The sequence below is a fragment of the Macaca fascicularis genome, chromosome 7, assembly GCF_037993035.2.
Source record: "Macaca fascicularis isolate 582-1 chromosome 7, T2T-MFA8v1.1".
Taxonomy (NCBI): Eukaryota; Metazoa; Chordata; class Mammalia; order Primates; family Cercopithecidae; genus Macaca; species Macaca fascicularis.
Window position 1 is genome coordinate 17,075,683 of NC_088381.1, and position 121,896 is coordinate 17,197,578.

General features: G+C 43.6%; 3 protein-coding genes, 1 long non-coding RNA gene, 1 other non-coding gene and 1 pseudogene across 16 annotated transcripts in view; 3 read left to right on the forward strand and 3 right to left on the reverse strand.

Annotated features, from left to right (window-relative positions):
- Positions 1-851, forward strand: part of LOC141407184 (uncharacterized) — a 1,948-nt gene extending 1,097 nt beyond the window's left edge. The window contains exons 1-2 of the long non-coding RNA XR_012414790.1: positions 1-432; positions 764-851. The exon at positions 1-432 is cut by the window's left edge and continues 1,097 nt beyond it. This is a non-coding gene — a long non-coding RNA (uncharacterized lncRNA). The remainder of the gene's footprint in view (positions 433-763) is intronic.
- CCDC32 (coiled-coil domain containing 32) overlaps positions 1-12,912 on the reverse strand; it is a 13,769-nt gene extending 857 nt beyond the window's left edge. Inside the window, exons 1-4 of one of the 4 annotated variants that reach the window (XM_005559192.4) lie at positions 12,834-12,912; positions 10,387-10,637; positions 3,561-3,717; positions 1-117 (exon numbers count right to left, since the gene is read on the reverse strand). The exon at positions 1-117 is cut by the window's left edge and continues 857 nt beyond it. In XM_005559192.4, the coding sequence (XP_005559249.3) occupies positions 1-117; positions 3,561-3,717; positions 10,387-10,630 (518 nt within the window). In that variant the 5' untranslated portion in view covers positions 10,631-10,637; positions 12,834-12,912. Of the gene's footprint in view, positions 118-3,560; positions 3,718-10,386; positions 10,643-12,648 lie in introns of all 4 variants that reach the window. The other 3 variants (XM_045395304.2, XM_065547772.1, XM_005559190.5) reach the window with 3 other exon arrangements.
- A 4,554-nt stretch (positions 12,913-17,466) lies between these two features.
- Positions 17,467-23,020, forward strand: RPUSD2 (RNA pseudouridine synthase domain containing 2). 3 transcript variants are annotated; one of them, XM_005559193.5, is made up of 3 exons: positions 17,467-18,135; positions 20,477-20,773; positions 22,086-23,020. In XM_005559193.5, the coding sequence occupies exons 1-3, from the start codon at positions 17,506-17,508 to the stop codon at positions 22,818-22,820; spliced, it is 1,662 nt and encodes a 553-aa protein (XP_005559250.3). In that variant the 5' UTR covers positions 17,467-17,505; the 3' UTR covers positions 22,821-23,020. The 3 variants fall into 3 exon arrangements, with proteins under 3 accessions (XP_005559250.3, XP_005559251.3, XP_005559252.3); XM_005559194.5 differs by having other exon boundaries at positions 17,467-17,952; XM_005559195.5 differs by having other exon boundaries at positions 17,467-17,889.
- A 20,844-nt stretch (positions 23,021-43,864) lies between these two features.
- KNL1 (kinetochore scaffold 1) lies at positions 43,865-120,276 on the forward strand. 7 transcript variants are annotated; one of them, XM_015452658.4, is made up of 26 exons: positions 43,865-44,132; positions 54,012-54,063; positions 56,457-56,496; positions 58,354-58,413; positions 60,546-60,607; positions 61,938-61,990; positions 63,502-63,535; positions 68,248-68,285; positions 72,177-72,229; positions 73,857-78,854; positions 82,569-82,707; positions 83,114-83,181; positions 83,777-83,875; positions 94,950-95,065; positions 97,760-97,850; positions 98,410-98,526; positions 99,727-99,814; positions 103,331-103,408; positions 103,591-103,630; positions 104,823-104,924; positions 106,002-106,102; positions 109,117-109,185; positions 112,051-112,160; positions 112,365-112,483; positions 114,286-114,408; positions 117,986-118,814. In XM_015452658.4, exons 2-26 carry the CDS (start codon positions 54,029-54,031, stop codon positions 118,098-118,100), a joined length of 6,948 nt encoding a protein of 2,315 aa, XP_015308144.3. In that variant the 5' UTR covers positions 43,865-44,132; positions 54,012-54,028; the 3' UTR covers positions 118,101-118,814. The 7 variants fall into 7 exon arrangements, with proteins under 7 accessions (XP_015308144.3, XP_005559253.3, XP_045251241.2 ...); XM_005559196.4 differs by lacking the exon at positions 43,865-44,132 and adding an exon at positions 47,207-47,310 and having other exon boundaries at positions 117,986-120,276; XM_045395306.3 differs by lacking the exon at positions 43,865-44,132 and adding an exon at positions 47,207-47,310 and having other exon boundaries at positions 63,508-63,535.
- On the reverse strand, positions 46,755-46,836 carry TRNAS-GCU (transfer RNA serine (anticodon GCU)). Its single transcript has one exon. It is a non-coding gene; the product is annotated as a tRNA-Ser (tRNA).
- LOC123575043 (small nucleolar RNA U13) lies at positions 59,189-59,286 on the reverse strand (annotated as a pseudogene).
- Positions 120,277-121,896: the final 1,620 nt, after the last annotated feature.

The window sequence follows — 121,896 nt, forward strand, 5'->3', positions numbered from 1 at the left end:
TCGTCCTTGGCCACTGGCTTCTCAACCTGTGACTCTGGAGGAATCAGATACTGGACCTCCTCTGTGCTGACGGCTACTTTATCCGGCTGCAGCCACCTCTTGAAATGTTCCAAGGTGCTATGAAAGGGCAGAAGAAAAGGGTGGCTGTGTCAGACCTCACTGATTAATTACTTAATGATTATCTCAGTAACTCAAACACTACCTTCCCGCCCACCAGCAATTTCTTCCTACAGTTGTTTTTCACTGCTAACCTGGGGAGTACAAGGATACTTCTATGGCAGCTGTGCATCCTGGCAGCTCTGCGCATAATTTACCCCATAGTGGGCACTTTGGCTACAGGCAGCAGTAGGCCCCCTTCGAATGCAGAGCCTCTGAAGGCTTGATGAGAACCGCTGAAGAGTGTATGCCTCAGTCCTAAAGACCTAAAGATAGGTCTTTTGGCCGGGCGCAGTGGCTCAAGCCTGTAATCCCAGCACTTTGGGAGGCCGAGACGGGCGGATCACTAGGTCAGGAGATCGAGACCATCCTGGCTAACACGGTGAAACCCCGTCTCTACTAAAAAATACAAAAAACTAGCCGGGCGAGGTGGCGGGCGCCTGTAGTCCCAGCTACTCAGGAGGCTGAGACAGGAGAATGGCCCGAACCCGGGAGGCGGAGCTTGCAGTGAGCTGAGATCCGGCCACTGCACTCCAGCCTGGGCGACAGAGCCAGACTCCGTCTCAAAAAAAAAAAAAAAAAAAAAAAAAAAAAAAAAAAAAGATAGGTCTTTTTTCACTCAAAACAGGAGAGGAAAAAAATTGTCAAGGGGAAGAAACACTCAAATAAATACCAAATTATTACTGAGGCAAAAATCTGAGTATCTTTTACCTCTTATAGCTGAGGCAGTCTGGGACTCAATTATAGCACTTACTTGCACTCAGTGATTTTTTTTGTTGTTTTTTCTTTTTGTGGGTTTTTTTGTTTGTTTATTTCATCCTATAGCAAGTCCCTAAGATAAAAACATCTGAGCAGCAAATATTCCCCACAAGAGACTGACCACTATGCCAGAGGGCTCTCTTTTTGTCTGGATCTATAGGGAGAGTAGAGATGTAATTGTCAAGCTCAAGGTCCCCTACCGACCTTCCTTACAGGACCCTGTACCCTAAAGCTATTAGACATTCACAGTACAATATAAATGACTAGAAATAATGTAAACCTTATTCAATACTCCTCAATAGCACAAAGTCTTAACCCAAGAAAGAATACCGTAACAGCAGATTTTAGGCCTCTCTTGGTGTATGGGGAATTATGTTTTGGACAGCTGGATTTCTCAGCCCATTACTCCCTTGCCAAAAGCATACCACAAGGAGGATCACCTACCTGGCCCTCACATACGTGAAGACCTATACAACCCCATTATAAAATGGCCTCTGTTTAAAAGATAAACTTTGAAGAACTAGTGTTTCCTGGTGTTTTTTCTGGACAATGATAGAGAGAAACATTCCCACAGATGTAGGCTCTGGGGAAAAATCTAAATGTCAGAGGGCAATGAGAGCAGCTGACTGACTCTAGTGCTCACAGGTCAGGGGAATCAGGTGTGACACAGCATTTAATCTTCATTTACCACACTTTTCATAGAATTGTTCAAATTATTTCCATAGAGAAGGGAAAATCCACATTGTTTTACATATTGATAAATACATAGGAACATGCTGATCTGATTTCAGAGAAAGAGGATTTCTACTTGAGAATGACACGGGAGAAAGTTTCTTTTCTTCTCAGAGCTGGAGAGAAGGGAGGTATTCAGGGGGAGAGAGAATATAAGTAAATACAAAATTATCAGTGGGTCAGGAGTCTGCATCTTCAAATCTCCTATGTTTGGAGCAATTTAAGACTTAATTAGGTCGGACCTTTAGAGATAGAAAAGAGCAAAATGTATATGATTTCCTGAACCCTCAGAGGACAGTTGGCCTGACCTTAGCTGCTACACTGATTTTGAAGCATCTAGAGGCATGCTCATTCAGCATTTGAGATAATGTAAGGGAAAGTATTTTGCAAATTTGCAAGTAAATGTACATACGAAGTTTTATTCACATACTGTCCTGATTTCAGCAGCAGTACTTCTGACATGATGGGACTCTGAACACCAATGTCCATATGTTGCAAACCTATGGACAAACCCTAAGACCTTTTGTTAAAATTCAATTTTTTACTCCCCCCATTGATTTTTACTTTGAATAATTTCTTACTAACTCTAAAATTCTGTTAGAAAGGATAACATTAGTAACACTTCTATAGTGCTTGCCATGTGCTAGGCATTGTTCTATACCCTTTACATATAGTAACTTGTTTAACCCTCATAACAACTTACGAGGTAAGAGCTGATTGCTCCCATTTCACAGATCAGGAAACTGAGGCACACACAGGTCACTTACCCAAGAACATACAACCAGTAAGTGGCAGAGCCGATTTCCTGAGTGTCGAGCCCCATTCCTCCTCACTGGGGCAGGGCAGCATGTCCTCTCTACCTCTCTATCTTTCTGCATCTAAATTACTTGCATCTAAACTACTTTCTGCATCTAAACTACTGTTCAAGTCCTGCCTCCCTCTATGGCAAAACACCAAAGCCAGGAGGGAGCTCAGCGGTCTCTCAATTCCCAAAGCACGTTCTGTCACTTCTACTAAACTGGCCCTTCTCTTATTACTGCCTGGTATTGTTACATATATTTGTCATCTGCCCGCAAGTAGTTTTGAGGACAAAAACAAATGGGTCTAAAACTTCCTTATACCATTCCCTCCAAAGCACAATGCTATCACACAATGGATGCTTAATCACAGTGCTATCACACAATGGATGCTTAATCCATTCATTCATTTAGTCTACATAAATTCATTCAGTGGCTACAACCTGACAAAAATTCTGTAAGGCAGGCCGAGTGCAGTGGCTCATACTTGTAATCCCAGCACTTTGTGAGGCCAAGGCAGGCATATCACCTGAGGTCAGAAGTTCAAGACCAGCCTGGCCAACATGGTGAAACCCCATCTCTACTAAAAATACAAAAATTAGCTAGGTATGGTGGCACACGCCTGTAGTCCCAGCTACTCAGGAAGCTGAGGCACAAGAATTGCTGGAACCCAGTAGGCAGAGATTGCAGTGCGCCAAGATCGTGCCAATGTACTCCAGCCTGGGCAACAGAGCAAGATTCCATCTCAAAAAAAAAAAAAAAAATTTGTGGGGCAGTGGAAATTCAGAGGTAAGAAGAGAGCGTTCCAGAAAATAATCTCTCTGAAGAGTAAATGGTTTTTCCTTTTGTTACAGTAACATGTTTTCCAAACCTCATGAGAAACAATTCAAAAACATAAGAGAGATTGATTAATTACTACTTTCTCAAGTCACTGCATACTTAAAAATGAACACAATGGTTTATCCTTAACTCTATTCATATGTGACCAACATGTAGCTGCAGTATTTGCCTTTTGGCAAAGAAGTCTGTTCTTAAAAATCTACTGCTGGGCTAAAAACAAGTAGAACAACTACATAAAGGCTGATTTCAGCTGGGACTAGATGGGGAATCGATTACCTCTCATCAGAATCAAGTCCATCCACAAAGAACTCTGAAGCTAACTTCTCCTGGAGGAACCGATCCCAGCATTCCTTCTTGGCTTGGGCCAGAGTTCGAAGCATGTCCTTGGAAGTCACTTCCTGATTTAAACCTTTGATTCTTCTTAGCTTCTTCTCTACAGAGAGAAGTAGAGCTTAATAAGGAAAATGAGTATGACATGAAATTTTAACTAAATCTAAAACTCAAAATACCAACTTAAAAAAATCTCTGATGAGGACATCCACACTCCCTGCCAAAGAGGTCATTTTTTAAGGACAGATAAAAGGGAATTGAACAGTCTTCTTTTTTCCTTCACAAAGTCCTCACCCTGCATTGTATCAAATAAATGTTTAACCTGAGAAAAGGGAAAAGCCATAGGTTCTCATAAATAAATCAATGGCATGTTTTCTTTGAAATCACATAAGCCCAGCAGGTATCTCTCTAAGGAATGGTTGTTTTCCCTGGTTTGACATGTGTATACTACTGTCTTTTTTCAACTCCTTGAAAATAATCTGTCAGGAGTAAGTGGTTTTTCTTTTTGTTACAGTAACATGAAGTGGTTTCCAAATCTCATGAGAAAGAATTAGAGAAAATGATGAAAGATCCAACAGTTCATTAGGTATTAAAATTGACTTGATGAGAATTCAATAAGAGACCTTTAAAATCTCTATGTGTGATTAAATTCTTGATAAAAAGAATCTCCCAATATTTTTAAACTTGCTCAACTTGTGGCCTGGATGTTGGAGTCTAACAAAAACAAATGTCTTCTAATCCCATGACAGTGCTCCATATGGCTTCTTGATGATAGAGGTTAAATTACTCTTGTTTGCATTTTAACTCTAATTGTCTAACAGATTTCCCCTTTTGAAGAATGCAAGAAAGGACATCACCATTTACTGTCTGCCTTAATTTAGTTTTGCCTTCAACTATAAGTACATAGGTAAATGATGGCATGGTGGGGTGGTGAACATCAAGCTTAGAGCCAATAGAAACTATGATTTGCAGTTCTGTTTTCATTTCTAAAAAAGTCACATCAGCTAACACCCACTGATCACAACAAATACCTTTTGTTCCTGTTATTACCACCGTGAACTCAACCATGTTAAAAAAACCCTGCAGTTGATAAATGTTAAATATTTGCAGGGTTTGTTTTCTCCTTGAGGATATAAAAAGGGTTATCCATAGCATACATTTAAGTTTTTAATTACTGCTGTTATCAGTGGATTCTCTTTGATATAAGTTATTTAGCAATAAAAACAATCTTCATATTGTCTGGCCTCAGTTGTCAAGGTGGAAGGTACTCTTTTGGGCCGGAAAAGGTCCTCCCCTCTCTAAGTATGCTGAGTCCCTGGTCAGGTGTGATTTCAACAGGGCAGGCAGAAACAGGCACTAACACATCCCTGTCTGCCGCTGTCTCCCAGTCCGTGCCATAGGCAACAGAAATGACTCTTATTTTCTTCAGAGATAAAAACTTCTTTTTTTTTTTTGAGACAGAGTCTCGCTATCACCCAGGCTGGAGTGCAGTGGCCGGATCTAGCTCACTGCAAGCTCCGCTTCCCGGGTTTACGCCATTCTCCTGCCTCAGCCTCCCGAGTAGCTGGGACTACAGGCGCCCGCCACCTTGCCCGGCTAGTTTTTTGTATTTTTTAGTAGAGACAGGGTTTCACCGTGTTAGCCTGGATGATCTTGATCTCCTGACCTCGTGATCCGCCCGTCTCGGCCTCCCAAAGTGCTGGGATTACAGGCTTGAGCCACCTCGCCCGGCCCGAAAACTTCTTAACTGACTTTAGAAAAGATCATTAACTTTCCAAGCCAGTCTTCACTAATCAGAATCATCACTGTCTTCATTAAACTTTTTCTTTCTTTTTTTTTTTTTTTTGAGATGGAGTCTCGCTCTGTCACCCGGGCTGGGGTGTAGTAGCATGATCTCACTCAGCTCACTGCAAGCTCCGCCTCCTGGGTTCAAGGGATTCTCCTGCCTCCGCCTCCCAAGTAGCTGGGATTACAGGTGCACACCATCACACCTGGCTAATATTTGTATTTTCAGTAGAGACAGGGTTTTGTCATGTTGGCCAGGATGGTCTTGAACTCCTGACCTCATGTGATCTGCCCGCCTCGGCGTCCTGAAGTGCTCTCTCTCTTTCTCTTCCTCTGTCTCTTTTTCAACAAGGTCTTGCTCAGTCACCCAGGCTGGAGTGCAGTGGCATGATCACAGCTCACTGTAACCTCGAACAACTACTAGGCTCAAGCAATCCTCTCACCTCAGCCCCCTGAGTAGCTGAGATTACAGGCATCTACCACTTCAGGCTAATTTTTAAAAATATTTTTGTAAAGACAGTCTCACTATGTTCCCCAGGCTGGTCTCAAACTCTTGGCCTACATGTGATCCTCCCACCTCGGCCTCTCAGAGCGCTGGGATCATAGGTGTGAGCCACCATGCCTGACTTTCATGAAAGTTTCTTAGAAGCCCTCGTCGTTGCCGGGCGCGGTGGCTCAAGCCTGTAATCCCAGCACTTTGGGAGGCCGAGACGGGCGGATCACGAGGTCAGGAGATCGAGACCATCCTGGCTAACACGGTGAAACCCCGTCTCTACTAAAAATACAAGAAAATTAGCTGGGCGAGGTGGCGGGCGCCTGTAGTCCCAGCTACTCGGGAGGCTGAGGCAGGAGAATGGCGTGAACCCGGGGAGGCGGAGCTTGCAGTGAGCCGAGATCGCGCCATTGCACTCCAGCCTGGGGCACAGAGCAAGGCTCCGTCTCAAAAAAAAAAAAAAAAAAAAAAAGGAAGCCCTCGTCATAGAGCACCAACAAGCCAAGGGATCTGGTTCTTTAGCTTTATCCGATTGCTGCCTCTTCTCCTTATCATCATTAAACAGATGCTTTGGCTACCACATACAAAATTTTCATCCCCTAGGCCATGGCTGCAAGCATTGCTATCCTATCTTTGGTGGCTTCCTGGCAAATTTCACATTACTCCCTATCTTTCTATCACTCCACCTATGTTTTTCTCTTTTTTTTTTTTTTTTTTTTTTTTTTTGAGACGCAGTCTCGCTCTGTCACCCGGGCTGGAGTGCAGTGGCCGGATCTCAGCTCACTGCAAGCTCCGCGTCCCGGGTTTTTACGCCATTCTCCTGCCTCAGCCTCCCGAGTAGCCAGGACTACAGGCGCCCGCCACCTCGCCCGGCTAGTTTTTTTTTTTGTATTTTTTAGTAGAGACGGGGTTTCACCGTGTTAGCCAGGATGGTCTCGAACTCCTGACCTCGTGATCCGCCCGTCTCGGCCTCCCAAAGTGCTGGGATTACAGGCTTGAGCCACCGCGCCCGGCCACCTATGTTTTTCTCATATCTTCTTCCTCCAGTACATCATTAACAAAATCCCTTTTGTTTTCGCAAGATATTTCTTAGCTATTATGCAAGCTCTCTTCTGACTCTTCTTTCCGTCTTTCCTCAGAAGCTCCTTCTACCTGAATTGCCTTTCCTTCCTCAAAAAATTATTCCCACGTTTGCAACTGATCTTCGACAAAGCATACAACAACATAAATTGGGGAAAGGACACCCTATTTAACAAACGGTTCTGGGAAAACTGGCTAGCCACGTATAGAAGAATAAAACTAGATCCCTGTCTCTCACCTTATACAAAAATCAACTTAAGATGAATATGACTTGAAATCTCCAAAATTCTAAAAGAAAACCTAGGAAAAACTCTTCCAGATATTGGCCTAGGCAAAGATTTTTTTTTTTTTTTTTGAGACGGAGTCTCGCTCTGTCGCCCAGGCTGAAGTGCAGTGGTACTATCTCGGCTCACTGCAACCTCTGCCTCCCAGGTTCAAGCGATTCTCCTGTCTCAGCCTCCGGAGTAGCTGGGACTACAGGCGTGCGCCACCACGCCCAGCTAATTTTTGTATTTTTAGTAGAGATGGGGTTTCACCATGTTGGCCAGGATGGTCTTGATCTCTTGACGTTGTGATCCACCTGCCTTGGTCTCCCAAAGTGCTGGGATTAAAGGCGTGAGCCACCGCGCCCAGCCTAGGCAAAAAATTTATGACTAAGATCCCAAAAGTAAATGCAACAAAAACAAAAATAAATAAATGGGATCTAATTAAACTAAAAAGCTTCTGTACAGCAAAAGAAATAATCATCAGCATAAACAGACAACCCATGGAATGGGAGAAAGTATTTGCAAACTATGTATCTAACAAAGGACTAAAATCCAGATTCTACAAGGTGCTCAAACAAATCAGAAAGAAAAAAACAATCCCATCAAAAAGTGGGCAAATGACGTGAATAGACATTTCTCAATGGGATTTGAGAAGATATACAAATGGCTAACAAACATGAAAAAATGCTCAGAATCACTAATCATCAGGAAAATGCAAGTCAAAATGATGAGATACTACCTTACCCCAGCCGGAATGGCCACTATTAAAAAGTCAAAAAACAATAGATGTTGACATGGATGTGGTAAAAAGAGAATCCTCATACACTGCTGATGGGAATGTAAATCAGTACAACCTCTATGGAAAACACAGGGCGATTTCTCAAAGAACTAAGAGTAGATCTACCATTTGATCCAGCAATCCCACTACAAGGTGTTTACCCAAAGGAAAAGAAGTCATTATATCAAAAAGACACCTGCACACATGTTTCACAATTCATAATTGCAAAGATACGGAAGCAACCTAAGTGCCCATCGAGCAATGAGTGGATAAAGAAAATATGGAATATATACACCATAGAAGACTACTCAGCCATAAGAAAGAATAAAATAATGTCTTCTGCAGCAACTTAGACGGAGCTGGAGGCCATTATCCTCTAAGTGAAGTAACTCAGGAATGGAAAACAAAATGCCATACGTTCTCACTTATAAGTGGGAGCTAAGCTATGGGTACACAAAGGTATACAAAGTGGTATATTGGCCAGGCACTGGCCACACCTGTAATCCTAGCACTTTGGGAGGCAGAGGCGGGTGGATCACGAGGTCAGGAGTTCGAGACCACCCTGACCAACATGGTGAAACTCTGTCTCTACTAAAAACACAAAAATTAGCCAAGCGTGGTGGCAGGCGCCTGTAATCCTAGCTACTGAGGAGGCTGAGGCAGCAGAACTGTTGGAACCCATGGGACGGAGGTTGCAGTGAGCCGAGATCGTGCCACTGCACTCCAGCCTGGGCGACAGAATAAGACTCGGTCTCAAAAAAAAAAAACAAAAACCAAAAAACGACAAAGTGGTGTACTGGACTTTGGAGATTCAGAAGTGGGGAGGTTTGGAGAGGGGTGAAAGATAAAAAACTACACATTGGATACAATGTCCACTACTTGGGTGATGGGTGCACTAAAATCTCAGACTTCGCCACTATACAATTAATCCACATAGCCAAAAACCGCTTGTACAGCAAAAGCTATTGAAGTAAAAAAATTAGGGCCAAGCGCGGTGGCTCACGCCTGTAATCCCAGCACTTTGGGAGGCCAAGGTGGGCCTTACTCCCAGGTTTGGTTTCGTGAAACATGGATGGATCTCATGGTTGTTCCACAATAAAAGGATATTACAATTCTAAAGACTGCCCATCACTGCCCTAGACTGATATTTCCTTTTCTCCTAGCATGGGACAATTTGAATCTCTTTCCTGTGTTTGGAATCTCTCTAGATACTTATACTATGGCCACAGGACAGGGTACTGAAAATGTGTTCAGGAAATATTTTTAAAATAAAATGGCTAACAAGAGGCAGAATGAATCTTATGTCAATGTGCTCCCATTCTCAACAATCAATCAATTTATTATGTTTTTCAAACTCTAGCATCAGAAATCACATTTAGCCCTGGGGCCATCACATTTTCTTGCAGGATGGCATAAGGTTTAACACTTTTGTTATTTGAATATATGGGCAACCAACAGTAGGCAAGAGGGTTCTACAGAATGCCAAGAAATCAAACGGCATTTAGATGAACTGGTCAGAAGCAGGAAGTGACAAAAACTGTTTTAAGAGCTGCTCGGCTAGTGGCGGTGGCTCATGCCTGTAATCCCAGAGCTTTGGGAGGCTGAGGTGGGTGGATCACCTGAGGTCAGGCATTTCAGACCAGCCTAGCCAACATGGTGAAATGAAACCCCATCTCTACTAAAAATACAAAAAATTAGCCGGGTGTTGTGCCAGGCGCCTGTAATCCCAGCTACTCAGGAGGCTGAGGCAGGAAAATCGCTTGAACCCGGGAGGCGGAGGTTGCCATGAGCTAAGATCGCACCATTGCACTCCAGCCTGGGCAACAAGAGTGAAAGTCTCAAAATATTAAAAACAAAAAACAAAAAACAAAAACAAGAGAAAAAGATCTGTTCAAGGAAAACGGGGCTGCTTCCCAACAGCCAGCTTGAAACATCCCTTGGAATTATATCTGACAGATACATGTGACAGGAATAACAACAACACAAAAGGGTAGGAAACTGGCGCGGTGGCTCAAGCCTGTAATCCCAACACTTTGGGAGGCTGAGGCAGGCGGATCACAAGGTCAGGAGATTGAGACCATCCTGGCTAACATGGTGAAACCCCGTCTCTACTAAAAATACAAAAAATTAGCCGGGCGTGGCGGCAGGCGCCTGTAGTCCCAGCTACTGGGGAGGCTGAGGCAGGAGACTGGCGTGAACCCGGGAGGCGGAGCTTGCAGTGAGCCGAGATCACACCACTGCACTCCAGCCTGGGTGACAGAGCGAGATTCCGTCTCAAAAAAAAAAAAAAAAGAAAAGAAAAAAAAGAACAGGAAACCAAGTTTGATGTAACAGAACTTCAATATGCTTACCTAGAGCTGTCAAACTTACCTAGAGATGCTAAATACATTTCTGAATCCTGCAAGGGAGCCCAAGGCTTTACAGCTGGCTGGACGGCAAAGTCAGCCACCTCCCTCTGGCCTTCACCTTCAGGGTAAGAATCCACAAAGGAGTCTGAGAAGGAATTGTTGGCACCATCTTCTTGGTCAGCATTTGGCAGACAGGAACAAATTTCAGCCCAGAGATCCTGGCCAGATCTTGTGGCTGTAGAGTCAGCGCTCTCAAACATTTTCATTTGGAATCTGTGCTATAAAACAGAAGCTCAAGTGAGTAAGAACTGGCTTTAAGAATACAGCATAAGGTTGGGCACAGTGGTTCACGCTTGTAATCCCAACACCTTGGGAAGCTGAGACAGGCAGATAATTTGAGGCCAGCAGTTCGAGACCAGCCTGGGAAACACGGCAAAATCCCATCTATACTAAAAATACAAAAATTAGACAGGTGTGGTGGCACATGCCTGTAGTCCCAGCTACTCCAGAGGCTGAGGAAGGAGGATCACCTGAGCCCAGGAGATAGAGGCTGCAGTGAGTGGTGATCACGCCACTGCACTCCAGCCTGGGTGACACTGCGAGACCCTGTCTCATAAATAAATAAACAAAATAAAAATAAAAATGGAATTCCTGGCCAGGTGCAGTGGCTCACGCCTGTAATCCCAGCACTTTGGGAGGCCAAGGCGGGCGGATCAGGAGGTCAGGAGATCGAGACCATCCTGGCTAACACAGTGAAACCCCGTCTCTACTAAAAATACAAAAAATTAGCCGGGCGTGGTGGCGAGTGCCTTTAGTCCCAGTTACTCGGGAGGCTGAGGCAGGAGAATGGCCTGAATCCGAGAGGCAGAGCTTGCAGTGAACCGAGATCCCGCCACTGCACTCTAGCCTGGGTGACAAAGCGAGACTCCGTCTCAAAAAAAAAAAAAAGGAATTCCTACAAGCCATACACAAAAGGCAGATACTGTGATTCCGCTTATATAAGGTACCTGAGTAGTCAAATTCATACATACAGAAAATAGGATGGTGGGAGCTGGGAGGTAGAAAGAATGGGGAGTTACTGTTTAATGGGTACACAGTTTCAGTTTGAGAAAATGAAAAAGTTCTGGAGATGCATGGTGGTTATGGTTGCACAACAATATGACCACTGAATCATACACACAAAAATAGTTAAAATGGTCAATTTTGGCCGGGCGTGGTGGCTGACGCCTGTAATCCCAGCACTTTGGGAGGCTGAGGCTGGTGGATCACGAGTTCAGGAGATGGAGACCATCCTGGCTAACACGGTGAAACCCCATCTCTACTAAAACTACAAAAGAAAAAAAAAAAAAAATTAGCCAGGCGTGGTGGCGGGCGCCTGTAGTCCCAGCTACACGGGAGGCTGAGGCAGGAGAATGGCGTGAACCCGGGGGGCGGAGCTTGCAGTGAGCCACTGCAAGCTCAGTTTTATGCTGCATGTTAATTTTATGCTACATGTATTTTAACACACACACAAACACACGAATCTCTAGGGCATTTCCAGTGTGGACAACCAGCCTGCATTTTTCTCCAAAGATCTCCAAAATGCAACAGTTCTATCCCCAATTAAATTCTTTTTTCTTTCTTTTTTTTTTTTTTTTTTTTTTGAGACTGAGTCTCGCTCTGTCGCCCAGGCTGTAGTGCAGTGGCGCTACACATGAAGATCCTGGTTGGTAAAAAGTGTCTGTCAGAGAGTACTGTCACAATGCAAGGGCTATGTTGCTCAGCGCATGCAGTTCAGCCATATGCCTCACGTTCTTATTTTAACATAAACACTGAAAGGTAGGTATTCTCACCATTTTACGGATGAAAAAACAGGTTCAGAAGGGTAACTTGCTCCAGGGCACATTATTGATATGTGGGGAATCCTTGAATGGAAACCAGATCTGTACTGCTCCAGAATCCATGTTTTTATCAAATACTATCCTGCCTGTTTGGAAAATATAACGAAATCAGCCCAAGCAAGGGCAGGTAGGAAAAGCTATAACTATCTAGGCATATAGTATAGGCTGACACCTTCTTTCAAGAGGGGACTTAGAGATCAGGAAGGCTGCCTGAGGCAAGGTCTGAATAAAGCCAGGAGACAGAGCACAGCCAGCGTAAAGGCCGGAAGTAAAAGGGACAGATATGCGACGGCGGTCCTGGGTGAACTGATGTCTAGGGCTACAGTGAACCCCCAATCCGAAGTCGTCTGAAGCCACCCAAAACCAAAACTTTGTTCACACCAGAGTCCCGCATGGCCCCTTACCCCAGGGCAAGGCGTCCAGAACCGCGCAGGAAATTCCGGAGTCCAGATCCCAGGCCTCAGTCGCTCAGGTCTCTAGGGCTGTCTGGACGGGATGAATCAGGTCCCAAGGCCTCTATGTGGTATTCCAGGGCCGGGCCAGAGTGGGAGATCCAAAACGCTGGGCACCCCAGCCCCTCCTCACTTACCGCAACAGCTGCCCAGTAAACGCTTGGCTCAGCTCTGTCGCCTGCAGCCAGAAGGAAATCGGGAGGGGCGGAGTCACCTAGTGACGGAGCCCAGGAGTCCTCCAACTACCTTCCCACCCGACGATGTTCTGTGCGTCGATTGGTCGAGAAGAGTTCAGCGGGGTGAAGAAGTGAGGAGCAGCAAGAGGCGAAAGGTGGGCGGGGCTCTGGTTGCCGGGAAACGGTGAAGTCACGTGCCCCGAGCATTGCCCCTCCTCCCCTCCCGAGGGCCGGGTTGATTCCTTATAGATCCAGGGTTCCAGTCCCTGCTTGGATAGGGAAGTCCAGTTTCCAAGACTTTTGACTTTTCCTGGTCGCCAGAGCCAGTTCACCTCCTCCACAATTCTCTCTGCCGGTGTTTTGTCTTCTAAAAATTTCACCCCTTGGTTACCCAAGTTAGAGCACTTCCGCGGCTCTTTCCTTACTCTCCCAGGAGACCCATGTCTCATTCATCAAATTATGAAGCTTTCCTTTATTCATTTAGTCAGTAGATACCAAGTTCCTGCTGTGTTCTAAGCATTGTGTTAAGCGTGAATTTAAGACACATGTGACTTGGTATAAGTCCTGGAGATCCTTACAGCTTAGTAATGTAGGAAGGGGGTCCGCCATGGAGGCATGAAAGTTTACAAATAACAGTAAACAGTTATAGACGGCCGGGCGCGGTGACTTACGCCTGTAATCCCAGTATTCTGGGCGGCCGAGGCGGGTGGATCACCTGAGGTCAGGAGTTCGAGACCAGCCTGGGTGAAATATGGTGAAACCCTGTCTCTACTAAAAATAGAAAAATAAACTGGGCGTGGTGGCACGTGCCTGGAATCCTAGCTACTCGGGAGACTGAGGCAGGAGAATCGCTTGAACCCAGGAGGCAGAGATTGCAGTGAGCCAAGATCGCGCCACTGCATTCCAGCCTGGGCAACAGAGCAAGAGTCTGCCTCAAAAAAAAAAGAGGTTATACAGTATATGATGGAAGTGTGGCCAGAGTACATAAAGGAGACAGTGGTCATGAGAAGTGTGTGTCAGAATGCTTTATTGTTGTTGTTAAAGGAGGCGACCTTTGGTATCCTTCAGGGGATGGATACCAGCTTGTTCATTGAGATACAACCCCTCCCCATCCCCAACTTCCAGGGTCAACACCAGTTACTCTCTGCCAAGAAACATGTGATGAAAGACATCAGCCAACCATCAGCAGAAGTAACTTGGCTGAGGAAATAGTTTTCACTCCAGCCTGGGTGACAGAGCAAGACTCCGTCTCAAAAAAAAAGAAAAAGAAAAAGAAAAAGAAAACAACAACAACAAAAACAACACAGTGTTAGGATTACAGATGTGAGCCACTGGGCCCAGTTAAAATCAAATTTAAAATTCAGTTTCTGGCCAGGCTCGGTGGCTCACGTCTGTAATCTCAGAATTTGGGGAGACTGAGGGGGGTGTGGATCACCTGAGGTCAGGAGTTCGAGACCAGCCTGGCCAATATGGTGAAACCCTGTCTCTACTAAAAATACAAAAATTAACTGGGCGTGGTGGCACATGCCTATAATCCCAGCTACTCAGGAGGCTGAGGCAGGGGAGAATTACTTGAACCCAGGAGGCGGAGGTTGCACCACCACACCTAGCCTGTAATCCTAACACTTTAGGAGGCCAAGGTAGATGTATTGTTTGAGCCCAGTTTGAGGCCACCCTAGGCAATGTGGCAAAACCTCGTCTCTACTAAAAATACAAAAAATTAGCCGGTCATGGTGGCACATGTCTGTCGTCTCAGCTACTAGGGAGGCTGAAGTGGGAGAATCACTTCAGTTTGGGAAGTCGAGGCTGCAGTGAGCCAAGATCATGCCACTGCACTCCAGCCTGGGTGATGGGAGTGAGATCTTGTCTCAAAACTTTTTAAAATTTTAATTAATTTAAATTTAATTAGCCACATGCAGCTATTGTACAGCACATGGCTAATGGTGACCCTATTGTATACCACAGGATTGAAGAATATTAAGTAGTTCACAGAACCTCAAGGTGGGTGGAGAGTCAGGCTTTAGCTCTGTACAGCCAGGAACAGTATCTAAACCTCACTGAGAGACTGCTCAGGGAACACCCCCATGGTCACTGAACATATATAGCTGGCATTATTTATTGATTAGGCACTTGACACAAGAACCTCCCCTACTGTTGGCCTCCCAGATTAGATGCCTCCAATGCTACCTTGTTAGACATGGATTTGACATTGGGCCTGCTTCCAGGGTTGTGTGCCTCTGAACCAAAGCCTCTGTCTAAGAGATAGAGCCCAGGTCAAATGCCTATGTCCAAGCTGGCAGAGAGTGTGAGAAGGCTCTGGCTTCTACCTCTTGGGGGCAGTAATGTAATGTGAGAAATTCCCCACCAAAAACAAAGATTTTCAGAAGATGCTGGATGTTTATAGAATATGACAAATGTCTACTCTACATGGTCTATTCTAGTGCTTCTCAAGCTTTAATATGCAGAAAAATCACCTGGGGATCATGTTAAAGTGCAGATTCTCATTTAGTAGGTCAGAAGGGGAGGAGGAACAAGATTCTGCTGTTTTCTGTCTCCACAGTTTTGCCAGGCACTAGTTCGAGTATTTTACTTGAATTAACTGATTTAATTCTCCCACCCCAATCCTATGGAACAAAGAGGCTAGCTAAGAATACATACTTTCTTTTGGATAAGGTTCTGCTCTCACTGTAAATATCTTAATGAGATGACACATTGGAGAGATGATGTCCCTCCTGTGAAGTAGTTTTGCTCTAACATACCCCACAATCAATGGAAAATTCTACCTCTTAATTCTGGAGGTGGTCAGGAATCAGACTTTTCAGCATACGGAGTTCTGCAGCTGTGAATACCTCAGCTGCAGTCCCTCAGTTAGTTTAGTGAGACTGATGACTTGAAGAAGGAATTTAGCTAAAAAAGATTTCCCTTTCTCCTCTCCAGAATACAAATGCCTAGGACAAGAATTACACTGTGTCCTTTTTGTTTGTTTTTGTTTTTATTTTTTGGCAAACTAACATTGAAATGCCTCCTTATTTGGAAGAATCCCACTCTGGATATCAAAGAGGGTTAGATTCTTGGCCGGGCGTGGTGGCTTATGCCTGTAATCCCAGCACTAATAATATAAAAATTAGCCGGGTGTGGTGGCGGCCGCCTGTAGTCCCAGCCACTCGGGAGGCTGAGGCAGAAGAATAGCTTGAACCCGGAAGGCTGAGATTGCAATGAGCCAAGAAGGTGCCACTGCACTCCAGCCTGGGCAACAGAGCAAGACTCCGTCTCAAAAAAAAAAAAAAAAAAAAAAAAGAGGGTTAGATTCTTCCATCTCCAGGCACCCTGGAAGTGAGGGCTTAGACCAGTGAGGTTTGGCTGATGGAAGTCCTCCCCTGCAGGACTCTGAACGCTGGGAGAGGGACACAGAGACACAGGGAGATTTAGGGGTCTCCAAGGGGTGGCAGGGTTGCAGAAAAAGGGTCCTTTGGCACAACATAGTGTCTTGTGTCTATTGCATCCCAAATGGGTTTCTTCCCTGACATGCCTGAAGCCAGGCTCTCAAAAGGCTTGGTTTCCTTTCATTTGGCCCTTTTTCTGAGCCTATTCTCCAGTTATCTTGTGAATTCTTTTTTTTTTTTTTTTTTTGGAGACGGAGTCTCGCTCTGTCGCCCAGGCTGGAGTGCAGTGGCCGGATCTCAGCTCACTGCAAGCTCCGCCTCCCGGGTCTACGCCATTCTCCTGCCTCAGCCTTCCCGAGTAGCTGGGACTACAGGAGCCCGCCACCTCGCCCGGCTAGTTTTTTGTATTTTTTAGTAGAGACGGGGTTTCACTGTGTTAGCCAGGATGGTCTCGATCTCCTGACCTCGTGATCCGCCCGTCTCGGCCTCCCAAAGTGCTGGGATTACAGGCTTGAGCCACCGCGCCCGGCCATCTTGTGAATTCTATGAGGCACTAATATTATTTCCTTAATTCCCTCTCTGATTAAGTTAACCAGAGTTGGTTTATTTTGCACTTAAGAACCCTCGCAATATATCCTCTGATCTATTTGCAGTTTTAATCTCAGGATGGAAGCATATGGGAGGCGAATGGGGATCCCTAATCCTTCTCATGCTGTTAGGGGGAAACAGGTGTGAACACATTGCTTCTGGGGTGGGCTCGTGTGTGTTTTAAATACATACATAACAATCTTGCTGAGATATAAGTCACATACTATAATATTGACCCTTTAAAAATACACAATACAGTGAGTTTTAGTATATTCGCAGAGCTTAGCAATCTTTATTCTGATTGTTAGTTTTTGTTTTGTCTTAAATAAAGCTCCTTTCAAGAGTTTCTCCAGACCCAAGGAATTACTCGGAATCTACACGACCTTCTCCTGCCGTGGCCTTACACGGAGCAATTCCAAGGGTTTCCTTTATAAATAACGTCGTATCTCCCTAATAGGAAGACGTCTGAGTAAGGTCACTTTTGGTGAGACATTTACAATCTCTCAACTCTACGCTCAATTCACCTAATTTAACTCGAGTACCTCAACTCAATTCGCTCACTCACCGCAGACCCCGCCTCGGGACTGGGCCTCCCTGATTCGCTGGGGCCGAGTGACGTCCTCAGATTGCGACTCTGGGAGTGGAGTGGGGGCCGCGCGGTTATGTGGCTGGGCGGCCGCGCGGTTATGTGGCTGGGCGGCCGCGCATGGCTCGGGGTTCTCGGACGTTGGCGCTGCGACCTTCGGCGCCCTAGCTTTGCCAGGACTTGGAGTGGCTTTAAGGGCCCAATGGCAGAAACACTGTCTACCCAGGTTGGGACAGCGGGCGGGCTGAGGGCTCCGCATCAGCAAAACGGTGACGCTGGTGGCGACGCGAGGGTTGAGCCGTCCCCGGGGTCCCCGAAGCCGGCTGGCCGGGAAGTGGAGCCGACCCCAGTAGGCGGGGAGTATCCCTCGGCTGCAGCCCCGGGCCCGGGCAAGCGTAAGAAGCGACGGGGCGCAACCGGGGAGCGTGTCGTGCCGCCCCCGAAGAAGCGGCGGACAGGGGTGAGCTTCGGAGATGAGCACTTTAAAGAAACCAGTTATTACTTCGAGGGCGGCCTGCGTAAGGTGCGGCCCTATTACTTTGACTTCCAGACCTACTGCAAAGGTCGCTGGGTGGGCCACAGCTTGCTGCACGTCTTCAGCACCGAGTTCCGAGCTCAGCCCCTGGCCTACTACGAGGCCGCGGTCCAGGCGGGCCGCCTGCACCTCAACGAGAAGCCGGTGCAGGACCTCAACATCGTGCTCAAGGTGGAGTCCTGATGGGGCTGGCCAGAAGCGGGAGAGGAAAAGGGGCAGGGTTTTTTGTTTTTGTTTTTGTTTTCTGTTATGGTTTTTGTTTTTTTGTTTTTGAGACGGGGTCTCGCTCTGTCACCCAGGCTGGAGTGCAGTGGCCGGATCTCAGCTCACTGCAAGCTCCGCCTCCCGGGTTCACGCCATTCTCCTGCCTCAGCCTCCCGAGTAGCTGGGACTACAGGCGCCTGCCACCTCGCCCGGCTAGTTTTTTGTATTTTTTAGTAGAGACGGGGTTTCACCGGGTTCGCCAGGATGGTCTCGATCTCCTGACCTTGTGATCCGCCCGTCTCGGCCTCCCAAAGTGCTGGGATTACAGGCTTGAGCCACCGCGCCCGGCCTGTTGTTATGTTTTTTAGGCTTAGTGAGGCATAGGTAGTTGATTAAAATCACGTCAATTCTAGACTGCGCGCGGTGGCTCACGCCTGTAATCCCAGCACTATGGGAGGCCGAGGCGGGTGGATCACGAGGTCAGGACATCGAGACCATCCTGCCTAACATGGTGAAACCCACTCTCTACTAAAAATACAAAAAAATTAGCCGGAAATGGTGGCGGGCGCCTGTAGTCCCAGCTACTCTGGAGGCTGAGGCAGGAGAATGGCGTGAATCCGGGAGGCGGAGCTTGCAGTGAGCCGAGATCGTGCCACTGTGCTCCAGCCTAGGTAACAGATCGAGACTCTGTCTCAAAAAAAGAAGAAAAAAAAAAAATCATGGCAATTCTAAAGCGTTCTCGCTTTCAATTGGAACACTTATTTAGCCCGCGTTTCCCACCTCCGCGAGTGGACAGCGGCTCTGTGCTTCAGGAGTCAGCCTGTTTATCCTCTTCCTCAAGGCAGCTTCCTTGTTTCCAAGGGACAGAAGTTGGAATTCTCATAATTCCTTTAAACACCGTCTTGTGGCAAGGGCACTGATCACTTTACCCTGCGTTGTAAATCTCCGTGCAAATAGTAATAATAGGGGCTTTCATTTATGTCTCTTTACTGTGTGCCGGGCACAAAGTTAAACATTGTATGTCCACTAACGTCTAATTCTAATGACAACCTTGTGAAGTAGGTATTGCTACTCCATTTTACCTCTGAGGAAACTAAGGAAACTCACAGGGGTAAGGCCACAAACAGTGATACTACCAAAGCCTGTGTTCCTGTAACTACTACTTAAACTATTTAACATAGAGCCTGATATGTTAACAGAATTGTGAGATGTCAGGGATAGAGACTAGAATTGTTTAGCCCAGTGCTTTGACTCCTTTAAAATTCCATCACAGATATGAGATACCAGATGCCCCTGTCAGAAGTAACACTGTTTACCTGTCAGTAACACTGGTTTACCATGGTTGTGAGTGGAGAAAAGGCGATTACAGCATTTGGGAAATGGATGGTTTTGGAGTAACTTGTTTCATTGATCAAGCGATTTGGGTCAATATATCATAAATTGATGAATTCCCTCTCCTATCCCAATTTCTAAAAGCACAGATCTGGTCTAACCCTCACATTCCACAGGAAACGAAGACCCAGAGAGGATAAATGACTTGCCCAAGAGCATGTCACAAGCCTGTGGCAAATCCTGGTCTACAGCCCATATCCCTGGACCTAAACCTTAGTTTTGTTTGTTCAAGATCGTGATCAGTGATGATTTATGAAGGTTTTTTCCTCCATTAAAAAAATTTTACCTTTATTATTTTTATTTATTTATTTTTTGAGACAGAGTCTTGCTCTGTCGCCTAGGATGGAGTGCAGTGGCGCGATCTCAGCTCACTGCAAGCTCCGCCTCCCAGTTTCAAGCTATTCTCCTGCCTCAGCCTCCCAAGTAGCTGGGATTACAGGCGCCTGCCACCATGCCCGGCTAATTTTTGTGTTTTTAGTAGAGATGGGGTTTCACCGTGTTGGCCAGGATGGTCTTGATCTCTTGACCTTGTGATCCACGCACCTCAGCCTCCCAAAGTGCTGGGATTATAGGCGTGAGCCACTGTACCGGCTAAAAAATTTTACTTTTAAAATACCTGTATTGTAGAGAAAATAACAATTAGCAAAACCAAAAAACATTCATAATCTCACCACCCAGAGATAACACAGTTAACATTTTTGTAGATGTCCTTCCAGTACTTTTTTCAATGCCAGCTATCTGCCTGTGTCTGTCTATACTTTTACAAAATGAGATCATACTCTGCACACTGCTTTTCTGCCCAAGATATGCTTTCACCATTTTTCCATGTCAGTAAGGAACAGGGGAAGCTGGGTATGAAGTTGACTGATTACAGGCTGCGGTCCCCGGGCTGACTTATTACCTATGTCTTTGACAGGACAATGATTTCTTGCGGAACACAGTGCACAGGCATGAGCCACCAGTCACAGCAGAGCCCATTCGCCTGCTAGCTGAGAACGAAGATGTGGTGGTTGTAGACAAGCCTTCCTCCATTCCCGTTCACCCCTGTGGCCGCTTCCGACACAACACAGTTATCTTCATCCTAGGCAAGGAGCACCAACTGAAGGAGTTACACCCCTTGCATCGGCTTGACCGCCTTACCTCAGGGGTGCTTATGTTTGCCAAGACAGCTGCAGTCTCTGAGAGAATTCACGAGCAGGTTCGGGACCGGCAGGTGAGTCAGGCTTTTGTCTCCACAGGCCACTTCTTGGGCTCACGAATGCTCTGTATCAAAAGGGCATCACGGAGTTCTAAAGTGGTCCTTCATATTTATCTGGCAATCCTTCCTACCTTAAGGCAGGTCAACACCTAAAGTGCCAAACACAGGATATCTCATACGTTTCCAAAAAATCTTTAGAGATGGCATACACTGCCTCTCTTAGTAGTTTGCTATATTGAAGCTTTAAGATGCTGACAAGGCCAGGCATGGTGGCTCACACCTGTAATCCCAGCATTTTGGGAGGCTGAGGCAGGAGGACAGCTTGAGCCCAGGAGGTCGAGACCAGCCTGGGCAAAATAGGGAGACCCTGTCTCTACAAAAAAAAAAAAAAAAAAAAAAAAACTTAGCTTGGCATGGTGGCACATGCCTGTGGTCCCAGCAACTTGGGAGGCTGAGGTAGGAGGATTGCTTGGCCATGGGAGGTTGTGGCTGCAGTGAGCCATGATCGTGTCACTGCTCTCCAGCCTGAGCTATAGAGCAAGACTCTGTCTCAAAGAAATAAATTAACATAAGAAAATGCTGAGCAAGGCTTTTAAGATTATGGGAGAGCCTGCTTGGTGAAAAGATTCTAGATGTAGTTGGAAAAGGCTTGGGTAGAAGAGTTTAATGGTATTGATTGTTGTCCTGAGACTCGTAATTCTGAATCTGAATCATAATACATTTATTGAGTGCATACTCTATACCAGGCTTAGTATCAAGCACATTAGAGCCTAACTTACTGACTGCTTATCACAGCCCAATGAGGTAGTTGGTTTTCTTTTCTTTTTTTTTTTTTTTTTTTTGAGATGGAGTTTCGCTCTTGTTGCCCAGTCTGGAATGCAATGGTGCGATCCCGGCTCACTGCAACCTCCGCCTCCCGGGTTCAAGCAATTCTCCTGCCTCAGCCTCCCAGGTAGCTGGGATTACAGGCATGCGCCACCACGCCTGGTTAATTTTGTATTTTTTAGTAGAGACAGGGTTTCTCTATGTTGGTCAGGCTGGTCTCCAACTTTCGACCTCAGGTGATCCACCCGCCTCAGCCTCCCAAAGTGCTGGGATTACAGGTGTGAGCCACCACACCCAGCCGGTAAATGCTTTTCTAATTTCACATTTTCTAGATGAGTTAGTAAGATTTAGAGGTTAAGTAATGTACCCAAGATCACAAAACTGGCAAATGGTAGAATTGGAGTTTGAATCTTCTGAGACTGGTCCTTATCACTCCACAAAGGGTTTGGACTCCATGAATTTAGGCTTTGTACTGACTTTCTCCCTCTTCCCTCCTATGTAGCTGGAGAAGGAGTACGTGTGCCGGGTGGAAGGGGAGTTCCCCACTGAGGAAGTGACCTGTAAAGAACCCATCTTAGTGGTGTCTTACAAAGTAGGGGTGTGCCGTGTAGATACCCGGGGCAAGCCCTGTGAGACGGTGTTCCAGAGGCTAAGCTACAATGGCCAGTCCAGTGTGGTACGGTGCCGGCCACTCACAGGCCGCACACACCAGATTCGAGTCCACCTTCAGTTCTTGGGCCATCCCATTCTCAACGACCCCATCTACAACTCAGTTGCCTGGGGTCCCTCCCGAGGCCGGGGCGGCCGCATTCCCAAGACAGATGAGGAATTGCTGCGGGACCTGGTAGCAGAGCATCAGGCCAAACAGAGCCTGGATGTGCTAGATCTCTGTGAGGGTGATCTGTCCTCAGGACTCACAGACTCTACGGCCCCCTCCTCAGAGTTGGGCAAGGACAGCCTGGAAGAGTTGGCTGCAGCTGCCCAGAAGATGGAGGAAGTAGCTGAGGCAGCCCCTCAGAAGTTGGACACAATAGCCTTGGCACCAGAGAAGGCAGTTGAAACAGATGTCACGAATCAAGAGGCAGACTCACTCTGTGCAGAGTGCCGGCTGGTTCGACAGGATCCCTTGCCCAAAGACCTTGTGATGTTCCTACATGCCCTACGCTATAAAGGGCCAGGCTTTGAGTACTTTTCACCAATGCCTGCCTGGGCACAGGATGACTGGCAAAAAGACTGAGGGGTGTGGCCAATGGAGGGATTGCTTCTTGGGTTGTGACAAGGATGGGCTATAGGGCAAGGGCTGACCCCGTGGGCTGGTACTTGGGGTTTCTATAGGAGTGAGGTCGGGCTTCTGAAGAGACCTGCTCATACTTGCTACCTCCTTACAGTGGGAATTTGGAGATTTTTTGGTTTGTAAATATATCCCTTTTTCTAACATATTTTGTGTCTGGTTTTCTTCCTGCTTTTTTATTGATATAAAATTCACATAACATAAAATTAACCACTTTAACTGGCCAGGCACAGTGGCTCATGGCTATAATCCTAGTACTTTGGGAGGTAGAAGTGAAAGGATCATTGGAGTCCAGGAGTTCAAGGTTAAAGTGAACTGTGGGCCAGGCATGGTGGCTCACGCCTGTAATCCCAGCACTTTGGGAGGCCATGGTCAGGAGATAGAGACCATGGTGAAACCCCGTCTACTAAAAATACAAAAAAATTAACTGGTTGTGGTGGCAGGTGCCTGTAGTCCCAGCTACTCAGGAGGCTGAGGCAGGAGAATGGCGTGAACCCGGGAGGCGGAGCTTGCAGTGAGCCCAGATTGCGCCACTGCACTCCAGCCTGGGCGACAGAGTAAGACTCCGTCTCAAAAAAAAAAAAAGTGAACTGTGATTGTGCTGCTGCACTCCAGACCCTGGACAGGGTCTTAAAAAAAAAAAAAAAATTGACCAATTTAAGATGTACAGCATAGTCACATTTAGTACATTTACAGTGTTGTACAACTATAACCTCATATATTTCCCAAAAGGAAACCTGTACCTGTTAAGTAAGTGGTCACTTTCCACTCGCCTTCCGCCAGCCTCTGGCAACCACTAATCTACTTTCTGTATGGATTTGCCTATTTATTCTGGACATTTTATATAAATGGAATGATACAACATGTGACCTTCTGTGTCTCTGTTTCCCTTGGCATAATGTTTTCAAGGTTTTTTCAACTTGTAGTGTGTATCAGTACCTCATTCTTTTTTTTATGGCAGAATCATCTGTTGTATGGATATACCATATTTTGTCTATCTGTTCATCAATTGATGGATATTTGGGTTGTTTCCACCTTTTCGTTATTGTGAATAGTGCTGCTGTGAACATTGAATATGTTTTCAGTTCTTTTGCGTATATACCTCACAGTGGAATTGCTGGGTCGTATGGTAATTCTTTGAGAATCCACTAAACTTCTCCACAGCAGCTGAACCATTTTACATTGCCACCAGCATGCACAGGGGTTTCAGTTTCTCTACATCTGCACCAACATTTGTTTTGTTTTGATCATATTCATCCTAGTAGGAGTGAGGTGGCATCTCATTCTGGGTTGTTAGTCTTTTTGTTGTTGAGTGTAAGTGTTCTTTATATATTCTGGATGTGAGAGTCTTAGCAAAAAGACTAACAGCCCAACTTAAAAATGGGCAAAGGATTTGAACATTTTTCTGTTTTTTTTTGTTGTTGTTGTTGAGATGGAGTCTCGCTCTGTCACCCAGGCTGGAGTGCAGTGGCGCATCTCAGCTCACTGCAAGCTCCGCCTCCCGGGTTTAGGCCATTCTCCTGCCTCAGCCTCCCAAGTAGCTGGGACTACAGGCGGCCGCCACCTCGCCCAGCTAGATTTTTGTATTTTTTTAGTAGAGACGGGGTTTCACTGTGTTAGCCAGGATGGTCTCGATCTCCTGACCTCGTGATCCACCCGTCTCGGCCTCCCAAAGTGCTGGGATTACAGGCTTGAGCCACCGCGCCCAGCCAGGATTTGAACATTTTTCTAAAGAAGATATACAAATGACCAGCTAGCATATGAAAAAAAAAAAGCTCAACATTATTGTTTGGGTGAGGGAGAAAGGACAAGATGGAGGAAGGTGAACAAGGAGGCACAATCCACGTTGCTTCCGGGTTCTTCCTCACCAACTTTCCTGCGTGCGGGAAAATGCAGCCCACACCCGGGAAGATGCAGATCAACCGAGCATGCGCCAGGTGACCTCAATCCCAAGAGATGGAAACTTACCCGGCCACGCCTACAGAGAGGCCCCTATCACGCCCTTATCCCGTCCACTGCCCTCCCCCTTCCAGTACCAATGCATAAAAGTCCGCCGCCAGCAGGAGCCGGCGTGACTTCTTCGCCCAGTTTTAGTGGGCCGGGAACCTCACCCGAGAGAGCGCCGGTGGGACTTCCCTGCCCCCCCCCCCCCACCTGAGGACCAGAGAACCTCGCCTGAGAGTGTGTGCATATTTGCAATAAAAGACTGCCACTTTCTTACGTACTTTGGCCTCATGTTTAATTACTTAGCTCTCCTAAATTAAGTTACATTAAATTAAAAGTTATCATGGAATGCAAATCAAAACTGTGGCATTAGTGTAAGAATAGACACAGAGTGATGGAATAAAATCAGGAGTCAAGAAATAAACCCATCCATCTAAGGTCAATTGGAGTTTTTTTTTTTATTGTTTTGTTTTGTTTTGTTTTTTTGGAGACAGAGTCTCGCTCAGTTGCCCAGGCTGGAGTGCAGTGGCAGGATCTTGGCTCACTGCAAGCTCCGCCTCCCAGGTTCACGACATTCTCCTGCCTCAGCCTCCCAAGTAGCTGGGACTACAGGCGCCCGCCACCATGCCTGGCTAATTTTTTTGTATTTTTAGTAGAGAGGGGGTTTCACCATGTTAGGCAGGATGGTCTCAATCTCCTGACCTCGTGATCCACCTGCCTCGGCCTCCCAAAGTGCTAGGATTACAGGCGTGAGCCACCACACCCAGCAACTGATTTTTGACAAAAGTGCTGAGACTGTTCAGTGGGGAGAGAATAGTCTTTTTTTTTCTTTTGAGACAGTCTCGCTCTGTCGCCCAAGCTGCAGTGCAGTGGTGTGATCTCCGCTTACTGCAACCTCAGCCTCCCAGGTTCAAGCAATTCTGCCTCAGCTTCCCGAGTAGCTGGGATTACAGGCACATGCCACCATGCCTGGCGAATTTTTGTATTTTTAGTAGAGACAGGGTTTCACCATGTTGATCAGGCTTGTCTCGAACTTCTGACCTCGTGATCCTCCCGCCTCGGCCTCCCAAAGTGCTGGGATTACAGGCGTGAGCCATCACGCCCGGCCCGAGAGAGAATAGTCTTAAACAAATTTCTTTTTTCTTAAACAGTTCGTGCTGGGAAAACTGGGTATTCACATAAAAAAGAATAAAGTTAGACCCCCAGCTCACATACACAAAAATAACTGAAAATAGGCCAAGGACAGTGGCTTACACCTACAATCCCAACACTCTGGGAGGCCGAGGCAGGAGGATCCCTTGAGGCCAGAAGTTTGAGAAGACCCTGGGCAACATAGCAAGACCTTATCTCTACAATAAATAAATAAATTAGCTTCCTGCCGTGGTGTAGCCCTAAGTACTTAGAAGGCTGAGGCAAGAGGATTAGTTGAGCCCAGGAATTTGAAGCTGCAATGAGCTATAATGGTGCCACTGCGTTCTATCTTGGATAACAGAGTAAGAACACATCTCTAAAAACAAACAGAAATGAAACAACAGAAAGCAGATCAAAGACCTAAAGAGAACTAAAACTACATAAGTCTTAGAAGAAAATACTGGGATAAATCTTCAAGACCTTGGATTTGGCAATGGGTTCTTAGATACAAAACCAAAAGAATAATCAATGAAATAAAAAATAAATTGCACTTTATCAAAATTAGAACTTCTGCAAATCAAAAGACACTATCGAAAAAGTGAAAAGACAGCCTACAGAATGGGAGGAAATTCCAGAAGAGGAATAGTTGGGTATATGGTAATACTAATTTACATTTCTGGAGGAGCCTCCATACTGTTTTTCATAGTGTTTGTAGCATTTTACAATCCTACTGACAGTGCACAAGGGTCCGATTTCTTCGCATCTTCACCAACACTTGTTATTTTTTTCATTTTTTGATAGTGGCCATCATAATGGGTGTGAGATTATATCTCATTGTGATTTTGAGGTACATTTCTCTGATGATTACTGAGAACATCTTTTCATATGCTTGTTGGCAATTTTATATCATCTTTGGAGAAATGTCTATCCAAGTTCTTTGCTCATTTTTTTTTTTTTTTTTTTTTTTTGAGATGGAGTCTCGCTCTGTCGCCCGGGCTGGAGTGCAGTGGCCGGATCTCAGCTCACTGCAAGCTCTGCCTCCCAGGTTTACGCCATTCTCCTGCCTCAGCCTCCCAAGTAACTGGGACTACAGGCGCCCGCCACCTCGCCTGGCTAGGTTTTGTTTTTTTTTTTTTTTTTTTTTGTATTTTTTAGTAGAGACGGGGTTTCACCGGGTTAGCCAGGATGGTCTCGATCTCCTGACCTCGTGATCCGCCCGTCTCGGCCTCCCAAAGTGCTGGGATTACAGGCTTGAGCCACCGCGGCCGGCCTCATTTTTTGATTGAGTTACAATTGTCTTTCAGTATCCATGGATGACTGGTTCTAGGATACCTCCACCTTCGCCCCAAGATACCAAAATTCATAGATGCTCAAGTGTCATATAAAATGACATATTATTTGCATATAAATGTCCTCTCATATACTTTTTTTTTTTTTTTTTTTTTTTTGAGACGGAGTCTTGCTCTGTCTCCCAGGCTGGAGGGCAGTGGCGCGATCTCGGCTCACTGCAAGCTCCGCCTCCCGGGTTCACGCCATTCTCCTGGCTCAGCCTCCCGAGTAGCTGGGACTACAGGCGCCCGCCATCTCGCCCGGCTAGTTTTTTGTGTTTTTAGTAGAGACGGGGTTTCACCGTGTTAGCCAGGATGGTCTCGATCTCCTGACCTTGTGATCCGCCCGCCTTGGCCTCCCAAAGTGCTGGGATTACAGGCTTGAGCCACCGCGCCCGGCCCTAAATGTCCTCTCATATACTTTAAATCATCTCTAGTTTACTTACTTTACCTAATACAAAGTAAATGCTATATAAATAGCTGTTATACTGTGCTGTTTAGGGAATAATAACAAGGGAAGAAAGTCTGTACATGTTCAGTACAGATGCAACCATACATTTTTTTCCCAAATATTTTCAATCTAGGATTGGTTGAATCCACAGATGCAAAATCTATGGACATGGAGGGCCAATCGTATTTGATTTTTTTGTTGTTGGGCTGCAGGAGCCCTTTATGTAGTCTGGATATTAACTCATAATTATCAGATATATGCTTAGCACATATTTTCTCTTATTCCATAGGTTGTCTTTTCACTTTCTTGATTGTGTTCTTTGATGCACAGAAGTTTTAAAGTTTAATACAGTTCCATTTGTCTGTTTTTTGGTTTTATTTATTTATTATTTTTAAAATTTATTTATTTATTTTGAGACGGAGTCTTACTCTGTCGCCCAGGCTGGAGTGCAGTGGCACGATCTCAGCTCACTGCAAGCTCCGCCTCCCGGGTTCACACCATTCTCCTGCCTCAGCCTCCTGGGTAGCTGGGACTATAGGCGCCTGCCACCACGCCCGGACCATTTTCTTGTATTTTTAGTAGAGATGGGGTTTCACCGTGTTAGCCAGGATGGTCTTGATCTCCTTACCTTGTGATCCGCCCACCTCAGCCTCCCCAAAGTGCTGGGATTATAGGGGTGAGCCACCGCGCCCAGCCTTTTTTTTTTTTTTTTTTGAGACAGAATCTCATTCTGTCGCCAGGCTGGAGTGTGGTGGCACAGTCTCGGCTCACTGCAACCTCCACCTCCTGGGCTCAACCAGTTCTCCTTCCTCAGCCTCTCCAGTAGCTGGGACTACAGGCGCACGCCATCACGCCCGGCTAATTTTTGTATTTTTAGTAGAGATGGGGTTTCACCACGTTGGTCAGGCTGGTCTCGAACTCTGGACCTCAAGTGATCCGCCCACATTGGCCTCCCAAAGTGCTGGGATTACAGGCGTGAGCCACCATGCCTGTCCAGAATTGTCTTCTTAATTTCATGTTTAATTATTTATTCATTGATACTGTATAGAAATATGACCAATTTTTTGGCTGGGGGCAGTGGCTCATGCCTATAATCCCAGCACTTTGGGAGGCCAATGAGGGGGTGGATCACCTGAGGTCAGGAGTTCGAGACCAGCCTGGCCAACATGGTGAAATTTCATCTTTACTAAAACTACAAAAATTAGCCGGGTGTGGTGGCATGTGCCTGTAGTCCCAGCTACTCGGGAGGCTGAGGCAGGAGAATCACTTGAACCCAGGAGGCAGAGGTTGCAGTGAGTCAAGATGGTGCCACTGCACTCCAGCCTGGGTGACAGAGTAAGACACTGTCTCTAAAAAAAAAAAAAATGATTTATGTATGTTGATTTTGTACTCTGCAATTTTGCTGAATTTGTTTATTAGCTTTTTTTGTGGATTCTTTAGGGTTATATATTATATAATATACAAATTATACTGTATATTATATATATTTTTATACATATATAATCCATGTCATCTGCAAATAGAGATAATGTTACTTCTTCCTTCCCAATTTGGATGCCTTTTGTTTCTTCTTCTTGTCTAATTGCTATGGATAGAACTTCCAGTACAATGTTGAATAGAAATAGCACAGGGAAAGTGGGTCTCCTTGTCTTGCTCCTGATCTTAGGCAGATAGTTTTCAGTCTTTCACCATTGTGTGTGATGTTACCTGTGGGCTTTTCATAAAGGCCCTTGACCATATTGAGGACGTTCTTGCCCTGCATTTCTTTTTTTATTATTTTTTAAATTTTTTTGAGACAGAGTCTCGCTCGGTCGCCTAGGCTGGAGTGCAGTGGCACTGTGTTGGCTCACTACAACCTCCGTCTCCTGGGTTCAAGCAATTCTCCTGCCTCAGTCTCCCGAGTAGCTGGGATTACAGGTGCCCACCACCACATCCAGCTAATTTTTATATTTTTTAGTAGAGATGGGGTTTCACCATGTTGGCCAGGCTGGTCTTGAACTCCTGGCCTCAGCTGATCCACCCACCTTGGCCTCCCAAATTGCTGGGATTACAGGTGTGAGCCACCACGCCCGGCCCTTGCCCTGCATTTCTGCTTGTTTCTTGCCCTACATTTCTACCTGGACAGCCCTTTGACCTCTGCTCAGGCAGAAACCTTTTCTTTCCTGTTCCTTCTGTTGCACACCTGTCATGTATTTGTTGCAGTACTCATAAAGAGAACCATGGATTTTTGTTTTCAGGTAACTTCAGGGTGAATAACAAAGGCTTATTCATACCGAATCCATTGCCTTTGACCAGAACATGTGGAGCAGAAGTAGTGTAGGTGGAGAAAGCAATTGTGTTTATATTCTTTTAGTGGTTTGTATTGGTCGTTAACCACCTAGTATATGCCAAACATTATTTATTGCTGGGATACAGAGATGAATGGATGGCTCCTGCCTTGTTAGAACACACATGATGAAATGTGCAAGTACAAAGGGAATCAGTGGAAATACTAGCATAGTATTTCTGTCTGGAAGTACTAGCATAGATTTCCCAGAGAAAGGCATTTAACAGTGAGTTAGAATTTGCCTACTAGAGATATAAGAGAATTCCAGATAGTGGGGCAATTTGAGAGAAGGTAGTCATATTCTATTACTCAAAAAGACAGAGGAGACACTCAAGGAGAGCGTTTAACCCTGGGGTTCTAGTATATGGCTCCCTATCACTTACTATTGAAGCCTTTTTTTTTTTTTTAATTTGAGACAGAGTCTCGCTCTGTCACTAGGCTGAAGTGCAGTGGCACAATCTCAGCTCACCGCAACCTCCGCCTCCCAGGTTCAAGCAATTCTCCCACCTCAGTCTTCTGAGTAGCTGGGACTACAGGCGCACATCACCACGCCCAGCTAATTTTTGTATTTTTAGTAGAGACAGGGTTTCACCATGTTGATCAGGCTGGTTTCAAACTCCCGACCTTAGATCTGCCCATCTCGGCCTCCCAAAGTGTTGGGATTACAGATGTGGGCCACCGCGCCCGGCCTATTGAAGCCCTTGAGTGGCTCTCAGATCACAAGGCATAGAAACAAACCCAGTAATACGGGATTCTCATGGATCTGGGTATTTGCTCAGCTTCAGGAAAACCCTATCTCCATTCCATGAGCCAGCCAACTCTTCTTATCACTGAGAACCTCCATAACTCAGGAGCTGTGGGCTCCTAGAACTGGGAAGAATCAGGTATCCAATAAAATGAATTCATATGGCAGATATTTGAGAGCCAACTATGTGCTGGATTCACACTAGGCTCTGGGTGTATAATGGTGAGTAAGACAGATATGGTCTCCACTCTTATGAAATATACAGTCTGAACGTCCAGCACAATGTGGGAAAATAAACAGTAAACAATGTGGTAAATGTTCTGTGTGACAGGAGGAGGAGGGAGGCACACCTAGTGTGGTTCCTTCCAGGATCCCAGGGTTCTGAATGGGAGCATTAACATCTGTCCATTTTTCCATCTCACTTCTTCAGTTCTAAATTTTACCCTCTCTAGTGTTGTTTATCCTATTCTCATTATTTCAGAGGTTCTTGAGCTAGAGACACATGGATGGGCTTGAGAAGATCCCTGGATCTCTTGAAATTTTATGGAAAATTTTGTATATGTGTATCTCTGAGGAGAGTCTATATATTAATACCTCAACAGATCTTTTAAAGCTACATTGTCCAATGCTAGCCACATATGGGTATTTAATTAAAATTAAATAAAATTTAAAATGCATGGGAAGCCGAGGCAGGTGGATCACTTGAGTCCAGGAGTTCGAGACCAGCCTGGCCAATATGGTAAAACCCCGTCTCTACTAAAAACACAAAAATTAGCCAGGCATGGTTGCCTGTGCCTGTAATCCCAGTTACTCGGGAGGCTGAGGCAGGAGAATCGCTTGAAGACGAGAGGTGGAGGTTGCGGTGAGCTGAGATCGTGCCACTGCACTCCAGTCTGGGCAACAGTGTGAGACTATCTCATAAAATAAAATGCAGGCCGGGCATGGTGGCTCACGCCTGTAATCGCAGCGCTTTGGGAGACTGAGGCAGGCAGAATGCCTGAGCTCAGGAGTTCGAAACCAGCATAGGCAACATGGTGAAACCTTGTCTCTACTAAAAATACAAAAAAATTAGCCAGGTGTGGTAGCAGGTGCCTGTAATCCCAACTACTTGGGAGGCTGAGGCAGGAGAATCGCTGGAACCCGGGAGGCAGAGGTTGCAGTGAGCTGAGATCGCGCCACTGCACTCCAGCCTGGGCTACAGAGCAAGACTCTGTCTCAAAAAAATAAAAATAAAAATAAGCTGGGCGCAGTGGCTCATGCCTGCAATCCCAGCACTTTGGGAGGCTGAGGCAGAGAATTGCTTGAATCTGGGAGGCAGAGGTTGCAGTGAGCCGAGATCGCGCCACTGCACTCCAGGCTGGGGACAGAGCGAGACTCTGTCTCTAAATAAATAAACATAAAAATGAAACAAAATGTAGTTTTTCTGCTGCATTTACTCCATTCCCAGTGTTCAAATCCACTTGGTCTAGTGGCCACCATATTGGACAGCACAGATATAGAATACTTCCATCACCTAGCAAAGTTCTACTGGGTGGCATTGCTTCAAAGGATCTCTACACAAAATAAGAGTTCCTAACTACAATTACTCCACTAGTCTGCAGACGCCTAAAAAACAGGCTGTGTGTGTGTGTGTGTTCTTCTATCTTGCACATACTAATCAAGTAATTGGTCTCTCTGTGTTAATTAAATGCTGTGCTTGGGTCTAGTGCGTCCAGAGTTGATTCCTTCGGGTGGGTTCTTGGTCTCCCCGACTTCAAGAATGAAGCCACAGACCTTCTGGGTGAGTGTTACAGCTCTTAAAGGTGGCACCGACCTAAAGAGTGAGCAGCAACAAGACTTATTGTGAAGAGCAAAAGAACACAGCTTCCACAGACCTTCTGGGTGAGTGTTACAGCTTTTAAAGGTGGCACGGACCCAAAGAGTGAGCAGCAGCAAGACTTATTGTGAAGAGCGAAAGAACACAGCTTCCACAGTGTGGAAGGGGACGCCAGCGGATTGCCGCTGCTGGATTTTGGAGGGGCTGGGGGGTGACCAGCTTTTATTCCCTTATTTGTCCCTGCCCATGTCTTGCTGATTGGTTCATTTTACAGAGTGCTGATTGGTCCATTTTACAGAGTGCTGATTGGTGCGTTTACAATCCTTTAGCTAGACACAGAGCGCTGATTGGTGCATTTTTATAGAGCACAGATTGGTGTGTTTACAATCTTCTAGCTAGACAGAAAAGTTCTCCAAGTCCCCACTGACTCAGGAAGTCCAGCTGGCTTAACCTCTCACTAGAATGTTAATACAAAAACCTGTGACAAAGGTACTGCCTGTAAGGAGCTCAGGTTGAATCTAGTTGGCCTTTGCTATGGTTAACAGCTGGCTGTTCTTGAATGTGTTTTTTGTCCTTATAAAATGGTATCCTTTTGGCCGGGCGTAGTGGCTCATGCCTGTAATCCTAGCACTTTGGGAGGCCGAGGTGGGCGGATTGCCTGAGCTCAGGAGTTCCAGACTAGCTTGGGCAACATGGTGAAACTCCGTCTCTACTAACATACAAAATAAATTAGCTGGGCGTGGCAGTGTGTGCCTGTTGTTCCAGCTACTCAGGAGGCTGAGGCAGAATTGCTTGAATCCGGGAGGCAGAGGTTGCAGTGAGCCGAGATCGTGCCACTGCACTCCAGCCTGGGCAAGAGAGCAAGACTCTGGCTCTCCAAAAAAAAAGGTATCTTTTTAAACTTTTATTTTAGCCCCCTTCCCTTACCCCTACGCTGGAGGTAACCACTATTAATAACTAAGGAGTCTCAAAGGGGTGGGGGTGAGGCAGGAGAATAGGGTCTGGAGGCAGGGAACCTAAGGCCATTTCACACTGACTTCCTAGAACTAAATTGATAGGAAAGCCCTAACTTTCCACTCCTAAGTAACAAAAGGACCAGAGGTTACTCCCTTTGCAAACCCCCAACTTCTCTGCCTGGCAGATGGGAAATTGAAAGTACCTCTGATCAGATGTTTGCGTGGGAGTGTGACCTTTGTAACATCACTTCAGCCTCTGATTGGTTGCTGTCTGCAACCAATCGAACTGATTGCTGGCCAAGTCTTCGTTTGCATAGAAGTACAACTTTGTAACTTCACTTTAGCCTCTGATTGGTTGCCTTCTGCAACCATGAGGTGAACACCATGTGGCCAACGGGAAACCTCTAGGGGCTATTTGGACCCGAGAAGATTTTGTATTGGGGGCCCTTGAGCCACTGCTTGGCCCACTCCCACACTGTGGAGTGTACTTTCATTTTCAATAAATCCCTGCCTTCATTTCGTTCCTTTGGCTGCTTCATTCTTTCCTTGCTTTGCTGTGCATTTTGTCCAACTCTTTGTTCAAAACGCCAAGAACCTGGACAACTTGCAATCAAGACCCTCTAGTGGTAACGGGGAGGGGGAAAAATAATGATAAAAATTATTAAGGGTTCTCCTGCCTGTTTTCTACTCATAGATACACAAATTGATATGTATTTCCTTTAATAAAAATGAGATCATGCCATACAAATTGTTCTGCAACTTGATTTTTTTTTTTTTTTTTTGAGACGAAATCTCTCTGTCACCCAGGCTGGAGTGCAGTGGCGCAATCTTGGCTCACTGTAATTTCCGCCTCCTGGGTTCAAGCAATTCTGCCTCAGCCTCCCGAGTAGCTGGGACTACAGGCGCACACTGCCACGCCCGGCTAATTTTTTTAAAATTTTTAATACAGACGGGGTTTCAACATATTGGCCAGGCTGGTCTCAAACTCCTGACCTTGTGATCCACCCACCTCAGTCTCCCAAAGTGCTGGGATTACAGGCCTGAGCCACCGTGCCCGGACTTGATTTTTTTTTTTTTTTTAATAGCTGCATTGTGTTCCATTGTACTGCAATCTATCTCCTGTTGCTGAAATTTTAGGTATTTGCAGTTTTTCACTATTCTCAAACCATAGTAAACATCCTTATACCCTTCCACACTTGTAGCATAGTTTCTACAGGACAGTTTTTTTTTTAGTGTAATTATGGGGTCAATGGCTTTAAATATAAATAGGTAATAGGAAACTGCCCTCCAGAAAGATTATACCAATTTTCATTCTCTCCAATCATGTGAGAGGCTGAGGCAGCTGAATGCAGCAACTGAAAATGCAGCTGATCCAGCAGCTGCATTTTTAAAGTTCGCATTAGTTCCAGCCAGGGGTTGGAACTGTGGGTTTTCCTGAATGTCTGTATCTTTTCATGGACGACCTAGACTTGCTTGAGTCAATCTTGCTTCCAAAGACTTGAGAGAAAATGGACTCATTTCAAAGCCTTTCAAGGTTTGGATGATGATCCTCAAGACTCACACATTCTAGAACATAATGATTATTGAAAACCAAAGATAGAAGCAGAGCAGCCATGGAATGTGACCAGTTTTTAGTTGGATAAGTTTACTGTGGTCCTGACGAGGTATCATCACCAAAGGCACTCATTCTGCTTAGAACATTGTCTTGTACATGGTGAACAATATTGTCTATGATTATGATTATTGTTTTCTTCCCCTCCAAGTCCTCTGTCACCGTCTTCTTTTCATTTGAAGCTTGTCCACGTTTTCAAAACTGCAACATTTTTGTCAGCCATTAACTAGGTGAAAACAGTTAAGAATTGCCTACTAAAGTTGAACACGCACATAACCTGTGACTCTACTTCTAGCTATCTACCTACAGAAACACTGTACATGTGCCCCAAGAGACATATAAAAACAGTCACAGCAGTGTTCTTGCAGCAAAAAACGGGAGATAACAAAAATATCCATCAATAAGAGAATGGATACCTAATTGTATGCTCAGACAATCGTAAAATAATCAGCAGTGAAAATGAATGAATTATATGGATAAAACAGTGTCCAGTGACAGTCACAGATGAATACATTATATAAAATGAATACATTATATAAAATTTAAAAACAGACAAAACATATTTAAGACTTCAAATATGTATAAATATGTATATTTGGTAAGAAAAACAAGAGGATGATTAACATGAAATTCAGAAAAATAGTTATCTTTGCCGGACATGGTGGAATCCCAGCGAAATCAGGGATTGAATCCCAGCGCTTTGGGAGGCCAAGGCGGGCAGATCATGAGGTCAGGAGATTGAGACCATCTTGGCTAACACGGTGAAACCCCGTCTCTACTAAAAATACAAAAAATTAGCCAGGCGTGGTGACACGCGCCTGCAATCCCAACTACACAGGAGGCTGAGGCAGGAGACTGGAGTGCACACCACTGCACTCCAGTTGCGGCAACACAATGAGACTCCGTCTCAAACAAACAAACAAAACAAACAAACAAAAAGTAGTTATCTTTTTTTTCTTTCTTTTTTTTTTTTTTTTTTGAGACGGAGTCTCATTCTGTTGCCCTGGCTGGAGTGCAGTGGCAGGATCTCGGCTCACTGCAACCTCCGCCTCCTGGGTTCAAGCGATTCTCCTGCCTCAGCCTCTCAAATAGCTGGGATTAGAGGCGCCTGCCACCACGCCCGGCTAATCTTTTTTTTTTTTTTTTAAGTAGAGACAGGGTTTCACGATGTTGGCGAGGCTGGTCTCAAACTCCTGACCTCGTGATCCGCCCACCTCGGCCTTCCAAAGTGCTGAGATTACAGGCGTGAGCCACTGTGCCCGGCCAAAGTAGTTATCTTTTTGGTGGGAGGATGCCTCCAGGAAGGGACACACAGGAAGCATCAAAGGTGCTAGTAATCTGCCACCTGCCAAGAGGATAGAAAAAAAAATAATAATAATTTTTTTTTTTTTTTTTTTTCTGAGACGGAGTCTCACGCTGTTGCCCAGGCTGGAGTGCAGTGGCGCGATCTCGGCTCACTGCAAGCTCCGCCTCCTGGGTTCACGCCATTCTCCTGCCTCAGCCTCCTGAGTAGCTAGGACTACAGGCGCCCGCCACCGCGCCCGGCTAATTTTTTGTATTTTTAGTAGAGACGGGGTTTCACTGTGGTCTCGATCTCCTGACCTTGTGATCCGCCCGCCTCGGCCTCCCAAAGTGCTGGGATTACAGGCTTGAGCCACCGCGCCCGGCCAATAATTTTTAAGAAAAGAAGCAAAGGGGCTGGTAATGTTCCATCTCTCAAACTGGGTTGTGTATATACAGCATTGCTTTTTTTTTTTTTTTTTTTTTTTTTTTTTTTGCTTGCTTGCTTTTTTCTTTTTTCTTTCTTTTTTTTTTTTTCAGAGACAAGGTCCTGCTCTGTTGCCCAGGCTGGAGTGCAGTGGCACGATCATGGCTCACTGTAGTCTCGACCTCCCAGGTTCAAGTGATCCTCTGACTTCAGCCTCCTGAGTAGCTGGGACCACAGGCATACACCACCACGCCCAGCTAATTTTTACATTTTTGGTAGAGACAGGGTTTTGCCATGTTTCCCAGGCTGGTCTGGAACTCTTGGGCTCAAGTGATTCACCTATTTGAGCCTCTTGAGTAGCTGAGAATGTAGGTACATACCACCACACCTGGCTAATTTTTAATTTTTTGTAGAGACAGGGTCTCACTGTGTTACCTAGGCTGGTCTGGAACTACTGGCCTCAAGCGATCCTCCCTGACCTTGGCCTCCAAAAGTGCTGGGATTACATGTGTGAGCCACTGCACCTGGCCTTATTATTGTTATTTTTAAACTGTACAGGCATATTACATTACATATGTACATATTGTATCATTGTGTAATACTATCAAGATGAAACTTTCAAACAACAAGTATTAAAATATCTCACCTCTTTTTTTAACCTTTGGTTATCTCTGAAATAGTGACTCTCCTCTTTCAGTCTCACTGCACAACTCGTTAAGATCCATTTGACCTTCACACAGCTGGTGGGTGCTACTCCAAAGTGCCTAGACCATGGGTCGTTTTTCACCAGTGATGAAAAGATAACACCATACACCTAGTATTTTGGAAACTAAATGATAAGCAATAATTAATAATTTGCAAAAATGGGCCAGGCACGGTGGCTCATGCCTGTAATCCCAGCACTTTGGGAGGCGAGGCAGGCAGATCATGAGGTCAGGAGATCGAGACCATCCTGGCTAACATGGTGAAACCCTGTCTCTACTAAAAATACAAAAAAAAAAATTAGCCGGGCATGGTGGCGGGCGCCTGTAGTCCCAGCTACTCGGGAGGCTGAGGCAGGAGAATGGCATGAACAGGAGGTGGAGCTTGCAGTGAGCCGAGATTGTGCCACTGCACTCCAGCCTGGGCAACAGAGCAAGACTCCATCTCAGTAATAATAATAATAATTATTATTATTATTTGCAAAAATGACTAACTGCTTTTATTTGCCTTAGCAGATTCAAATACGACTCCTCCATCATAAAAGAACCGAGGGATCTAAAAGCAGTTCATGCCTTTGGAATTCTAGACCCAGCATGCTCTCCGACACAGAGAGCCCAAGAACTTGCGTCTTCTATCTCTTCATTACCAAGGCACCTAGACAAAAGGTTCTTAAAAATGTTTCAGTAATTAAAGTAAATAATAAGTGATGCAATTATTCTGGTTCTTTTTTCTTTCCAACATTCCAAATGTTGATGTTAAAGTAGTTTAGGAATTTTAAAAGGAAAGCTTTATATCTGATCTAAATGCCAACTCTTTCAGAGTCACAACTGAAGCAAAATCGCAAGGATTAGTAATTTTATAAGCCAAGATACGCCAGAACTGCCAGTAAACTACAGAAGCTAGATGAGCGATATGAAATAGATTCTCCCTCACACCCCTCCTATGGAGCCAATCCTGTTGACACCTTGATCTCAGACTTTAGCCTCCAGAACTGGGAGACAATACATTTTTGTTGTTTAAGCAAAATTTTTTGGTTTTTTCGAGATAGCCTGTCACCCAGGCTAGAGTACAGTAGCATAATCATGGCTCACTGCAGCCTCTAAATCCTGGGTTCAAATGATCCTCCTGCTTCAGCCTCCTGAGTAGCTGGGCCCACAGGTGTGCACACCCATGCCTGGCTAATTTTTTTTTTTTTTTTTTTTTTTTTTTTTTTGAGATGGAGTCTCACTCTGTCTCCCAGGCTGGAGTGCAGTGGCACAATCTTGGCTCACTGCAACATCCATCTCCTGGGTTTAAGTGATTCTCCTGCCTCAGCCTCTTGGGTAGCTGGGATTACAGGTGCATGCCACCATGCCCGGCTAATTTTTGTATTTTTAGTAGAGACGGATTTTTGCCACATTGGCCAGCTGGTCTCAAACTCCTGACCTTAGGTGATCTGCCCGCCTCGGCCTCCCAAAGTGCTGGGATTACAGGCGTGAGTCACAGCGCTCAGCCGCCTGGCTAATTTTCTTAATTTTAATTTTGTGTAGAGACAGGGTCTCACTGTATTACCAGGCTGGTCTCGACCTCTTGGCCTCAAGCAATCTTTCCGCTTAGCCTGTCACCATGCTGGGATTACAGGCATAAGCCATGGCGCCTGGCCTCAAAAAAGAATTTTAACGCTTTGCATCTTGGGCTGAAATAAAGGCCACCTCTGATACTTACTAGGTTATATAAAAAATGATTACTGACAGTCATTGAAAGGAGAGTTGATAGGAAGTGATCCTTTTAGTGAGTTCCCAGAACCGTTATTAAGGAACTATTTCAGTTTTTTTATTTTTTTTATTTTTATTTTTATTTTTATTTTTTTGAGACAGAGTCTCGCTCTGTCACCCAGGCTGGAGTGCAGTGGCCGGATCTCAGCTCACTGCAAGCTCCGCCTCCCGGGTTCACGCCATTCTCCTGCCTCAGCCTCCCGAGTAGCTGGGACTACAGGCGCCTGCCACCTCGCCCGGCTAGTTTTTTGTATTTTTTAGTAGAGACGGGGTTTCACTGTGTTAGCCAGGATGGTCTCGATCTCCTGACCTCGTGATCCGCCCGTCTCGGCCTCCCAAAGTGCTGGGATTACAGGCTTGAGCCACCGCGCCCGGCCAGTTTTTTTAAAACTAAAAAATCAAAACAAAACATTTTGGCTGGGTGCAGTAGCCCACGCCTGTAATCCCAGCACTTTGGGAGGCCGAGGCGGGCGGATCACGAGGTCAGGAGATCAACAGCATCCTGGCTAACACGGTGAAACCCCGTCTCTACTGAGAAATAGAAAAAATCAGCTGGGCGTGTCGGGAGGCTGAGGCAGGAGAATGGCGTGAACCCGAGAGGCGGAGCTTACAGTGAGCTGAAATCGTGCCACTGCACTCCAGCCTGGGCGACAGAGCGAGACTCCGTCTCAAAAACAAAACAAAACAAAACATTTTTTCAGATGTCAAGTTTCTGTGTTATTCAATAATTTAAAAATCAGAATTCTAAGCCAGGCAAGGTGGCTCACACCTGTAATTCCAGCACTTTGGGAGGCTGAGGGGGCGGATCACCTGAGGTTGGGAGTTTGAGACCAGCCTGGCCAACATGATGAAACTCCATCTCTACTAAAAATACAAAAATTAGCTGGGCGTGCTGTGGCGTGCATCTGTAATCCCACCTACTCGGGAAGCTAAGACAACAGAATCGCTTGAACCTGGGTGACAGAGGTTGCAGTGAGCTGAGGTCGCGCCACTGCACTATGGCCTGAGTGATGGAGTGACTCCATCTCAAAAAAAAAAAAAAAATCAGAATAAACAACTGGCTAACTATCCATCACCACCTCAGCTTGAGATATACCATCAAGTATTATTCCCTATTTCCCCGAGTCTTTGGCATTTACTCATTCATCTTGGCTTTCCTAAACAATGTTTCTAAAACTGGATTTCCGTTTTGCTCTACTGATCTTCAATATGAAAATGTTTAGTTTTCAGTTCAGTAGACATTCCTAGAAGCTGTTGTAGTATTTTCATACGATAGCATGCATCTCAGGGAATGATTTCAGCAAAGAAAAACATTTTGGGTCGGTGTTGCAGACTCAAAGTAGAATGCATGGATTCACTATGGAGCCTTTCCAGACCCTGTCATCACTGTGTTCCCAGAGATGGTTCTCAAGTGAGAGAACCTGATGGTAAGGAACAAATTGACTTCACTTCTGTCATTGCTTGCCTCTCAAAACCAGTCTTTGTAAGTCTTGGAGCCTGAGGTCTGGGTTTTTCTTGCAAGAGTTAAGAAATAAACTTTAGATGTGTCCAAAAAAAAAAAAAAAAAAAAAAGCCAAACCAACCACACAAAAACAAAGCATTGATTTCAATTCTTCCTTCAGAGCTATGTCATATAAGGGCAGCTGCTGACACATATAGCCTGTCTGGGCTGTGGACCAGTTTATTATTTCATAATAAACATTGGCTGGCCGGGCGCAGTGGCTCAAGCCTGTAATCCCAGCACTTTGGGAGGCCGAGACGGGCGAATCACGAGGTCAGGATATCGAGACATCCTGGCTAACACGGTGAAACCCCGTCTCTACTAAAAAAAATACAAAAAACTAGCCGGGCGTGGTGGCGGGCACCTGTAGTCCCAGCTACTCGGGAAGCTGAGGCAGGAGAATGGCGTGAACCCGGGAGGCGGAGCTTGCAGTGAGCCGAGATCACACCACTGCACTCCAGCCTGGGCAACAGAGCGAGACTCCATCTCCAAAAAAAAAAAAAATAAAAAAATAAATAAATAAACATTGGCCATTGATTCCCAGAGAACCTCAATTTCAAAAGAGGGAACTGGTCCTCTTAAAGCTGGCCCCAGGCCGGGCGCGGTGGCTGACGCCTGTAATCCCAGCACTTTGGGAGGCCGAGGCGGGCGGATCACAAGGTCAAGAGATTGAGACCATCCTGGCTAACACTGTGAAACCCCGTCTCTACTAAAAATGCAAAAAATTAGCCGGGCGAGGCGGCGGGCGCCTGTAGTCCCAGCTACTCGGGAAGCTGAGGCAGGAGAATGGCGTGAACCCGGGAGGCGGAGCTTGCAGTGAGCCGAGATCGCGCCACTGCACTCCAGCCTGGGCGACTAAGCGAGACTCTGTCTCAAAAAAAAAAAAAAAAAAAAAAAAAAAAAAAAAAGCTGGCCCCAGATAATGAAGACCCATTACCTGACACCCCAATAGTAAAAGAGCTGGAATATCTTGGTAATATATTTATGCAACAGTCCTTTCTTGCGGTCTTCCAGAGGTTGAGGTCTCCTGCAGTAGTTGAGGATAGTATTTGCAAGGAAGAACATCGGTGTTGGTAGAGAATGGTTTCTTTGATCTGTGGTTTGTTGAAGAATTTGGGGAGTTAATAGAGATCTCTGTAGACAGAGCATCCATCCCTGTAGATAAGAGCATCTTGTCCGAGTCTTGCGGTAGCTCAGCTGTTCCAGTAGATGGCGCCTCTAACTCTTTTCCTGTCAGCTGCTGCTGCTTTTTTTTTTTTTTTTTTTTTTTTTTCTGAGACGGAGTCTCGCTCTGTGGCCCAGGCTGGAGCGCAGTGGCGCCATGTCGGCTCACTGCAAGCTCCGCCTCCCGGATTCACGCCATTCTCCTGCCTCAGCCTCCCGAGTAGCTGGACCACAAGCGCCAGCCACCACGCCCGGCTAATTTTTTAAATTTTTAGTAGAGACGGGGTTTCACCCTGTTAGCCAGGATGGTCTCAATCTCCTGACCTCGTGATCCGCCCGTCTCGGCCTCCCAAAGTGCTGGGATTACGGGCGTGAGCCACCGCGCCCGGCTTTCCTGTCAGCTTCTTAAAAGTTTCTCTTTCCGTTTCTTTTTTTTTTTTTTTTTTTTTTGAGACGGAGTCTCGCTCTGTCGCCCAGGCTGGAGTGCAGTGGCCGGATCTCGGCTCACTGCAAGCTCTGCCTCCCGGGTTTACGCCATTCTCCTGCCTCAGCCTCCCGAGTAGCTGGGACTACAGGCGCCCGCCACCTCGCCCGGCTAGTTTTTTGTATTTTTTTAGTAGAGACGGGGTTTCACCGTGTTAGCCAGGGTGGTCTCGATCTCCTGACCTCGTGATCCGCCCGTCTCGGCCTCCCAAAGTGCTGGTATTACAGGCTTGAGCCACCGCGCCCGGCCTCTCTTTCCGTTTCTAATTCAAATACTTCTTTACCTTGACTTTTTTTTTTTTTTTGAGACGGAGTCTCGCTCTGTCGCCCAGGCTGGAGTGCAGTGGACCGATCACGCCTCACCGCAGCCTCAACCTCTGGGGCTCAAGCCATCCTCCCACCTCAGCCTCTGTAGGACTACAGGCGCTAGCCACCACACCAGCCTCTTTTTTTCTTTCTTTTCCCTTTCTTTCTGTGTTTTTTTAAATAGAGACAGATTCTCCCTATGTTGCTTGGGCTAGTCTCGAACGCCGGGACCCAAGCAATCCTCCCACCTCAGCCTTCCAGAGTGCTGGAATTACAGGTGTGAGCCATTGTACTCGGCCTAAAAAAGTGAGTTTTCAACTCACAATTTTTTTCTTTTTTTTTTTTCTCTATATTCTGCCAGTACATTTCATTTTCACAACTTCTACAGCTGAAGATTTTCCTTTGAAAAAATAATCTTCCCAGCCCGCGCAGCACGACGTCCCATCTAGCATGGCCAACATGGTGATGCTGTGGGACAATCAAAAGATGGGAGAGACCGAACAGAGTGAGTTCAGGAAACGTCTTTATTAAAACTTGATCACCTGGGTGAGTAGGACTCGCGTCCAGGAAAGTCTGAGTCCGGGACAAAGAAAGCAGTCAGTGGCCGGGAGAAACGTGATGCAGGAAGCGGACTTACAGAAGCGAGAACAAAGACAGTTGATCAGTCTTTTACATTTATCTATATTACATGTTCCACATCCCTGAGAAATCAACCTTGTATCAAGCTTGTAACTTTGCAGCTGCCCTAGGGAGGTGAAGCAGGAACTCGCTGAGCCTCAAGGAATGTGAAACTAGCAAGTACAGATAAGGCTCGCTGAGCACAGAAGGAAAAACAAGCAGTTAGTATTCTTCTCTAACTTAGAGTGGCGGCGGGGAGTGGCGGGGGAGGTGGCTACACTACACTTAGCTTTTGAAGGAAAAAGTAAAAAATTTTAGTTGTCTTTGATTATACTTGTAAAATTCATGAGTTCCTTCTTCAATGAAATCCCGCCTCTCCTAAAAATGAAAAATTAACAGCGTGGTGGCACACGCCTGTAATCCCAGCTACTGGGAAGGCTGAGGCAGGAGAACTGCTTGAACCTGGGAGGTGGAGGTTGCAGTGAGTTGAGATAGTGCTACTGCACTCCAGCTTGGGCGACAGAGCGAGACCCTGTCTCAAAAAAAAAAAAAAAAAAAAAAAAAGAAAGAAAGAAAGAAAGAAAGAAAGAAAATCTACCCATACTCTGCAGAGACATTGATAGACCTATAGTCATCACTGCAAGAAGCTGGCAAACCTCAGAAAATGATGCAGCCCTGGCGTCTCTAGAGAAGTTGCAGCACTAATAGGCAATGTAAGTAAAAATCTATTTACAAATGCATTCCCGGCACTTTCCTGGCATGTGCTGGGAAAAGCCTAGCAGGCTACAGAAGGGTCTAGGAGGGTTACAAAGGTCCAGAAGCAAGAGAGAGCACAGGGGCTAGTTGAAATGGAAGAGGGAGCTGCAGGTTGCAGGGCTTGTTGATGGGGGTGATCTCTAAGCTGAGATCCAAAGGAGGAGCGGCAGCCAGCCAGGAAGTTACATGATGGGAAAGAAGAGGGTGGGGTCAGGGGTATGTTGCCGTGAGAGGAGCAGGGACAGTATCTACAAACGTGTTATGGAAAGAGAAAAAAATCCTACTGAAGGAAAGGTAAGATCAGTGTCTCCAGGGAGATTTAGAAAGGTATCTCTCAGGGGCTCTTAACATTTTTTTTTTGGAGACACAGACCCTTTTGGCAGTCTGGGGAAGTCTAAGGATCTCATCTCAGAATTTTTTTAAAATTTTTGATTAAATTTTTAAATTTTTTTGTAGAGACAGGGGTCTCACTATGTTGCCCAGACTGTCTTTGAACTCCCGGACTCATGGGCTACTCCTGCCTTGACCTTCCAAAGTGCTGAGATTTCAGGCATGAGCCACCATGCCTGGCCAGAATGTTGTTTTTAAGTGCATAAAATTAAATATGTTGGAATACAAAGGCAACCAATTGTGTTGGAATAGTTGCCAAAATATTCTCAAAATTTGTGATGTAATAATATAATAAGGCATGCACTTTTTTTTTTTTGATGGAGTCTTGCTCTGTTGCCCAGGCTGGAATGCAGTGGCACGATTTCGCCTCACTGCAACCTCCACCTCCTGGGTTCAAGCAATTCTCCTGCCTCGGCCTGCCGGGTACCTGGGACTACAGGCACATGCCACCATGCCTGTGTAACTTTTGTATTTTTAGTAGAGACAGGGTTTCACCGTGTTGGCCAAGCTGGTCTTGAACTCCTGACCTCAAATGATCCACCCGCCTCAGCCTCCCAAAGTGCTGGGATTACAGGCGTGTGCCGCCGCGCCCGGCTTGATGCATGCACTTCTTTATGAATGCGTAACATTACAAGATCTAATAGCACGTCTAAAAATTACCATAATTTTGAAGTAGCAATGAGCGTAAAGCAGTAACAGTAATCTGGTATAAAAATATCTGTGATTTCTATTAGTGAGAAAATAATGGATAAGGTTAACATTACTGTAGTGAGCTGCTTACCGTTACTGAAGAATGTGCTTTCAATTAGGGAGTATGGAAATAAGGATGAAATCTTTATTCTGAACCAAATAATCCACTGAATTCTATCCATGTACCCCTTGGAAATGCATGTAACCCAGCAGAAACCCTTCCTAGCAGCAGGGTGGAGAATGCATTGGAGAGCAAGGCTAAGGAAGGTTGACTCAATGTCCTGAGCCCAAGGAGGTATCAACATTCCCAACGGATTTGGATCTTTAACAGGAAGGAGCCACTGGAGCCAGCAGAGAATGGGGCCACCGCTTTCCATACTCAGTGCCCAAACCTTGCTGAAGCACCTGCCAGGTGCTGGGTTGTGGAGCATGGTGCAATGCAGACAGCCTCGTGGAGGAGAGAATCTGTAAACCATGGCTTCAAAAGATTGATAAATACTGATTATTAATCTATAGCACAGTACAGGATTGATAAATACTGATTATTAATCTACAGCACAGATTAGGAGGGTGATTAAGCCAGCGTCCAGTAGATTTGGGTTACACTCTTCTTTCTACAATTTAGAAGCTGATAACCTCGGGCAAGCTATCTTTCAGTCTCCTCATCTGTAAAATGGAGTAATAAAAATATCTGTCATGATCAAGGGTTATAGTGATGTGCCTGTAGATAATAAATACCGGATAAATAAAGTGTCTCGTGGTAGCTTTTGAAGTGAAACCTGGTATTTCATAATCCGGACAGGTGTTAAAAACCCGAATAAGAGTGTACAATAATTGAAACTCCTCAGTTAGGAGCTATGTTAAAGTTGGAACAGAGCAGCACTGGAACATATGGGATGGTAATAATTGTGGAATTCTATACACTGTTGTTAACTTCATATAAAAATAAATTCAGCGCGTTTTCTGATTCCTGGAAAGTCTCTTTCCCTCCGTTTTCTTTATCTGTGATGTCGGAACGTTCCAAATACTGTATTTCAACTATTTCATACCTGAGATTGATGGTGCTGGATTGAGTAATAAATAATGAGTATTCAACTTTTTCCGCTCTGCAAATTTACTTTGGTTATAAAAAAAATTTATTCCGCTCAGCCGGGCGCAGTGGCTCACACCTGTAATCCCAGCACTTTGGGAGGCAAAGGCGGGCGGATCACGAGGTCAGGAGATCGAGACCATCCTGGCTAATACGGTGAAACCCCCGTCTCTACTAAAAATACAAAAAATTAGCCGGGCTTGGTGGCGGGCGCCTGTAGTCCCAGCTACTCGGGAGGTTGAGGTAGGAGAATGGCATGTACTCGGGAGGTGGAGCTTGCAGTGAGCCGAGATCGCGCCACTGCACTCCAGCCTGGGCGACAGAGCAAGACCCCGTCTCAAAAAAAAAAAATTTATTCCGCTCTGCAAGTTTACTTTGGTTATAAACAAAAATAAATTTGCTGTTACTTCGACGAGGATGGGATTCGAACCCACGCGTGCAGAGCACAATGGATTAGCAGTCCATCGCCTTAACCACTCGGCCACCTCGTCCCCGAAGCATACACTTTCCTGATTGCTATAGGGAGTAATATCAAGGGGATGTGACGCAATGTTATGGAAGCCGCCATTTTGTACGGAAGCCAAAATCCAATCATTTCCTTAGCAAGCAATCGAAATAAGATGGCCGCTCCCATGTTTGTGGGGGAGGTCTGCAGTGGGGAGGGGCAGAGGAAATTCGGTCGAAAATGAGATAAACTTGAAGGAAATAAAATTGGCACGGAGGCTAGGAAAGTAGTTTCCTTAAAGGAGTCTTAGAAATAGGGTTGATGTGGAGCCTAAGGGGCGGAGCCGACGCGTAGAGCCGCTTTGCGCGTGCGCAGCACCTAGGCGGTTAGATTTGAATACTTCACTGAGGCGAGCCGGGCGTTGTGTGGTGACGGCTAGAGGCGGCGCTGAGTTTCCGCTCTGAGGAGCGTGTGGACCCCAAACCTGCGCAAAATTTGTCGAGCAGGTGGGCCACGGCAGGTAAAGAGAATGACCCTTTCCTTCTGGGCTCCAGGGAAGGCTTCGGGTTTTGTCTGGGCGCCCTGAAGTTCCCGCGGTGGGAGGTGGGGAACGCTCCCTCAGCCTGGCGGGCTCCGTGGGCCGAGTAGACAGACGCCTCTGCCCCGGGCCGGGCACACTGTGCTCTTTTTTCGTCTCCTCGGCCTGTAGGTTATGGCGCCTCCCGCTTCCCTAATACTTTTCCGCCCGCACCTGGGCCCCTCCGGCCACCCGGCTCTGGCTGCTCGTCGGTCACTCTCTTGGCGTCCCCTTCCGCCCCGCCCTGCGGTCTTCTGTCAGGGCTCGCGGACTCTTCTTGCACCCCTGCTGCTCTTCCCTAGGGACCTCTAGGCTGTTTGTATTTCTCACTTAAGCTTTTCTTGGCTCTAAATGAAGTGACAGCAATGAGTGATTTTAAAATTCTTAGCTCTTCGTGGTTTAAGGTGTCTGCTCGGAGTGCTGGCGGCACGTAACAGATTTTTCGTTTCCTGCAGATATAACATTAACAAATAAAGCCAATATTAGTACTCCGCAAATTAGTTTTAAAAAATCCTTCTCCGTTCATTATTCCTCAGGATTTAAGCCCCCGTTCTTGATGTTTATTTAAATACTGAAGTTTGAGGGGGAAAAAATAATTACCGATTGGAATTTCAGATAGGTTTAATAGGCATTAACAGAGACAGGATGTGGATGAAGACCAAAGCAGAAGCTTATTCCAGTCTAGATATTAAAATTGACGTTTTCACTTCCGTCTAATCCCGTAGGTATTTATTGGGTTCGTTATCTTGTGATAGGGCTGGGGACAGATGATTCAGAGTCCCAAATCTAGAGGGGTTTACAATCCAGAAAGGGAAATAAACTAATATACCCAAATAACTAGAACACAAGACAATGTAAAAGATTATACGACATTCTAGAGTGGAGTGGGAGCATAGAAAAGGGAGAGCTCATTTGATGTTTTTGGTGATGGATTCGTGGAGAAGACCGCATATGAGGTGGATGTTCGTTGGAGAGATGATTTACAGAGATGGGAGTTAATATATGGTAAAATTTTGGTAATTAAAGGTTAGGGTCAAAGCAGTATAATTCTTGACTTTGTGAATGGCTGGAAATCTTAACAAGATGATAAATACATGTAAATTGAATAAAATGTTTGGAATGGTGGTATTAATGATGTATTCGATGTTAAATAGTAGACTGTAAAAGATACTCCAGATATTAACAGTAAAACAGTGCGGTCCAATAGGGCTCCCTGTGAAAATGATAATGTTTTGTATCTGCACTCCAACATAGTACCCATTAGCGACATGGGACGATGGAGCACTTGAAATGTCATTATTGTGACCAAAGAACTGATTATTAAATTTTATTTTTATTAATTTAAATGTAAATAACTACTGTATTGGACAGCACAGGTCTGGAGTCTCTGTCATTTCACTCTTACCCTCCTACAATCCCGGAAAATACTAACTCTAGATATCGGTTATATAAATGTAGGAGTGGGCAAAGAGCCAGATAGTAAATATTTCAGGCTTTGCAGGCTACATGGTTTTTGTCACATTTTCTTTGTTTAGTTGTTATTGCTTGCCTTGTTTTCTTTTTTTTTTTTTTTTTTTTTGAGACGGAGTCTCGCTCTGTCGCCCAGGCTGGAGTGCAGTGGCCGGATCTCAGCTCACTGCAAGCTCCTCCTCCTGGGTTCACGCCATTCTCCTGCCTCAGCTTCCCGAGTAGCTGGGACTACAGGCGCCCGCCACCTCGCCCGGCTAATTTTTTGTATTTTTTAGTAGAGACGGGGTTTCACCGTGTTAGCCAGCATGGTCTCGATCTCCTGACCTCGTGATCCGCCCATCTCGGCCTCCCAAAGTGCTGGGATTACAGGCTTGAGCCACCGCGCCCGGCCTGCTTGCCTTGTTTTCTACAATCCAATAAAAATGTGAAAAAACACTCTTAGCTCAAAGGCTAATTGGGCTCAGTAGCTATTTGAAGACCTACGGATTATTTAGACGAGTGGTTCCTAAATTTTCTTGATTCATGGCACCCTTAGATCAAAAGAAATACCTAACAGTCTATTTACTGAGTACAGTGGTTGGGTCCAAACATTAAGTATATATGTCCCAAACTTAGTAGCCAATTTAAAAAAATACAGAAATTGAAGGAAAAGATTATTTTTTAATATTTTATTTATTTATTTTTTGTCTCGCTCTGTCACCCAGGCTGGGGTGCAGTGGTTCTATCTTGGCTCATTGCAACCTCCGCCTCCTGGGTTCAAATGATTCTCCTGCCTCAGCTTCCCGAGTAACTGCGATTATAGGCGCCCACCACCACGCCCAGCCAATTTTTATATTTTTAGTAGAGACGGGGGTTTCACCATGTTGGCCAGGCTGGTCTTGAACTCCTGACCTCATGATCTGCCCGCCTCAGCCTCCCAAAGTGCTAGGATTACGGGTGTGAGCCACTGTGCCTGGCCAAAATTTTATTATTAAATAATCACACTTACTGATTGGATATGTGTGCCTGTTGGACACTGCACAACTTCTGAAACTTTGGAATCAGTTTATACCCTGTCACCCTCATGTCCTGTACTACGTTAATAAAAAATACTTGCTTTTGGGCCGGGTGAGGTGGCTCACACCTGTAATCCCAGCACTTTGGGAGGCCAAGGGGGCCGATCACCTGAGGTCGGGAGTTTGAGACCAGCCTGACCAACATGGAGAAACCTCGTCTCTACTAAAAATACAAAATTAGCCAGGCGTGGTGGCGCATGCCTGTCATCCCAGCTACTCGGGAGGCTGAGGTAGGAGAATCACTTGAACCCGGGAGGCAGAGGTTGCAGGGAAGCGGAGGCTGCAGTGAGCTGAGATTGCGCCATTGTACTCCAGCCTGGGCAGCAAGAGTGAAACTCCATCCCAAAAAAAAAAAAAAAAAGTACTTGCTTTTTATCACAGCAACTGCAAACAGTTTATCTTTACAGTGATAAGTTATTAAAACTAATGTAATGCATATGGTACTGTTTTGAGCTAGTAGTTCACACAGTACCTGACAGATGTTCAGAACTGCTGTGCATCTCTCAAAATTTTTAAATATCCCAGGACACCATTGTGAGTATGCTGCAGCACCCTTGGGTGCCAGGTACACAGTTTGGAATCAGTAACTTTTTTTTTTTTTTTCTTTTTCTTTTTGAGATGGAGTCTCACTCACCCTGTTTCCCAGGCTGGAGTGCAGTGGAACCATCTTGACTCACTACAATCTCTACCTCCTGGGTTCAGGGGATTCTCCTGCTTCAGCCTCCCAAGTACCTGGGATTACAGGAGCACGCTGCCATGCCCAGCTAATTTTTTTGTATATTTAGTAGAGACAGAGGTTTCACCATGTTGCCCAGGCTGGTCTTGAACTCCTGGCCTCAAGTGATCCTCCCACCTCGGCCTCCCAAAGTGCTGAGATTACAGGCTTGAGCCACCACACCCAGCTCCTGGAACCAGTAACTTAACGTGTCAGTGATCAAGAGTTTGGCCATAACAATGTTTTATAAATGAAGCTTAACTTGTGAGTGTGGAGTCTTCTATTTGTGTTGAAAGTGGAACTTAACAGTTATAGAATATTTTAAAAGGGGGACTTCATTAAGCTTGAATTTCATCAGTTAATTGCCAACCAGTTGGTCTACAGGTTGGACAGGAATTATGCTTAATGACTATTTTAAACAACAAAGATATTTAGGTGATCTTGAGTTGATAGTAGTTAATATTTTTATCTGTATGTTGCATATAATTTGTCATTAAAAATTATTCTTGGGAGGCCGAGGCAGGCGGATCATGAGGTCAGGAGATCGAGACCATCGTGGCTAACACAGTGAAACCCCGTCTCTACTAAAAACACAAAAAAATTAGCCGGGCCTGGTGGCAGGTGCCTGTAGTCCCAGCTACCCGGGAGGCTAAGGCAGGAGAATGGTGTGAACCTGGGAGGCAGAGGTTGCAGTGAGCTGAAATCACGCCACTGCACTCCAGCCTGGGTGACAGAGCAAGACTCCGTCTCAAAAAAAAAAAAAAATCATTAAACATCCCCCCACCCCCCGCCCCCCGAGACAGAGTCTTTCTCTGTTGCCCAGCCTGGAGTGCAGTGGTTTGATCTCTGCTCACTGCAGTCTCCGCCTCCCAGGCTCAAGCGATCCTCCCACCTCAGCCTCCAGAGTAACTGGGACTACATGTGCGAGCCACCATGCCCGGCTGTTTTGTATTTTTTGTAGAGATGCGGTTTTGCCGTGTTGTCCAGGCCCCTTTTGAACTCCTGAGCTCAAGTGATCAGCCTGCCTCAGCCGCCCAAAGTGCTAGGATTACAGGTGTGAGCCATTGTGCCCAGCCCTAAACTTTTTTCTTCATCTGTTGAGATGATTATATCATTTTTGCCTTTTAATCTGTTAGTATGGTAAATTGCAAGGTTGATTTTTCTGATATTAAACTGTGCATTCCTTTTTGTTTGTTTGTTTGTTTTTTAAGAGACGGGGTCTCACTATGTTGCCCATGCTGGAGTACAGTAGCTATTCACCGTTGCAATCATAGTGCACTACAGCCTGGAACTCCAGGGCTCCAGAGATCCTCCCGCCTCAGCCTCCGAAGTAGCTGGGACTACAGGCACATTACCCCATATGTGCCCAACCAATTTTGCATTTCTGCAAAGAAACCAACATGACCGTGATATATTATCCTATTATCCTTTTTACAAATTGCTGGATTCTTTTTGCTGATATTTATTTGGGATTTTTTTTTTTTTTTTTTAGACGGAGTCTCACTTTGTCGCCCAGGTTGGAGTGCAGTGGCCCCACGTTGGCTCACTGTAACCTCCATCCCCTGGGTTCAAGCAGTTCTCCTGCCTCAGCCTCCTTAGCAGCTGGGATTACAGGCACCCACCACGACGTCTGACTAGTTTTTATATTTTTAGTAGAGACGGGTTTCACCGTGTTGGCCAGGCTGGTCTCAAACTCCTGACCTGAGGTGATCCACCCGCTTTGGCCTCCCAAAGTGTTGGGATTACAGGCGTGAGCCACCGCACCCGGCTATTTGGGATTTTTATACTTTTGAGAATGGCATGTAATCTTTCCTTGCTGTGTGTGTATGTGTGTCTTGGAGGTGGTTGCAGGAAAGGGAGTTAAATTTTTATCTCCCATGGTGCGAAGACAGTTTAATGGCTAAAACTAGAAAAATAGCTGGGCACAGTGGCTTTTGCTTATAATCCCAGCACTTTGGGAAACAGAGGCAGGTGGATTGAAGCACATCAGACATCTTTCAGGTACCTGTTTACTTATTGCTAAAAGCAAGAACATTGATCCTGTTTTTGTGTATTGTATTAATTTAGTGTTGTGGCAGAAATGCTAATATGGTCGAGTCAAAATCTCCAGCTATTCTTTTTTGAAATCTGCAGTGGCATTTTTTTCTTACCCAAGAATGAAGTTCTAAAGTTAATACATAAAGTGAAAATCAAATATAGTTATAGGGAGGCAGCAACTGAGACCAGTTGAGGAAACCTCACATTATGCCTCTTAATTCATATTCTTTCCAGGGCAAATACTCACTGAGTTAAATTTAAAGCATTATCAGCTATGCTAATGTTATTTTCATGTGTTAATTTTTTTTGCTGAGTACTTATAGTTGACTTTTCCTCAGATAAATATACATATGATGCAAATTCACTGTATTTAGATATCTAATTCAGGTGTCCCCAACCCCCTGGGCCATGAAACGGTATAGGTCCACTGCCTGGGTGGCACAGCGGGAGGTCAGCAGGTGAGCATTAGCGCCTGAGCTTTTCCTCCTGTTGGATCAGCAGCGGCATTCGATTCTCACAGGAGCACAAACCCTACTGTGAACTGTGCACACGAGGGATCTAGGTTGCGGGCTCCTTATGAGAGTCTAATGCCTGATGATCAGAGGTGGAACAGTTGCATCCCGAAACCATCCCCCATCACACCCTCCTAGTCTGTGGAAAAATAGTCTTCCACAAAACTGATCCCTGATTTGGAAAAGGTTGGGGACCATTTATCTAATTGATGTCCATTTTGGGAGTAGATTATTAAATAATCTGCAAACTCTTATAAGCTAGGCCAAATTTTTATTTGAACCAGTGAAGTCCCTATCATCCTGATCAAAGTTAGTCACTGATTTTATCTTGAGTATGAGAATTTTCCAGGAATGTTTATTATAATAGTGGTTTAAACTCCTTAAAATGAGTCATGTTTTGTATCTTCCTAAGTATAGTGGTGTTTTCCTTTTTTTTTTTTTTTTTGAGATGGAGTTTTGCTCTTGTTGCCCAGGCTGGAGTACAATGGAGCGATCTCGGCTCACCACAACCTCCGTCTCCTGGATTCAAGTGATTCTCTTACCTCAGCCTCCCGAATAGCTGGGATTACAGGCATGCGCCACCACGCCCGGCTAATTTTGTGTTTTAGTGGAGATGGGGTTTCTCCACGTTGGTCAGGCTGGTCTCAAACTCACGACCTCAGGTGATTCGCCCGCCTCGGCCTCCCAAAGTGCTGGATTACAGGCATAAACCACCGTGCCCAGCCTTTCCTTCCCATCTTTGGTCTTCCCTCAGAAAGTAACCCTGAAGTCACCAACTGTACTCTTAATCTCTTCTTAGATTGCAGTTGCTTTTCCTTTTTCCTCATCTTTTCTAATATTGTATATTTGTTACAGAAAAGTTTTCTTCAAAAATGGATGGGGCATCTTCAGAGGCTAATGAAGAAAAGTAAGTTCATTTAATGCAGCTAAGAATGTTATATTCTATCAGAGAAAGATATTTTTCTAATTAGTAGGACCTATCCATAACTTCTGAGATCTTTTTCCATTGTGTTCCAATAAAAAGAAGTAGTTTTTTTTTTTTTTTTAATTTAAGTTCTAGGGTACATGTACACAATGTACAGGTTTGTTACATATGTATACATGTGCCATGTTGGTTTGCTGCACCCATCAACTCATCATTTACATTAGGAATGTCTCCTAATGCTATCCCTCCACCATCCCCCAGCCCTGGACAGGCCCCAGCGTGTGATGTTCCCCGCTCTGTGGCCAAGTGATCTCATTGTTCAGTTCCCACCTATGAGTGAGAACATGCGGTGTCTGGTTTTCTGTCCTTGTGATAGTTTGCTGAGAATGTTGGTTTCCAGCTTCATTCATGTCCTTGCAAAGTACATGAACTCATCCAAAAAGAAGGAGATGTTACAGACTCATAGTTTTCCTTGCCATTGCCATATCTTTGTATAAACTCATCTACTCTGGGCATGGTGGCTCACACCTGTAGTCCCAGCACTTTGAGATGCTTAGGCGGGAGGATATCTTAAGCCCAGTAATTTGAGACCAACCTGGGCAACATAATAAGACACCCCCGCCCCCATCTCTACAAAAAATAAAATTTTTTAAATGGAGGGCTCTTGGCTTTACCAGCCAGGGAGGATGCTTGGCTTTGCTCAGAAAAGAATTTGGCCGGGCGCGGTGGCTCAAGCCTGTAATCCCAGCACTTTGGGAGGCCGAGACGGGCGGATCACGAGGTCAGGAGATCGAGACCATCCTGGCTAACACAGTGAAACACCGTCTCTACTAAAAAATACATAAAAAACTAGCCGGGCGATGTGGCGGGCGCCTGTAGTCCCAGATGCGTGGGAGGCTGAGGCAGGAGAATGGCGTAAACCCGGGAGGTGGAGCTTGCAGTGAGCTGAGATCTGGCCACTGCACTCCAGCCTGGGCGACAGAGCTAGACTCCGTCTCAAAAAAAAAAAAAATTCATGGGCTAGCCAGCGGTGTTAAACAGCACTTTTATTGAAGTGGCTTAGTGTAAAGCAGCAGCACTGGTATAGCTCCTTGCAGAGCAGGGCTACTTTATAGGCACTAAGCCCACAGTAGCAGCTCAGAGGCAGTTCTGCACTCATATATATATACCCATTTTTAATTATATGCAAATTAAGGGGTGTTTTATGCCGACATTTTTAGAGTGAGGGTAGTAACTTCCAGCTTGTCTGGTCATTGCCATGGAAAGGGCAGGTAACTGCTGGGTTTTTGCCGTGGCAATGGTAAACTGACAAGGCACCCTGATGGGAGTGTCTTATGGGGAAGTGCTTTTGTCCCAGACCTGTTTTAGCTAGTCCTCAATTTGGTCCTGTATCCAAGCCCCACCTCTGGAGTCAAGTTCTGCCTCCTACCTCAAGATCCTGTCTCAAATATCATCATCATCATCATCATCTCATCTAGAGTCAAATCTGAGAGGGACTTTAGATACTATCTCCCATCTCTTCAATTTAAGGATGAGAAAATTGAGAACCAGGAAGATAAAATGATTTGTCTAAAATTGCCATCACAATCTGATGGCTTGTTTGCAGCCTTTAGTCATAAGTTTTTGGCTTATACATAATGTTTTTTGATTGTTTCTTTTTAAGAGACTGTGTCTTGCTTCGTTGCCCAGGCTAGATTTGGACTCCTGGGCTCAAGTGATTCTTCTGCCACAGTCTCCAGCTGAATAGCTGGAACTATAGACATGGGCCACCGTGGCTGGCTTTGGCCTACACATGTTTTTTAGTTTTTGAATTAGTTGCCAAAACTTCAAGATCTCAAAATTTTGTACAATTGGGTTTTCAGCTTCTCTTGAAAAATCAAGCATGGCAACACTGGGCTGGTATTCTTGTTTGGCAACAACTAACCACAGCAGAGGAATGACTGACCTTTAGGTGAGAGAGGAATTCTCTAGGTCATTACATTTCAACACTACCTATTTTTCTTACTCCTAAAAAATTATCTGTTTAGCCTCAGAGGCATTTGAATTTCCAAAACCTGCTCTAAAAGTCATATAGTAGTAAAACCAAAAGTAGCGTCTCTTGACTTATAGCCCTTTATCATATTATTATATCTCTGTAAATATGGTAAATTATGTTGTACTGATTATTATTCAAGAGATAGTCTCGTAGTACACAGTATGTATTTTAAAACACTGAATTCCTAACTGAATTTAAAGTCTTGTATATAAATTTTGCTTGTCAGAGTGCTAAGTGAAAGTGATGACCAGTTTGAAAGCATGTAAGGGGTGCTGTGATGATCCCTTTTGGGAATTCAGTTTTTTATCAATGTGTTTATAATTTTTTTTTCCTTTTTCAGTGACAATATAGAGAGACCTGTTAGAAGACGGCATTCTTCAGTAAGAAAGACTTTCTTGAATTAATAATTGTCAGCTTTTATTTAATGATAACTATATATCACAGTAGTTTTGACTGTGGCTTCACCATCCTACCCTCACTGGCTTCCTATTGCTCTCTAGGTAAAGACTCAGATATTTTTTTTTTTTTTTTTTTTGAGACAGAGTCTCGCTCTGTCGCCCAGGCTGGAGTGCAGTGGCCGGATCTCAGCTCACTGCAAGCTCCGCCTCCCGGGTTTACGCCATTCTCCTGCCTCAGCCTCCCGAGTAGCTGGGACTGCAGGCGCCCGCCACCTCGCCCGGCTAGTTTTTTTTTTTGTATTTTTTAGTAGAGACGGGGTTTCACGGGGTTAGCCAGGATGGTCTCGATCTCCTGACCTCGTGATCCGCCCGTCTCGGCCTCCCAAAGTGCTGGGATTACAGGCTTGAGCCACCGCGCCCGGCCAAGACTCAGATATTTAACGTGGTTATGCAATTCTGTAAATATACCAAAATTCATACTTTATGAATTTTGTAGTAATTTTACGAATTTTATGCTATGTAAGTTATATTTCAATAAAGCTATTTAAAAGATATGTTTAACCTGTGGTACAAAGCTGTTGCAAGAGACAAAAGACCTACTCAAACTGTTTTTGTTTTTTGAGACAGAGTCTCGCTGTGTTGCCCAGACTGGAGTGCAGTGGTGTGATCTCGGCTCACTGTAACCTCTGCCTCCTGGGTTCAAGCGATTGTCATGTTTCAGCCACCTGAGTAGCTGGAATTACAAGCGTGTACCACCATGCGTGGCTGATTTTTTTATTTTTTAGAAGAGATGAGGTTTTGCCATGTTGCCCAGGCTGGTCTCAAACTCCTGACCTCAAGTGATCCTCCTGCCTCAGCCTCCCAAACTGCTGAGCCATTATGCCCAGCCCAAACTGCTTTAAGCACAAAATACATTGGGTTATGATACTAACAAATCCAAAGAAGGGATGGCTTTAGGCACAGCTTACTGACCAGAGATTGTAATCATGACACCAGTACTAGGATTTCCTTTTTCTTTTTTTTTTTCTTGAGACGGAATCTCGCTCTGTCACCCAGGCTGGAGTGCAGTGGCGCGATCTCGGCTCACTGCAAGCTCCTCCTCCCAGGTTCACACCATTCTCCTGCCTCAGCCTCCCGAATAGGTGGGACTACAGGCACCTGCCACCATGCCCGGTTAATTTTTTGTATTTTTAGTAGAGATGGGGTTTCATCACGTTAGCCAGGATGGTCTTGATCTCCTGACCTCGTGATCCGCCCCATCTTTGGCCTCCCAAAGTGCTGGGATTACAGGCGTGAACCCCTGCGTCCAGCCTCCTTTTTCTTTTTCTACTCTTAGTGCTTCCTCTGGGTAATCTCCAGCAGATAGATTCTTTCCCTGTAATTACTGTGGTACATCTAGCTCTTTTACTTCCAGGCTTAAGTCCTACGTGAAGAATAGTGTCTTTTTCCTGAAAACAGAAAAGACTCAGAATTGAATCATTTTAGCTCGATTATCCTGATATGGGTCAAGTCCTCATTCCTGAACAAATCATCATTGACAAGAGAATATCACATTGTTCTAGACAGAGCTATGTGTTTTACCCTAGAGTTGGTGTGACGTTCACTCAGACCACATGGGATGAGAGTGGGTAAAATAATTGGAGAGGATGGGCAGGTAGAAGGGAATAGATGTCAGATATTTAAATCTGCCACACAGTGTAGCATTGAGCAGAATGAATTTGAGGAGTTTCAGAGTTTGTAATGAAAATTTTAGCTTTCTACCTATGATATAACTTGAAATAAACTGATTCTTAATAGATATGCCAAATTTTTTTTGAATAATTCTAATTGTTACCACAGATTTTGAAACCCCCAAGGAGTCCTCTTCAGGACCTCAGAGGTGGGAATGAAACGGTTCAGGTAAGTCTCTTGTGCAAATACTTTATAGATGACTATTTTCAGTTATATTTTTAAGTCAAGAACTTTATTAGCTATATGAAGAGGGAATGTGTAAGCATCCCATGGCTTTCCAAACACTTGAATATACTGGCATTCATGATTTTTCTTTTTTCTTCTCTTTTCTAGAAATGGCATCTCCCTCACTTACCCAGGTTGGAGTGCAGTGGCACAATCATAACTCCCTGTAGCCCTGCATTCCTGGGTTCAATCAGTCTTCCTGCCTCAGCCTCCTGAGTAGCTGGTACTACGGCACATGCCACCATACCTGGCTATTTATTTATTTATTTAGAGACAGAGTCTCACTCTGTTGCCCAGACTGGAGTACAATGGTGCGATCATGGGTCACTGCAACCTCCTCCTCCTGGGCTCGAGATCCTCCCACCTTAGCCTCCTGAATAACTAGGACCACAGGAACATGCCACTATGCCTGGCTAATTTTTTATTTTTTGTAGAGAAGGGGTTTCGCCATGTTGCCTACGTTGGTCTTGAACTCCTGGGCTCAAGCAATCTACCCACCTTGATCTTCCAAAGTGCTGGGATTACAGGCGTGAGCCACTGTACCCGGCCCTTAACATGTTTTTTTTTTTTTTTTTTTTTTTTTTTAGTACAGACAAGGGTCTTGCTATGTTGACTGGGCTGGTTTTGAACTTCTGGGCTCAAGTGGTCCTCCTGCCTGGGCCTCCCAAAGTGTGGGTATGATAGGCATGAGCCATCGTGCTGCGCCTTTCTTTTTTCATGTCAGATGTATAATGTGCCAACATGTAACAAAGTTTGAGGAAAGCACATCTCACATGCGTGTGAAAACCCAGTCACACTTATGAACTATGAAAATATCAGTTTTCTTTTTTTTCAGTAAGAAATATATTAGTCTCTGTTAGTCCCAGTGTTTACCATGTCAGTATTATAATTGTCATATTAAGCTCAAGGCTACCTGTAGCATCTTCTAGGACCTTAATCACATCACTGCTTTGACGCAGAGGGGTTACCATTTCTGATTCTTTATTATAATAAGACTTATGGTCAGGTATTCAGAATTAACCCAGTAAAATTCTCTGTGGATTTTGTTTCTGTCTTTTGGTTATTATTATTTTATGTTTTTACTTAACAGCAAGCTCATCCTTAATGTCTTTTGGTTTTTGTGTATGGTATTTATGTGAGTAGAAATGTTTGCTCTTGTTAAGGAGGGTGGGGAAGGAAAGTAAAAATACTGTATTCTAATGAAGAGATGCTCAGCATCATTGACCATTAGGAAAATACAAATCAAAACCTAAATGAGATATCACCTCACACCCATTAGGATGGTTAAAATAAAAGACAATAACAAGTGTTGATGAGGATACAGAGAAATTGGAACCTTTGTGCTCTGTTGGTGGGGATATAAAATGGTACAGCTGCTATGGAAAACAGTATGGCAATTCCTCAACAAATTGAAAATAGAATTACCATATGATTGAACAATTTCACTTCTGGATATATATCCAAAAGAATTGAGAGTTTCAAAGAGATATTTGTACACCCATGTTCATAATGGCATGATTCACAGTAGCCAGAAGGTGGAAGCAACTTAAGTGTCCATTGATGAATGGATAAACAAAATGTGGTAATATATATGTGCAGTGAAATATCATTCAGCCTTGAAAAAAAGAAGGAAATTCTGACACATACTACAACATTTGAAGAGGTAATTCAGAATAAGACGTGATCTCTGGCCAGGTGCAGTGGCTCATGCCTGTAATTCCAGTACTTTGGGAAGCTGAGGTGGGAGGATCACTTGAGGTCAGGAGTTTGAGACCAGCCTGATCAACATGGAGAAATCCCGTCTCTACTAAAAATACAGAATTAGTCGGGCGTGCTGACGCATGCCTGTTATCCCAGCTACTCGGGAGGCTGAGGTGGGAGAATCGCTTGAACCCGGGTGTCAGAGGCTGCGGTGAGCCGAGGTCGCACTGTTGCACTCCAGTCTGGGTAGCAAGAGCAAAACTCCATCTCAAAAAAAAAAAAAAAAAAAAGACTTGATCTCTGTCTATAGTACTCTGGAAATGTAATTCACAGTGATTTTATTAAGAATTATACCATATATTCTCTGCCCTTAGGAATCCAATGCTTTGAGAAATAAGAAAAACTCTCGTCGAGTCAGCTTTGCAGATACTATAAAGTAAGTTGAAAGCAGAAATAACTAAAATATTACAGGTACTAGTATTTTGTGTATCAAACCAAATGTATTGGTACTGACTTGAATAATCTGTTTTGATGAAACATTAGTTATTATTTAAAAGGTTATTCAGTATTATGTTTAAAAGAGAAACAATGAAAGCATTCCCTCTAAAGTCAGGAACAAAACAATGATATCCAACTGTTACTTGACATTGTACTAGCGGCCAGATGTGGTGGCTCACACCTGTAATCCCAGCACTTTGGGAGGTTGAAGCCAGAGGATTGCTTGAGGCCAGTAGTTCAAGACTAGCCCAAGCAACTTAGCGAGATCCCATCTCTACAAAAAAAAAAAAAAAAAAAATTAGCCAGGCATGATACTATGCACCTGTAGTCCCAGATACTCGGGAGGCGAATCTGGAGGATTGCTTCAGCTCAGGAGTCCCAGGCTGCAGTGAGCCATGATAGTGTCGTTGCACTCCAGCCTGGGGAACAGAATGAGACCCTGTCTCAAAAAAGAAAAAAGAATAGCTTCTATATAGTGAGTGATACTTAATATTAGCTAAATTAGAATGAACTGGTCAGATTCAAGGCAGATGTCAAAATGCTCCCTGAAGCTTATTCTTAACCATCCCAGTGAAAAGGGATCCCTTCCTATGGAGTCCATGCTACCATACCTGAATTGTTAATAACAAAAGCCAGTGAAATAATGTTTGTAATCACTGTTCTAGCTCTATTTATAGTGGAAGCTCCTTGAGTCAAGGATCACGTGTTTGTATCCCAGGCCGTAGTATAATACCAGGTATATAGTGAGTGTTTAATAAATACTTGTTGAATTAGATGAATATTTTAGGTTATTGAGAGGGATAAATAATTACTAAGTCAGAGCTCATTTAAAGATTATACCCTCTGCAGTAACAAATGGCTCAGAATCTTAGTTAAAAATAAATAAACTAATTAACTATAATAGCCTTGTCTCTACTAAAAATAAAAAATATTAGGCTTGTTGGTGAGGCTACTCGGGAGGCTAAAGTGGGATGATCACTTTAACCTGGGAGGTTGAGGCTACAGCGAGCTGTGATTGCACCACTGCAATCTAGACTGGGCAACAAAGCAAGATCCTATTTAAAAACAAAAATAAAAACAAAACTATAGTAGATTTTATTGTGGTAAACTAATTTTGGCATTTGAAATACTAGGAGTATATGGCATAGCAAAGAGGAAGCTAAAATCAAAGTATTATCTTTGCCTATCTCAACACAGACTATAAATTAACACCAAAGGATACTGATTACAAATTGCAGGTTTTTAATAATCTTTATTTTCTCTCCTAGGGTATTCCAGACAGAGTCTCATATGAAAATAGAGAGAAAGTCAGAAATGGCAGGTAAGTATGTTGCTGTAATTCCTGCTAAATCTGCTTTTTTAAAAATTTTACTGTAGCTCTCTAACCAGACAACTAATATAACTTATTGTCTATCTTATTGCTTAAAAAATATATGATGGGCCATGCATAGTGGCTCACACCTGTGTTCCCAGCACTTTGGCAGGCTGAGGTGGGAGGATCGCTTGAGCCCAGGAGTTCAGCACCAACCTGGACAACATAGTGAGATTGTGTCTCTACAAAAAATAAAAAATTAGCCAGATGTGGGGGTGCATTCCTGTAGCCCCAGCTACTCGGGAGGCTGAGGTGAGAGGATCACTTGAGCCCAGGAGATTGAGACTGTGGTGATTGCACCACTGTACTCCAGCCTGGGCAACAGAGCAAGACCATGTCTCAAAAACAAAAAAAGTATTCCTTGAGTCTTGGGGGTAGAGAGTAGCGTGGATAGTAAGTAAATTTATTTATTTATTTATTTATTTTGAGACGGATTTTTCACTCTTGTACCCCAGGCTGGAGTGCAATGGTGCTATCTCAGCTCACTGCTACCTCTGCCTCCCAGGTTTAAGTGATTCTTCTGCCTCAGCCTCCCGGGTAGCTGGGATTACAGGCATGCACCACCACACACAGCTAATTTTTGTACTTTTAGTAGAGACTGGGTTTCACCGTATTGGCCAGGCTGGTCTTGAACCCCTGGCCTCAAGTGATCTGCCTGCCTCGACCTCTCAAAGTGCTAGGATTACAGGCGTGAGCCACTGCGCCCAGCAGTTAATAATTTTTTAATAATTTTTTAAAATGTTGTTAATGTCCTTAAGTAATTTTTTTTTTTTTTTTTTTTTTTTTGAGACGGCATCTTGCTCTGTCGCCCAGGCTGGAGTGCAGTGGCCAGATCTTGGCTCACTGCAAGCTCCGCCTCCCGGGTTTACGCCATTCTCCTGCCTCAGCCTCCCGAGTAGCTGGGACTACAGGCGCCCGCCACCTCGCCCGGCTAATTTTTTGTATTTTTTTTTTAGTAGAGACGGGGTTTCACCGTGTTAGCCAGGATGGTCTCAATCTCCTGACCTCGTGATCCGCCCGTCTCGGCCTCCCAAAGTGCTGGGATTACAGGCTTGAGCCACCGCGCCCGGCCCTTAAGTAATTTTTTAAAAATTTTATTTTATTTATTTTTTTTGAGACGGAGTCTTGCCCTGTCACCCAGGCTAGAGTGCAGTGGTGCGATCTCGGCTCACTGCAACCTCCACCTCCCAGGTTCAAGTAATTCTCCTGCCTCAGCCTCCTGAGTAGCTGGGATTACATGTGCACGCCACCACGCCCGGCTAATTTTTGTATTTTTAGTAGGGTTTCACTATGTTGGTCAGGCTGATCTCAAACTCCTGACCTTGTGATCCGCCCGTCTTGGACCCTCAAAGTTCTGGGATTACAAGCATGAGCCACCATGCCCGGCCGTCCTTAAGCAATTTTTCCTAATGCTTTATCAGTGTATCCTTGGACAAATTTAATTTTAATTTTATTTTTAGAAACAGAAGCAGGAGAAAATCTTCTTTTGATACAGTAAGTAATTTCAAATTATATTTAAAAAGTTATAAATTAATATTTTGTTTCTTATTTTTGTATTTTTGTGGAATACTTAGGATTAATTCAGAAAACAAGTTCTTTGCAGAATTTAGTATACTGCTATATCTGATTAATATGACCATTGTACAGTTTATAGTTTTAATAGTGATGAAACAATATAATACATAAACCGTTATATTTATCAACTAATATAAAACAATAGATAGCAAGTCTTTAGGTTTTTTATTAAGTCTTTTTTATAATATTATTACATAGAAAAGCAAATACCAGTAGCTCTTTAACAAATGAAAAGATGGCTATCTTTATTCATCATAAGAGAAGTACAAATTTAAGTATATTGATATATTTTTGGCCAGGCGTGGTGTCTCACACCTGTAATCCCAGCGCTTTGGGAGGCTGAGGCTGGTGGATCACAGGTCAGGAGATCGAGACCATCCTGGCCAACATGGTGAAACCTGTCTCTACTAAGAATACACAAATTAGCTGGGTGTGGAGGGCGCCTGTAGTCTCAGCTACTCAGGAGGTTGAGGTAGGAGAATCACTTCTATCTGGGAGGTAGAGGTTGCAGTGAGCCGAGATCATGCCACTGCACTCCAGCCTAGGCGACAGAGTGAGACTCCGTCTCAAAAAAAAAAAAAAAAAACAAAAAAATACAAAAAATTAGCCAGGTATGGTGGCACTGTGCCTGTAATCCCAGCTACTCAGGAGGCCGACGCATGAGAATTGCTTGAATCCGGGAGGCAGAGGTTGCAGTGAGCTGAGATCATGTGCCTGCTCTCCAACCTGGGCCGCAGAGTGAGACTCTGTCTCCAAAAAAGAGGTTTTTTTGTTTTTTTTTTTGTTTTTTGTTTTTGTTGTTGTTTGTTTGTTGTTTAGACAGAGTCTTGCTCTGTCGCCAGGCTGGAGTGCAGTGGTACGATCTCGGCTCTCTGCAACCTCTGCCTCCTGGGTTCGAGTGATTCTCTTGCTTGAGCCTCCCGAATAGCTGGGACTACAGGCGCCTGCCATCGCGCCTGGGTAATTTTGTTCTATTTTTAGTAGAGACGGGGTTTCACCATGTTGACCAGAATTATCTTGATCTCTTGAGCTTGTGATCTGCCCACTTTGGCCTCCCAAAGTGCTGGGATTACAGGCGTGAGCCACCATGTCTGGCCTAAAAAAGAGATATTTTTATCCAGTCAGTTAAGGAAATAGGTAAAAAGTCACTCATTGCTAGTGGTAGTATGATTTGTAGAAGGCAACTTGGTAATATCATTCAGAATTTTTAATGCACATGCCCTTTGACTTCAGTTTTATGTCTGGAAATTATCTCACCAATATACTTGTAAATGTTTGAAATGATGAATAGATAAGGTTATTCGCTGCAGTGTTTACTATAATAGTAAATGTTGTGAAAGGTCCTGAAGGTCCATCAATAAGGGACTGGTTAAATAAATGGTACATTTTCCGTATTAATTGACTACTGTGCAGCTGGAAAAAAAAATTGTATGCTAAATAGAGAAATCTCTAAGCTATATTACTTAAGATAAAAAGCAAAAACAAGGCCGGGCGCGGTGGCTCACGCCTGTAATCCCAGCACTTTGGGAGGCTTTAGCCACCGCGCCCGGCCGGCCTGGCTAGTCAAAAAAAAAAAAAAAGGCAAAAACAAAGTACATCATGCATTACCACTTGTGTAAAACAGGGAAGAAGAAAAGCGTGTGTGTGTGTGTATCGTCTCGTGTGTGTACATATATATATAATGTATGTATATGTAGTGATTTATGCATATATGTGCATAATATCTCTGAAACTAGTAAAATTGATTGTCACAGAGAAGAGAACCTTGTTATAGGTTACGTGTTGGTTTTGTGGTTTAATTTAAAACCATATGAAAGTATTACCTATTACATTCTTTTTTTTTTTTTTTTTTGAGACGGAGTCTCGCTCTGTCACCCAGGCTGGGGTGCAGTGGCTGGATCTCAGCTCACTGCAAGCTCCACCTCCCAGGTTTACGCCATTCTCCTGCCTCAGCCTCCGGAGTAGCTGGGACTACAGGTGCCCGCCACCTCGCCTGGCTATTTTTTTGTATTTTTTAGTAGAGACGGGGTTTCACCGTGTTAGCCAGGATGGTCTCGATCTCCTGACCTCGTGATCCGCCCGTCTTGGCCTCCCAAAGTGCTGGGATTACAGGCTTGAGCCACCGCGCCCAGCCTACATTCTTTAAATTAAAATTGTTGAAACGAAGAAATGGAAGTAATAGTAGTCGTGGTTTAAAAAAAGTACAGAATCAAGTCCAGCAGAGCTTAAAGGAAAAATAATTTTTTAAATAAAAAGGTATAGAAGTATATACATTGAAGAGTAAAAATTATTCCCTCTTTCCGTCTTTTTTTTGTGAGACGGGGTTTCATTCTTGTTGGCCAGACTGGAGTGCAATGGCATGATCTTGGCTCACTGCAACCTCAGCCTCCTGGGTTCAAGCAATTCTGCCTCAGCCTCCCGAGTAGCTGGGACTACAGGTGTGCACCACTACACCTGGATAATTTATTTATTTTATTTTATTATTATTTTTATTTATTTATTTATTTATTTTTCTTTTTTATTTTATTTTTTGAGACAGAGTCTCTCTCTGTCGCCCAGGCTGGAGTGCAGTGGCACCATCTCGGCTCACTGCAAGCTCCACCTCCTGGGTTCACACCATTCTCCTGCCTCAGCCTCCTGAGTAGCTGGGACTACAGACGCCTGCCACCATGCCTGGCTCATTTTTTTGTATTTTTAGTAGAGACGGGGTTTCACCATGTTAGCCAGGATGGTCTCCATCTCCTGACCTCATGATCTGCCTGTCTCGGCCTCCCAAAGTGCGTGCAGTGGCCTAATCTCGGCTCACTGCAATTTCCACCTCCCAGGTTCAAGCTATTCTCCTGCCTCAGCCTCCCGAGTACCTGGGACTACAGGTGCACAACACCACGCCCAGCTAATTTTTGTAATTTTAGTAGAGATGGAGTTTCACCATGTTGGCCAGGCTGGTCTCGAACTCCTGACCTCAGTTTATCTGCCTTCCTTGGCTTCCCAAAATGCTGGGATTTTAGGCTTGAGCCACCGCACCCGGCCTAATTTTGTATTTTTAGTAGAGGCAGTGTTTCACCATGTTGGCCTGGCTAGTCTTTTTTTTTTTTTTTTTTTTTTTTTTTTTTTGAGACGGAGTCTCGCTCTGCCGCCCAGGCTGGAGTGCAGTGGCCGGATCTCAGCTCACTGCAAGCTCCGCCCCCCGGGTTCCCGCCATTCTCCTGCCTCAGCCTCCCGAGTAGCTGGAACTACAGGCGCCCACCACCGCGCCCGGCTAGTTTTTTTTTTGTATTTTTTAGTAGAGACGGGGTTTCACCGTGTTAGCCAGGATGGTCTCGATCTCCCGACCTCGTGATCCGCCCGTCTCGGCCTCCCAAAGTGCTGGGATTACAGACTTGAGCCACCGTGCCCGGCCGGCCTGGCTAGTCTTAAACTCCTGACCTCGGGTGATCTGCCCGCCTTGGCCTCCCAAAGTGATGGGATTACAGGCGTGAGCCACCACACCCAGCCTATTCTGTCTTCTTCAGGTGACTCACTCCTCACAGATAACCACTGTTGACAATTTTTGGTGTACTTGCAGAAATTCTTTTTGTGTGTCTAAGTGCATGTTTAGCTTTTATTTTTTTAAAGAAGACAAAAATGGGATTGCCTAGTAATATGTATTGTGACACTTTCCATGTTATTACATAAAGATTTACCTCAGTCTGTTACAGTCTCTTGTATGGCTGCACCAACATTTAGTGAACTCCCTATTGATGGACCCTTGAGTGGTTTCTTTTATGTACTTTTAAGGCTCAAAGTTTAGAAAATGAATTGCTTTATAGGTCTTTTTTTGAAAAAATAAGCAAGCAGTATATATATATATTTTTTTTTTTTTTTTTTTTTTTTTTTTTTTTTTTGAGACGGAGTCTCGCTCTGTCGCCCAGGCTGGAGTGCAGTGGCCGGATCTCAGCTCACTGCAAGCTCCGCCTCCCGGGTTCCCGCCATTCTCCTGCCTCAGCCTCCCGAGTAGCTGGGACCACAGGCGCCGCCACCTCGCCCGGCTAATTTTTTGTGTTTTTAGTAGAGACGGGGTTTCGCCATGTTAGCCAGGATGGTCTCGATCTCCTGACCTTGTGATCCGCCCGTCTCGGCCTCCCAAAGTGCTGGGATTACAGGCTTGAGCCACCGCGCCCGGCCGCAAGCAGTATATATTAAGCATATTTTTGTAGTTTATTTTTTTGGGATGAGATCTCACTCTGTCACCCAGGCTGGAGTGCAGTGGCATGATTATAGTTCACTGCAGCCCTGGACTCCAGGTCTCACGTGGTCCTCCCACCTCAACCTCCCAAAGTGTTGAGATTACAGATGTGAGCCACCACGACTGGCTGATAATATTCTTGAAATTAGCAAACCATTAAGACCAATCTGAAAAGTATCCTTTAATTGCCTTGCAATTGCTTCAGTCAGTATTAGATGAGTCTTTTTTAAAAAGATGTCTTTATAATTTTCTGCATTAGATGAGTCTTTTTTAAAAAAAGTCTTTATAATTTTCTGCTAGTCATTCTATGACAGTCTTTCATCTTCCCTACTCTTTTCAGCTGTTATTGAAAGATTGTTGGTAATTGTTTGGGGTATAGATAATAAAAATACTTTTTAATTTTTAGGAATAAGAAATTAGAAGATAATTACTGTGAAATTACTGGTGAGTATGACTAGAATACTTTTCTTACAGTAAGATAGTCTATTCATCTAGGTTCCTTGAGCCACTCTAGTAGTGGCTCCAAACAGAGCTTTGTTATTATTTTGTTTTTTTTTTGAGACAGAGTTTTGCTATTACTGCCCCGGCTAGAGTGCAGTGGCGTAATCTCAGCTCGCTGCAACCTCCGCCTTCTGATTTCAAGCAATTCTACTGCCTCAGCCTCCCAAGTTGCTGGGATTACAGGCATCCACCACCACGCCCAGCTAATTTTTTTGTATTTTTATTAGAGACGGGGTTTCACCGTGTTGGTCAGGCTGGTCTCGAACTGCTGACCTCGTGATCCACCTGCCTCGGCCTCCCAAAGTGCTGGGATTACAGGCATGAGCCACCGTGCCCAGCCCAGGGCTTTGTTGTTTACACAGTGTCTTCAGTTTAAAATTTCACAGACTCACTATTACTTCTTTTTTTTTTTTTTTGAGACGAAGTTTCATTCTTATTGTCCAGGCTGGGGTGCAGTGGCACGATCTCAGCTCACTGCAGCCTCCACCCCCCAGGTTCAAGCAATTCTCCTGCCTCAGCCTCCTGAGTAGCTGGGATTACAGGTGCCCACCACTACACCCAGCAAATTTTTTTTTTTTTGTATTTTTAGTAGAGACAGGGTTTCTCCATGTTGGCCAGGCTGGTCTCAAACTCCTGACCTCAGGTGATCCAGCCGCCTCAGCCTCCCAAAGTGCTGGGATTATAGGTGTGAGCCACTGCACCTGGCCGACTCACTATTATTTCTTTCAAACCTGCTGTTTCTCCTGTTTTCTCTGTCTTGGACTCCCGCTCGTTCAGTTATTCACTTAAGTCAGTAATCAAGAAGTCATTTTCAACTCTTCATTTATGTCTAATGTCCATTTGGCCTACTTTGTATTTTGTCTCCTAAATGTCTTGAAAATCTATTACCTATTCTGTATTCCTTCTGCCCCTGCTTTAACTCAAGCTGCTATTATTTTTTCTTGGGCTATTGTATTTCATTTCTTTTTTTTTTTTTTTTTTTGAGACGGAGTCTCGCTCTGTCGCCCAGACTGGAGTGCACTGGCCGGATCTCAGCTCACTGCAAGCTCTGCCTCCCGGGTTTACGCCATTCTCCTGCCTCAGCCTCCCGAGTAGCTGGGACTACAGGCGCCCGCCACCTCGCCTGGCTAAGTTTTTGTATTTTTTTTAGTAGAGACGGGGTTTCACCGTGTCAGCCAGGATGGTCTCGATCTCCTGACCTCGTGATCCGCCCGTCTCGGCCTCCCAAAGTGCTGGGATTACAGGCTTGAGCCACTGCGCCCGGCCATATTGTATTTCATTTCTTATCCTTCCAATCTATTCTCCATGTTTCTAAATTTAATTATGTTACCTCCCAGCTTAAAATGGTTCAATGACACTGTTTTGCTTAGAGAATAAAGCCCATACTCCTTAGCAGTGAGTTAGAATGTCCTTTATCACTTGGTCTGTCTTCTTCTCCAGACTTATCTCCTGCCCTTTATAGGTATCCTGTGCTCTAGCCCGTGATGAATTATTTGCAGTTCACTATATGAACTCTTTTTCTGCCTATATGCATTTATATTTCATTGTGTTTCATTTTATTTTTTTGAGATGGAGTCTCACTCTGTCACCCAGGCTGAAGTGAGGTGGTGCAATCTTGGCTCACTGCAACAAGCCTGCCTCAGCCTCCCAAGTAGCTGGGATTAGAGGCGCATGCCACCAGGCCCAGATAATTTTTGTATTTTTAGTAGAGACGGGTTTTCACCATGTTGGCCAGGCTGGTCTCAAACTCCTGACCTCAGATGATCCACCTGCCGGCCTCCAGGGTGCTTGGATTACAGGTGTGAGCCTGCGTGCTCAGCCCCTATATGCATTTATTAATGCTATTTTGTCTATCTAAAGTGATCTTTCTACTCCAGTTTGCCTGTCAATCTTCTCATTTTTCACTTCACTTAGCTTAACTTCAGTGCTGTTCAAAGTGTCCATTCCACAAACTAACTGCTCAGTCCATGACAGAAAAGGAACTTGCACCATAATGTGCATTAACTGTGGCATTAAGCCACCGTTTAGTTTAGCATACACTTTTTTTCTAGCAATTATTATTATATGATTTATGTTTGCCACCAGCTCTTTATCTCATTATGAATTGGTAACAAGCAGTTCACAGTCTGGCACTGTACTTCAAGTAGCATTGGCTTACATGGAACCCTCTCTGGCAAAACTAAGGAGTTAGTCGCATGTTCTGCGCTCCCATAACACCTCTTTTATTTCTCGGTGTATTTTATAATTTATTACATTGTATTTTAAGTATTTTTCTGACTGTCTTATTAAAGAGGCCAGAACTGTTTGTGGGGGGTAAGGGATACTCCTCCTTGAGGAGCAGGGCTACCCCATAGGCAGTGTGCTCAGAATAGCCTGAACTACCATCTCTGGGAGTCCAGAAATTTTGTCTTGTTCTTCTTTATACCTTAGTAGACAGTTGAGGTGTGTTTTTGTTTGTTTGTTTTGTTTTTTTCATGTAATAGGTTCTGAATCAACATTTGTTGAAAAAATGAATGGAAGCCTGACATATAAATAAGGCTTTTAGTAAAAAAAAAGAAAAAAAAGCTTATAATTATTTCATTATATGTACTCAAAGTTGCTATAAATTATTTAGTATGTTCTAAAGATTTGCCTTTAAACTTTAAATGTAAGTGTTTTTAAATGTATTTCCTGTTTTTTTTTTTTTTTTTTTTTTTTTTTTTTTTGAGACGGAGTCTCGCTGTGTCTCCCAGGCTGGAGTGCAGTGGCGTGATCTCGGCTCACTGCAAGCTCCGCCTCCCGGGTTCATGCCATTCTCCCGCCTCAGCCTCCCGAGTAACTGAGACTACAGGCGCCCGCCACCACGCCCGGCTAGTTTTTTTTTGTATTTTTAGTAGAGACGGGGTTTCACCGTGTTAGCCAGGATGGTCTCGATCTCCTGACCTCGTGATCCACCCGCCTCGGCCTCCCAAAGTGCTGGGATTACAGGCTTGAGCCACCGCGCCCGGCCTATTTCCTGTTTTAATACAGCCTTTTGAATCTCTTCCTTATTTACAAAGTATAATTTGTAGTTCTAAAATAAGTCTTGAGTCTAATCCTTTATTTCCATTTTTGTTGCTCTTTTGGTCTAACATGACCTCTTACGTTAATCTGAACTGTTGTAGTAACTTCCTTATTGGTTTATCTTCTCTTGAATCTACTTCTTCTTATTACTTTTTACTATTTTTCTAAAATGCATTATATTTTATAATGGGATTATTTTTATAAAACACAAATGTCTTATCATGGGAACGTCTAGATTCCTTAACATAGAATAAAAGACCCTTCAGAATCCTACCCTAACCTTTCAGACTCATCACTTGATGTTCTTCTTCATGGGACTTCTACTATCCAGGAAATAAAAACAGAGAAGTCAATAATAATAATAATAATAAGTAGTAGTCCAGACTTTCCATCTTTAAAATCACCACCACATTATAAAAATATTTCAGCCACACAGAGGATATAATAATTATTGGTCTCTCTGTCACTAACATAGGACAATTAAAAGTCTTATGAAATTTAATATGTTCCCAACACAAAAGATAAATGTTTGATGTGGTGGATATTCCAATTACCCTGATTTGATCATTACACAATGTATACAGATATCAAAATATCACGTAACACAAAAATATGTTCCACTGTTATGTATCAATTTTTTAAAACTTTAAAAAAATTTAATACATAAGTTTTTAAGGGCTTAGTTACTGGTAAATTCTAGTAAATACTTGTAACTGATGAAGAACCTAAGAAAAGGAAAGTCAGGCTCGGTGATATATTTTCTGACTACAGTTTTTTCTTTTTTCTAAATAGGGATGAACACATTGCTTTCTGCTCCCATTCATACCCAGATGCAACAGAAGGAGGTAAGAGTTCATGCAAATACCTTCATATTTTAATGTCTTCTGATTGTTAAAACAGAAAACACAGTTCAATGATAATGGCATAATTTAGGGATGACTTAATAAAATGAATCAGCATAAACTGGAAAGGCTTCCTAGCTTTCCAATTAACTTAAGGGTAGTTAAGTCACTGCCAGTTTAAATAATGGGAGATACAGTATACCAGTACCTCTCAAAGTTTAAAGAGCATACGAGTCTTTATTTCTAACTATTTCTTGAGTGATACTAGTACACAAGTCCGTAGGCCATACTTTCAGTAGCAAGGAGTTAATCTGTGTCCTCACCAAAAAAAAAAAAAAAAAAAAACTTGTAGCACAGAGTGTAAAATATATATATATATATATATATATATATATATATTTTTTTTTTTTTTTTTTTTTAAGCTATCTCCTACAAGAAGGTGGCACAATCTTGGCTCACTGCAGCCTCAACCTTCTGGGCTCAAGCAATCCTCCCACCTCAGCCTCCTGAGTGGCTGGGACTACAGGTGCATGCCACCATACCTAGCTAATTTTGTTCATTTTTTTGTAGACACAAGATCTCACTATGTTGCCCAGGCTCATCTTGAACTCCTGGGCTCAAGGGATCCTTCTGCCTCGGCTTCCCAAAGTGTTGAGATTATAAGTGTGAGCCACCAAGCCCAGTCTAGAATGTAACATAGATTAGCCATCATGGACTTATGCCTTTCCTAGACTTTTAAAATTTAGGATAAGAATGACCTATTCAATATAGTAATTAAATTTTCGTCATGTTTACATTTGGTGCTGTCAGTGTTTTTAATTTTTTAGTCATTCTAGTGGGTGTATAATTAAACTTGAATTTTTAATTTGTCCCATAACACTAAAAAGTAAATTACTCACAGACTTTAGAATTTTTTTTTTTCTTTTCCTAATAGATTGGGTCTTACTTTGTTGCCGAAGTTGGAGTGCAGTGATGTGATCCTAGCTCATGACAGCTCAAACTCCTGGACTCAAGCAGTCCTCCCACATCAGCCTTCCTAGTAGCTGGGACTATAGGCATGCACCACTGTGCCTGATTTTTAAATTTTTTTGTAGAGACAGGATCTTACTTTGTTACTCCTGGCTTCAGGCAGTCCTCCTGCCTCAGCCTTCCAAAGTGCTTGGATTCCAGGTGTGAGCCACTGTGCCCAGCCTGGAATAATTTTTTTTTTTTTGAGACAGAGTCTCACTCTGTTGCTCAGGCTGGAATGCAGTGGCACAATCTCAGCTCACTGCAAGCTCCGCCTCCCGGGTTCACACCATTCTCCTGTCTCAGCCTCCCGAGTAGCTGGGATTACAGGTGCACGCCACCACACCTGGCTAATTTTGTTTTTTTGTATTTTTTAGTAGAGACAGGGTTTCATCGTGTTAGCCAGGATGGTCTCGATCTCCTGACCTCGTGATCCGCCTGCCTTGGCCTCCCAAGAATAATTTTTAATGACAAATTATATGCAACATACTACACCATTGATTCAAACAAACCAATGTGTTATGAAACCGTCACTGAGGATTTTTTATATAGTACATGTTGTAAAATGCCTTTTTAAAAGTTTGCTTTTGTTCTGATCTCTTATATTTTGCTTTCATTATAGTTTTCTATTATAGAACATAACCATGAAAGGAAACATGCAAACGACCAGACAGTCATCTTTTCAGATGAAAACCAGATGGACCTGACATCAAGTCATACTGTAATGATTACCAAAGGCCTTTTAGATAATCCCAAAAGTGAAAAGTCCACCAAGATAGATACCACATCATTTCTAGCTAATTTAAAGCTTCACACTGAGGACTCAAGAATGAAAAAAGAAGTAAATTTTTCCATGGATCAAAGCACTTCTTCAGAAAATAAAATAAATTTCAATGATTTCATAAAGAGATTGAAAACAGGAAAATGTAATGCTTTTCCTAATGGGCCTGATAAAGAAAATTTTGAGATACCTGTTTATTCCAATGAATCAAATAGTGCCTCTTCTATACATCAAATGCATATATCTCTTAATAAAGATGAGAATAACAGTAATGTTACTAGAATCTTTAGAGAAAAAGATGATGGGATGAATTTCACCCAGTGTCATACAGCCAATATTCAGACATTGATTCCCACATCCAGTGAGACCAACTCACGGGAATCTAAAGGTAATGATATTACAATTTATGGCAATGACTTTATGGACTTGACATTTAACCACACTATACAGATTTTACCTGCAACAAATAATTTTTCTGAAATAGAAAATCAAACTCAGAATGCCATGGATGTAACAACAGGTTATGGAACTAAAGCTTCAGGAAGTAAAATAAATTTTAAGAGTAAACAAAATGCTGCTTTTCAAGACCCTTCCATAAACCCTGCAGACAAAATACATATTACCAGAAGTCATATGGGGGCAGAAACTCACATAGTCTCACAGACTTGTAATCAAGATGCCAGAATATTAGCCATGACCCCAGAATCTGTTTGTTCTAATCCATGTATTCAAGGTTGTAAGACAGTTTTCTATTCTAGTTGTAATGATGCCATGGAAATGACCAAATGTCTCTCAAATATGAGAGAGGAGAAAAATTTGCTAAAGCATGACAGTAATTATTCTAAAATGTATTGCAATCCAGATGCTATGTCTTGTCTCACAGAGAAAACTATTTATTCCGGAGAGGAGAACATGGACATTACCAAGAGTCATACAGTTGCAATAGATAATCAGATTTTTAAACAAGATCAATCAAATGTGCAAATAGCAGCTGTACCAACACCTGAAAAAGAAATTATGCTCCAAAATCATATGACCACATCAGAAGATGGGAAAATGAATGTAAATTGTAACTCACTTCCTCATATGTCTAAGGAAAGAATACAGCAGAGCCTGTCAAATCCTTTATCTATTTCATTGACTGATAGAAAGACTGAACTCTTAGCAGGTGAAGATATGGATTTGACTGAAAGTCACACAAGTAACTTAGGAAGTCAAGTTCCTCTTGCAACTTGTAATCTAGCACCGGAGAATACCAGTGAATCTCACTCTCACAACAAAAGCTCTTCAGATGAATGTGAAGAAATGACCAAAAGTCATAATGAACCATTTCAACGGCCAGACATGATAACCAAAAACAGCTTAACCGATACCTGGAACAAAGACAAAGATCGGGTTTTGAAGGTTTTGCCCTACCTTGATAAAGATTCTCCTCAGTCAGCTGATTGTAATCAGGAGATAGCAACAAGCCATAATGTAGTCTACTGTGGTGGAGTTCTTGATAAACAAGTAGCTAATAGAAATACAGTTTCATGTGAACAATCTTTGTTTTCTACCACAAAGCCATTATTTTCATCAGGACAATCCTCTATGAAAAATCATGATACTACTATAAGTAGTCATACAGTGAAATCTGTACTAGGCCACAATTCTAAACTGGCTGGGCCACTGAGGAAAAGTTTAAGCAATCCCACACCTGACTGTTGCCATGACAAGGTGATTATATGTTCAGAGGAAGAGCAAAATATGGATCTAACAAAGAGCCACACCGTTGTCATTGGATTTGGTCCTTCTGAACTACAAGAACTTGGTAAAACTAATTTAGAACACACTACTAGCCAGCTAACAACAACGAGCAGGCAGATAGCTGTGAAAGTTGAAAAATGTGGTAAAAGTCCCACAGAAAAAAGTGGAGTACTTAAATCTAACTGTATTATGGATGTGTTAGAGGACGAAAGTATACAGAAACCTAAATTTCCAAAGGAAAAGCAAAATGTCAGAATTTGGGGAAGGAAAAGTGTTGGCGGACCAAAAATTGATAAGACTATTATATTTTCAGAAGATGTTAAGAATGATATGGATATCACTAAGAGTTATACAGTAGAAATAAACCATAGACCTTTATTAGAGAAACACGATTGTCATTTGGTGCCATTGGCAGGAACTTCTGAAACTATTTTATATACATGTGGGCAGGATGACATGGAGATCACTAGAAGTCACACAACTGCCTTAGAATGTAAAACTGTCTTACCAGATGAAATAACTACTAGGCCTATGGACAAAACTGTAGTGTTTGTAGATAATCATGATGAACTAGAAATGACAAAGTCCCATACTGTTTTCATTGATTACCAAGAAAAGGAAAGAACGGACCGACCTAACTTTGAACTATCCCAAAGGAAAAGCCTAGGAACACCAAAAGTGATATGTACTCCTACTGAGGAGAGTGTTTTCTTTCCAGAAAATGGTGAAAGTGACCGTCTAGTAGCAAATGACAGCCAGCTAACACCTCTGGAGGAATGGTCTAATAATAGGGGCCCTGTAGAGGTAGCTGATAACACAGAATTGTCTAAATCAGCCACTTGGAAAAACATCAAAGCTGTACAAAATTCTGGATTTCTCAATGAACCTCTATCAGGCAAAAGTCAGAGAAGAAAAAGCCTTAAGCTAAAAAATGACAAGACCATTGTATTTTCAGAGAATGATAAAAATGATATGGATATTACCCAGAGTTGTATGGTGGCAATAGGTAACAAAAGTGCCCTGGAGAATAAAGAGGACTTCCATTTGGTGCCTTTTGCAGGGGCTTCTAAAACTATTTTGTATTCGTGTGGGCAGGATGACATGGAGGTCACTAGGAGTCACACAACTGCCTTAGAATGTAAAACTGTTCCGTCAAATGAAATAGCTATTAGGCCCTTGGACAAAACTGTGTTATTCACAGATAATTACAATGATCTGGAAGTCACCAATTCTGATACTGTTTTCATTGACTGTCAAGCCGCAGAGAAAATACTTGAAGAGAACCCTAAATTTGGAATAGCAAAAGGAAAAAACTTGGGTGTTTCCTTTCCTAAGGATAATAGCTGTGTTCAAGAAATTGCTGAAAAACAAGCACTGGCTGTAGGAAACAAAATTGTTCACAGTGAGCAAAAGCAACAACTCTTTGCTTCTACTAATAAAACTAATGAAATCGTCAAATTCCATAATGCTGCTATGGATGAAAAGGTCATAGGGAAAGTTGTAGAACAGGCCTGTACATTGGAAAAAGCCCAAATTGAAAGCTGTCGGTTAAATAATAGAGATAGAAGTAATGTGGGCTTTACAAGCAGTCATGCAACTGCTATTTGTGGATCCAGTGATAATTATTCCTGTTTACCAAATGTTATTGCCTATACTGATATTTTGGAGGGTAGTGCCATGCCCTTATGTGATAAAGATGAGGAAAAAGCCAATAATTGCCCAGTGCAAAATGACCGTGCTTATGCAAATGATTTTGCCAGTGAATATTACTTGGAATCTGAGGGACAGCATCTCTCTGCTCCTTGTCCTTTGTTAAAGAAGGAAGAAGTTATTCAAACCAGTAACAAAGGACAGTTAGACTCTGTCATAACACTGCACAAAGATCAAGATCTGATTAAGGAGCCACGAAATCTATTGGCTAATCAAACTTTAGTATATAGTCAAGATCTGGGGGAGATGACTAAACTTAATTCAAAGCGAATATCTTTTAAGCTTCAAAAGGATCAAATGAAAGTCTTTGTTGATGATATTCGTGTTATTTCTCAGCCTCATTTCTCAACTGACCAACCTCCATTACCTAAAAAAGGACAGAGTAGTATCAATAAAGGTGAAGTGATACTGTCTAAAGCTGAAAATAAGAGTTTAAATATTATAGGAAATTCCTCTGCACCCATATGTGAAAAGCCCAAAATGCTCAGTAATGAGAAGTGGTTTGCTGCAGCCTGTAAAAAAGAACTGAAGGAAAATATTCAAACAACTAACTATAATACAGCTCTGGATTTCCACAGTAACTCAGACTTAACTAAGCAAGTCATACAAACTCATGTCAATGCTGAAGAAGCACCAGATCCTGTAATTACATCTAATGTTCCATGTTTTCATAGTATCAAACCAAATCTGAATAATTTGAATGGAAAAACTGAAGAGTTCTTAGCTTTTCAAACTGTTCATATACCACCCCTTCCAAAGCAATTACTTGAATTACGAAATAAGGCACACAACGATATGAGTATAGTGCAAGCTACAGAAATACGTAATATTAACATAATCTCCAGCAATGCTAAAGATAGTAGAGATGAAGAAAATAAAAAGTCTCATAATGGAGCTGAAACCACCTGTCTACCATCAAATACAATTTTTAAAGATAAAGTAAGGAGATGTTCTTTGGGAATCTTTTTGCCTAGATTGCCAAACAAGAGAAATTGTAGTGTCACTGGTATTGATGACCTGGAACAAATTCCAGCAGACACAACTGATTTAAATCACTTAGAAATTCAGCTAGTCTCCAGCAAAGATTCAGGCATTGGATCTGTTGCAGCTAAAGTGAACCTAAGTCCTTCTCAATATATAAATGAGGAAAATCTTCCTATATATCCTGATGAGATCAATTCTTCAGACTCTATTAACATAGAAACTGAGGAAAAGGCTTTGATTGAGACATACCAAAAAGATATTTCACCATATGAAAATAAAATGGAAAAAACTTGCAATAGCCAAAAAAGAATGTGGGTACAAGAAGAAGAAGATATTCATAAGGAGAAAAAAATCAGAAAAAATGAGATTAACTTTAGTGATACTACACAAGATCGGGAGGTGAGCTCTGTCCTGAACCAGGGAATGTTCTTGAGTTTTGGGTTTTGTTTTGTTTTTTTAAATTGTGGGTATTCTTGAATTTTAATCTTAGTCTTGGGCAAGCAGAAAATGATTATTTCCACTTACAGGGCTGGAGAAGTATTATGTAGAACCTTCAGGAATTAATTGACTAACAGCTAGACTTCAAAGCAATTTAAAGTGACAAATAGTCACAAAAAAATTAAATGGAAAATTGTTCAAAAAGTAGCCAGAGTTATGATTGTATAATTTCAAAAGGTAAATATTGTCACCTCTAGTGATTTGTCAATTTGGCTTTATATAAGAATCTCTAGGGAGGGTATATATAGCTTGAAAAGTCATCTTCAGTGGAGTTATATTTGGGGAGTAAAAAGCCTTTCTATTTTGCCAGCTGCATGAAGTAAAGCTTGACTGAATTTTCTTGGCTGATAAGGATATGTAGAAGTTGAGAGTCCATTTTCCTTATTTTTTAATTTAATTTTGATTTTGATTTTGATTTTATTTTTGCGACAGAGTCTTGCTCTGTTGCCCAGGCTGGAGTGCAGTGGTGCGATCTCTGCTCACTGCAGCCTCCGCTTTCTGGGTTCAAGTGATTCTTCTGCCTCAGCCTTCCGAGTAGCTGGGATTGCAGGCGCCTGGCACCACATCCAGCTAATTTCTTTTTTTTTTTTTTTTTTGTATTTTTAGTAGAGATGGGGTTTCCTCATGTTGGCCAGACTGATCTCGAACTCCTCACCTCAAGTGATCTGCCTGCCTCAGCCTCCCAAAGTGCTGGGATTACAAGTGTGAACCATTGCACCCAGACTTAGAGAGTCTATTTCTTTAGTGAGTAGGAGAATGCCTAGGTCATTTTGTATTAATTGAAAGAAGACACATTTTTTTAAGTCAAGTACTATTTGGATAACTTGGGGAGAACAAAATCTGTCACTTAGACCAAATTTTGTAGGCGGAGAAATAAAGATTAGGAAGTATCAGAGTTTCATAGAAAACAAAGCTTCAACTCTGTTAAAAAGATAAGCATAGGAGGTGATTTCAGTGGCTCTGTAAGATAATGTCATGCGATGGCTAGTCATGAAATTATGAGAAAGTAGCAATGTAAAATTTAACAGTAGCTTTTATGAAAATTAACATTCTATTTTCTTTTTTTGAGATGGACTTTTGCTTTTGTCACCCAGGCTGGAGTGCAATAGTATAGTCTTGGCTTGCTACAACCTCTGCCTTCTGGGTTCAAGGATTTTCCTGCCTCAGCCTCCTGAATAGCTGGGATTACAGGCGCCCGCCATCATGCCTGGCTATTTTTTGTATTTTCAGTAGAGACAGGATTTCGCCATGTTGGCCAGTCTGGTCTTGAGCTCCTAACCTCAGGTGATCCACCCACCTTGGCCTGCCAAAGTCCTGATATTACAGGAGTGAGCCACCACGCCCGGACTGCATTCTATTTTCTTTTTTTTTTTTTTTTTTGAGACGGAGTCTCGCTCTGTCGCCCAGGCTGGAGTGCAGTGGCGCGATCTCGGCTCACTGCAAGCTCCGCCTCCCGGGTTCACGCCATTCTCCTGCCTCAGCCTCCCGAGTAGCTGGGACTACAGGCGCCCACAACCGCGCCCGGCTAATTTTTTGTATTTTTAGTAGAGACGGGGTTTCACCATGGTCTCGATCTCCTGACCTTGTGATCCGCCCGCCTCGGCCTCCCAAAGTGCTGGGATTACAGGCGTGAGCCACCGCGCCCGGCTTCTATTTTCAATAAATATATAATCTGCTATGTCTTAGGCACTGTTTTTTTTGTTTTTTTTTTCTTTCTTTTTTTTTTTTTTTTTTTGAGATGGAGTCTCGCTCTGTCACCCAGGCTGGAGTGCAGTGGCATGATCTTGGCTCACTGCAACCTTGGCCTCCCGGGTTCACGCCATTCTCCTGCCTCAGCCTCCCAAGTAGCTGGGATTACAGGCATGCACCAACACGCCTAGCTAATTTTGTACTTTTAGTAGAGATGATCACCATGTTGATCAGGCTGGTCTCAAACTCCTGACTGCAAGTGATCCACCTACCTCGGCCTCCCAAAGTGCTAGGATTACAGGCGTGAGACACCGCACCCAGCCAGGCACTGTTTTATGTGCTGGGAATGCAGACAAAAATCTGCTCTCATGGAGCTTACATAATAGTATTTATTCATTTATTTATTTTTGAGACAAGGCCTTGCTCTGTCGCCCAGGCTGGAGTGCAGTGGAGTGAACTCAGCCCACTGCATCCTCCATCTTCCTGGTTGAAGTGATTCTCATGTCTCAGCCTCCCAAGTAGCTGGGAGTACGGGTGCACACCACAACACCCTGCTAATTTTTGTGTTTTTAGTAGAGATGAAGTTTCACCACGTTGGCCAGGCTGGTCTCAGTAGAGATGAAGTTTCACCACGTTGGCCAGGCTGGTCTCAAACTCCTGGCCTCAAGTGACCTACCTACCTCGACCTCCCAGAGTGCGGGGATTACAGGCATGAGCCACTGCAGCCCATAATGGCGTTTATTTATTTATTATTATTTTTGTTGTGTTTTGAGATCGAGTCTTGCTCTGTTGCCCAGGCTGGAGTGCCGTGGTGTGATTTTAGCTCACCGCAAGCTCTGCCTCCCAGGTTCAAGTGATTCTCCTCCCTCAGCCTCCTCGGTAGCTGGGATTACAGGCATGTGCCACCACACCCGGCTAATTTTTGTGTTTTCAGTAGAGATGGGGTTTCACAATGTTGGCCAGGCTGGTCTTAAACTCCTGACCTCAAGTGATCTGCCTTCCTTAGCCTCCCAAAATGCTGGGGTTACAGGCGTGAGCCACTGTGCCCAGCCCCCTTAATAGCATTTAGATAAAATAATATATTGTTTTCAGCCGGGCACGGTAGCTCATGCCTGTAATCCCAGCACTTTGGGTGGCCAAGGCAGGTGGATCACAAGGTCAGGAGATCGAGACCATCCTGGCTAACACGATGAAACCCCGTCTCTACTAAAAATACAAAAAATTAGCCATACGTGGTGGCGGGTGCCTGTAGTCCCAGCTACTCGGGAGGCTGAGGCAGGAGAATGGCATGATCCCAGGAGGTGGAGCTTGCAGTGAGCCAAGATTGCGCCAGTGCACTCCAGCCTGGGTGACAGAGTGAGACTCTTCCTCAAAAAAAAAAAAAAAAAAAAAGTTGTTTTCAAAAAGCATATAAGAAGGTAGATGAAGATGGCATTTAAAGCTGTGAAGTCAAATGGTTAAAATAGTAAAAGCAGGACCACATAACTTATTCAGCTAAAGAAGTCTTGGTCAGCTGGAGAGGAAAGTAGAAAAGCCTGGAAATAAGTTTATCTGGACTCCAGCCAGGGCCACCACATTCAGCCAATATTCTAGTCTGGTTTTCTGCAGTGTGGTTGCCCTGCTATTGGTGGCTAGTAGTTGAATAATTGGATAGGTGAACATTTGGTAGCTTACGGGATCTGGTTTTAACTTAGATACATAATGAGAAATAATTTGCGTACACAGTATAATCCATAGAGTTATAATAAAATTACTTTTAACTCTAATTAGGCTTAAGATGCTTGTTACTTGTTCTAATTCTTTACTAAGATATTTCATATGAATTATAGATACATTGTATGTTAGAAGTAGTATTTATGTTAGTGTTCATCGTAAGTGTACAGTATATGTTTTATTTTGATGATATTCCTTAATTGACAATTTCAGATTTTTGATCACCATACTGAAGAGGATATAGATAAATGTGCTAACAGCGTATTGACAAAAAACCTGAGCAGGACCCCATCTAGTTGCAGCAGCTCTCTGGATTCAGTCAAGGCTGATGGGACCTGTCTGGACTTCAGCAGTAAGAGCTTCATGAAGGCTAAATAATAGCAGCCTTCTGCTTACTTGACTAATAATAAGTAGTTTTCAGTTCAGGAAATATTTGAATGTTGTATATGCCTTTCTGGGATTATAAAAAGTTGATCAGTAAAATAATATTTAGTTTATTTTTATTTCTTAGTTATTGTAATGCACTGAGAAGTGACATACTACAGAGAAATAGAGTGATTTCCTTCATGGGCTTATAATTAGTGGAGAAACCCTGGAGCCTTAAAGCTATAATATACTTTGCTGTGTGCTACATTACTGTCTTCCCAGAAAGATCCCAGTGGGTGGCTTCAGGATCAGAAACAATCTGAATGATAACCACAGTTAAGTTTACAGTTCAGTTTTGACTTGTTCATCACCAGAATTTGCTTTACTTCTAGCTTACCGCAGTAGTCAAATGGAATCACAGTTTCTCAGAGATACTATTTGTGAAGAGAGCTTGAGGGAGGTATGTTAAAATTATTTTTCTTTTTTTTAATTTATAAAGAAAAGAAGTTTAAACATCTCATTTCTAATGCATGTAATATTCTTGGTTTTAAATTTTGTTTTAATTACGAAATATTTCAAATATACAGAAGACTACTTTTCTTAGTTAAAGATCCAACATAGCAATTAATTAAATGGAGTAGAAGTCACAATTAAAAGGTAATTTGTTTTGGCTGGGCATGGTGGTGCATGCCTGTAATCCCAGCAACATGGGAGCCTGAGGCAAGAGAATCACTTGAGCCCAGGAGTTCAAGGCTGCAGTGAGCCATGATCACACAACTGTACCCCAGGCTGGGTGACAGAGCAAGACCTTGTCTCAAAAAAAGAGAAAAAAAGATGTATGTTTTGGGTTTTGGGATTTTTAAAACTCTATTGTTTTTCAATAACCTTAAGAAATAATCTTAGATAAAATCTGCTCATGTATAGCCTGCATATATCTGGATAATATTTCCATAAATGTATACAATATACTTTAAGCTTTTAGAAACAAATGAGGTGGTTATATCAAAGTGAGATCACATCGAATGGTCGTGTGAACTTTTTTTTTCTTTTCTCAGAAACTCCAAGATGGGAGAATAACAATAAGGGAGTTCTTTATACTTCTCCAGGTCCACATCTTGATACAGAAACCCCGACAGAGCAATCTCCCAGGCAATGTAAGTGCAGTTTCTTGGCAAATTGGTTATCTCAGTTAAAATATGTTGCACTTATTACTAAACTGCATCAAAGCAAACATTTATTTAAAAGCACAAAAAAAATGGAAGAAAGCAAATTTTCCTATAGAGAGTTTGCTTTTTTTTTTTTTTGAGATGGAGTCTCGCTCTGTTGCCCAGGCTGGAGTGCAGCGGCATGATCTTGGCTCACTGCAACCTCTGCCTCCTGGGTTCAAGTGATTCTCTTGCCTCAGCCTCCTGAGTAGCTGAGACTACAGGCACGTGCCACCACGCCCAGCTAATTTTTGTAGAGACAGGGTTTCATTGTATTGGCCAGCCTGGTCTTGAACTCCTGACCTCGTGATCCGCCTGCCTCAGCCTCCCAAAGTGCTGGGATTACAAGTGTGAGCCACCATGCCCGGCCAAGATTTTTCTTATAGTAGAGAGATTTGTTATTAGCATAAACAAAAAACAAAAATTTTCACATGAATTTTTTTTATCATGGATTTTGATAAGATAAAATTTGAATTTTCCCTTCATTCCTTGCCATCTATTTTTTTGATACGTTTTCCTGATTACAAAACTAAATGTGCTTTTTCCTCCATTATAAAAATCTAAGGGTAGCAGAGGTTTTTAATGAACAGTTTTCAAAATCAAAAATACGTAAACTGGATAAAAATCATAAATATTTGAATAATACAATCAACAAACTCAATTTAAAAGATTAATAGAAAAACTTATATTCCTTACATAGGAATATTTGTTCTCTCTTCTTTTTTTTTTTTTTTTTTTTTTGAGACGGAGTCTCACTGTGTCACCCAGGCTGGAGTGCAGTGGCGCGATCTCGGCTCACTGCAAGCTCCGCCTCCCGGGTTTACACCATTCTCCTGCCTCAGCCTCCGAGTAGCTGGGACTACAGGCGCCCACCACCACGCCCAGCTAGTTTTTTTTATTTTTAGTAGAGACGGGGTTTCACCATGTTAGCCAGGATGGTCTCGATCTCCTGACCTCGTGATCCACCCGCCTCGGCCTCCCAAAGTGCTGGGATTACAGGCTTGAGCCACCGCGCCCGGCCTTTTTCTCTTAAGTCTATCAAACATTTCCAAAAGTTAGTTATACTCTTGGCCACAAAGAAAACATTAATAAATTTTGGCCGGGCGCGGTGGCTCAAGCCTGTAATCCCAGCACTTTGGGAGGCCGAGACGGGCAGATCACGAGGTCAGGAGATCGAGACCATCCTGGCTAACGGTGAAACCCCGTCTCTACTAAAAAATACAAAAAACTAGCCGGGCGAGGTGGTGGGCACCTGTAGTCCCAGCTACTCGGGAGGCTGAGGCAGGAGAATGGTGTAAACCCGGGAGGCGGAGCTTGCAGTGAGCTGAGATCCGGCCACTGCACTCCAGCCTGGAGGACAGAGCGAGACTCCGTCTCAAAAAAAAAAAAAAAAAAAATTTTTAAAAATGGAGGTTTTATAGAGACTACATCATCTAATCTTGATCCAATACAATTTAGAACTAATAAAAGAACCAAAACATTCTGAGATTCTTAGAAATTAAGAAACACAGTATCTTGTAGACAAAGTGTCCCCAACCCCTGGGGTTAGGAACTGGGCCATACAGCAGGAGGTGAAAGGTGGTGGAGCGAACAAAGCTTCATCTGTATTTACAGCCACTTCCCATTGCTTGCATTACCAACTGAGCTCTGCCTCCTTTCAGATCAGCAGTGGCATTAGATTCTCATAGAAGTGCGAACCCTATTGTGAACTGCACACATGAAGGATCTAGGTTGCGCACCCCTTATGAGAATCTAATGCATGATTATCTGTCAGTGCCTCCTATCACTCCCAGATGGGACCGGTTGCAAGAAAATAATCTTAGGGCTCCCACAGATTCTATATTACGGTAAGTTATATAATTATTTCATTATATATTACAATGTAGTAATAATAGAAATAAAGTTTAGACTAGGCATGGTGGCTCACACCTGTAATCCCAGCACTTTGGGAGGCCCAGCCAGACAGATCACCCGAGCTTATGAGTTCAAGACCAGTCTGACCAACATGGCTAAACCTGTCTCTAAAATAATACAAAAATTAGCTGGGCATGGTGGCACACACCTGTAGTCCCAGCTACTCGGGAGGTTGAGGTGGGAGGATGGCTTGAGCCCAGGAAGTAGAGGTTGCATTGAGCCAGTATTGCACCACTGCACTCCAGCTTAGGCAACAGATCCGGATCCTGTCTCAAAAAAAAAGAAAGTTCAGAATAAATGTAGTGTGCTTGAATCATCCTGAGGCTGTCCCCCTCATCCTGGTCGTTGGAGAAATTGTCTTCCATGAAACTGGTCCCTGGTGCCAAAAAGGTTGGGAACTGCTGTTGTAGACAACATAGTTGGGTAAAAAAACAGGAAACACTTCTAGATAATTCCTAGATCAGATAAGTTGAAACTATTTCTTAGTAAAGGAGAATATTTAATGGCTGATCTGTGGGACATATAGCAAAAGCTATACTTAGCAGGAATTAAAAGCCTTAGATATCTTTGTTGTCATGGATTCTAAAACTAAAGAAATTTTTATTTATTTATTTACTTTTAGAGACGAGATCTTGCTATGTTGCCCAGGCTGTTCTTGAGCTCCTGGGCTTAAGCAGTCTACCCACCTTGGCCTCCTAAAGTGCTATAATTACAGGCATGAGCCACCATGCCCAGCCAGGATATTTTTTTTTGTTTGCTTTTTTTTTTTTTTTTGAGACGGAGTATCGCTCTGTCGCCCAGGCGGGAGTGCAGTGGCCAAATCTCAGCTCACTGCAAGCTCCGCCTCCCGGGTTTACACCATTCTCCTGCCTCAGCCTCCCGAGTAGCTGGGACTACAGGCGCCCGCCACCTCGCCCAGGTAGTTTTTTTGTACTTTTTTAGTAGAGACAGGATTTCACCGTGTTAGCCACGATGGTCTCGATCTCCTGACCTCGTGATCCGCCCGTCTCGGCCTCCCAAAGTGCTGGGATTACAGGCTTGAGCCACCACGCCCGGCCAGCCAGGATATTTTTAATACTCATAGTATCCACAAAAAAAATAGAAAGATAGAATTAATATAGGTAAAAAGTGGAGCTAATGAAATGGAAAACAAAAATTGGTGGAAAGGATAAATCCAGGCCAGGCGTGGTGGCTCACACCTATAATTTCAGCACTTTGAGAGACCAAGGCGAGAGGAATGCTTGAGCTCAGGAATTTGAGACCAGCCTCGGGAAAATAGGGAGACCCTGTCTCTACAGAAAATTTTAAAATTGGCCAAGTGTAGTGGCCTGTGCCTGTGGTCCCAGCTACTCAGGAGGCTGTCATGGGAGGATCTCTTGAGCCCAGGGGTTCAAGGCTGCAGTGAGCCATGATTGCACCACTGCCCTCCAGCCTGGTCAACAGAACAAGACCCCATCTCAACAACAACAAAAGAATAAATCCAAAAGCTATACTTTGAAAAGATGATAAAATTAGAAAACTCCTGAGGAGTCTAATTAAGAAGAAACAAGCAGCTGCGCACACTGGCTGGTTCCTGTAATTCTGGCTACGTGGGAGACTGAGGAGGGGAGATCACTTAAAACCAAGAGTTCATGATCAGCCTGGGCAACATAGCGAGACCCCTCCCACATCTTTTAATTAAATGAATGAATGAAAAAAGAGAAAGCCGAACTATAGAAGATTAAGAAAGAATACATACTCATAGATTAAAAGAGGTCAAAATAAGTTTTTGCTGGGTGCCATGGCTCACATCTGTAATCCCAACACTTTGGGAGGCTGAGGTGGGAGGATTGCTTGACCCTAGGAGTTTGAGACCAGACTGGGCAACAGGTAAAATCCTGTACAGAATAAAATAATTAGCCAGGCCTGGTTGCACATGCCTATAGTCTCAGCTTCTCGGGAGGCTGAAGTGGGAGGATGACTTGAGCCCAGGAGGCAGAACTTGCAAGGAGCCAAGATTGTACCACTGCACTCCAACCTTGGAGATAGAGCTGGACCCTGTCTCAAAAAAAAAAAACAAAAAAAAAACGAAAGTGAAAAGGCAACCCACAGAATGACAGAATGCAAGAAAACAATTGAAATCATACATCTGATAAGAAGCTTTATCCAAAATAGATAAAGAACTCTTACAACTCAATAATAAAAATACATTCCAATTTAGGCCTGGCTTGGTAGCTCATGCCTTTAATCTTAGCACTTTGAGTGGCCTAGACTAGAGGACTGCTTGAGCTCAGGAGTTTGAGACCAGCCTGGGCAACATAGTGAGACCCCATCTCTATTTAAATAAATAAATAAAATACAACCCAATTTAAAAATGATCAAAGGATCTGAAAAGATATTTTTCCAAATAACAGTCATGTGCTGCATAGGGACATTTTGGTCAACAGTGGACCACATATACACAGGTGGTCCCAAAAGATTTTTATGGAGGCCAGGCATGGTGACTCACACCTATAATCCCAGCACTTTGGGAGGCCAAGGCAGGTGGATCATTTGAGGCCAGGAGTTTGAGACCAGCCTGGCCAACATGGCAAAACCCTGTCTCTACAAAAATTAGCCAGGCATAATGGCGCGTGCCTGGAGTCCCAGCTACTGAATCACTCGAACCCAGGAGGTGGAGGCTGCAGTAAACCGAGGTCACGCCACTGCACTCCAGCCTGGGCAACAGAGCAAAACTCTGTCTCAAAAAAAAAAAAAAAAATTATAATGGAGCTGGAAAATTCCCATTGTCTAGTGACATTGTAATGTTGTAGCATAACACATCACTCACATGTTTGTGGTGATGCTAATGTAAACAAACCTGCGCTGCCATTCCTATTAAAGGGTAGTACCTATAATTATGTACAGTAACATAGTACTTGATAAAGATAACAAACCATTAGGTTGCTGTTTTATGTATTTGCTATACTGTACTCTTTATTGTTATGTTACTTTATTTTTTTGAACCAGAATCTCACTGTGTCACCCAGGCCAGAGTATAGTGACCTTGTCTCACTGCAGCCTCAAACTCTGGTGCTCAAGTGATTCTCTTGCCTCAGCCTCCCAAGTAGCTAGGATTATATGCACAAGCCACCACACCTGGCTAATTTTTAAATATTTTGTAGGGATGCCGTCTCGCTATGTCGACCAGGTTGGTCTCAAATTCCTGGCCTCAAGCAATCCTATCTTGCCCCTCAAAGTGCTGGGATTGCAGGTGCAAGACACCATGCCTGGCCCTTATTGTTATTTTAGAGTGTGCTCCAACTTATAAATAAAACAAATTAACTGTAAAACAGCCTCAGGCAAGTCCTGCAGGAGTTATTCCAAAAGAAGGCATTGTTATCATAGGAGATGATAGCTCCATGGGTGTTACTGTTCCTCCAGACCTTCCAGTAGAACAAGAAGTGGAGGTGGAAGACAATGATATTAATGATCTTGACCCTGTGTAGGCCTAGGCTAATGTGTGTGTTTGTATCTTAGGTTTTTGTTATTGTTGTTGTTTGTTTGTTTTTGAGACCGAGTTTCACTCTTGTTGCCCAGGCTGAAGTGCAGTGGCACGATCTCGGCTCACTGCAACCTCCGCCTCCCAGGTTCAGGAGATTCTCCTGCCTCAGCCTCCCAAGTACCTGGGATTATAGGCACATGCCACCACACCTGGCCAATTTTTGTGTTCTTAGGAAAGACAGGGTTTCACCCTTTTGGCCAGGCTGGTCTCAAACTCTTGACCTCGTGATCTGCCCACCTTGGCCTCCCAAAGTGCTGGGATTACAGGCATGAGCCACTGCGCCTGGCACTTGAATATACTTTAAAATTCATTTAATTGTATACTTAAATGGATGGATTGCATTGTACATGAATTATATCTCCATAAAGCTGTTTAGAAACAAATCAATTCCTGGAAAATTATATATTCGAATGGGAAAGGTAAATCAAGAATAGAAATTGGGAAGATGGACACACCCCTTTTGGGCTTCAGCCTCATTGCCATGGTAGCTACCCCTTGCCAGTAGAATCCTCTTGCCTCAGCTATAGATAGGGAGGAGAAAGGTGCTTAAGTGTGCATCCAGGGGCTAATACTCTTTTTACTTTCCTTTTATTTTATTATTTTTTTTGTGAGACGGAGTCTGGCTCTGTCGCCCAGGCTGGAGTGCAGTGGCCAGATCTCAGCTCACTGCAAGCTCCGCCTCCCAGGTTCACGCCATTCTCCTGCCTCAGCCTCCTGAGTAACTGGGACTACAGGTGCCGCCACCACGCCCGGCTAATTTTTTGTATTTTTAGTAGAGATGGGGTTTCACCGTGTTGGCCAGGATGGTCTCGATCTCCTGACCTCGTGATCTGCCCGTCTCGGCCTCCCAAAGTGCTGGGATTACAGGCTTGAGCCACCGCGCCCAGCCTAGTTTCCCTTTATAAGAAAAGTAGAAAGAGTATCAGGGGACCAAGACCAAACAGAGGAGAGCAGAGGGGAAGGATAGGAACAGAGAGGATGCTGGCAGGGTGAAGGAGGGAGAGGATGCTTTACGAATTGATCCTTGACAAATTGATGTTTATGAATCTTCCCCTTTCCTCCCAGGTCTTGCTGAAGTCAGGAGGGGCAATGATAAGAAAATACATCTGGGAACAAATCTATCAAAATGGGAAGAGAGTTCAGGGTACCTCAGGAAAGAAATTGAAAATCCCGCCGGGCGTGGTGGCTCAAGCCTGTAATCCCAGCACTTTGGGAGGCCGAGACGGGCGGATCACAAGGTCAGGAGATCGAGACCAGCCTGGCTAATATGGTGAAACCCCGTCTCTACTAAAAAATACAAAAAACTAGCCGGATGAGGTGGCGGGTGCCTGTAGTCCCAGCTGCTCGGGAGGCTGAGGCAGGAGAATGGCGTAGACCCGGGAGGCGGAGCTTGCAGTGAGCTGAGATGCGGCCACTGCACTCCAGCCTGGGCGACAGAGCGAGACTCCGTCTCAAAAAAAACAAAAAAGAAAATCCCAAAATAGGAAAAGGCCAAAGAGGGATTATATATGGAACATGGAAAATGAGGTTCATGGCTATGGGAATCTGTTTCAGGATTTGAATGACTGTGGCTCTTTTAAGGTAGAGGAATTTGGGAATTTTTTTTTTTTTTTTGAGATGAAATTTGGCTCTTCTTGACCAGGCTGGAGTGCGGTGGCACGATCTCGGCTCACTGCAACCTCCGCTTCCCGGGTTCAAGCGATTCTCCTGCCTCAGCCTCGCAAGTAGCTAGGATTACAGCATGTACTACCATGCCTGGCTAATTTTGTATATTTAGTAGAGGTGGGGTTTCCACATATTGATCAGGCTGGTCTCAAACTCCCAACCTCAGATGATCTGCCCACCTTGGCCTCCCAAAGTGCTGAGATTATAGGCGTGAGCCACCGCACCCACCTGGGGAATGTATTCTTGAGGCAGGGGGAGAGATGTGTACCAGCCCTCATAGACATGTACACAGCTCCCATGTATACGTACTGTGGCAGGAACTCAGTTGGCAGCATGAGCAGAAGATGCTATTGTAGAGGCCCATGACCCCCTGCATGGTCATGTAGTGACTCAGGCCAAAGCACTATAACTCACATCTTCTGTAAGGTTGAGGAACTCTTGTGTTTTTTTGGTTTTTTTTTTTTTGAGTCGGAGTCTCACTCTGTCGCCCAGGCTGGAGTGCCGTGGCGGGATCTCGGCTCACTGCAACCTCCACTTCCCGGGTTCAAGTGATTCTTCCTGCCTCAGCCTCCCCAGTAGCTGGGGTTACAGGTGCCCACCACCATGCCTGGCTAATTTTTCTATTTTTAGTAGACATGGGATTTCGCCATGTTGGCCAGGCTGGTCTCGAACTGCTGACCTCAGGTGATCTGCCCACCTCGGCCTCCCAAAGTGCCAAAGTGCTGGGATTACAGGCGTGAGTTCCTGTCAGATCTCTGGAAACGTGGTCTTGTGCTTCACTTTATCTGTTATGAAAGTTTATGATGAAACCTCCTTTTTAAAAAAATTTTAGTATTATAGGAAATTTCAAACATATCAGAAAATAGAAAATAGTTTTATTAACCCCCTGTGTGTCTGTCACTCAACTTCAGAAATTATCACCTCTTGTCTTGGTGCTATGGCTTATACCTGTAATCCCAGTACTTTGGGAGGCCTAGGCAGGAGGATCACTTGAGGTCAGGAGTTCGAGACCAGCCTGGCCAACATGGTGAAACCCCTCTCTACCAAAAAAATTCTAAAATTAGCTGAAAGTGGTGGTGCATGCCTGTAGTCCCAGCTACTCGCAAGGCTGAAGTGGGAGAATCACTTGAACCAGGGAGATGGAGGCTACGGTGAGCTGAGATTGCGCCACTGCATTCCAGCCTGAGCAACAGAGTGAGACCTTGTCTCAAAATTATCAATTCTTGTTTTCTCTCTACCTAACCCTCCATTTCCCCTGCCCCCCATTATTGTGATGCAAATCCCAAGCATCATCAATCAATCAATAAGTATTTCAGTATATATTTCCTACATACTGAATACATTTCCCTACATACTGAATACATTTCCTTACATACTGAATACATTTCCCTACATACCGAATACATTTCAGTATGTATTCCCTTTTCCCTCTTCCCTCTTTTCTTCTCTTCTTTTCTTTTTGGAGATGGAGTCTCGCTCTGTCACCCAGGCTGGAGTGCAGTGGCGTGATCTTGGCTCACTGTAACTTATGCCTCCTGGGTTCAAGGTTCAGGCAATTCTCCTGCCTCAGTCTCCCGAGTAGCTGGGACTACAGGTGCATGCTGCCACGCCTGGCTACTTTTTTTGTATTTTTAGTAGAGACAGGGTTTCACTGTGTTGCCCAGGCTGGTCTCGAACTCCTGAGCTCAGGCAATCTGCCTGCCTTGGCCTCCCAAAGTGTTGGGATTACAGGCGTGAGCCACCATGCCTGTCTGCCATTTCTTTTTTTTTTTTCTTTTTTCTTTTTCTTTTTTTTTTTTTTTTTGAGACAGAGTTTTGCTCTTGTTGCCCAGGCTGGAGTGCAATGGCGTTATCTTAGTTCACTGCAACCTCCACCTCCCGGGTTCAAGCGCTTCTCCTGCCTCAGCTTCCCGAGTAGCTGGGATTACAGGATGTGCCACCACACCCGGCTCATTTTGTATTTTTAGTAGAGACAGGGTTTCTCTATTGTTAGTCAGACTGGTTATGAACTCCCAAACTCGGGTGATCTGCCCGCCCCAGCCTCCTAAAGTGCTGGGATTAAAGGCATGAGCCACTGTGCCCAGCCTTCCATTTCTTTTTTAACCAGTACATATAGTTTTGATTTTTATGTTTAAGTCTAGCCTTAAAAATCTTTTTTTTTTTTTTTTTTTGGCTGGGTGCAGTGGCTCATGCTCATAATCCCAGCACTTTGGGAGACCAGAGCAAGAGGATCACTTGAGTCTAGGAGTTTGAGACCATCCTGGGCAACACAGCAAAACCCTATACCTAAAAAAAAAGAAATTTGGCCGGGCACGATGGCTCATGTCTGTAATCCCAGCACTTTGGGAAGCCGAGGTGAGCAGATCACCTGAGGCCAGGGGTTCGAGACCAGCCTGGCCAACATGGTGAAACCCCATATCTACTAAAAATACAAAAGTAGCCAGGCATGGTGGCACACACCGGTAATCCCAGCTCCTGTGGAGGCTGAGGCAGGAGAATTGCTTGAAGCCACAAGGTGGAGGTTACAAATGAGCTGAAATCACTCCACTGTACTCCAGCCTGAGCAACAAGAGCAAAACTTAATCTCAAAAAAAAAAAAAGGAAAAAAAATTTTGTTTTAATTAGCCAAGCGTGGTGGCTGGCATGCACCTGTAGTCCTAGCTTCTTGGCAGACTGAGGCTGGGGAATTGCTTGATCCCGGGAGGCTGAGGCTGCAGTGAGCCTTGATCACACCATTACGCTGCAGCCTAGGTGACAGCCAGACCCCATCTCAAAAAAAAAAAAAAAGTCTAGTCATAGCTGGAGACAGTGGCTAACATCTGTAATCCTAGTGCTTTGGGAGGTCGAGGCAGGAGAATCACTTGAGGCCAGGAATTCGAAACAACGAATTGCTGGGCAACGTAGCAAGACCCCATCTCTACAAAAAATTTTAAAATTAGCCAGGCATGGTGACACACCTGTACTCCTAGCTACTGGAGAGGATGAGGCAGGAAGAGCACTTGAGCCTCGGAGTTGGAGGTTCATTTGTGGGGTTTTGTTTGATTTTTGTAAATAAGGAGCTGACTTGATTTTTGTCTTTTCTTTCTTTCCTTTCTTTTCTTTTTTTTTTTTTTTTAGACGGAATCTTGCTCTGTTGCCCAGGCTGGAGTGCAGTGGTGGAATCTTGGCTCACTGCAACCTGCACCTCCCAGGCTCAAGCAGTTCTCCTGCTTCAGCTTCCAGGGTATCTGGGACTATAGGCATGTGCCACCACGCCCAGCTAATTTTTGTATTTTTAGAAGAGACAGGGCTTCACCATTTGGCCAGGCTGGTCTCAAACTCCTGACGTCAAGTGATCTGCCTGCCACCTCCCAAAGTGCTGGGATTACAGGTGTGATCCACCAAACCCGGCCCTGACTTGATTTTTTTCAATACTGCATCTAGGACATCAAAGCCATTGGATTAGTGCTATAAAAACATTTTTAAATAACCAAATTTTCCCTGCCTTATTTTATAATTGGAGGATATGCCAGAAAAGTTGAGTTCAGCCTGGAATAGAGTAAGGATTATGGCTAGAGAATAGGAATAGTTACTAGGAAACTGGCTTAAAAAAAAAAAAATTTAAAAGCGTTCCTGGTAAGTTTGAATTTTTAGGTAATATTTATTTTCTTAACACATAGCCATATTCAAACTACTGTCATTCCCATGTGAGTAAGAAAAAACACAATTCCAGTAAACATCTATGGGGAAAGGGACTTAGAAGTCAGAGACTTGAATTCAGATTCCAATTTTTTGCTTACTGGCATTATGAACTTGATGGAGTATTCAAATTTTTCTTTATAGAACGTTTTAAAATAGGCACTCTGAAATTTGAGTTAATTCTTATATATGGTTTTGTCTGCAAGATACCAGTTCTCAGGGACTGAATTGTTTTTTTTCCAGTTTACTATAAACACACCACCTACTCCAGAAGACCTGATGTTAAGTCAATATGTTTACCGACCCAAGATACAGATTTATAGAGAAGATTGTGAGGCTCGTCGCCAAAAGATTGAAGAGTATGAAGGCTTTAATTTTTATGTGTGTTTTTTTGAGGGGAGGGGAGGGGAGGGATTAGTGAATAGTTTGTGTGGTAACGTTTTGATTAGAATAACACTGGCATGGGGTAAGTTGATGGCATTAATTGGCAGTGTGATGTGGGAGAAAGAGCTTTGGCCTTGTAGTCAGATTGAAGCTCAATCTTGGCTTCAACACTAGCTGTGTAGCCTTGGGTAAGTCATTTAACCTTCATTTCCAAATCCATCCAGTGGGCTTAATAAAACCTACTCAGCCAATAGATATGAACAATAGAAATGGCGTATATAAATTGTTTTCATACCATTCTTAGGAAAAAGTAGGTCCTTAATAAGAATAAACAGTAATTATTAGATTATGATATCATAAGTTGATTGCTAGAGAACATCTTCAAAAGAAAATAACCCTTTAGAGATTTATGGAAGTTGAGTAACCCTAATATGGAAATTGGAAATCTGAAATGCTCCAAAATCCAAAACGTTTTAGCCACCAACATGATGCAAGTGGAATATTCCACACGTAAATACTTAAGTACTTTACACAAACTTTGTTTCATGCACAAAATTGTTTAAAATATTGTATAAAATTACCTTCAAACTATGTGTACAAGGTATATATGAAACATAAATGAATTTTACGTTTAGGCTTGGGTTTCACCCGCAAGATTTCTCATATATCCGAATAGTCCAAAATCCAAAATACTTCTGGTCCCAAGCATTTCAGATAAGGGGTACTCAATCTGTATATAGTGCCTGAAATCAGATTGCCTTTGAGTGTATAATTTTACCACATTTACGCTTGTTTACGTATATGAAAGAACATGGTTTTACTTAGAAGATAGCTCATTGCTATGGTATACATAAATACTGCAGACTGATTTACAAATTAGATATATCTAGATTCCCTTAGGTAAATCAGACTTTAAAACTCAGAATAATGTTTATGTCATACTCATCTGGGACTATCCAACTAAATTTGAACCAATCTAACAGAAAAGAAATAAAATAATCTTTAAGAATTATCTGTGTTTTAGAAGTAGAAGAAAAAGAATATTAAAAAATTTTAAAAAGAATTACATAGTTTTAAAATCAGAAATGTAAGATATTTCAGATTTGCCTGATTCTGTTCATTTAACAGATATTTATTGAGCACCTATATCTGCCAGGTACTATACGATGCACTGGGGTTCGTCACTGAACAAAACTGGCAAATTTTATATCTTCATGTTGTTGGAAAGAGTTGGCTGGGTCAGGATTTCCCTGAGAATGTTTGTTTGTTTGTTTGTTTGTTTCTTTGTTTGTTTTAATTGAGACAAGAGTCTTGCGATGTTGCCCAGGCTGGAGTGTAGTGGTGCCATCTCAGCTCACTGCAACTGCCTCATCCTGGATTCGAGCAATTCACCTGCCCCAGCCTCCCAGGTAGCTGGGATTACAGGTGCCCGCCAACAGGCCGGGCTAAGTTTTGTATTTTTAGTAGAGACGGGGTTTCACCATGTTGGCCAGGCTGGTCTTGAACTCCTGACCTCAAGTGATCCACCCACCTCAGCTTCCCAAAGTGCTGGGATTACAGGCATGAACCACCGCACCAGCTGAGAATGTTTATTTTGAATGAAAGAGGATCTTACACTCAATGAGCAGTCGGTTTAGGTGTGCTTTACTGTTTGATTTTGCATCTGTGTGCCTGCATATATCCTCTACAAGAGATCTTTTATCTCCGTTAGAAATTTATTTTCTCCATTTATTAACAAAATACTAATATATATTGAGACTATAATAGCTTTGCTGCTTTTATAAATGCTATTCTAAAAATGTGAAATATGACTTTGAACTGAATTGGAAACTTTATTTATTTATTTATATTTTTTTTGAGACAGAGCCTCACTCACTCTGTCACCCAGGCACGATCTTGGCTCACTGAGAAATCTACCTCCTGGGTTCATGCCATTCTCCTGCCTCAGCCTCCCGAGTAGCTGGGACTACAGGCGCCCGCCACCACACCCAGCTAATTTTTTATTTTTAGTAGAGGCGGGTTTTCACCGTATTAGCCAGGATGATCTCTATCTCCTGACCCCGTGATCTGCCCGCCTCGGCCTCCCAAAGTCCTGGGATTACAGACGTGAGCTACCGCATCTGGCCAGGAACTTTTATTAAAATAACATACAAAAAAATTAGCTGGGCGTGGTAGTGCGCACTTGTATTCCCAGCTAACCGGGAGGCTGAGGCAAAGGCTGAAGCAAGAGAATTGCTTGAACCCAGAAGACGGAGACTGCAGTGAGCCAAGATTGCGCCACTGCACTCCAGCCTGGCAGCCTGGCAACAGGATGAGACTTCATCCCAAAAATAATAATAATAATAATAATAACAGTAGCTACAACTTTATAGCAGCGATCATTGACAGACCTTAGGATTCTTTATAAGCAAAATGCTTCACATTGGAACAAGCTGGTATGTTGAGATGCGAATTCTATTAGTGACAGAAGTTTTTTTGATTTATGACATTCTTGAACTGTTATTCAAGTGAATAATCAGATTGAATAATCAAGCTTTTCTTGAATGAATTCCCCTCTTATTATGTAGAAAAAAACTAGGAAGAATTAAATTAAGCCTGACTGTAGATCTGGGCTGTTTTGTTCAAGCTGGCTTCTGAACCCTGTGCTAATTAACTTTTCTGTATTTTAGATTAAAGCTTTCTGCATTGAACCAAGATAAGCTGTTGGCTGATATAAATAAGAACCTGTGGGAAAAAATGAGACACTGCTCTGACGACGAGGTGCTTTTGTCTCATTTTCTGAATGGGAATCAGTAAAGACATTCTGAACAATGTTTATTGTGAAATAAGTAACTGTTACTTGGTCATCAGTGATGAGTTATTTAACTTATTTTTTAGGTGTTATGTGGTACCAAGGTCTTATTTAATTACACACAATTGTTAATATGTAATCATTTCAAACCTGAGATGATCAATTTAATATATGAACTATAGTTGAAGTTTATTTAGAGTTCCCTCCTTGCTATTTGCCTTTCACTTAGATTTAGACGAAGAGAAGATTTACTTTAATTGATTAAATAGCAAGCAACCCATTTTATAAATGTGCCCTAATATATTAAAAAGTTTCCTTAACTAGGAGCCTGTCATTTTCTAATTCATAATATGAATAAGTGAATTAAAGGCAGGAATCAAAACTGAAATATTTTTTCTGGTCTTAGACAACAATTATATGGAATTAAATTTGCCAATGACAAATGTTGTGCCTTAGGATAGGCAAATCCATTTACCTCTTCTGACTCATTTGTTTTAATGCAATGTACTCTATAACTTTCCCTTCCAGCTGAAGGCCTTTGGAATTTACCTTAACAAAATAAAATCACGTTTTACCAAGATGACTAAAGTCTTCACTCACCAAGGAAAAGTGGCTCTGTATGGCAAGCTGGTGCAGTCAGCTCAGGTAATTTGAGACAGTTAATATCATAGAAAGATATTTAAATTACTTTATAGTGGTTATAGAATATGAAGAATCTTCCTTAGAAGACATGTGAATAAGACTTGGGCAAAAACTTACAATTAAGAGGTAAGGTTCAATTTGTCAAAAGTGGCAAATCCTGGCATCTTGAGTAATACTGGAATATAATTACTAATGTGGACCTATGTCTAATCTCAAATACTATTATCCATCATACATACTGAAATAAAATATATAGGATTCTGGTCTCCCATTGCTAAGGACTATATCATAGTATTATCTTCTTCATAGTCCATACTAAGCTGTATATGTGTGTACATGTGTGTAAAGCAGCATTTCCCAAAATGATTAGCTTTTTTAAAAGGCTCTGCATTAAAAAACTTTCCATTGGCAAATAAGTATGGGAAATGTTGCAAGCAATATGCCCTTTCAGAGAAATACAATTTTTTAAAGTCTAAGCATAAATGCTATAATTATTTTTGACCACTGTTTCCCATGTTTAGTTCATCATAGAAATGTTTTTAAGTAATAAATATTAATATATTGTATTCCATGGAACACTTACAGAAATGCTAAAATAAAGTACCAAAATTAGTTTTATGTCAATATACTTTTTAAATTATTTCATTTTCTTTTAATAAAATATTTTATTAAATTTATAAAATAAACTTATTTTCCGGAGTTCTTTTGGCTAAAACTTATTTTAATAAAATTATCTTTTATTTTTTAAGTTCCAACTTAAAGCTTTGACCTTCATTTTAAGTTTTGCCTGTTTGTGGCCTAGGCGTGGTGGCTCACGCCCGTAATCCCAGCACATTGGGAGGCCAAGGCAGGTAGATCACGAGGTCGGGAGATCGAGACCATCCTGGCTAACACGGTGAAACCCCATCTCTACAGAAAATACAAAAAATTAGCCGTGCGTGGTAGCGGGCGCCTGTAGTCCCAGCTACTCGGGAGGCTGAGGCAGGAGAATGGTGTGAACCCAGGAGGTGGAGCTTGCAGTGAGCCGAGATCAAGCCACTGTACTCCAGCTTGGGCAACAGAGCGAGACTCCGCCTCAAAAAAAAAAAAAAAAAAGATTTGACTGTTTGTGATCATGATAGAGCAATTATGTGAGCAATCTGAACCATTTATAATATTTTCTTTAGAGGTTTAACCTGACAGTCTATAATCTTTTGTATTTAGAATGAGAAGGAGAAACTTCAAATAAAGATAGATGAGATGGATAAAATACTTAAGAAGATCGATAACTGCCTTAGTGAGATGGAAACAGGTAAAGTATTTTAAATACTTTTCAAAAAAAAAATTTAATTGTATCTAAATGCTCTCCTACAGTAGAGAATGTTGATACCACAATATTGAAGCCTTTTTTAGCAACTTGAGATATTAAATTAGAGTAAATTGGCTGGACACAGTGGCTCACACCTGTAATCCCAGCACTTTGGGAGGCCGAGCCGGGCAGATCACTTGAGGTCAGGAGTTTGAGACTAGCCTGACCAACATGGTGAAACCCTATCTCTACTAAAAATTTAAAAATTAGCTGGGCGTGGTGGCGGGCGCATGTAGTCCCAGCTACTCAGGAGGCTGAGGCAGGAGAATCGCTTGAACCCAGGATGCAGAGGTTGCAGTGAGCCAAGGTTGCACCACTACACTCCAGCCTGGGTGACAGAGTGAGACTCCATCTCAAAAATAATAATAATAAATACATAAATAAGTAAATTAGAGCAAATTAAAGTTCCTTTACTATAGTCATGCATAATACAATCAAGAGTTTCTCAAGATAACCTAGATTGTAATTTTGTGTTTTTTAATAGATGAATTTATCTCAGTTTGAAAACTGTCTGTCTTTTCAGTTTGGCCTTTCATAATCCCAACTTTTTAGAGTTACTCTCCTGAAACTGCTTTCTCAAAGATCACATAATTCTGCATAGTCATCACATTTTGTTCTTCTCAGTCCTTAGTCATTTTGACCTCTTTCAGCATTTGACACGGATGACTGTTCTTTTCTTCCTGAAATGTTCATCTCCCTTAATTTCTATGATAATGCACTACCTTGACCCAGTTGTTTTCTCCTGGCTGCTCCATCCAGCTTCTCTGTTGGCCTCTCTTTCTCTAACTGATCCCTTGTGGGGATTTATATCTTCTCATGTATTCTTTTCTATATTCTCTCCCCCAGTTCTTTCGTCTGCCTTAATAATTATGTGACTGATTCCCAAATTTAAATTCCTCAAGCATTTTTTGAGCATGTACGGCATGCCAGATACTGTGCTTAGTATCAGAAAAGCAATAAAAATATTTAAAACACAGATTTTGCCCTAAAGTAGCTTATAATCATTTCAGGTGAGGGCATCTTTAGCCTCTCTCTCTTGAGTTCCAGATTTAACCTGTATGCAAAAATATCCTTAAACACCTTAAACTCTGAATACAGTTACACTATCTCTACAAAAAACAAAAGTTTAGCTCAGTGTGGTGGCACATGCCTGTAGTCCTAGCTGCTTGGGAGGCTGAGGCAGGAAGATCTCTTGAGCCCAGGAGGTCAAGGCTACAGTGAGGCAAGATCACACCACTGCACTCCAACCTGTGCGAGAGAGTGAACTAAATAAATAAATAAATTTAAATACATTCTCCCAGCTCCAAAATAAAATCCAAAAACTTATTCTCTCTTATGATGTTTCTCATCTTTATTTATAGCAGTCACAATTCTTATAAATTGTAAAAGGCTCAATACTTTCATTGTCTTTGAGGTTCTCTTAACAAGTCCTGTCATCCGCAGCTTCAGTATCTCATGTGTTTATTTCCCTTTCCCATTAAGGCTCATCTTAATTCTGAAATGTGCTATTTCAGTCTTCTATCTAACCTTTATACATTCTTACCATTATTCTGCCTCCTTCCAGTCCAAACTGCACATTGCTGCCAGATTAGTAATTATGAAAGATAGTTTTCATTAATGTTACTCCTCTGAAAAACTTCTGTCTTTCCATTTATTACAAAGTAAAGTCCAAACTTAACTTTCTTTTTTTTTTTTTTTTTTTTGAGATGGAGTCTGGCTCTGTCGCCCAGGCTGGAGTGCAGTGGCCGGATCTCAGCTCACTGCAAGCTCCGCCTCCCGGGTTCACGCCATTCTCCTGCTTCAGCCTCCCGCGCATCTGGGACTACAGGCGCCCGCCACCTCGCCCAGCTAGTTTTTTGTATTTTTTAGTAGAGACGGGGTTTCACCGTGTTAGCCAGGATGGTCTCGATCTCCTGACCTAGTGATCCGCCAGTCTTGGCCTCCCAAAGTGCTGGGATTACAGGCGTGAGCCACCGCGCCCGGCCTCTTTTTTTTTTTTTTTTTTGAGATGGAGTCTCACTCTCATTGCCCAGGCTGGAGTTAATGGCCGTGATCTCAGCTCACCGCAACCTCTGCCTCCCGGGTTCAAGTGATTTTCCTGCCTAAGCCTCCTGAGTAGCTGGGATTACAGGCATGCACCACCAGGCCCGGCTAATTTTTTTTTTTTTTTTTTTTTTTTTTTTTTTTTTTTGCATTTTTAGTATAGATGGGGTTTCTCCATGTTAGTCAGGCTGATCTCCAACTCCCGATCTCAGGTGGTCCGCCCGCCTCGGCCTCCCAAAGTGCCGAGATTACAGGCGTGAGCCACAACACCCGACCCAAACTTAACTTTCTCTGTGGTTGGCTTAAAGGAAAAAAAAAAAGGTCCAAACTTCTGAGCTTGACATTTCATATCCTCTACAGTTGTATTCAGATTTACATGATTTGTTACTACTCCCATAAACGTCTTAAATTCCAACCAAACATTGCTATTTTTATGCAGTTCGGCCACTTTTTGAGACAAAGTCTCGCTCTGTCACCCAGGCTGGAGTGCAGTGGCATGATCTTTGCTCACTGTAACCTGCCTCCTGGATTCAAGAAATTCTTGTGCCTCAGCCTCCCAAGTAGCAAGTAGCTAGGATTACAGGCATGCACCACCGCCCCCATGTAATTTTCGTATTTTTAGTAGAGATGGTGTTTCACCATCTTGGCCAGGCTGGTCTCAAAACTCCTGGCTGCAAGTGATCTGCCCATCTCGGCCTCCCAAAGTGCTAGGATTACAGGTGTGAGCCACTACACCTGCCTTTTTTAAAAAAAAAAAAAAAAAAAAAGAGAGAGAGAGAGAGAGACAGAGTCTCACTGCAGCTTCAAACTCCTGGGCTCAAGGAATCCTCCCTCTTCAGCCTCCTGAGTAGTTGGACACTACAGACACATGCCACTAGCCTGATCATTTCTACTTTTGTCTTTGCTGCTACATACTACATTCTCCTGTTTTTCACCAAAGAAAGTAGTCTATATTCCTTGAGCTCCCACGGCTCTTTTGCTAGTACTTCTTATTTTACCCATCACGTCTACTTGTATTATAGTTATTTTGTATAGTTCATCTTCCTGATTAAATTATAAGCTCGGTGGAGGTAAGAATCAGCTCTTCTTTTTCTCCATATCCTTCAGAGTCCCTAGGACTATGTTTCGTTCAGAGTAAGTGCCTGGTACATGTTTTTTGCACTGAATTGACCACGAGTACATGAAGTCCATAGTCTAAACTTCACCCCTTTGTTGACTACCTTACTTTCTCTTTCACAGAAAAAAAATGTATAAGCCATCAGACTGGAACTTCTAAACTTTCTACTACCAAAGAAACAATCTCTCATTGTTTAATAAATTGTTTTTGACTGGATTATTCTTTTTTTTCTTCCTTATTTTGTTTTCTTTTTTACTTATTTTTCACTGAATTATTCTAACACATACTGTCTATTTTAGAAACTAAGAATTTGGAGGATGAAGAGAAAGACAATCCTGTGGACAAATGGGATTCTGAAATGAGAGCTGCAGAGAAAGGTAATTGAATTAGTTAAGGAGATAAATGGGTGTGGGAGAAGCCCTTCTGTTCTGAGTTTATTTGTATACTTAGGTGAGATTAAGTTAGGTAGAATTTTCAATAAAACAGATGATTTTTGTGGCAACATTCTAATATGTTTGTTCTGTTTTTTTTTTTTTTTTTCTTTTTTCTTTTTCCAAAGAATTGGAACAGCTGAAAACTGAAGAAGAGGAGCTTCAAAGGTCAGCCTTTAATCCAAGTGTTAGAAAATATAATGCTAAACTATAGAAGGCTAGATGACTTCCTGCCTCCAGAGACTGACAAAATTGGGGACATGAGTCTTGACTTAGGCTGACTCAGGGCTTCTCTACTTTGAATGGAAACCTAGAGTCCATCTTAGTCAACAGTAGTTTTGAAGCACTTACTGTTTACAGGGCATTTATCCACCACAGTGTTTCTCAAGCTTGAATACTACCAGTATCCTTTTTATTTAATAAATATAAATATAAACAAGTATAAAATGAACTATATATTTCTTAGGCCTATGAATCTCATTCAACTATAAGTCTAAAAGAAAGTAAATAGAAATAATGACAAAACCACTAAAATTCTAGTTGACAACATTAATTGACAGGTGACAGTGTTTGGCTGAAATTAAATTGATGCTAGCAAAATGATTAACAAAGATGTGTTCTGTTTAGCTGTAACAACTAAACAAAACCAAATACAGGCCAAAAAAAGCAAAACTGTGACATGTCTCAGTTTTAAAGTAGATCTTATCTACATTATGCTTATATTTTTATATTTTTGCTTTTTATCAAAAATATAAATGTAATATTTAAACATTATCTTAACATGTGAATCCCAAGGATATCTTCATGGATCCTAATTTGAAAAACAATCGCCGGGCGCGGTGGCTCAAGCCTGTAATCCCAGCACTTTGGGAGGCCGAGGCGGGCGGATCACGAGGTCAGGAGATCGAGACCATCCTGGCTAACACGGTGAAACCCCGTCTCTACTAAAAATACAAAAAACTAGCCGGGCGCGGTGGCGGGCGCCTGTAGTCCCAGCTACTCGGGAGGCTGAGGCAGGAGAATGGCGTAAACCCGGGAGGCGGAGCTTGCAGTGAGCTGAGATCCGGCCACTGCACTCCAGCCTGGGTGACAGAGCAAGACTCCGTCTCAAAAAAAAAAAAAAAGAAAAACAATCATTTATGCCTTTCCCAGGTAGACGCACTTTTAAATTAATGCTTATTTAAAAAAAAAAAAAAAAACAAACTAAGAATGCAGAAATGGATGCCATACACCTAACATTATTACCTCAATGGGAAGTCACGTAGCATGTGACTTCTTATTATAAACCTTTTATATTGATAGAGTCTGAATTCTCTAACAAAAGCCTTATCTCTCTCTGAATACCTGCTTTTATTTGCAGAAATCTCTTAGAACTGGAGGTACAAAAAGAGCAGACCCTTGCTCAAATAGACTTTATGCAAAAACAAAGAAATAGAACTGAAGAGCTGCTGGATCAGTTGAGGTAAGGAAATGCAGGTGTCATTTGTTTGTGTTTTATTCTGTACCTTGTGGTTGTCTGAAGCAACTGGAGCAATTGATGTAATTTTAATTTTTTTTTTTTTTTTTTTTTTTTGAGACGGAGTCTCGCTCTGTCGCCCAGGCTGGAGTGCAGTGGCTGGATCTCAGCTCACTGCAAGCTCCGCTTCCCGGGTTTACGCCATTCTCCTGCCTCAGCCTCCCGAGTAGCTGGGACTACAGGCGCCCGCCACCTTGCCCGGCTAGTTTTTTTTTTTGTGTTTTTAGTAGAGACGGGGTTTCACCATGTTAGCCAGGATGGTCTCGATCTCCTGACCTCGTGATCCGCCCGTCTCGGCCTCCCAAAGTGCTGGGATTACAGGCTTGAGCCACCGCGCCCGGCCGTAATTGATGTAATTTTAATGTGTTGCTGTTCTTAACCTATACAGTGCTGTTTCAAAAAGGGTCAGTGTACTCAGCAGTAAGTTGAAAATAGAGTAGAAGAACTATGGAATTATAATTTCTCAATATTTTATACTTTTCATTGCCTAGACTTGGTGTTTCTCCGATATACAACTCAAGATTGAGTTCTTAGTTATTTCAAAAGCTTAAGTTTGTACATTCACAATATTTGAATTGAAATATTGTCTCCTGCCGGGCGCGGTGGCTCAAGCCTGTAATCCCAGCACTTTGGGAGGCCGAGATGGGCGGATCACGAGGTCAGGAGATCGAGACCATCCTGGCTAACATGGTGAAACCCCGTCTCTACTAAAATATACAAAAAACTAGCCGGGCGAGGTGGCGGGCGCCTGTAGTCCCAGCTACTCGGGAGGCTGAGGCAGGAGAATGGCGTGAACCCGGGAGGCGGAGCTTGCAGTGAGCTGAGATCCGGCCACTGCACTCCAGCCTGGGCGGCAGAGCAAGACTCCGTCTCAAAAAAAAAAGAAAAAAAAAGAAATATTGTCTCCCAGTCCAGTGGAAAAACATTAGCAGCTGCTGTTGGTACTGTTTGGGTGGTATCAGAAGTTCTCTTTTATCTTAATTTTAAAAATGCTTTTTAAAAATCTTGTTTATCTCTCTTCAGCTTGTCTGAGTGGGATGTTGTTGAGTGGAGTGATGATCAAGCTGTATTCACCTTTGTTTATGACACAGTACAACTCACCATCACCTTTGAAGAGTCAGTTGGTAAGGAGCCAAAGTGAGAGAATTCCTTTACAAAAAAATAAATGGCTACACTCACTAAAGATTCAAATCTTTATTTTACTATACTGATAACTGTTGACATGATGAGAGCACTGCTGAAAGTCTTAGAAGAGTCAATCATAAATAAAAATTTTGCTATCAAAATAATGGATAAAATAGACTCATGTCTATTTACTGAATTTCTTTCTTTTCATCTCCATCTTTCGTGATAGAGAATTTACCCTAATGACTGGTGATTCTTCTTCTTTTTTTTTTTTTTTTTCTTTTTTTACTTAAGAGTGAGGCCCTGCACGCCTATAATCCCAGGACTTTGGGAGGCTGAGGCAGGGGGATCACCTGAGGTCAGGAGTTTGAAACCAGCCTGGCTAACATGATGAGACCCCCGTCTCTACTAAAACTACAAAAAATTAGCTGGGCATGCACCTGTAATCACAGCTACTCGGGAAGCTGAGACCGGAGAATCACTTGAACCCAGGAGGTGGAGCTTGCAGTGAGCCAAGATCGTGCCACTGCACTCCAGCATGGGCAACAGAGCGAAACTCTGTCTCAAAAAAAAAAGTGAGGCCCTAACAAGCTAATTGGAAGTTCTGTGTGTATAGGTGGGTTTATCATCTAAAAGGATGAAATCACTGTAAAGGGTGGAAATCACTATATGGTAACTGGACAGAGGCCCAGCTGTTTTGTTGGAGTTTACTAATTGTCAGTCTCTTTTAGGTCTTTTCTCTTTAACCAATCAGTGTCAACATGGCCAACCATGAGCAAACATGGCCGTATTGGAACTTAGGATCTTCACAATCTCTGGGCCTCTAAACCTGATTCTCCTTGAAAGTTTCTTTTCTCCATGAATAGTATTACCTTCTGTCCAGGTCCAAAATTAAAACTTAGGAATCACTCTATACCTCTTTCTCCCTCGCTGTACATAATTCAAATCATCAGTACGACATGCTGTTTTTGTTTTTATTTTTATTTATGTATTTATTTATTTATTTTTTTTTTTTTTTTTTTTTTGAGACGGAGTCTCACGCTGTTGCCCAGGCTGGAGTGCAGTGGCGCGATCTCAGCTCACTGCAAGCTCCGCCTCCCGGGTTCCCGCCATTCTCCTGCCTCAGCCTCCTGAGTAGCTGGGACTACAGGCGCCCGCCACCGCGCCCGGCTAATTTTTTGTATTTTTAGTAGAGACGGGGTTTCACTGTGGTCTCGATCTCCTGACCTTGTGATCCGCCCGCCTCGGCCTCCCAAAGTGCTGGGATTACAGGCTTGAGCCACCGCGCCCGGCCTATGTATTTATTTTTTTGAGACAGTCTCAGTCTGCCACCCAGGCTGAAGTGCAACAGTGCAATCTCTGCTCACTGTAACCTCTGCCTCCCAGGTTCAAGTGATTCTCCTGCCTCAGCCTTCCAAGTAGCTGGGATTACAGGCTTGTGCCACCATACCTGGCTAATTTTTTTATTTTCTGTGGAGATGGGGTTTCACCATGTTGTCCAGGCTGGTCTCAACTCCTGACCTCAAGCGATTTGCCCCCCTTGGCCTCCCAAAATGCTGGATTACAGGCATGAGCCACAGTGCCCAACCTACTGATTTTAGTTTCTAATATTCATCCACTGTTTTTCATCTGTTTTGTCAATAATCATCTCTAACCTAGATGACTACAGTAACATTCCAACTGGACTTTATGAATCTTCTCCCTGAAGCTACAGTGATTATTGAAAATCTGACTATGCACCTATTACTCTTAGGCTAATGATCAAAGTATTTGATCATTCAATTCATTGAAAAATTCAATTCATTGCCTGAACTGAATTTTTCTCCTTTTCCTGTCTCATACTACCTTCCTACCTCTGCACACTGGCCACAGTGGACTTCTTTTATTTCCTTAAATGATCATGGTCTTTCCTGCTCAGCTGAATTTATCCTGTCTCAACACCTTCATGCTGATGTTTCCTATGCCCGAACGCTCTTTTCCCCCACTTCACTAATGAACTCCTACTGATAATTGTAAGAGCTCAGCTCTCGGTGATCAGTTTCTTGCCCTTCTGTTGTATGTTCTTGCTTCCTGTGGTTTTCCTTAATAGTGCTTATCATAGTTTGTAGTTCTTGCTGTGTTTATTAGTGCAGTTATCTGTGCATCTCCCTGAGTTGTAAGCTTCTTAAGGGCACAGGTTGAGTATGCTGTTTTTCTCATGGTATCCACAGTACCTAACACATAGAAAATATATAACAAAGCATTCAACAAAGAGAAAATAATCAATTTAGGAGACAGAGATAACCCTAGAGTCTGGAGGAACTAGCAGCTATCTCAGCTACCTAAAACATATTATAGCAATGCTAAAAGCATAACTCGTTTTTACTGTATTTATACAAGGAGAGTAGTTGTAGGGAGATCATAGCCATTTTCCTTATATGATTCCTGAAAATAAAATTATCTTTGCACAGAAGTTAGGGGTTAAAAGAGGAGGCCTTAACAAATATAGCTGTGTACTACCTTTTAAATGTCCTTCAAAGACATACCAATCAGTGTAGTTGAACAGTCTCAGGGGAGCCTTTACTAGATACAGAGAATAATGATTCAAGGATAACCCTTCAACTTCCTGTGGAAAAAAACTCTGCTACGCAGGAGTAGGATTCTAAAGTACTGGGTTTTATGTGACTTCTAATCAGGTAGTTAAAAATAAAAAAAGGCCGAGCATGGTGGCTCATGCCTTTAATCCCAACACTTTGGGAGGCCAAGGTGGGCGGATCACGAGGTCAGGAGATCGAGACCATCCTGGCTAACATGGTGAAACCCCATCTCTACTAAAAATACAAAAAATTAGCCAGGTGTGGTGGCACGTGCCTGTAGTCCCAGCTACCCGGGAGGCTGAGGCAGAAGAATTGTTTGAACCTGGGAGGCGGAGCTTGCAGTGAGCCAAGACCAGGCCATTGCACTCCAGCCTGGGAGACAAAGTGGGACTCTGTCTAAAAAATTTTTAAAAAATCATTATTCTGGTTCTTTCTAGTTGGTCTCCCTTTCCTGGACAAGCGTTATAGGAAGATTGTTGATGTGAATTTTCAATCTCTGTTGGACGGTAAGTTGAAAACATTTAAGCCTCTAAAAATTTGTTGGGGCTGGGCACTATGACTCATGCCTTTAATCCCAGCACTTTGGGAGGCTGAGGCGGGTGGATCACCAGGGGTCAGGAGTTTGAGACCAGCCTGACTAACATGGTGAAACCCCATCTCTGCTAAAAATACAAAAACTAGCCAGGTATGGTGGCGCCCTCATGTAGCCCCAGCTACTCAGGAGGCTGAGGCAGAAGAATCACTTGAACCTGGGAGGTGCAGGTTGCAGTGAGCCAAGATCACGCCACTGCATTCCAGCCGGGTGACAGAGTGAGACCTTGTCTCAAAGATAAATAAAAAATAAGGCCAGGCGCGGTGGCTCATGCCTGTAATCCCAGCACTTTGAGAGGCCGAGGTGGGTGGATCATGAGATCAGGAGATCAAGACCATCCTGGTGAACACGGTGAAACCCCATCTCTACTAAAAATACAAAAAAAATTACCCAGGTGTGGTGGCAGGTGCCTGTAGTCCTACCTACTGGAGAGGCTGAAACAGGAGAATGGCGTGAACCCAGCAGGCAGAGCTTGCAGTGAGCTGAGATCCCGACACTGCTCTCCAGCCTGGGGCAACAGAGCGAGACTCCGTCTCAAAATAAATAAATCATAAATAAATAAATAAAAATAAAAATTTGTTGGGCCAGGTGCAGTGTGGCTCATGTCTGTAATTGCAGCACTCTGGGAGGCCGAGGTGGGCAGATCATTTGAGCTCAGGACCTTGAGACCAGCCTGGGTAACATAGCAAGACCCTGTTTCTACAAAAATAAAAATAAAAATTTTTTAATTAAAAAAAAAAATTGGCCAGGCACAGTGGGTCATACCTGTAATCCCAACACTTTGGGAGGCTGAAGCAGGCGGATCACCTGAGGTCAGGAGTTCGAGACCAGCCTGGCCAACATGGTGAAACACTCTATCTCTACTAAAAATACAAAAATTAGCCAGGCGTGGTGGTGCATGCCTATAGTCCCAGCTACTCAAGAGGCTGAGGTGAGAGAATCGCTTGAACCCAGGAGGTGGAGGTTGCAGTTAGCCGAGATTCCACCGCTGCATTCCAGCCTGGGCCACAGAGCGAAACTCCATCTCTAAATAAATAAACAAATAAATATTTGTTGGTGCTTTACAGGTATAAATTGCTCCTTGAGAACTCTCACAAACTATGTTAAATATAAGCAACGACAACATTAATAATGTTTTCTTAGAAATGTGTATTAGACATAAAACTGCTTGGGTAATGTTCCAAATTTTTGGTAGCTTTTAAAAGAAATGATCTTTTTGGCCAGGCACGGTGGATCACGCCTGTAATCCCAGCACTTTGGGAGGACAAGGAAGGCAGATCATGAGGTCAGGAGTTTGAGACCAGCCTGGCCAATATGATGAAACCCCATCTCTACTAAAAATACAAAATTAGTTGGGCACGGTGACGGGTGCCTGTAATCCCAGCTACTCAGGAGACTGAGGCAGAATTGCTTAAACCCGGGAGGTGGAGGTTGCAGTGAGCTGAGATCGTGCCACTGCACTCCAACCTGGGTGACAGAGCAAGACTCTGTCTCAAAAAAAAAAAAAATGATTTAAAAAAGATTATTGGCCGGGTGCGGTGGCTCAAGCCTGTAATCCCAGCACTTTGGGAGGCTGAGACAGGCAGATCACAAGGTCAGGAGATTGAGACCGTCCTGGCTAACACAGTGAAACCCCGTCTCTACTAAAAAATACAGAAAAACTAGCCAGGCGAGGTGGCGGGCGCCTGTGGTCCCAGCTACTTGGGAGGCTGAGGCAGGAGGAGAATGGCATAAACCCGGGAGGCGGAGCTTTCAGTGAGCCAAGATCTGGCCACTGCACTCCAGCCTGGGCGACAGAGCGAGACTCCGTCTCAAAAAAAAAAAAAAAAAATTATTACAGGCCGGGGCACGGCAGCTCATGCCTGTAATCCCAGCACTTTGGGAGGCCGAGGCAGGTGGATTACGAGGTCAGGAAATCAAGACCGCCCTGGCTAACACGGTGAAACCCCGTCTCTACTGAAAATACAAAAAATATTAGCCAGGCATGGTGGCGAGCGCCTGTAGTCCCAGCTACTCAGGAGGCTGAGGCAGGAGAATGGTGTGAACCCAGAAGGCAGAGCTTGCAGTGAGCCAAGATCGCTCCACTGCACTGCAGCCTGGGCGACAGAGCGAGACTCAGTCTCAAAAAAAAAACAAAAAAAAATGATTACTAGGTCTTGAGCAATGATTAATAGTAGCTATTTTCATAATTTAAAAATTACTATTATGGGCACTTAGTCTGTATCAGGCATGTGTATTACTTAACACTATGAAGTCCACGCGATTTGTTCCCCATTTTACAAATTAGGAAACTACAGATCAAAAAACTTAAGTGTTGTGTCTAGGATCACGTAGGTATTAAAGAAAGCCAGGATTGCTGGGTGCCGTAGCTCACGCCTGTAATCCCAGCACTTTGGGAAGCCAAGGCGGGTGGATTATCTGAGGTCAGGAGTTCAAGACCAGTCTGACCAACGTGGTGAAGCCCTGTCTCTACTAAAAATACAAAAATTAGCCGGGCATGGTGGCAGATGCCTGTCATCCCAGCTACTCAGGAGGCTGAGGCAGGAGAATTGCTTGAACTGGCAAGGCAGAGGTTACAGTGAGCCAAGATCATGCCGTTGCATTCCAACCTGGGCGACAGGGGGAGAAGGGAGACTTCAGAAAAAAAAAAGGGACAGAATACTTATGTACCTGGTAGTGTTTAGAGTATTTCTAGCTTATATAATATAGTATTTTTTGCTTATATAAAATACATGTATCATAAATATTAACCTGCTTTTGCTTTTTTTTCCTTCCCCAGAGGATCAAGCTCCTCCTTCCTCCCTTTTAGTTCATAAGCTTATTTTCCAGTACGTTGAGGAAAAGGAATCCTGGAAGAAGACATGTAGAACCCAACATCAGGTACCCAAGGTAAAGCCTGATTGAAGTATTTAAAGGAAAATTTGTGATATCTTTCCAAAAAAAAGCAGAACTGAAACTTTACATAAATGATAGTGGACCCTGAAATGATAAATGTATTCAATTGTTTAACTTTTTTGAGTTAGTTATAAGTGAGCCACTAAGCATTGAAATGTTTTCATAATTTCATTGGATTTTTTTTCCCACTTTTTCTAGATGCTTGAAGAATTCTCACTGGTAGTGCACCATTGCAGACTCCTCGGAGAGGAGATTGAGTATTTAAAGAGATGGGGACCAAATTATAACCTAATGAACATAGATGTTAATAATACTGAGTAAGTGTATTAGTTCCCAAGGACTGCCATGACAGAGTGCTACAAATTGGGTACCTTAAACAACAGGTTCTGGAGGCTGGAAGTCTGAGATTAAGGTGTAAACAGTGTTGTTCTTTCTGAGGGCTGTTAGAATCTGTCCATGCCTTCTCCCAATGTCTGGTGGTTTGCTGGCAATCTTTGGCATTCCTTGGCTTGTAAATGCATAACCTCCCTTCATGTTCACGTGGTGTTCTTTCATTGTGCATGTCTGCATCCACATTTCCCCTTTTTATAAGGACACTAGTCATAGTGGATTAGGGGCCCACCTTACTCTAGAAGGACTTCATCTTAACATATTACTTGTGTAGCGACCAGGTTTCCAAATAAGGTCACTTTCTGAGGTATTAGGGGTTTGTAATTCAACATATGAATTTGGGAGAATCCAGTTCAACCCAACAGTAAGTACTTGGTCAACAGTTTATTAAATGAATATATATATACAGTAAGTACTTGGTCAACTTGGTCAACAACTGACACAGTGGCTCACTCCTGTAATCCCAGCACTTTGGGAGGCCGAGGTGGGCGAATCACAAGGTCAGGACTTCAAGACCAGCCTGGCCAATATGGTGAAACCCTGTCTCTACTAAAAATACAAAAATTAGCCAGGCATGGTGGTGGGCGCCTGTAGTCCCAGCTACTCAGGAGGCTAAGGCAGGAGAATCACTTGAACCCAGGAGGCGGAGTTTGCAGTGAGCCGAGATTTCGCCACTGCACTCCAACCTCGGCACAAAAAGACTCCATCTCCTCACACCTGTAATCCCAGCACTTTGGGAGGCCAAGGTGGGTGGATCACGAGGTCAGGAGTTCAAGACCAGCCTGGCCAAGATGGTGAAACCCCATCTCTATTAAAAATACAAAAAATTAGCCGGGCACAGTGGCAGGCACCTGTAATCCCGGCTACTTGGGAGGCTGAGGCAGGAGAATCGCTTGAACTCGGAGGATGGAGGTTGCAGTGAGCCGAGATCGCGCCACTGCACTCCAGCCTGTGATAGAGTGAGACTCCGTCTCAAAATAAAAAAAAGAAAGAAAAGAAAGAATATATACCTAACTTGGTTGGACATGCCAGTGTGAAAAGAAAATGAAATTGGGCTGGGACAGTGGCTCACACGTGTAATCCCAACACTTTGGGAGGTGAGACAGGTAGATTACTTGAGGTCAGAAATTTAAGACCAATGTGGCCAATGAGGTGAAACCCCATCTCTACTGAAAATACAAAAATTAACTGGGTGTGGTGGTGCACATGTGTAGTCCCAGCTAATCAGGAGGCTGAGGCAGGAGAATTGCTTGAACCTGGGAGGCGGAGGTTGCAGTGAGCCGAGATTACGCCACTGCACTCCAGCCTGGGCAACAGAGTGAGACTCCATTTCCAAAAAAAAGGAAAAGAAATAATGTATACCTAACTTGGACATGCCAGTTAAAAACTGAATGAAATTGGGCTGGGACAGTGGCTCACGCCTGTAATCCCAACACTTTGGGAGGTGAGGCAGGCGGATCACTTGAGGTCAGAAGTTTGAGGCCACATTGGCAAAAGCCTGTCTCTACTAAGAATACAACACTTAGCTGGATGTGGTGACAGGCGCCTGTAATCCCAACTACTTGAGAGAATCGATAGAACCTGGGAGGTGGAGGTTGCAGTGAGCCAAAATGGTGCACTGCATTCCAGCCTGGGAGACAGATCTAGACTCCATCTCAAAAAAAAAAAAAAATTGTGTTTCATGCTGTTATTGTGTTGCATTTTTAATTGTGGATCTTGTCTTTTACAGATTGAGACTTTTATTCTCTAGCTCTGCAGCATTTGCAAAGTTTGAAATAACTTTGTCTCTCTCAGCGTATTATCCATCTGTACCATTACCTTCCACCATTCAGAATCATATTGGGAACACTAGGTGAGTAAAGGGCCAACAGGGTAAGACTCTGGACTACTTTTTAATGTTCATTTTATTTGAAGGATTCCTCAAAGTGGTCAGCAAATCAGTGGACCATAGTGAGAGCTAAATATCAGTTCTCTTGAGTTCATTTTGAAGATTGTGTGTATGTGTGTGTGTGTGTTTGAGATGGAGTCTCACTCTGTCAACAGGCTGGAGTGCAGTGCCACAATCTCGGCTCACTGCAACCTCCTCCTCCCAGGTTCAAGTGATTCTCCTGCCTCAGCTTCCCGAGTAACTGGGATTTACAGGCACACGCCACCACACCCACCCAGCTAATTTTTGCATTTTTAGTAGATACAGGGTTTCACCATGTTGGCCTGGGTGGTCTCGATCTCTTGACCTAGTGATCTGCCCACCTCAGCCTTCCAAAGTGCTAGGATTACAGGCGAAGAATTTTTTCTTAAAGTCAGTGACCTTCATTGCTATCTCCAGTGGATGCTGGAGACCACTGGTCTATTCTTTTGTACCTGCTTCACTTTTTGAATACTTCAACCTAAAACATGAATCAAGAAGGAAAAAACTCACCATTAGCTTAGTACAGATAATATGTAAACAACTTTTATGACCTTAAAAACAGAGTTGGGCCGGGCGCGGTGGCTCAAGCCTGTAATCCCAGCACTTTGGGAGGCCAAGACGGGCGGCTCAGGAGGTCAGGAGATCGAGACCATCCTGGCTAACACAGTGAAACCCCGTCTCTACTAAAAAATACGAAAAACTAGCCGGGCGAGGTGGCGGGCGCCTGTAGTCCCAGCTACTTGGGAGGCTGAGGCAGGAGAATGGCGTGAATCCGGGAGGCGGAGCTTACAGTGAGCCGAGATCGCACCACTGCACTCCAGCCTGGGCGACAGCGCCAGACTCCATCTCAAAAAAAAAAAAAAAAAAAAAAAAAAACAGAGTTGGCTGGGCACGGTTGTTCACACCTGTAATCCCAGCACTTTGGGAGACTGAGGCGGGTAGATCACGAGGTCAGGAGTTCAAGATCAGCCTGGCCAAAGCGGTGAAACCCCACTTCTACTAAAAATACAAAAAATTAGCCAGGCGTGGTGGTGGGTGCCTGTAATCCTAGCTACTGGGGAGGCTGAAGCAGAGAATTGCTTGAACCTGGGAGGCAGAGGTTGCAGTGAGCCAAGATCACACCACTGCACTCCAGCCTGGGAGACAAAGTGAAACTCCGTCTCAAAAAAAAAAAAAAAAAAAAGAAAGTTAGGGCCAGATATGATGGCTCATGTCTGTAAGCCCAGCACTTTGGGAGGCCAAGGTGGGTGGATCAGTTGAGCTCAAGAGTTCGAGACCAGCCTGGCCAACATGGCGAATCCCTGCCTCTACTAAATATATGTAAATTAACTGGGTGTGGTGGTGAGTAGTCCCAGCTAATCTTGAGGCTGAGGTGGGAGGATTGCTTGAGCCTGGGAGGTGGAGGTTGCGATGAGCCAGGATCATGCCACTGGCCCCCAGCCTGGGTGACAGAACCAGGCTGTCTCAAAACAGAGTCTGTGGAACCAGACCTAAAAATGTCTCATTCCTCCTAGACTGTGATGTATTCTGTGACTTTTTAGATACACTGCTGACAGATTGGAAGATAACAGATGTTAAAAATGTGCTCACCTAGGCCGGGCATGGTGGCTCATGCCTGTAATCCTAGCACTTTGTTTTTTTTTTTTTTGTTTTTTTTTTGAGACGGAGTCTCGCTTTGTCGCCCAGGCTGGAGTGCAGTGGCCGGATCTCAGCTCACTGCAAGCTCCGCCTCCCGGGTTTACGCCATTCTCCTGCCTCAGCCTCCCGAGTAGCTGGGACTACAGGCGCCCACCACCTCGCCCGGCTAGTTTTTTTTTTTGTATTTTTAGTAGAGACGGGGTTTCACCATATTAGCCAGGATGGTCTCGATCTCCTGACCTCGTGATCCGCCCGTCTCGGCCTCCCAAAGTGCTGGGATTACAGGCTTGAGCCACCGCGCCTGGCAATCCTAGCACTTTGGGTGGCCAAGTTGGGCAGATCGCTTGAGGCCAGAAGTTTGAGACCAGCCTGGCCAACATGACGAAACCCTTTGTTTTTGGCCAGGCGTGGTGACTCACACCTGTAATCCCAGCACTTTGGGAGGCCGAGGTGGGCAAATCACAAGGTCAGAAGTTCGAGGCCGGGCACGGTGGCGCAAGCCTGTAATCCCAGCACTTTGGGAGGCCGAGACGGGCGGATCACGAGGTCAGGAGATCGAGACCATCCTGGCTAACACGGTGAAACCCCGTCTCTACTAAAAAATACAAAAAACTAGCCGGGCGAGGTGGTGGGTGCCTGTAGTCCCAGCTACTCGGGAGGCTGAGGCAGGAGAATGGCGGGAACCCGGGAGGCGGAGCTTGCAGTGAGCTGAGATCCGGCCACTGCACTCCAGCCTGGGCGACAGAGTGAGACTCCGTCTCAAAAAAAAAGAAGTTCGAGACCAGCCTGGCCAACATGGTGAAACCCTGTCTCTACTTAAAATAGAAAAAATAGCCAGGCGTGGTGGCAGGCGCCTGTAATCCCTGGGAGGCTGAGGCAGGAGAATTGCTTGCACCCGGGAGATGGAAGTTGCCTTGAGCCTAGATCGTGCCACTAACTGCACTCCAACCTGGGCGACAGAGCAAGACTCTGTCCTCCCAAAAAAATAAAATAAAATGTGCTCACCTTATATTTGTCAGCAAACACCAAGACTAACATTTTTTATGACCAACAAAAGTAGCTAGGTTAAGATACTTCACGGCTGGGCGCGGTGGCTCAAGCCTGTAATCCCAGCACTTTGGGAGGCCGAGACGGGCGGATCACGACGTCAGGAGTTCGAGACCATCCTGGCTAACACGGTGAAACCCCGTCTCTACTAAAAAATACAAAAAACTAGCCGGGCGAGGTGGTGGGTGCCTGTAGTCCCAGCTACTCGGGAGGCTGAGGCAGGAGAATGGCGTAAAAACCCGGGAGGCGGAGCTTGCAATGAGCTGAGATCCGGCCACTGCACTCCAGCCTGGGCGACACAGCAAGACTCCGTCTCAAAAAAAAAAAAAAAAAAAAAAAAAAGATACTTCACAATTACATATAGAATTGGTTCTTAGGCCCTGTTTTGGAATCCCATTTCAAACTGGACATCTGGTTATTTCCAGAAATGCTCATTTGTGCTTCCTAGGAAACTGAGAGACCAAGAACATAAATTCCACTCAGTTGGAGACAAGTGTAAGATTTTTTAAAAATTGATTAACCTGGCCAGGTGCGGTGGCTCATGCCTGTAATCCTAGCACTTTGGGAGGTCAAGGCGGGCGGATCACAAGGTCAGGAGACCATCCTGGCTAACACAGTGAAACCCCATCTCTACTAAAAATACAGAAATTAGCCGGGCATGGTGGCAGGCACCTGTAGTCCCAGCTAATCGGGAGGCTGAGGCAGGAGAATGACATGAACCCAGGAGGTGGAACTTGCAGTGAACTGAGATTGTTTCCACTGCACTCCAGCCTGGGCGACAGAGCAAGACTCCGTTGCAAAAAAAAAAAAATTGATTAACCTTTGTTCTTTCCAGCCAAGATGATATTGCTGCCATTCTATCTAAAGTGCCACTGGAGAACAACTACCTGAAGAATGTGGTCAAGCAAATTTACCAAGATCTGTTTCAGGACTGCCATTTCTACCACTAGACCCTTTGACCACCGTTGGAACAACCAAGCGGAATGTACTTGATATTATTTCAGGGTCCCATTGCTGTTTAGCCTTTGTTTTTAGGTCATTACAAGCTGAGTAAAATTCCTTCTGATGATGTTATAGTTAATCTGTATGTTTTTTAGATTTCTGCAGAATGATGGTGATGAAGTCTGGATAGTAGGCCTCATAGCCTACTGTCAACTTACTCATCTTTGTACCAAAGGTTTAAGTAATAGGACACTTAGGAAAAATGTCTCCTAACTAAACTAGTGCTTTCTGCTTTAGTACAAACCCTAAGGATTAACTTTTACGTATAAGAAGAAGTGTTACCACTGACAAAAACATGAGCCATTTTCCCATAAATAGATAGAGCTATGATTTTTAGGTTGCCTGGCTTCTGCCTAGCAGATATTTCTGGAGTAGAGATGTATCTGTCTACAAACTTTTATCCTTTTTCTCCATTACTAAAATGCTATTAAGAGAAAGGACTGGGTGCGGTGGCTCACACCTGTAATACCAGCAGTTTGGGAGGCCAAAGTGGGCGAATAGCCTGAGTCCAGGAATTCAAGACCAGCCTGGGAAACATGGCGAAACCCCACCTCTACAAAAAATAAAAAAATGAGCCAGGCATGGTGGCTTGTGCCTGTGGTCCCAGCTACTCAGGAGCTTGAGGCAGGAGGATCACTTGAGCTTAGGAGGCAGAGGTTGCAGTGAGCTGAGACCGTGCCACTGCACTCCAGCCTAAGCAACAGAGCAAGACCCTGTCTCAAAAAAACAAAAAGAGAAAAAGCAATAGCACTCAGCTATTGAAATGGTTGCCTTTTTTTTGTTGAGGGCCTTGCTTTTTATTCTATGGTGTCTATTAATGTTTTTTTTTTTTTCTTTTTTCTTTTTTTTTTTTTTTTTGAGATGGAGTCTTGCTCTGTTGCCCAGGTTGGAGTGCAGTGGCATGATCTCAGCTCACTGCAAGCTCCGCCTCCCGGGTTCACGCCATTCTCCTGCCTCAGCCTCCTGAGTAGCTGGGACTATAGGTGCCCGCCACCACGCCTGGCTAATTTTTTGTATTTTTAGTAGAGATGGGGTTTCACTGTGTTAGCCAGGATGGTCTCAATCTCCTGACCTTGTGATCTGCCTGCCTCAGCCTCTCAAAGTGCTGGGATTACAGGTGTGAGCCACCACGCCCAGCAATGTTTTCTTAATAAGTATAGTTTTTCTAGGGAAAGTTAATTCATTTTTGTCTAGTACATACATGTAAATATATTAATGTTTTTGTGCTTGTGATGTAGTAAGGAGATGTATATAGAAATTCATTGAGATATATAGATACTCACTTGCCTAGGCAGTTTCCGTCTTTCTGAAGAATGTTTTACAGCAAAATTTTCTATTTTATTTTATTAAATAATGACGCGTCAAACAATGTCACATCCAAAACACTAGTTTTATCAATTTCTAGCAGTAATAATAGACTTGCTGTAAGTTTTGTTTTCTGATGTCATACCCTTGTCATACACATTATTAAATGACCAATACGATGTATGAAGTAGACAAAAATTTACTCAAACTTCAGTCACATCCTAATTGTGATAATTTTTGTTTAATATTTAATTCTAAACCAAAATACATTTGCATTTTTAAACTAATTTGTCTCAAAATTTTGCTTTATGTTTTCAGATCAGGTTAAAGTCCTGTGGGTCCCCTGAATGTTATTGTCCCTCTTGATTGGTTTTTACTTCTGAGCGATATGTCAAAAGGCACATAAGCTTCAAAAGTCAATACAAATCTCATTTGCCATAAAAATCAAGATATAGATGTCTGTTCCGTAAACTCCTTGAAAAACATTTTAAAGTCATCAATATGATCTGCTTCCCATGAAACTTAAGTTAGCTTTCTTATTGGAGTTGTTTTATTTCTTTTCTGTAAGTCTGAAAAGTAGAGATTTTGTTTTATGCATTTTAGTAACCTGCAACAACCAACTCTAAAAAAGATTTGGCTTGTAATGATGGTCTCTGTTTTTTGGGGTTTGGAGTACATAATTGTAATATTTACTTAGTTATTTGCGTTTTTCTTTGTTCAAGGTATTGACTGGTTTCATAAATTTTTTGAAAGTTTTTCTTTCATTGGTTGGAAAGCAGATTACATTTTGTACTATTAAAATAAGTGTATTACTTGAAATCTTTTGTGAGTAGTGTTTCTTTATAAAGAGTATTTTAGCATTTATCCAGTAGACCTTTGAAGATATACCAAAGAAACCTTCCTCTGGAGACACCTACCTTTTCAAAACTGAGATTAGGCCAAGTGCAATGGCTCACACCTGTAATACCAGCAGTTTGGGAGGCCAAGTTCAAGCAGGTTGCTTGAGGCCAGGAATTCAAATCCAGCCTACACAACATAGCAAGACCCTGTCTCTAAAAAAATTTTTTTCTTTTTTTTTTTTTTTTTTTTTTTTTTTTTGTTGAGACAGAGTCTCACTTTGTCGCCCAGACTGGAGTGCAGTGGCCGGATCTCAGCTCACTGCAAGCTCCGCCTCCCGGGTTCCCGCCATTCTCCTGCCTCAGCCTCCCGAGTAGCTGGGACTACAGACGCCCGCCACCTCGCCCGGCTAGGTTTTTGTATTTTTTAGTAGAGACGGGGTTTCACCGTGTTAGCCAGGATGGTCTCGATCTCCTGACCTTGTGATCCGCCCGTCTCGGCCTCCCAAAGTGCTGGGATTACAGGCTTGAGCCACCGCGCCCGGCCCAAAAATTTTTTTCTTGGGTAAAATTTTTTACCCAAGTGGGTACAGTGGCTCATGCCTGTAATGCCAACCCTTTGGGAGGCTGAGGTGGGCAGATCACCTGAGGTCGAAAGTTTGAGACCAACCTGACCAACATGGAGAAACCCTGTCTCTACTAAAAATACAAAATTAGCCTGTCGTGGTGGTGCATGCCTGTAATCCCAGCTACTTGGGAGGCTGAGGCAGGAGAATCGCTTCAACATGGGAGACAGGTTGCAGGGAGCTGAGATTGCACCATTGCACTCCAGCCTGGGCAACAAGAGCGAAACTCCATCTAAAAAAAAAAAAAAAAAAATCATTGTTTTTGAGATGAGTCTCACTATGTTTCCCAGGCTGGTCTCGGACTCCTGGACTCAAGAGATCCTCCCATCTCAGCTTCCCATATTGCTGGGATTACAGGTGTCAGTCACTGCTCCCAGTTTGCTATTCTTTTTCTAACTTGTGATAGTAAGTACCTAGCTCATTTTCATTCTTTTTTTTTTTTTGAGACAAAGTCTTGCTGTGTCACCCAGGCTGGAGTGCAGTGGCTGATCTCGGCTCACCAAAACCTTCACCTCCCAGGTTCAAGCGATTCTCTTTCCTCAGCCTCCCAAGTAGCTAGGATTACAGGTGTGCGCCACTACACTCAGCTAATTTGTGTATTTTTGGTAGAGACGGTTTCACCATGTTGGCCAGGCTGGTCTCGAACTCCTGACCTCAGTTGATGCATCCACCTCAGCCTCCCAGAGAGCTGGGATTACAGACATAAGCCACTGTGCCCAGTCTATTTTCATTCTTTTAACAAGTACTTAAGATGATACTTTTGGCCGGGCGCGGTGGCTCAAGCCTGTAATCCCAGCACTTTGGGAGGCCGAGACGGGCGGATCACGAGGTCAGGAGATCGAGAGACCATCCTGGCTAACCCGGTGAAACCCTGTCTCTACTAAAAAATACAAAAAACTAGCTGGGCGAGGTGGCGGGCGCCTGTAGTCCCAGCTACTCGGGAGGCTGAGGCAGGAGAATGGCGTAAACCTGGGAGG

Excerpts from the sequence above, each read along its gene's own strand:
- RPUSD2 (XM_005559193.5), top strand. The coding sequence starts at position 17,506 with ATGTGGCTGGGCGGCCGCGCGGTTATGTGGCTGGGCGGCCGCGCATGG. Across the intron at positions 18,136-20,476 it reads ACCTCAACATCGTGCTCAAG|GACAATGATTTCTTGCGGAA; the intron begins GTGGAGTCCTGA and ends TGTCTTTGACAG. Across the intron at positions 20,774-22,085 it reads AGCAGGTTCGGGACCGGCAG|CTGGAGAAGGAGTACGTGTG; the intron begins GTGAGTCAGGCT and ends CCTCCTATGTAG.
- KNL1 (XM_015452658.4), top strand. The coding sequence starts at position 54,029 with ATGGATGGGGCATCTTCAGAGGCTAATGAAGAAAA. Across the intron at positions 98,527-99,726 it reads AGCTGGTGCAGTCAGCTCAG|AATGAGAAGGAGAAACTTCA; the intron begins GTAATTTGAGAC and ends TTTTGTATTTAG. Across the intron at positions 103,631-104,822 it reads GAAGAAGAGGAGCTTCAAAG|AAATCTCTTAGAACTGGAGG; the intron begins GTCAGCCTTTAA and ends TTTTATTTGCAG.